Genomic DNA, 144,179 nt, shown 5'->3' on the forward strand with positions numbered 1-144,179 from the left:
GGAATATACTCATGTTTAGTATTTAATTACTCAGGTTAAATATTATTAAATAATTCTATACATATTGTACATTGTTTGCTGATACTGGAAATTATAAATATATTTAATGATCACTTAAAATCAAATACTAAACTGTAGCAGTATTTGATAGTGAAACTGTTTGACAGTGTCTGCTGCCACCAATGGTTCAGAAATTGTATTGCAGCCAAAAGGGATTATACATGTCTCTCCAGGGGCCAATGAGATGTTCAGCTTCGAAGGGCCTTTTAGAAGACAAGCACCGATGATTACAGAATGGAGGTAGACTTTATCACTTGATAAAAGTCTCATGCAAGAGAAAAAAGGACATGCTGCTGAATTTTAACTGACTGACAACCTGGATTTAGATCACAGTCTCTATAAAGCAAAAATGGGCCTAACCTTTATTTTCAGAATTGCATGTACCTCTTTATATATGACAGTGAACGGATCTATCTGAAAAAGCTAAACCCTCACCTGGTGCTGGTAAAGTATATGCGATTGTTAAGTATATTTAATATTTAAATCAATGGTATTCTATAGCTATAGTTAAATTGTAGCTGACATTTAAAAGGGTATTTTGTACTTTAAATTAATGTCCCATTGGCCAATGTAGCTTAGAAATAATTATATTGGTGTTAAATAATTGTATTGCTGGAAAATACTTTATATATACTATATTTATAAGTCAGTCTTATTTATTGTGAAATCTCTTAGAAATTGCATATAAATTGGTTAGTGTGTTAATAATATACAATTACTCTGGTTGTTATTATTTCAGCATTATAACTTATAGGCTTATATGGTGGTCGTAAATTAGAGTTATTGGCTAATTATAGACTGTTCTGGTATTCTCATTTGTGGTATTTTAATAAGCGATTCATTGTGAGTAAGGTTAATTTTTAGAGATATATTTTGTGATCGGTTTTGTATAGAAAATTGTCACAGAATAAGCGTGTATAATTGATTCATAATCTAGTTTTTACATAAATATAATCATTGTGTCTATAAAGATAACTAATCTGAACAAAGGATTAAATATTCATTTTTAATATTTATAATTACAAGACGTATACAACATTTATTGGTTGGCAACTGCTGAGATAAGTACACCAACAGCTCGCACTTTGATAAATATGCCCCACTGTCTGTTCTTTACATGCTGGTGAGGGATGAAATTCCAGAAGCTATAAAGAAATGTATTTCTACAGCTATTGCTGAGGCCTTATCTGCTTTGCCTCCTTCTAACAAACGTAAAAGGTCAGTTCAAGTTTTACCTTCCACTAATAATTAATGCATCATACTGGGAATACTGTTGTATCTTCTGATGGTGAAATTTCCTCAAATGCTGAGGAATATTTGCCTGATATTGAACTGATAAAACATATTTTTACTTAAAATTGAGTATATCTGCTCTCTTTTAAAGGAGGATTATAAAACTTGTAGTCGTTTAAATTCAGTTATATATCTGTGTCTAATCTCCCTTAAATTTTTTCTATCCCTGATGCAGTTTCTGATTTAATTTCAAAAGAATGGTTTAAACCAGGGGTGTGTCTTTTATTCCTTCAGCAAGGTTTAAAAAGATATACCCTTTGCCATATGCTAATTTGGTTTTGTGGGAAACCATTCCGAAAGTGGATGGGGCTATTTCTACTTTGGCCAAATATACTGCTATTATTTTGGAAGATAGTACCTCTTTTAAAGACCCTCTTGATAGAAACTTTCCTGAGAAGGTCTTTTTTACATTCTGGTTATGTTCTTAGACCTGCTGTTGCTGATGTTTCTGCAGCTACCTCTTATTGGTTGGATAGTCTTGCTCAGCAATATTCTTCTGATTCTGTTACTTCTAATTTGTTGACAAGAAGTCCAGAGGAAAATTTAGGGCGCCTAAGAATTTTCGTCCCTTTTCAGAAATCCGAATCTTCTCAAAGACAGGGAAATTCTAGTGCAGTCTGGAGACCTACTGTCTATTGGGACAAGTCTAAACATGGTAAGAAGTTTAACCCTGTCTTCCAGTCTGCGTGAAGGTTTGGTACGCGTTCCAGAAACACAAATCAAAACACACAGTATATACAGATTGCAAGTATCAAACATTGCTGTCATCTTTTAAAATAATAATAACCATAACATACAACATAACCAATAACATTATCAGAATGCTTTGAGTGATTCGGATGCTTCTTCCTCTTGATGACTAGGTTAATAAATAGACTATCCCTTAAGGTGAATTAAGTGATCTTGTCTCCATTTCTAAATACCTTATTTCCCAGAGCTTATGTATGACTCCCATAATAATTTCATTATGATGCCATTGTGCCAGAGTGGGGGTCTCTCTGTTCTTCCAGTTTTTTGCTATCAAGGTTTTGATACTATTACTGGCAATGAATATTAGATTCCTTTTATGTATCGGCAGTTTACTAGGGGTAACGTTAAATAGCCAGATAGTTGGGTCCAGTGGGAGTGTTGTTTCCAACATATTCGACATCTCTTGTGCAATCGTCTCCCATCTTTTTACAAGTGGAGGACAAGTCCACATATGTGTGTCATATGTCCTGGGATCGTCCCGCATCTCCAGCACTTCTCGCTGCTGGATGGGAATAACTTGTGTATTTTAGAGGGGGTAAGGTACCACCTCTGAATAATTTTGAGGTTTAACTCTATTAATTTACTGGAGGTCGATACCCTGGTTATGGAGGAGTACATGCGTGTTCTATCTTTATGTGTCAGATCTGTGTGAAGTTCTTTCTCCCAGCTATCTATATAGTATGGTGTGTTTGGTGTCGCTTGTAGGATAAAATAGATAAGAGATAAAGTTCTTCTAACTGGGGTGGAGGAGTTGCACAGCCCCTCAAAGGGAGTCAATGGCCGTAAAAAAAAATCCTTCTGTCACTGTGTTTGTGAATGTAGGAATGGCATAGTCAGTCAGTTCTTTGGAAGAATAGAGGTTTTTTCATTCCCCATATGTATCATCATCAGAGCTCGTTGGTTTTTTATAGCTTGGGGCTCTTTAAGGAACCCAGCTCCTTGTGTAAAGTCTACGTTGTCTGATAAGGGTGTCAGGGGAGAGAACCTAGACAATACGTGGGGGTATTCTATGAGAATCTTGTCCCAGGTCTTAATAGTCTCTGAGATAATTGCGCTATGAGTAATATTCATCAGTAAGGCAGATCTCCTCTGCCAGCACAATGCCCCTAAGTGTCTCTGATCAGATATTTTGTGTTCCAATCTGACCCAGGCCTTATGTTCGTAACTAGTGAACCAGTCCTCTGCATGCATATCGCTTGTCTGTATTTTTTAAGGTTAGGGACCCTGAGTCCTCCGTTCCTAATATGTAGGCACAAGAGTTTTTTGTTAATTCTAGCTTTGTGTCTGTCCCATATAAAATCAAATATGTTATTTTGTAGGTTAGTTTGGAAATTCGGAGGTAGGGGAATGGGCAGGGTTTGGAGAATATATAGTATGCGTGGGAGGAAGTTCATATTTACTGTATTTATTCTTCCTAGCCATGTAATGCGTTGAGAACGCCACAAGGACATATCTGTTATTAAAGATTTCTGCAGTGTTTTGTAGTTAAGTGAGAACATCTCCTGAGTGGAAGGGGCTAGCATGATCCCCAGGTATTTTAGGCTAGACTGTTGTAAGCGGAAAGAGCAAATGTCCTGCAATTGTGTTGTAAGTTGCTCGGTACATTGCAGGGTAAGCATTTCAGATTTATTTTTATTAACCAGGAAATTGGAGGCGGTGTGAAATTGGTCTAGCTCTTTTAACAAATGGGGGACCAAGATTAAGGGAAGAGTTAGGAAGAAAAGAATGTCATCCATATATAGTAGTGTCTTGTGTTCTGTGTCTTTAAGGCGGATGCCAGTAATGTCCGCATTTGATCTAATCTTTGTTGCCAGGGCCTCCACCACACATGCAAACAGCAGGGGCAACAGGGGGCATTGGGTTCAGAATATTTTATCCCAGGGTTACCGGATAGAATTCAGATAAAGGCCTCCCAGGGGAAGGTTTTTTTCTGTCCAATGTTCCAAGTAATCCTTTAAAAACCCAGGCTTTTCTGCAATCTGTCTCAGATCTAGAGGAAATGGGAGTGATTGTTCCAGTTCTTTTACAGGAACAAGGGATGGGATTTTATTCAAATCTCTTCATTGTTCCAAAGAAGGAAGGTACTTTCAGACCAGTTCTAGATCTAAAGACTCTAAACAAGTTTTTTAGGATTCCATCATTCAGAATGGAGACTATCAGGACTATTCTGCCTTTTGTGCAGCTAGGTCAGTTTAAGTCCTCAATAGATTTAAGGGATACTTACCTTCATGTTCCTATTCACCCAGAACATTATCTGTTTCTGAGGTTTGCTTTTCTGGATCGACATTATCAGTTTGTTGCTCTTCCATTTGGTATAGCTACAGCTCCAAGGATTTTCACCAAGATACTGGGTGCCCTTTTGTCTAATCAGAACTGAGGGGATGGCCGTATTTCCTTACCCTGTACGATATCTTGGTTGAAGCTCCATCTTTTCCTTTAGAAGAATCTCATACCAAACAACTGTTGTTGTTTTATCAAAATCATGGTTGGAGGATCAATTTGCCAAATAGTTCTTTGATTCCTCGGACTAGGATTTCTTTCCTTGGTTTTCAGATAGATTCAGTGTCCATGAGAGTTTCTTTTACAGATCAGAGAAGGATGAAATTGGTATCAGCTTATCTGAACCTTCAGTCTCTCTCTTTCCCTACAGTGGCTCAGTATATGGAAATATTGGGTCTCATGATTACAGCCTCAGATGCAATTCCCTTTGCTCGGTTTCACATGAGGCTTCTTCAGCTTTGTATGCTGCGCCAATGGTGCAGGGATTATTACCAGATATCTCAAAGGATTCTTCTAGATTCCAGTAGTCAGTCTCTGGCTTGGTAGCTGAATCATCAGTTCATTATTCAGGGAGCTTCTTTTGCTCATCCTACTTTGTCTGTGATCACCACAGATGCAAGTCTTTCAGGTTAGGGGTCTGTGACAGCATAAAGAGTTTGGAGTCCTCAGGAGGCGAGGCTTCCAATCAATATTTTACAACTCTGGGTTATTTTCAGGGCCCTTCAAGCTTGGCCTCTGTTAAGAAGGTAATCTTATCTTGGCTTCCAGTCAGACAATGTTACAGCAGTAGCTTATGTCAATCATCGGGGGGGGGGGGGGACTCACAGTTCCCTGGCCATGAAGGAGGTGTCTTGAATTCTTTCCTGGGCAGAAACCAATTCTTGTCTGATTTCTGCTGTTCATATTCATATAGATTCAGTGTCCATGACTCTTTTCCTGACAGAAAAGAGAAAAAATTGATATCAGCTTTTCTGAACCTTCAGTCTCTTTCATGCCCTTCAGTGGCTCTGTGTATGGAAGTACTAGGCCTCATCATTGCAGCTTCCGACGCAATTCCATTTGCTTGCTTTCAAATGATACCTCTTCAGTTTTGTATGCTGCGCCAATGGTGCAAGGAATATACTCAGATATACCAAAAGATATTCCTAGATCCCAGTACGCACCTCTTAATTCCAATCACAGTGAAAGCAGGAAGCTGGGAGAACATGACTCTTCCTTGCTTGATGAGCACATATTTTCTTTGGTGAAACACTGAACTTTTTTTTAAAACATCTTTATAATATCTACACTAGACACACATGAACACCTGTTTAATGTCAAGATCCAGAGTGTCCATACTTTGCTTTTAACTCTCATGGTGAATAGCCAACTTAGTTTCAGTTCCTCACGCCCTCCTTCCTCCCTCCTCCTCCATTTCCAGAGCGGCCAGAGACCTCCGTGCCTGACAGCAACTCCAGACTTCTCCTCTATCACAGAGTCTCACCCACTTAAGGTGCAGTAGTCCTATTTCTGCTGAGGGGAGCTATATAACACCAGAGCAAGCCATACAGAAATGTAAGCACCATGTGTTGCCCACAGTGTGGGGTGATCACAAAGCAGGACCGCTGACAGGCTTGTATTTAGTGTATTGTAGGAAGTGTTACTGCCTATTACTAGAGGATCTCACTATCCCTCAAACCAGACTGTGCTCCAGCTCCTCCCACCAGCAGCAGCATCGTTTAATGAAGCATTTCTGTTCTCTGCCCAGTGGGAACTTAGTTTCTTCTGCAAAAATGGGTGCAGGAACTCGGTTTCCTTGCGTTCCCACTGGACTTGACCCCTGCTCCACCAAAATGTATTCTATCTGATTGTAAAACACTGGGGCCTACCAGAAATAGATCTGGTGGCCTCAATATATCCCCCTCCCGATCCTACTCTCCAGAGTGATCTCCAAGATGTGTCCTGATCCAAAAAAATGCTTCTGAAAGATCTTTACATTCTTTGGATGTTGTTAGAGCATTGAAATATTACGTTGGTGCTACTAAGTCTGTCTGTTCTTTTTTCTGAGCCTAAGAGAGGCCAGAAAGCCTTTGCTATTTCTTTAGCCTCTTGGTTGAAACTTTTGATTCACAAAGCTTATTTGGAGGCGGGTCAGCCTCTGTCACAGAGAATTTCGGCTCATTCTACTAAATCAGATGCCACATCTTGGACTTTCAAGAATGAGGCTTCATTTGATCAAATTTGCAAAGCTGACATTTGTCTCAGTTGTCTCAGTTTTATAATTGTGCCTATATATTGTTTGTTTTATTATGGATTTAATTTATCAGCAAAAACAGCATATTTTGTTTTACTCTCTCCCATTATGGTTACTCGTGGACTTCCACATCTTGGGTATTAGATCCCATGAGGCCGAATTATGAAAGGTCTTGCGGACCTGATCCGACAGTGTGGATCAGGTCCGCAAGACCTCGCTGAATGCAGAGAGCAATACGCTCTCTGTATTCAGCATTGAGAGCTGCTGGTGCAACGCCGCCCCCTGCTGACTCGTGGCAATCAATCCGATCGTATTCAATCAGGTTGAATTGCGGAGATTCCTGTCCGCCTCATCAGAGCAGACGGACAGGGTTATGGAGCAGTGGTCTTTAGACTGCTGATTCATAACTGCTGTTTCTGGCGAGTCTGAAGACTCGCCAGAAACACGGCCCTTCAAGCTCCATACGGATCTTGATAAATGGGCCTCCATATGTAAAAGCTTGTGGACTTTCACCATCTATGTGAAATATCTTACCTGATAAATTAATTTCTTTCATGGTGGCGAGAGTCCTCGAGCCCTCACGCATTTGGTTGTTTTTTTTAAGCCCTTTTTTCCTGCTCCTAATTTTAGCTTTTACCCCTTCTAAACACCTCATCACTTGGTTATATGTCAAACTAAGGTATGCATTTTAGCCAATCAGTGCTGACTCCAAGGTAACTTCATGGGCGTGAGCACAATGTTATCTATATGGCACACATGATCTAATGCCCTCTAATCCTGAAAAAAAATGTCAAAATGCATTCAGATAAGAGGCAGCCTTCAAGGGCTAAGAAATTAGCATATGAGCCTCCTAGGTTTAGCTTCCAACTAAGAATACAAAGAGAACAAAGCAAAATTGATGATAACTGTACATTGGAAAGTTGTTTAAAATGACATGCCCAATCTGAATCCTGAAAGTTTATTTTTGACTAGACTGTTCCTTTAATTGTATAAAATCCTTTGTTCAGAGGAGAAGTGCCTGGTATTTCGGGGTGGACTGTCCTTTTGGATTGGGGTCAGACTGGTATTAGTTCATAGAAAGATTTGTGACAGCACCACAATTTAAAACAAACAAACTTTTAATCAAGGTACATGTCCACATTGAAAACAGCAACGTTTGTCCCAAGTTGAACACCTGTCTTCCATATTCCTATATACAGTTTTATAGCAGATTTGCCTACCTCAGTAAAGTAAGACCCTTACTTTTAAAAAAATAAAAAAATAAATCCAAGTTTCACAGCCCAGTTGTCTTGGGGTTTTTTCACCAAAGATAAAAATAGTTTGTCACAAACTAAATAATTTTTAATGGATTTCCAATATGAAGTAGTGTTTTTCAGCTCCAAAAAATGCTTGATTTTGTTTTACTTAAGACTTTTTAAATACATATATCTCACTCTTTGCAATAGGCTCAAATAGCAAATAAGTTATGGAATATTATTTTAAGGGGAGATAAATATAAAAACAAAAATATAATAAATATATACATTTACATTTGACAGAGTGGCAAACAGAAATGACCCATGAGCCATTGCATGGGTTAGTGCTTTGGTTTTGATGCTTTGTAGCACTTTGGAATAGTGGTTAAAGAATGTTTTCTTTTCAACTCAGTCCATTCAAATGCCTGAATGTTTTCGTATCCAGTTCACATATTTGGTGACTCGAGTGTACACTCCAGGGGTATCTTTTTCTCCACATCCAACACCCCAGCTGATGATGCCAACTAAATGCATGCGCCCAGCATATGGACAAACAAGGGGTCCTCCAGAGTCTCCCTGCAATTGAGGAAAAAAAACAATTATTGAGATTTTTTTTTTCTTAGGACTTTTGTTTTGGTGCCCAAAATTAGTTCTTTAGGGGCCCAATGATCTAAAGGTCTCCCTCAGATGAGATGATCTAAAATTATCCTCCGGCACTGCGAGATCCCACAAAAGATTCAATAAAGGCTGATTTTGCTATACTTCTCGGAGGAGCATTCCCTGTATTTCTGCATGTGAAGGAAGTACAAGCCCACTGCAATATAGCACTGCATGACATGAGTTTTGTTGCACTGCTTGACATGAGTTTTGTTGCACTGCATGACATGAGTTTTGTTGCACTGCTTGACATGAGTTTTGTTACATTTACATTTTGTATTTTATTACTTTACACTTCCGATTTCGTTTAAGTTTTATTACAGCCTAGACTTGTACTTTCAAATTTTTAATTTTAATGCATTAAGGATTTAACTTTAACAAATTGTATGTTTCTGTTCATCTCTTACAAATCACATTTGCATTTTATGCAAAAATAAAACTGACCGTTCCCAGGGTGTGTCTGAATCTTTAACACAATCTCATGATATTTTTTGAAGCATTTTACACCTGGAGATCTCACTGATTTATCTTGCCAGCCGTACGCAGGTGAAGTTTTCACAAAGTTCATAATACACTTATTTAACTGACAAAGTATTGTTACTAAACTAGAGGCAAATGTAAGTTAAATTGTTTTAAAAACATTTCAGATTGATTTGTATTTGCTGTCATCTAAAAATGTATATCCGTGCCAGGTGCTCCTCTGTTAACCTCACTCAGCCTGGTAAGATTTTTTTATCCTAGAGAGCTTCATTACTTTCCAAGCTAGGCAGCTCTCATTCCTCTGGTACTTCTAGTTTCCATCCTTAGAGAAATTCAGTCAGTTCATCCCCTGTGAAGTCTAAACTACTTTTTTTCTCTTCAAATCAGTTTTTGATAATTGGTCCCCTTAACTCTTCCTAAATCTCAATATAATGATCCCAATATTATCTCATGCACATTAAAACCTTTAATCATAACTTTACTTTATATATAAAGGGGGAGTTGTTGCTTCTTTTTCAGAATGTCTTGTATGAAAGAACTGTTAAAGCATGCAATGGAGGCACAGAACAGAGGGCCAGAGTGGCATGTCTTGTATCTCCTCATCAAAGCAGATGAGTTAGTTACAGAAATAAAGGATTGACTACCCTGAGGAAACCAGCCTCCAGAGTGAGTAAGCATGGACACCAGTATTGCTGCATCTGATGAACTAGTCTGGGACTTCTTTATCCTGATATACATGTGAAATAGTATTTCAGGTTAACTTCTCTACTAAAACAAGTTTGATGGTGTAACTAATATTGTTATTATTATTATCAGGTATTTGTAGAGCGCCAACAGGTTCTGCAGCGCTAATATAACTAATATTGATCAAATTCTATTTTGGGCTTCTTAATGAATTCCCTAAGGGTCTGTGGTGGGTGGCTGTATGGCCATCTGCCTGGCCTATGGCTGATTTTGTTAACAAATGTGCTTGTTTTTTTGGGAATTGTTAAACATTTTTATTTGAGGAAAGCCATTACAAAGCAAGTGTGTGCTGTATCATTCTGACAATATGGGCATTGTTCAAGCATATGTTGTTTGCTTGTTCAAAATATTGATCTTGCGTTTTTTTTAAAGATGAGCTTTCGTGTTTCTATGCATTCCAAGTGTTCATAATTCAGGTGTAGATCTCCCTTATCATTTTAACTGTTCTGGAGCTGACTTTAACTATGTGTTTAAATACAATCAACAGTGCAATAATAAAATGCTCTAACACATTACTGAAAGTCTCACTGAGTTGCTCTTGTCGCCACAAATTGTATAATCTGGTCCATTTTCCCCTTTTAAGAGAGCAAGGGAACAGTGTGTGCTGCATAGAAGCAGATAAAAAGTAGAGAATTGGTATTGGGAGTTGGTGATGCTGGTAGAAGTAAATCTTGTGGCAGGGGTACTTGCCCCCTTTCTACATGGCCTAGTCTGGTTCATTTGTGGTCTGTGGAGTCATGGCAGTAACTCTTAGTCATAGAAATCCATAGAATGGTGTTTGTTGAAGTGTAGATTATGTCTAAGGGTACCAGTCCTCTACCTTTAATTGGGAATCTATATTGTTTTCACTTAATATGTACATTTATTATTGTTCTCCTTCCAATGACTTACTCAGCTGGTATTAATATCTTATTAATGTTATTTAATAAATGCAGCCATATTCTCACCAGATAATGGGGGGGGGGGTTGTTTTGCTTGGGGTTTTGTTTTCATTTGGTTGTCGGTATACGGGTTAATGTTTATGGGGTGAAATTCTGCTGAACATCTGCTGAATAAAAAAAAACACTCTCTGGTTGCTTCTATAATTTTTTTATAACTCATCTTTAAATCATAATTTTGCTCATTATTGCTACCTCTTGAACCTATATTAAAACTCTTATTGATTACCTTGCAGGCATCATCATGGTTCCTGGTGTCTCCGGCACACAACATGTTTGATGTCACCGTCTGGTTAGAGAGACGCTCAGGTGTGCATAATCTGTCCGGATACAGCCTGACATGACCCTCCTTCAATTGTTCAGAATAGAATGGTGAGTCTACAGTAAAAGAGATTGCAAAATTCTATATGTGAGACAGAAAACTGTTATATGTATCGTAATAGAATATGTATAAAAGAGATGATGGAATAAATGTTGTATGAGCAACACAAACAAAATAGAGAGAAAAAAGGTAGGGCAGAAACAGTTAAATTAGCATGATATCATAGCAGAATTTTTTTTTTTTTACAAAAACATTTGGTATATGTACCTCCCAACATTTCTGGAAGTTTTTTTAGGACAGGGAATAAGGGTCATGTGGGCAGAGTCGCAATGGGAGGGGGGGGAGCATCAGGTGTGTTTGTGGGCAGGACAAGATGTGTAGTGGGTGGGGTTCAGCAGAGTCACAGCAATCGCTATAACCTGGAACATTTGCCCTTATGGGCAGGAGGGACAGCAGCAGACCTGCCAACCAGTGGCGTTCTAGAACTTAAAGGAAACTAACAAAAGTGGTGAGCTGTGAAAGGCTCTATATATAATGTTCTATGGGGGTGAACTGATACTAACCCAGTACAATCCCATAAGATCCAGGATGTTTGGGAGGTCTGGGTAAGTTTTATGTCAATGGTAGGATAATTGACAAGGAGTTCAGTTTTTAGCACGATTTTCAAAGCCATTACAAGCCACTAGAAGGAATATATTCATGGCTTTCTGTTTGTTTATTTTACTCCATGTAAACTCCACCAATAATTTGAATTGAGAGAATTCAACATCAGTATTTAGATCTATTATAAAACATTATTTTCAAGAAGCTTTTAATATTTTTTCAATTCAATATGAAAACCCATTTAGAGCATTTTCAAAAGACAATGGCCCCTATTTATCAAAGACTTTGTGACCGCTGCTTCATAACTGCTGTTTCTGGCGAGTCTGAAGACTCGCCAGAAACACGGGCCGTCAAGCTCCTTTCGGAGCTTGATAGATAGGCCCCAATGTCTAAGCTGTTTTTGCAAGTTATTTCAATTTAGCTTGTTTGTTGTTGTTTACATGTTTTACATTATTGCTTCCTGATTTTATTACAAATTTAAAAAATACAAGTGAAATTAAACGTTTAAATTATAAAACTCATATGCAACTAAAATAATCAAAAGAATTCTATAAGTGTAGAAATATTTCAATGCTTAAAAATGTTTTTATAAAATTACTAAAAGCTATTTTAAGTTTGTCCTTATTAATATGAAGGAGCAGCATTTGAGGATATTTCTCTTGTAAGGTGTATCCAGTCCACGGATCATCCATTACTTGTGGGATATTCTCCTTCCCAACAGGAAGCTGCAAGAGGATCACCCACAGCAGAGCTGTCTATATAGCTCCTCCCCTAACTGCCACCTACTAGTCATTCTCTTGCAGCTCTCGACATGATAGGAAGTAGCTAGAGAGATGTGGTGAATTTATGTAGTTTATCTTCAATCAAAAGTTTATTATTTTCAAATGGTACCGGAGTTGTACTGTTTTAGCCTCAGGCAGAAAGTTGAAGAAGAGTCTGCCTGTGGTTTTTGATGATCTTAGCAGGTTGTAACTAAGATCCATTGCTGTTCTCACACATAACTGAAGAGATGAGGTAACTTCAGCTGGGGGAATGGCGTGCAGGGTCTCCTGCTATGAGGTATGTGCAGTTTAAATTTTTCTAGAGAAATGAGAAAATGCTGTTAATACCGGATTTATTTAAGGTAAGCCTGATTACAGTGATTTAATAACGACTAGTATCATGCTTGCTGTAAAAGGTAATATTCTTATTACTTTCTCACATTACTGAAAATAAGATAACGTTTGCTGGAAGTGTTTAAACGTTTTTTTTCTACATTTTGGTGATAAAACTTTATTGGGGCCCAGTTTTTTCCACATGGCTGGCTAGATTTTGCCTAGGGATAGTTTTTTATGGCCCTCTCACTGTGAGTACAGGTTGGGAGGGGCCTAATTTCAGGCCTAAATCGTGCAGTAGTTTTTGCAGCTTGAGACTTCCAGCTTCCCTGAAGGAGTCCCGTGAACACTTAGGACCTCTACAAAGGGTTTTTGTGCCTTCAAAAGTCGTTGTATGGGCAGGTAGGGCCCAGCAGAGCTGTGGCAGTTTGTTGTGACTGTTAAAAAACGTTTATATCGTTTTTTTGATCCGGTTTTGAAACTAAGGGGTTCATCATCCATTTGCAAGTGGGTGCAATGCTCTGTTAGTCTATTATACATTATATTTCGTAAGATTTACTGCTTTTTATCACTGTTTTTCAATTTCGGACAAAATGTGTTTCTCTTAAAGGCACAGTACCGTTTTTATTTTTTGCTTGTTTACATTTATCAAAGTGTTTTCCAAGCTTGCTGGTCTCATTGCGAGTCTGTTTAAACATGTCTGACATAGAGGAAACTCCTTGTTCATTATGTTTAGAAGCCATTGTGGAACCCCCTCTTAGAATGTGTACCAAATGTACTGATTTTACTTTAAGTTATAAAGATCATATTCTGTCTTTAAAAGATTTATCACCAGAGGAAATTGACAAGGGGGAAGTTATGCCGACTAACTCGCCCCACGTGTCAGAACCTTTGACTCCCGCTCAAGGGACTCCCGCTCAAGTGGTGCCAAGTACATCTAGCGCGCCCATGGCATTTACTTTACAAGACATGGCGGCAGTTATGGATCATACCCTTACAGCGGTATTGTCCAAACTACCAGGGTTACAAGGAAAGTGAGACAGCTCTGGGACTAGAAAAAATACAGAGCTCTCTGACGCTTTAGTAGCTATGTCTGATATCCCCTCACAATATGCAGAAGCTGAGGCAGGAGAGCTTCTTTCTGTGGGTGATTTTTCTGACTCAGGGAAGATGCTTCAACCTGATTCTGATATGTCTACATTTAAAGGGATAGTAAACCCAAAAAATATTTTCAACTCATTCAAATCTTCTTTTTATAATAAAGCCATTTGTAATTGGGACCTTTGTACAGTTTTCTTTCCATTTCTTGCAATTTTAATTAAAAAAATAATTTTGAGCCAAACCCATTTTCTACTTATTATCATGCAGGCTGTTAAGATGTTCTACCTAGGTAGAAACATCATGGCGGCCCGCATGCGCAATTAAACTATTTACTTTCACAATACATGCGCAGACTCGCCCCCCTGTCTCCAGCACCGCTTTCAGCATTCTACTGAGAGGAGGCAGGAATACAAGTTACTAGTATGCTAGAGCGGCATATCTAGCAACCTGACAGATTTGTTTAACACTATCTCAAAACCGGCCGGCATCAACAGCTACAATTCTTCCCTGACTGTGATGAAGTGCATCTGTGCTTCAGACATTTACAGCGTGAGTATGAGCGCTCTTTTTATTTACACTGTGGGACTCATCTCCCCCTCCCTCTTGCTGTGTTTACTTTCATGTGGAATTGGAGCCCTCTCTAATCAATCAAACACAGCAAGGGAGAGGGGGAGATAAGCCGGACAGTGCTGCTGTATTCAAAGTCTGAAGCAAAGACGCACTAAATCACAGGGAAGAATTCTAGTACATACGCTGCTCTCTCGTTAGTGCAGGGCTGAACTGGGACAAAAGCAGCAGCAAAGTCATACACAGCTAGTCTCAGCTAAAGTTATTTTACTATTCCCCCTAGTCTCCGAGTCCTCTCATTTGTTGTGTGAAGCTGCCCCTTCAATACTGATGAATAGGCTGTGAACAGACTGCTCATGCGATGTTGACAGAAGGCAATATTAAAATTAAGGGGCCCAGCCGCTTCACCATTGGATGTGGGGCGGATGCTAAATTTCCATGAGCCATGCCTCATTTTATGGGCGGTCATTACTGCTCATTTCATGATAGTTTAATGCTAAAAAATAAGGTATCTAAAAGCTTAATTTTTTTAAAAAAAAACTTATTTAATTGCCTTTATAATAGTCATTATAATAATATAGTTTAATTAGGATCAAATGTGAATCAATTTCTAACCCTTTAAATTTAAGCTTGAACACCACCGCGTGTTGCTCAGGGAGGTTTTAGCTACTCTGGATGACTGTGACACCATTATAGTGCCAGAGAAATTGTGTAGATTGGATAAATACTATGCAGTGCCTGTTTACACTGATATTTTTCCAATACCTAAAAGGTTTTCAGAAATTATTACTAAGGAATGGGATAGACCAGGTGTACCGTTCTCTCCCCCTCCTATTTTTAAGAAGATGTTTCCAATAGATGCCGCTACACGGGACTTATGGCAAACGGTCCCTAAGGTGGAGGGAACAGTTTCTACCCTAGCTAAGCGGACAGTTGTGCTTTCCTAGATCCAATGAATAAAAAGTTAGAGGGTTACCTTAAGAAAATGTTTATTCAACAAGGTTTTATTCTCCAGCCTCTTGCATGCATTGCCCCGGTCACTGCTGCTGCGGCCTTCTAGTTTGAGTCTCTGGAAGAGGCCTTACAGGTAGAAACTCCATTGGATGATATACTTGACAAGCTTAAAGCGCTTAAGCTAGCCAATTCATTTGTTTCTGACGCCGTTGTTCATTTAACCAAACTAACGGCTAAGAACTCAGGTTTTGCTATACAGGCGCGTAGGGCGCTATGGCTTAAATCCTGGTCAGCTGACGTTACTTCAAAGTCTAAGCTTCTCAACATTCCCTTCAAGGGGCAGACCCTATTCGGGCCTGGACTGAAGGAGATCATTTCTGATATTACTGGAGGAAAAGGTCATGCCCTTCCTCAGGATAGGTCTAATAAATTAAGGACCAAACAAACTAATTTTCGTGCCTTTCAAAACTTTAAGACGAGCGCGGCATCAACTCCCTCTAATGCTAAACAAGAGGGAAATTTTGCCCAGTCCAAGCCGGTCTGGAGACCTAACCAGGCCTGGAACAAAGGTAAGCATGCCAAGAAGCCTGCTGCTGCCTCTAAGACAGCATGAAAGATCAGCCCCGATCCGGTAACGATTCTAGTAGGGGGCAGACTTTCTCTCTTCGCCCAGGCTTGGGCAAGAGATGTCCAGGATCCCTGGGCGTTGGAAATTGTGTCCCAGGGATATCTTCTGGACTTCAAAGCTTCTTCCCCAAAAGGAAGATTTCACCTCTCACAATTATCTGCAGACCAGATAAAGAGAGAGGCATTAGTACATTGTGTTCAAGACCTCCTAGTTATGGGAGTGATCCACCCAGTTCCAAAGGAGGAACAGGGGCAAGGTTTCTATTCAAATCTCTTTGTGGTTCCCAAGAAAGAGGGAACCTTCAGACCAATCTTAGATCTCAAGATCCTAAACAAATTTCTCAGGGTCCCATCTTTCAAGATGGAGACTATTCGAACCATCCTACCTATGATCCAGGAGGGTCAATACATGACTACTGTGGACTTAAAGGATGCTTATCTTCACATTCCGATACACAAAGATCATCATCGGTTTCTCAGGTTCGCCTTCTTAGACAGGCATTACCAGATTGTGGCTCTTCCCTTTGGGTTAGCTACGGCACCAAGAATCTTTATGAAGGTTCTGGGGTCACTTCTGGCGGTCCTAAGGCCGCGGGGCATAGCAGTAGCCCCTTACTTAGACGACATTCTGATACAGGCGTCGAATTTCCAAATTGCCAAATCCCATACGGACATTGTTCTGGCATTCCTGAGGTCTCATGGGTGGAAAGTGAACGAAAAGAAGAGTTCTCTATCCCCTCTCACAAGAGTTTCCTTCCTGGGAACTCTGATAGATTCTGTAGAAATGAAGATTTACCTGACAGAGGCCAGGTTGTCAAAACTTCTAAATTCCTGCCGTGTTCTTTATTCTACTTCTCGCCCTTCAGTGGCTCAGTGTATGGAAGTAATCGGCTTAATGGTAGCGGCAATGGACATAGTGCCGTTTTCCCGCCTACATCTCAGACCGCTGCAACTCAGTCAGTGGAATGGGGATTACACGGATTTGTCCCCTCTACTAAATCTGGATCAAGAGACCAGGGATTCTCTTCTCTGGTGGCTATCTCGGGTCCATCTGTCCAAAGGTATGACCTTCCGCAGGCCAGATTGGACAATAGTAACAACAGATGCCAGCCTTCTGGGCTGGGGTGCAGTCTGGAACTCCCTGAAGGCTCAGGGATCGTGGACTCAGGAGGAAGCACTCCTTCCGATAAACATTCTGGAACTAAGAGCGATATTCAATGCTCTTCAGGCTTGGCCTCAGCTAGCTGCGGTCAGGTTCATCAGATTTCAGTCGGACAACATCACGACTGTAGCTTACATCAACCATCAAGGGGGAACAAGGAGTTCCCTAGCAATGTTGGAGGTTTCAAAGATAATTCGATGGGCAGAGATTCACTCTTGCCATCTATCAGCTATCCATATCCCAGGAGTAGAGAACTGGGAGGCTGATTTTCTAAGTCGACAGACTTTTCATCCGGGGGAGTGGGAGCTCTATCCGGAGGTATTTGCACAGTTGATTCAACTTTGGGGCAAACCAGAACTGGATCTCATGGCGTCTCGTCAGAACGCCAAGCTTCCTTGTTACGGTTCCAGGTCCAGGGATCCCAAGGCAGCACTGATAGATGCTCTAGCAGTGCCTTGGTCCTTCAACCTGGCTTATGTGTTTCCACTGTTTCCTCTGCTCCCTCGTCTGATTGCCAAGATCAAATAGGAGAGAGCTTCAGTGATTTTGATAGCACCTGTGTGGCCTCGCAGGACTTGGTATGCAGATCTGGTGGACATGTCATCCTCTCCACCATGGACTCTGCCTCTGAGACAGGACCTTCTACTTCAGGGTCCTTTCAACCATCCAAATCTAATTTTTCTGCGTCTGACTGCTTGGAGATTGAACGCTTGATTTTATCAAAGCGTGGTTTCTCCGAGTCGGTCATTGATACCTTAATACAGGCGCGAAAGCCTGTCACCAGGAAAATCTATCATAAGATATGGTGTAAATATCTTCATTGGTGTGAATCCAAGTGTTGCTCATGGAGTAAAGTCAGGATTCCTAGGATATTATCTTTTCTCCAAGAAGGATTGGAGAAGGGTTTATCAGCTAGTTCCTTAAAGGGACAGATTTCTGCTCTGTCTATTCTTTTGCACAAACGTCTGGCTGAGGTTCCAGATGTTCAGGCGTTTTGTCAGGCTCTGGTTAGAATCAAGCCTGTTTTTAAACCTGTTGCTCCGCCATGGAGTTTTAATTTAGTTCTTAAAGTTCTTCAAGGGGTTCCGTTTGAACCTTTGCATTCCATAGATATTAAGCTCTTATCTTGGAAAGTTCTGTTTTTAGTAGCTATCTCCTCGGCTCGAAGAGTTTCGGAGTTATCTGCTTTACAATGTGATTCCCCTTATCTCATTTTCCATGCAGATAAGGTAGTGTTACGTACCAAACCTGGTTTTCTGCCTAAGGTGGTATCTAATAAAAATATCAATCAGGAGATTGTTGTTCCGTCACTGTGTCCTAATCCTTCTTCAAAGAAGGAACGTCTATTACACAATCTTGATGTGGTTCGCGCTTTAAAGTTTTATTTACAAGCTACTAAAGATTTTCGTCAAACATCTGCATTGTTTGTTGTCTACTCTGGACAGAGGAGAGGCCAAAAGGCTTCGGCAACTTCTCTATCTTTTTGGCTAAGAAGTATAATCCGCTTAGCTTATGAGACTGCTGGCCAGCAGCCTCCTGAAAAAATTACAGCTCATTCTACTAGAGCGGTAGCTTCCACATGGGCTTTTAAGAATGAGGCTTCTGTTGAACAGATTTGTAAGGCGGCGACTTGGTCTTCGCTTCATACTTTTTCTAAATTCTATAAATTTGATACTTTTGCTTCTTCGGAGGCTATTTTTGGGAGAAAGGTCTTACAGGCAGTGGTGCCTTCCGTTTAAGCGCCTGCCTTGTCCCTCCCTTCATCCGTGTCCTATAGCTTTGGTATTGGTATCCAACAAGTAATGGATGATCCGTGGACTGGATACACCTTACAAGAGAAAACAAAATTTATGCTTACCTGATAAATTTATTTCTCTTGTGGTGTATCCAGTCCACGGCCCGCCCTGTCATTTTAAGGCAGGTGTTTTTTATTTTTAAACTACAGTCACCACTGCACCCTATAGTTTCTCCTTTCTCTTGCTTGTCTTCGGTCGAATGACTGGTAGGTGGCAGTTAGGGGAGGAGCTATATAGACAGCTCTGCTGTGGGTGATCCTCTTGCAGCTTCCTGTTGGGAAGGAGAATATCCCACAAGTAATGGATGATCCGTGGACTGGATACACCACAAGAGAAATAAATTTATCAGGTAAGCATACATTTTGTTTTATTTCTGGCCCAGAATATGTTAAATAAAGCTGTTTAAAGTCAATTTAAACAAATACGACAGGGTAATTTTGTGTTCTTACTGCTTTTTGGTTGATAAGTATTTTCTACTAATGCTTATTGGCTGGGTTACTTCCTGATAATATTTATAAACTAATAACATCTTCACATTTAAAATCCTCTTTTGTATCAATGATAGAAAAATATTAAAGGGATATGAAACCCAAAATGTTTATTTTGTGATTCAGAAAGAACATGTAGTTTTAAACAACTTTCTAATTTACTTCTATCAAATGTTCTTAGTTTTCTTGGTATCTTTTGTTGAAAAGCAAGCAACGTAGCTCAGGAGCGTGCATGTGTCTGAAGCACTATATGGCAGCAGTTTTGCAAGAATGTTATACATTTCCAAGAGCACTAGATGGCAGCACTATTTCCTGCTATGTTTAAGTGTCCATTATTTTTGTGAAGATTTTAATGGACAGCCTGCTCAAATACTGGACTAAGTATTAGGTAAATGTATAAAGCCTCATATGCCTCAAAGCATTACAAATATGGAGCAGAAAGAAGTGAGGGGCAGCCAATGATGTCAAATAACTACTGTTTGTGTATTACTGGCAACCACAGATGTGAAATTATTGATTTGTATGTTACTGGCAGCCAAGGGGTATAATGACTGCTCAGTTGTAAAAATAAATACACGGTGGGATCAAGAGTGGGAAATTTTGGGCAGGGGCACATTGTCTGACCTCACCTACCATTGTGACCAATCGCCTACAGATTGTCTAGTATCTTTGTGGAGGACAGCTGGCAACCCTAGTAGTGCTTTAGACAGTATAGACAGCTACTTAGGTATCCCTTGAACAAAAAATGCAATGGGAATGAAACTAATTTGAAAATAGAAGTAAATTGTAAACTTTTAATCCTTCAAGTATAATTTCCATTTTAAGGTACATAATACTAAAACAAAAAAAGCTTGCCATCAAAATAGAATGTTTTAAAACGTATTTCACAACCTTACTTTTGGGGATTCAAAACTTGGCCACTAGGAGGCACCCCACACCAAAGCTTTAAGTATCACTTCTACTTCCCTCCCTGTCCCAGTAGTTTTTCCCATGTTAAGGAGAAGGCAAGGAGCATAGTGTTAGGGGGGCATGGAGCTTGCTAGTGTTGCACCTAATGAGCCCAATGTTTCTGAGAGTGAACCCCTAGAAGTTAATAACCCAGTCAATAAATGTTTGCTGTGCAAACTAGTCACTGTCTGCCCACTGGCACAACTGTGTAATTTCTGCTTATGTTCTGTTCTACAGTACCATTCTCAGGTCCAATGTACTGCTTCTTCAGCGGGACCATCCAGCAGTATATGTTGCACAAGGTGGGTGACAAATTTTACACCCACTTTCAAATCACAATTTGCAAATCAAATCAAATTACAATCAGCTTTGTTTAAAGCTAAGGCTGCTATCCCGCCTGCAAGCGCAAGCTCAAGCATATTTCTTCTGACTCCTCCTCTAAGGATATTACCCCAGCACAACTGGTGCAAGGGTCTGAGGGTTCTTCTTATACTTCAGAGGGGGAGGTTTCCTCAGAGGATTCTGTGTCTGCGACAACTGAAAAACATAATTTATGCTTACCTGATAAATTCCTTTCTTCTGTAGTGTGATCAGTCCACGGGTCATCATTACTTCTGGGATATTACTCCTCCCCAACAGGAAGTGCAAGAGGATTCACCCAGCAGAGTTGCATATAGCCCCTCCCCTCTACGTCACCCCCAGTCATTCGACCAAGGACCAACGAGAAAGGAGGAACCAAGGGTGTAGTGGTGACTGGAGTATAATTTAAAAATAATTACCTGCCTTAAAAACAGGGCGGGCCGTGGACTGATCACACTACAGAAGAAAGGAATTTATCAGGTAAGCATAAATTATGTTTTCTTCTGTTAAGTGTGATCAGTCCACGGGTCATCATTACTTCTGGGATACCAAAGCAAAAGTACACGGATGACGGGAGGGATAGGCAGGCTCTTTTATACAGAAGGAACCACTGCCTGAAGAACCTTTCTCCCAAAAATAGCCTCCGAGGAAGCAAATGTGTCAAATTTGTAAAATTTGGAAAAAGTATGAAGCGAAGACCAAGTTGCAGCCTTGCAAATCTGTTCAACAGAGGCCTCATTCTTAAAGGCCCAAGTGGAAGCCACAGCTCTAGTGGAATGAGCTGTAATTCTTTCAGGAGGCTGCTGTCCAGCAGTCTCATAGGCTAAACGTATTATGCTACGAAGCCAAAAAGAGAGAGAGGTAGCAGAAGCTTTTTGACCTCTCCTCTGACCAGAGTAAACGACAAACAGGGAAGACGTTTGTCGAAATTCTTTAGTTGCCTGTAAGTAAAATTTTAGGGCACGAACTACATCCAAATTGTGTAGAAGACGTTCCTTCTTTGAAGAAGGATTTGGACACAAGGATGGAACAACAATCTCTTGATTGATATTCCTGTTAGTGACTACCTTGGGTAAGAACCCAGGTTTAGTACGCAGAACTACCTTATCCGAATGAAAAATCAAATAAGGAGAATCACAATGTAAGGCTGATAACTCAGAGACTCTTCGAGCCGAGGAAATAGCCATTAAAAATAGAACTTTCCAAGATAACAACTTTATATCAATGGAATGGAGGGGTTCAAACGGAACGCCCTGTAAAACGTTAAGAACAAGATTTAAACTCCATGGTGGAGCAACAGTCTTAAACACAGGCTTAATCCTCGCTAAAGCCTGACAAAAAGCCTGAACGTCTGGCACTTCTGACAGACATTTGTGTAACAGAATAGACAGAGCTGAGATCTGTCCCTTTAATGAACTAGCAGATAAACCCTTTTCTAAACCTTCTTGTAGAAAAGACAATATCCTAGGAATCCTAACCTTACTCCAAGAGTAACCTTTGGATTCACACCAATATAGGTATTTACGCCAAATCTTATGGTAAATCCTTCTGGTAACAGGCTTCCTAGCCTGTATTAAGGTGTCAATAACTGACTCAGAAAACCCACGTCTTGATAAAATCAAACGTTCAATTTCCAAGCAGTCAGCTTCAGAGAAGTTAGATTTTGATGTTTGAAAGGACCCTGTATCAGGAGGTCCTGTTTCAGAGGTAGAGACCAAGGTGGACAGGATGACATGTCCACCAGGTCTGCATACCAAGTCCTGCGTGGCCATGCAGGTGCTATCAGAATCACTGATGCTCTCTCCTGTTTGATTCTGGCAATCAATCGAGGAAGCATCGGGAAGGGTGGAAACACATAAGCCATTCTGAAGTCCCAAGATGCCGTCAGGGCATCTATTAGGACTGCTCCTGGATCCCTGGATCTGGACCCGTACCGAGGAAGCTTGACGTTCTGTCGAGACGCCATGAGATCTATCTCTGGTTTGCCCCAACGTCGAAGTATTTGGGCAAAGACCTCCGGATGAAGTTCCCATTCCCCCGGATGAAAAGTCTGACGACTTAAGAAATCCGCCTCCCAGTTCTCCACTCCCGGGATGTGGATTGCTGACAGGTGGCAAGAGTGAGACTCTGCCCAGCGAATTATCTTTGATACTTCCATCATTGCTAGGGAGCTTCTTGTCCCTCCCTGATGGTTGATGTAAGCTACAGTCGTGATGTTGTCCGACTGAAACCTGATGAACTCCCGAGTTGTCAACTGGGGCCAAGCCAGGAGGGCGTTGAGAACTGCTCTCAATTCCAGAATGTTTATTGGCAGGAGACTCTCCTCCTGACTCCATTGTCCCTGAGCCTTCAGAGAATTCCAGACGGCACCCCAACCTAGAAGGCTGGCGTCTGTTGTTACAATTGTCCAGTCTGGTCTGCTGAATGGCATCCCCCTGGACAGATGTGGCCGAGAAAGCCACCATAGAAGAGAATTTCTGGTCTCTTGATCCAGATTCAGAGAAGGGGACAAGTCTGAGTAATCCCCATTCCACTGACTTAGCATGCACAATTGCAGTGGTCTGAGGTGTAAGCGAGCAAATGGCACTATGTCCATTGCCGCTACCATTAAGCCGATTACCTCCATGCATTGAGCCACCGATGGGTGTTGAATGGAATGAAGGGTGCGGCAAGCACTTTGAAGTCTTGTTAACCTGTCCTCTGTCAGGTAAATCTTCATTTCTACAGAATCTATAAGAGTCCCCAGGAAGGGAACTCTTGTGAGTGGGACGAGTGAACTTTTCTTTTCGTTCACCTTCCATCCATGTGACCTTATAAATGCCAGTACTAACTCTGTATGAGACTTGGCAGTTTGAAAGCTTGAAGCTTGTATCAGAATGTCGTCTAGGTACGGAGCTACCGAAATTCCCCGCGGTCTTAGTACCGCCAGAAGAGCACCTAGAACCTTTGTGAAGATTCTTGGAGCCGTAGCCAATCCGAATGGAAGAGCTACAAACTGGTAATGCCTGTCTAGAAAGGCAAACCTTAGATACCGGTAATGATCTTTGTGAATTGGTATGTGAAGGTAAGCGTCCTTTAAGTCCACAGTGGTCATGGACTGACCTTCTTGGATCATGGGTAAAATTGTCCGGATAGTCTCCATTTTGAATGATGGAACTCTTAGGAATTTGTTTAGGATCTTTAAATCCAGGATTGGTCTGAAAGTTCCCTCTTTTTTGGGAACCACAAACAGATTTGAGTAAAACCCTTGTCCCTGTTCCGACCGAGGAACTGGATGGATTACTCCCATTAACAATAGTTCTTGTATGCAGCGTAGAAACGCTTCTTTCTTTGTTTGGTTTGTCGACAACCTTGACAGATGAAATCTCTCTCTTGGAGGAGAGTGTTTGAAGTCTAGAAGGTATCCCTGAGATATTATCTCTAGCGCCCAGGGATCCTGGACATCTCTTGCCCAAGCCTGGGCGAAGAGAGAAAGCCCCCCACTAGATCCGATCCCGGATCGGGGGCCCTCAATTCATGCTGTTTTAGTGGCAGCTGCAGGCTTCCTGGCCTGCTTGCCCTTGTTCCAGGACTGGTTAGGTCTCCAGCCTTGTCTGTAGCGAGCACCAGATCCTTCTTGTTTTGGAGTAGTGGAAGTTGATGCTGCTCCTGCTTTGAAATTCCGAAAGGAACGAAAATTAGACTGTCTAGCCTTAGGTTTGGCTTTGTCTTGAGGTAGGGCGTGGCCCTTACCTCCTGTAATGTCAGCGATAATTTCTTTCAAACCAGGCCCAAATAAGGTCTGTCCCTTGAAAGGTATATTAAGTAATTTGGACTTAGAAGTTACATCAGCTGACCAGGATTTTAGCCACAGTGCTCTGCGCGCCTGAATGGCGAATCCGGAATTCTTAGCCGTAAGTTTAATTAAATGTACTACGGCTTCCGAAATGAATGAATTAGATAGCTTAAGTACTCTAAGCCTGTCTGAAATGTCGTCCAGCGTAGCTGAACTAAGATTCTCTTCTAGAGACTCAATCCAGAATGCTGCTGCAGCCGTGATCGGCGCAATGCATGCAAGGGGTTGCAATATAAAACCTTGTTGAACAAACATTTTCTTAAGGTAACCCTCTAACTTTTTATCCATTGGATCTGAAAAGGCACAGCTATCCTCTACCGGGATAGTGGTACGTTTAGCTAAAGTAGAAACTGCTCCCTCCACCTTAGGGACCGTTTGCCATAAATCCCGTGTGGTGGTGTCTATTGGAAACATCTTTCTAAATATCGGAGGGGGTGAGAACGGCACACCGGGTCTATCCCACTCCTTAGTAATAATTTCAGTTAGTCTTTTAGGTATAGGAAAAACGTCAGTACTTGTTGGTACAGCAAAATATTTATCCAACCTAAACATTTTCTCTGGTATTGCAACTGTGTTACAATCATTCAGGGCCGCTAACACCTCCCCTAGTAAAACACGGAGGTTTTCCAGCTTAAATTTAAAATTTGAAATATCTGAATCCAATCTGTTTGGATCAGAACCGTCAGCCGCAGAATGAAGCTCTCCGTCCTCATGTTCTGCAAGTTGTGACGCAGTATCTGACATGGCCCTAACATTATCAGCGCACTCTGTTCTCACCCCAGAGTGATCACGCTTGCCCCTTAGTTCTGGTAATTTAGCCAAAACCTCAGTCATAACAGTAGCCATATCTTGTAATGTTATTTGTAATGGCCGCCCAGATGTACTTGGCGTCGCCATATCGCGCACGTCCCGAGCGGGAGATGCAGGTACTGTCACGTGAGGCGAGTTAGTCGGCATAACTCTCCCCTCGTTGTTTGGTGAAATTTGTTCAATTTGTACAGATTGACTTTTATTTAATGTAGCATCAATACAGTTAGTACATAAATTTCTATTGGGCTCCACCTTGGCGTTAGTACAAATAGTACAGGTCTCATCTTCTGAATCAGACATGTTTAACAAACTAGCAAATAAACTTGCAATTTGGAAATACTATACAAGTAAAATACAATGAAAAAATGAACTGTGCTTGAGAAGCACTGAATATATATAACAGATGAAATCAATCAGCTTTGTAAAACAAAATGCAACTTAGCAAAGGCTTGTACCCAGTAGCAAGGAATAACTAACCCTGAGGCATAAAAAAGTTAAAGAATAAACGTTTTTTATCACAGTCAACTACAATCTTACAGCTCTGTTAGATTACTTCCCTCAAATTAGCTTTGAAGATCCCTGGGTTCTGTAGAGATAAACCGGAACATGCAGGAAAAAACAATGAGCTTTTGACTGAAATTTTTGATGCGTAGCAAAAGCGCCAAAAAAAGGTCCCACCCCCTCACACACAACAGTGAGAGAGATTAAAAACTGTCATAATTAGATCCAGCAACTGCCAAGTGGAAAAATAGTGCCCAAACATTTTATTCACCCAGTACCTCAGAAAATGAAAACGATTTTACATTCCAGCAAAAACGTTTAACATAATTAAGAGTTATTAAAAAGCCTGTTGCTATTAGGCTAAAGTCTTATATACACAGTGTAATTCCAGTGAAGTACCATTCCCCAGAATACTAAAATGTAAATTATACATACATGATATAATGTCGGTATGGCAGGATTTTCTCAGCAATTCCATTGTTAGAAAATAAAAGCTGCTACATACCTCTTTGCAGAATAAACTGCCCGCTGTCCCCTGATCTGAAGTTTACCTCTCCTCAGATGGCCGAGAAACAGCAATATGATCTTAACAACTCCGGCTAAAATCATAGTAAAAAACTCTGGTAGATTCTTCTTCAAACTCTACCAGAGAAGGAATAACACACTCCGGTGCTATTAAAAAATAACAAACCTTTGATTGAAGAAATTAAACTAAATAAAATCACCATAGTCCTCTCACACATCCTATCTAGTCGTTGGGTGCAAGAGAATGACTGGGGGTGACGTAGAGGGGAGGGGCTATATGCAACTCTGCTGGGTGAATCCTCTTGCACTTCCTGTTGGGGAGGAGTAATATCCCAGAAGTAATGATGACCCGTGGACTGATCACACTTAACAGAAGAAATTAATATAGTAATAGTCTTTGTCTAAGATGGAGCATCTTCGCTTCTTACTGATGGAGGTCCTGAGGACCTTAGGGGTACAAGAGACCAGAATGGTTGAAGATATACTGGTAAATAAGTTAGATAGGATTTTTAGCCTAAGTCTAAGGTTCCTAATACCTTCCCGGTACATACCTTGATTTTTGAAATTGTTTCCAAGGAATGGGAAAAAAAACGTGAGTTTCTTTTTCTCTATCTCCTACCTTCAAGAAACTTTTTCCAAACCCTGAAACCAACTTGGAATTGTGGGGAACCATTCCTAAGGTTGATGGGGCAATTTCTACTTTAGCCAGAACAAAAACAATCACTCTAGAAGATAGAACCTCCTTCAAAGATCCAATAGACAGGAAATTAGAGGGTTTTCTCAGGAAGGCTTTTCTGCAAGAAGTGCTGTTATTTCAACCAGCAGTCTGTATCACCACTAAAGCAGGTGCTGCCGCATTCTGGTGTTACTCCTTAAATAATCTAGTCTCGGAAGATTATCTAGTCCTTGGAAGATATTCAGGATCGTATCCAATGTCTGAAGAGTGAAAATGTCTTCATATTTTATATATATTATATTCATTTTTTTTTCGTATTAATGCTAAGAAATAAGTCTACTCTGTGCCGAAAGGGCTCTTTGGCTTAAATCATGGTCTGTAGACATGGTTTCTAAATCCAGATTAACCCTCGGCTTCAAGGGTAAGACCTTGCTGAGCCCTGGGTTAGTTTCCATTATCTCTACTGTAACGAGGCAAAGAAGATTTTTGTCACAAGACAATAGGTCTATACCTAAGGGAAGCTCTAACAGCATGTATCGTTCCTTTCGCCAGAACAAAAAACAAAAACAAAACAAAATCCCCCTCTAACCAAGAGGCAGATTCATCTAAGTCCACCTAGAGACCTTCATCTTGTAATAAGTCCAACAACCCAAGAAGGCCTCCCGGATAATAAGTCAGCATGAAGGTGTGGACCCCGATCCAGATTCCTCTCCAGGAGGGGGCAGGCTATGTCTTTTTCGAGAGGCTTGGGAGAGGTCTGTCCAAGATCTCTGGGTGATAAATAATAGTGTCTCAAGGATACAGGATATTATTCAACTTGTCCTCTGCAATGAAGATTTATCCTGTCTCACATTTAAAGATGTCCAGTAATAAATAGCTACTTTCCTTCAATGTGTAAAAGATCTAAAGGATTTGGAAGTATAGTCCCAGTACCTGTGACAGATTAGGGAAGGGGATTCTACTCTAAAGAGCTGCTTTCCTTCAATGTGTAAAAGATCTAGACGATTTGGGGGTCCAGAAAAAAAGAGCTGCTTTCCTTCAATGTGTAAAAGATCTAGAGGATTTGGGGGTTATAGTCCCAGTACATGTGACAGGTCAGGGAAGGGGATTCTATTCTAACCTCTTCATAGTCCCAAAGGTGGGGTCAGTTCAGTGGCATATAAGTGTGGCATATATGTGCAGCCACCAATCATCAGCTAACTCCCAGTTATGCAGTGCTGCTCCTAAGCCCACCTAGGTATGCTTTTCAAAAAAGGATACATAGGAAACAAAGCAAATTAGATAATAGAAGTATATTAGAAATGTATTTACAATTGCATGCTCTGTCTGAATCGTAAAAATTTAATTTCAACATTACTTTTCCTTTAAAATAGTATATAAATGGATGGCATATGCATATCAGGTTTATATAGTTACATCAGTTGTATAGAGGTGTTATAGGTTTTAAGTAAGATGTTCCTTCTTACGCTCATCATGCTTCCCATATCCAGACACTTCACACTCTGTCCAATCTGGTAGAATAAGTTCTGGTTCCGGCATGCACGCAGGACGAGTGCTTGCTGTCTCCACTGCACATGATCCAGATTTTGAGCGGATCTTGAGGAGAGCTGGGGAAAGGTTAGATGAAAGGTGTAATCTGAGAATCACCATCGGATGCTGTGATAGGTGTAGTGACAAAGGGATAATTACAGTGTAATAGGAAGTAGAGGAAGGAGGTTATTTAGTTGGGTACAGCATAAAAAGTAAGAGGGTGAGGGAAAATGTAGATTAAAGGGTTAAGAAAAGTCACATTTTAATTAAAAAAGGAGTTATAGGGAAATAGATGTGAGGGTGTGAGAGAGAGAGAGGGAATGATACAAGGGTTTGTACAATGAAAGAACCAATTAAAAAGCAAAGACATTTGTAACTTTATACAAATGTAAGTCAAACATTCTAAGGAAAACCAAGGTTAATGGCTATATCTAAAGACAAACAGGTCAAGGGCCTAAACCAAAAGTTTACGATATAGACACAAATAGATACAATGGCCCCAATTTATCAAAGGGCTTGCGGACCTGATCCGACACTGCGGATCAGGTCCGCAAGACCTCGCTAAATGCAGAGAGCAATACGCTCTCCGCATTTAACATTGCACCAGCAGCTCACAAGAGCTGCTGGTGCAACGCCGCCCCCTGCTGACTCGCGGCCAATCGTCCGCCAGCAGGGAGGTGTCAATCAACCCGATCGTATTCGATCTGGTTGATTTCCGGCGATTCCTGTCCGCCTGCTCAGAGCAGGCGGACAGGGTTATGAAGCAGCGGTCTTTAGACTGCTGCTTCATAAGTTGTGTTTCTGGCGAGTCTGAAGACTCGCCAGAAACACGGCCCTTCAAGTTCCGTACGGAGCTTGATAAATGGGCCTGAATATGTATATGATTAGGTTACAATGGTAAGGTAGAAGGTTCTGATAGTTTGCTTAGGCACAAAATGAGAAGTCGATTAATAAAATTGTCTTCCAACTGAGGTTATAAGGACAAAGACTGTAAAGAAATTTAAAGGTACATGAAATCCAAAATGTTTGTTTTATGATTAAAATAAACCATAACATTTTAAACCACTTTCCATTATATATCTATTATCAAATTTGATTAATTCTCTTGGTATCTTTTTTTGAAGGAGCAGTAGTGCACTGCTGGGGGCTAGCTGAACATATTTGCTGAGCCAATGACAAAAGGCACATATGTGCACCACCAGTCTACAGCTAGCTCTCAGTAGTGGATTGCTGCTGCTGAGCTTACTTAGGTGTGCTTTTCAACAAGGGATACCAAAAGAACAAAGCAAATTATATAATAGAGGCAAACTTTTTAAATTTGTATGCTTTATTTAAATCATTAATATTTCATTTTGAATTTACTGTTCCTTTCAGATAGTATGAGATATGCATAAGGCTATCCTAAAAAATAGATTGTGTAAACATGCCCATTACTTCTAATAGGAAGCATCATGATTGTCTGTTTTAGTGCCTCTGTTTAGTCAGCAAATATATATTGTCACAGATCTTCTCTTTTGCAAATAAAATGAGGCTAATAAATATTTATTTTCTTACCAATGTCATTGTCAAAAGTATCCGAGGCAAAACGTTTGTGGCTGTAGAATCTTTCCACATAAAATTTTTGCTCTTCTTGTCCAGGTTCCAAACGGTATGTTCGACCCAAAACGACACGCAGCTGTGAGGTAGAGTATCTGCAGGGGCAGGTAAGAGTTCATGATTACAATTGTGAAACTGTGTTAATATTGTAACACTTTGTAAAAACTGTATTAGCCTACTAAATTTGTAGCCTACTAAATTTGTGTTCTCTGAGCCATATGTATTAAGGGCACAAAGTATTTCCTTTTAAAGGGACACTCTAGTCAAAATAAAACGACATGCCCTATCTGAATCATGAAAGGTTAAAACTTTCCAATTTACTTTTATCATCAAATGTGCTTTGTTTTCTTGTTATTCTTTATTTAAAGCTAAACCTAGGTAGGCTCATATGCTAATTTCTAAGCCCTTGAAGGCCGCCTCTTATCTGAGTGCATTTAACAGTTTTTCACAGCTAGCGGACGTTAGTTCATGTGTGCCCTATAGGTAACACTGTGCTCACACCCGTGGAGTTACTTATGAGCAGCCAACGATTGGCCAATCTGTCAAAAGAACTGAAATAAAGGGGAAATCTGCAGAGGCTTAGATACAAGGTAATCGCAGAGGTAAAAAGTATATTAATATAACCATGTTGGTTATGGAAAACTGTGGAATGGGTCATTATCTATCTTTTCAAATAATAACAATTCTGGAGTAGACTTTCGCTTTAAGTTTTTTTTCTTAGACCATGTACCATTTTAGTAGCCCTCCTTTGAATGGTTTCTAGTATCTAGTCAAGTCACACTGTGAGATCCACTCTTCTGCCGATCACACTATGGATAGTCATTTGCACACGTGAAAGGGAATCATGGATGAAATTGGTTTGTAGGGTGCCTCTTTAACCCTAATCTGGCATTTTTTATTACAAACTAATATTTAATTCTGTAAAAAAAATATTTGGAGAAGTAGTATCCCAGCAGATCCCTTGAAAAAAAATTGTGTGTGTGAATTCTACAAACTCATTGGAAAATAGGTCTGGTCTTCAAATTTTCCAGGTCTGTTTTTTATTCCCAGTTTAGCCTTACACCTTCTAATAACTTGGAGTAACATTGTATGGCATTTCAACTTACTGCTCTGTAAAGCAGTGTGCGGCAGATAGCACCCAGCAGTTGTGTATGAGGGTTCCCCCACATTGAAAGTGTTCTTCTCCTGTGCGTTTGGATATAACAAAGATGGCCGCTTGCCATGGATGTGAAGTCACATCTGTCTCTTTCCCTCCGAGAATCCGAAATTGACGAACAGCAGGAAGGCGATTACCACAAGAAGCTGAAAATTGAATGAACAATGCCATTAACATACCCTGACCTTTGGAAGTATAAAGAGCAATGCTTAGATAAGTTTACTTACAGCATTTTGGAATGTCACAGTATCCCCAGCTTGTTTCCGATCCTTTTTCTATGTGACACCAAGGGCGAATATCGTTATCTGGATTCCTTTTGGGAGGGAACAACTAAGATTTCAATGCAAGTACAATCTAGAGATAAGTTTTCCCTCTAATATAGAAGCTGAATAAATAAACAAGCTTATCAGCAATATATTTTACGGCAATAAGAATTCAGTGAGAAAAGCTATTTATTAATGACATAAAATTTTGAACAATACACATTTAAAACAAATCTAAAATATTTAAAGGGATACAGACAGATGTGTATAGTAATGCAATGAAAGCTAAAACAAACATGACCATTACATTAAAATGATGCACATTAGGAAGTACAAGAGGTTACCGCTTTTAAAAAACATATTAGTTGGCTTCCAAATCTTAGCTTGCTAAAGTTTTTATCTGAGTACAGTGTATAAGCTATGGGCATTAAATTCCACCATACAAAGGTGTCTTTGCTAAATTAGTTTATGAACAATTGAGCAGAAAGTACATAGTGGATATTCTGGACAACCGTATATGTATCCTATATTTTATTGGAGCTGGAATAAGAATGCTGTCAAAGGGACAAAAATGGCAAATTAATTCTTTAGAGCCTGTAATTTCTGCATTACTGATCCTAGCTAACTATGGGGTTAATCACAATCTTGTGCTTGTTTTCTCTATATAACTTTTTGAACTGTATCAGGAATTGTTCGTTCTTTTCCAGTGATCACAATCCTAAATTGGTTTTGCAATGCTTCAAAAACAACAAAAATTAGTTATCATCCTTGTTAATTTCCCAGTTTCATAATCCAGAAAACAAATGCTCAGGTTTAACAAACAAACAAACAAAATGGAGGTTTAGTGAGTTTAGCATTTACATAACAGATTTGAAGCACCCTGTATGTTTGATTCTCTTAGTGTTTCGTGATGCATTTAATTTTAACATTTAGGGCGCAATCCGATATACGGCGCAGGTTTCAGAGCAAGCGTGGAAACCTGCGCCGCCCATAGTTTCAGCTTGCAACTCGAGCTATCACATATACGGCGCCGTCAGATGCTAAAGTGCCGTAAGTCTGACAAACTAGCGATGTCCAGAAATCTGCGTAAGTACAAATTTCTGGAGTCGCCAGTGACTTACGGCACTTTAGAAACTGCTGCCGCCTACAAAAACTGACTAAATTATAAAATCACCCGTAACTGTCTAACACGCCTCCCAAATATAGCCCGACACGTATACCCCTCTATCCGCAATCCCCCCTCTCACTCCTAACAATAAATGTATTAACCCCTAAACCGCTGCTCCCGGACCCCGCCGCCAGCTACATTAACTATATTACCCCCTAATATGATCCCCCTACACCGCCGCCACCTATTTTAACTATATTACCCCCTAATGTGAGCCCCCTACCCCGCCGCCACCTACATTAAATGTCTAACCCCCTAATGTGATCCCCCTACACCGCCGCCACCTACATTAAAATTATTAACCCCTAATCTAATCCCCCTACACCGCCGCCACCTATATTACATGTCTAACCCCCTAATGTGATCCCCCTACACCGCCGCCACCTACATTAAAATTATTAACCCCTAATCTAATCCCCCTACACCGCCGCGACCTATATTAAATGTCTAACCCCCTAATGTGATCCCCCTACATCGCCGCCACCTACATTAAAATTATTAACCCCTAATGTAATCCCCCTACACCGCCGCCATCTATATTAAAATTATTACCCTCTAATGTGAGCCCCCAACCCTGCCACCACCAACATTATATGTACTACCCCCTTATCTGACCCCCTTACACCGCCGCCACCTATATTAAATGTCTAACACCCTAATGTGTTCCCCCTACACCGCCGCCACTTACATTAAAATTATTAACTCCTAATCTAATCCCCCTACACCGCCGCCACCTATATTAAATGTCTAACCCCCTAATGTGATCCCCCTACACCGCCGCCACCACCTACATTAAAATTATTAACCCCTAATGTAATCCCCCTACACCGCCGCCATCTATATTAAAATTATTACCCCCTAATGTGAGCCCCCTACCCCGCCGCCACCTATTTTAACTACATTACCCCCTAATCTAATCCCCCTACCCCGCCACCACCTATTTTAAAATGATTTCCCACTAATCTAATCCCCCTACACCGCCGCCACCTATAATAAATGTATTACCCCCTAAAATACTAAAATGTCCCTACCCTAAACTAAATTACAAATAGCCCTGAAAAGGGCCTTTTGCGGGACATTGCCCCAAAGTAACCAGCTCTTTTACCAGCCCTTAAAAGGGCCTTTTGCGGGGCATTGCCCCAAAGTAACCAGCTCTATTACCAGCCCTTGAAAGGGCCTTTTGCGGGGCATTGTCCCAAAGTAATCAGCTCTTTTACCTGTAATCTAATCCCCCTACACCGCCGCCACCTATATTAAATATATTAACCCCTAATCTAATCCCCCTACACCGCCGCCACCTATATTAAATATATTAACCCCTAATCTGACCCCCTTACACCGCCGCCACCTATATTAAATATATTAACCCTAATTATATTAGGGTTAATATAGTTATTATATTATATATATTAACTATATTAACCCTATCTAACCCTAACACCCCTAACTTAATTATTATTGCAATAAATCTAAATAATATTAATCTTATTAACTAAAATATTCCTATTTAAAACTAAATACTTACCTATAAAATAAACCTTAAGATAGCTACAATACAATTAATAATTACATTGTAGCTATTTTAGGGTTTATATTTACAACCCACCACCCACACACCCCTACTCTAAAACCCACCCTATCCCCCCTTAAAAAACCTAAGTCTAACCCCAAAGTGCTCCTTACCTGTCCTGAAGACCGGCGGAGAAGGTCCTGTTCCAGGCGGAGAAGTCTTCTTCCAGGCGGCGACCTCTTCTTCCTCCAGGAACCAGCCGGCGCGGAGCGGAGGAGTTAAAGACCGATGACCGTGGAGCTGAAGACCGTCCTCTCTTTAACTGAAGACCGGCGATGCAGGAACTGAAGATCGGCGATGCTGGAATTGAAGACCGGAGCCATGGAGCGTGGAGGATCCTCTTCATACGATCGCTGCCATACACTGAATTGGAATTCAAGGTACGCGATTAAAAATGGCGTCCCTTGAATTCCTATTGGCTGATTTGAGCCTTCAAATTCAAATCAGCCAATCGTATGAGAGCTACTTCAATTCTATTGGCTGATTTGATTAGCCAATATAATAAGAGCTACTGTAATTCTATTGGCTGATTAGAATAGCCAATAGAATTACAGTAGCTCTTATTCTATTGGCTAATCAAATCAGCCAATAGAATTAAAGTAGCTCTCATCCGATTGGCTGATTTGAATTTGAAGGCTCAAATCAGCCAATAGGAATTCAAGGGACGCCATTTTTAATCGCGTCCCTTGAATTCCGATTCAGTGTACGGCGGCAATCGTATGAAGAGGATCCTCCACGCTCCATGGCTCCGGTCTTCAGTTCCTGCATCGCCGGTCTTCAGTTCCAGAGAGGACGGTCTTCAGTTCCGCGGTCATCGGTCTTCAACTCCTCCGCTCCGCGCCGGCTGGTTCCTGGAAGAAGAAGAGGTCGCCGCATGGAAGAAGACTTCTCCGCCTGGAACAGGAACTTCTCCGCTGGTCTTCAGGACAGGTAAGGAGCACTTGGGGGTTAGACTTAGGTTTTTTTTAAGGGGGGATAGGGTGGGTTTTAGAGTAGGGTTGTGTGGGTGGTGGGTTGTAATGGGGGGGTTGTTCTTTTTTTCCACAGGTAAAAGAGCTGATTACTTTGGGACAATGCCCCACAAAAGGCCCTTTTAAGGGCTGGTAATAGAGCTGATTACTTTTTGTAATTTAGTTTAGGGTGGGATATTTTTTTATTTTGGGGGCTTTGTTATTTTATTAGGGGGCTTAGATTAGGTGTAATTAGCTTAAAATTCTTGTAATCTTTTTTTATTTTTTGTAATTTAGTGTTTTTTTTATTTTGTAATTTAGTTTAGTGTATTTAATTATATTTTAGTTTAGATAATTGTAGTTTATTTAATTAATTTATTGATAATGTAGGTGTATTTGTAACTTAGGTTAGGATTTATTTTACAGGTAAAATGGTAATTATTTTAACTAGGTAGCTATTAAATAGTTATTAACTATTTAATAGCTATTGTACCTAGTTAAAACAAATACCAAGTTACCTGTAAAATAAATATAAACCCTAAAATAGCTACAATGTAATTATTAATTATATTGTAGCTATCTTAAGGTTTATTTTGTAGGTAAGAATTTAGTTTTAAATAGGAATATTTTAGTTAATAAGATTAATATTATTTAGATTTATTGCAATAATAATTAAGTTAGGGGTATTAGGGTTAGATAGGGTTACTATAGTTAATATATATAATATAATAACTATATTAACTATATTAACCCTAATATAATTAGGGTTAATATAGTTAATATAGGTGGCGGCGGTGTAGGGGGTCAGATTAGGGGTTAATATATTTAATATAGGTGGCGGTGGTGTAGGGGGGTCAGATTAGGGGTTAATATATTTAATATAGGTGGCGGCAGTGTAGGGGGATTAGATTACAGGTAAAAGAGCTGATTACTTTGGGACAATGCCCCGCAAAAGGCCCTTTTAAGGGCTGGTAATAGAGCTGGTTACTTTGGGGCAATGCCCCGCAAAAGGCCCTTTTAAGGGCTGGTAATAGAGCTGGTTACTTTTAGGCAATGTCCCGCAAAAGGCCCTTTTCAGGGCTATTTGTAATTTAGTTTAGGGTATAGACATTTTAGTATTTTAGGGGGTAATACATTTATTATATTTGGCGGCGGTGTAGGGGGATTAGATTAGGGGTTAATCATTTTAAAATAGGTGGCGGCGGGGTAGGGGGATTAGATTAGGGGTTAATCATTTTAAAATAGGTGGCGGCGGGGTAGGGGGATTAGATTAGGGGGTAATGTAGTTAAAATAGGTGGCGGCGGTGTAGGGGGCTCACATTAGGGGGTAATATAGTTAAAATAGGTGGCGGCGGTGTAGGGGGATTAGATTAGGGGGTAATATAGTTAAAATAGGTGGCGGCGGTGTAGGGGGCTCACATTAGGGGGTAATATAGTTAAAATAGGTGGTGGCGGGGTAGGGGGCTCAGATTAGGGGGTAATAATTTTAATATAGATGGCGGCGGTGTAGGGGGATTACATTAGGGGTTAATAATTTTAATGTAGGTGGCGGCGGTGTAGGGGGATCACATTAGGGGGTTAGACATTTAATGTAGGTCGCGGCGGGGTCCGGGAGCGGCGGTTTAGGGGTTAAACACTTTATTAGGGATTGCGGCGGAGGATTGCGGTTGACAGGTAGATAGACATTGCGCATGTGTTAGGTGTTAGGTTTTATTTTGCAGCCAGTTTAGGGAGCTACGGGGCTCCAATACTCAGCATAAGGCTTACTATGCCTGCATTTTGTGGTGAGGTGAAAATGGAGTAAGATTTCTCCATTTTCGCCACGTAAGTCCTTACGCTGTATATTGGATACCAAACTGAACGGGTTTGGTATACCTGTCTATGGGCCAAAAAACTACGGCCGAAGGCAGAAATATACGAGCATAACTTCTATGTTACGCCGTATATGTGATACCAAACCAGCGCAAAATTTGGTGTCGCCGGCTTTTGCGGGCGACGCTGCATATCGGAACGGGCCCTTAATATTTAATATTTGTGCAATTACCCTTTCGTACTCCAAAACCACAGAGATGTGTCTTTAAAAGGGATTTTAACAGGGCTATATAGTGGACATATGAGTTTGTTGGGTTGTTAATGTATAAGTTCTTTTTTAAAGAAAAAAACATTTTTTACTTTGAAGTGACGGTAAACTTACACTTTTCAATATATACCATGTAGGTGCGAATGTTAAAAAAAGTATACATTAATGTAAAACTTTATTTTTGCCATTCTATTAACCGCCCAGTTGCCTCCATGTTAAGCTATTTTGTTTTGTCATTTTGACAAGGCAGGTGGTGCAACTAATAGCAAGTGCTCCACCCATCCTATGTATTTCTATAGCAACGAACTCTTGCGCTGCTTGCTGATCTGATACTGCGCTGTTAAAGTGATATTCATTCTGCAATCAGCAGCATAAATGAAAGTAAGGGGCCGATTTAGCAAAGCTTCAACTGATAATACGATGGAATCCGCTTGAATCTCGCGTAATTCGACGCAAATTGAATCTGCCGTAATTAACAAAGCATCAACATCGTCAAATGTTAAAATGTGTGACGTAATATATATACGCTCCCGCAATCTCAATCTGAAGCAGATTAAAATCACCTCTTTACTGTCATGATATTTTCAGTATTTTTCTTCCTTCTCTTGAATTTCATTTTTATTAAGAAATGTCATCTTATATGCCAGCCCATTTTATAACACCTGTATAGGGGTGGTGTTTAAAACTACGCTGCAATTAGGAAGGGTTACACAGGTGCAGAGAGAAAACTGGCCCAGCTCTTAAAAACATAATTTATGCTTACCTGATAAATTCCTTTCTTCTGTAGTGTGATCAGTCCACGGGTCATCATTACTTCTGGGATATTACTCCTCCCCAACAGGAAGTGCAAGAGGATTCACCCAGCAGAGCTGCATATAGCTCCTCCCCTCTACGTCACTCCCAGTCATTCGACCAAGGACCAACGAGAAAGGAGAAACCAAGGGTGAAGTGGTGACTGGAGTATAATTTAAAAAATATTTACCTGCCTTAAAAAACAGGGCGGGCTGTGGACTGATCACACTACAGAAGAAAGGAATTTATCAGGTAAGCATAAATTATGTTTTCTTCTGTTAAGTGTGATCAGTCCACGGGTCATCATTACTTCTGGGATACCAATACCAAAGCAAAAGTACACGGATGACGGGAGGGATAGGCAGGCTCTTTATACAGAAGGAACCACTGCCTGAAGAACCTTTCTCCCAAAAATAGCCTCCGAGGAAGCAAAAGTGTCAAATTTGTAAAATTTGGAAAAAGTATGAAGCGAAGACCAAGTTGCAGCCTTGCAAATCTGTTCAACAGAGGCCTCATTCTTAAAGGCCCAAGTGGAAGCCACAGCTCTAGTAGAATGAGCTGTAATTCTTTCAGGAGGCTGCTGTCCAGCAGTCTCATAGGCTAAACGAATTATGCTACGAAGCCAGAAAGAAAGAGAGGTAGCAGAAGCCTTTTGACCTCTCCTCTGACCAGAGTAAACGACAAACAGGGAAGACGTTTGTCGAAATTCCTTAGTTGCCTGTAAGTAAAACTTTAGGGCACGAACTACATCCAGATTGTGCAGAAGACGTTCCTTCTTCGAAGAAGGATTTGGACACAAAGAAGGAACAACAATCTCCTGATTGATATTCCTGTTAGTGACTACCTTAGGTAAGAACCCAGGTTTAGAACGCAGAACTACCTTATCCGAATGAAAAATCAAATAAGGAGAATCACAATGTAAGGCTGATAACTCAGAGACTCTTCGAGCCGAGGAAATAGCCATTAAAAATAGAACTTTCCAAGATAACAACTTTATATCAATGGAATGAAGGGGTTCAAACGGAACGCCTTGTAAAACGTTAAGAACAAGGTTTAAACTCCATGGCGGAGCAACAGTTTTAAACACAGGCTTAATCCTGGCCAAAGCCTGACAAAAAGCCTGAACGTCCGGAACTTCTGACAGACGTTTGTGCAACAGAATGGACAGAGCTGAGATCTGTCCCTTTAATGAACTAGCAGATAAACCCTTTTCTAAACCTTCTTGTAGAAAAGACAATATCCTAGGAATCCTAACCTTACTCCAAGAGTAACCTTTGGATTCGCACCAATATAGGTATTTACGCCATATCTTATGGTAAATCCTCCTGGTAACAGGCTTCCTAGCCTGTATAAGGGTATCAATAACTGACTCAGAGAAACCACGTTTTGATAAAATCAAGCGTTCAATTTCCAAGCAGTCAGCTTCAGTGAAGTTAGATTTTGATGTTTGAAAGGACCCTGTATCAGAAGGTCCTGTTTCAGAGGTAGAGACCAAGGTGGACAGGATGACATGTCCACCAGGTCTGCATACCAAGTCCTGCGTGGCCATGCAGGTGCTATTAGAATCACTGATGCTCTCTCCTGTTTGATTCTGGCAATCAATCGAGGAAGTAACGGGAAGGGTGGAAACACGTAAACCATCCTGAAGTCCCAAAGTGCTGTCAGGGCATCTATCAGGACTGCTCCTGGATCCCTGGATCTGGACCCGTAACGAAGAAGCTTGGCGTTCTGTCGAGACGCCATGAGATCTATCTCTGGTTTGCCCCAACGTCGAAGTATTTGGGCAAAGACCTCCGGATGAAGTTCCCACTCCCCCGGATGAAAAGTCTGACGACTTAAGAAATCCGCCTCCCAGTTCTCCACTCCCGGGATGTGGATTGCTGACAGGTGGCAAGAGTGAGACTCTGCCCAGCGAATTATCTTTGATACTTCCATCATTGCTAGGGAGCTTCTTGTCCCTCCCTGATGGTTGATGTAAGCTACAGTCGTGATGTTGTCCGACTGAAACCTGATGAACCCCCGAGTTGTCAACTGGGGCCAAGCCAGGAGGGCATTGAGAACTGCTCTCAATTCCAGAATGTTTATTGGCAGGAGACTCTCCTCCTGACTCCATTGTCCCTGAGCCTTCAGAGAATTCCAGACGGCACCCCAACCCAGAAGGCTGGCGTCTGTTGTTACAATTGTCCAGTCTGGTCTGCTGAATGGCATCCCCCTGGACAGATGTGGCCGAGAAAGCCACCATAGAAGAGAATTTCTGGTCTCTTGATCCAGATTCAGAGAAGGGGACAAGTCTGAGTAATCCCCATTCCACTGACTTAGCATGCATAGTTGCAGTGGTCTGAGGTGTAGGCGAGCAAATGGTACTATGTCCATTGCCGCTACCATTAAGCCGATTACCTCCATGCATTGAGCCACTGACGGGTGTTGAATGGAATGAAGGGTGCGGCAAGCACTTTGAAGTCTTGTTAACCTGTCCTCTGTCAGGTAAATCTTCATTTTTGTAGAATCTATAAGAGTCCCCAGGAAGGGAACTCTTGCGAATGGAACAAGTGAACTTTTCTTTTCGTTCACCTTCCATCCATGTGACCTTAGAAAAGCCAGTACTAACTCTGTATGAGACTTGGCAGTTTGAAAGCTTGAAGCTTGTATCAGAATGTCGTCTAGGTACGGAGCTACCGAAATTCCCCGCGGTCTTAGTACCGCCAGAAGAGCACCTAGAACCTTTGTGAAGATTCTTGGAGCTTTCGCCAATCCGAATGGAAGAGCTACAAACTGGTAATGCCTGTCTAGAAAGGCAAACCTTAGATACCGGTAATGATCCTTGTGGATCGGTATGTGAAGGTAAGCATCCTTTAAATCCACTGTGGTCATGTACTGACCTTCTTGGATCATGGGTAAAATTGTTCGAATAGTCTCCATTTTGAACGATGGAACTCTTAGGAATTTGTTTAGGATCTTTAAATCCAGGATTGGTCTGAAAGTTCCCTCTTTTTTGGGAACCACAAACAGATTTGAGTAAAACCCTTGTCCCTGTTCCGATCGTGGAACTGGATGGATTACTCCCATTAACAAAAGTTCTTGTACGCAGCGTAGAAACGCTTCTTTCTTTGTTTGGTTTGTTGACAACCTTGACAGATGAAATCTCTCTCTTGGAGGAGAGTATTTGAAGTCCAGAAGGTATCCCTGAGATATTATCTCTAGCGCCCAGGGATCCTGGACATCTCTTGCCCAAGCCTGGGCGAAGAGAGAAAGTCTGCCCCCCACTAGATCCGATCCCGGATCGGGGGCCCTCAATTCATGCTGTTTTAGTGGCAGTAGCAGGTTTCCTGGCCTGCTTGCCCTTGTTCCAGGACTGGTTAGGTCTCCAGCCTTGTCTGACGCGAGCACCAGATCCTTCTTGTTTTGGAGCAGTGGAAGTTGATGCTGCTCCTGTTTTGAAATTCCGAAAGGAACGAAAATTAGACTGTCTAGCCTTAGGTCTGGCTTTGTCTTGAGGCAGGGCGTGGCCCTTACCTCCTGTAATGTCAGCGATAATTTCTTTCAAACCGGGCCCAAATAAGGTCTGCCCTTTGAAAGGTATATTAAGTAATTTGGACTTAGAAGTTACATCAGCTGACCAGGATTTTAGCCACAGTGCTCTGCGCGCCTGAATGGCGAATCCGGAATTCTTAGCCGTAAGTTTAGTTAAATGTACTACGGCTTCCGAAATTAAAGGGACACTGTACCCAAAATTTTTCTTTCGTGATTCAGATTGAGCATGAAATTTTAAGCAACTTTCTAATTTACTCCTATTATCAAATTTTCTTCATTCTCTTTGTATCTTTATTTGAAATGCAAGAATGTAAGTTTAGATGCCGGCCCATTTTTGGTGAACAACCTGGGTTGTCCTTGCTGATTGGTGGATAAATCCATCCACCAATAAAAAAGTGCTGTCCAGAGTACTGAAACCAAAAAAAAGCTTTGATGCCTTCTTTTTCAAATAACGATAGCAAGAGAACGAAGAAAAATTGATAATAGGAGTAAATTAGAAAGTTGCTTAAAATTGCATGCTCTTTCTGAATTACAAAAGAAAAATTTTGGGTACAGTGTCCCTTTAATGAATTAGCTAGCTTAAGTATTCTAAGCCTGTCCGAAATGTCGTCCAGCGTAGCTGAACTAAGGTTCTCTTCCAGAGACTCAATCCAGAATGCCGCTGCAGCCGAGACCGGCGCAATGCATGCAAGGGGTTGCAATATAAAACCTTGTTGAACAAACATTTTCTTAAGGTAACCCTCTAACTTTTTATCCATTGGATCTGAAAAAGCACAGCTATCCTCTACCGGGATAGTGGTACGCTTAGCTAAAGTAGAAACTGCTCCCTCCACCTTAGGGACCGTTTGCCATAAGTCCCGTGTGGAGCTGTCTATTGGAAACATCTTTCTAAATATCGGAGGGGGTGAGAACGGCACACCGGGTCTATCCCACTCCTTAGTAATAATTTCATTTAGTCTCTTAGGTATAGGAAAAACGTCAGTACTTGTTGGTACAGCAAAATATTTATCCAACCTACACATTTTCTCTGGTATTGCAACTGTGTTACAATCATTCAGAGCCGCTAACACCTCCCCTAGTAATACGCGGAGGTTTTCCAGCTTAAATTTAAAATTTGAAATATCTGAATCCAATCTGTTTGGATCAGAACCGTCAGCCGCAGAATGAAGCTCTCCGTCCTCATGCTCTGCAAATTGTGACGCAGTATCTGACATGGCCCTAGCATTATCAGCGCACTCTGTTCTCACCCCAGAGTGATCACGCTTGCCTCTTAGTTCTGGTAATTTAGCCAAAACTTGCGTCATAACAGTAGCCATATCTTGTAGTGTTATTTGTAATGGCCGCCCAGATGTACTGGGCGCCACCGTATCGCGCACCTCCCGAGCGGGAGATGCAGGTACTGTAACGTGAGGCGAGTTAGTCGGCATAACTCTCCCCTCGTTGTTTGGTGAAACTTGTTCAATTTGTACAGATTGACTTTTATTTAAAGTAGCATCAATACAGTTAGTACATAAATTTCTATTGGGCTCCACTTTGGCGTTATTACAAATAGTACAGGTCTCATCCTCTGAATCAGACATGTTTAACACACTAGCAACTAAACTTGCAACTTGGAGATATTATTCAAGTAAAATACAATGAAAAAAATGTACTGTGCCTAAGAAGCACAGAAGATATAAAACAGTTGAAGTCAATAAACTTTGCAAAACAAAACACAATTTTAGCAAAGGCTTGTTCCCATTAGCAAAGAATAACTAACCCTGATGGCATAAAAAAGTTAAAGAATAAACATTTTTTATCACAGTCAACTACAATCTCACAGCTCTGTTAGATTACTTCCCTCAAACAAGCTTTGAAGACCCCTGAGTTCTGTAGAGATAAACCGGAACATGCAGGAAAAAACAATGAGCTTCTGACTGAAATTTTTGATGCGTAGCAAAAAGCGCCAAAAAAAGGTCCCTCCCCCTCACACACAACAGTGAGAGAGATCAGAAAACTGTCATAAATAGATAAAGCAACTGCCAAGTGGAAAAATAGTGCCCAAACATTTTATTCACCCAGTACCTCAGAAAATGAAAACGATTTTACATTCCAGCAAAAACGTTTAACATAAATTAGTAAAAACCAAATAGGCTAAAGTTTTTATACACAGTGTAATTCCAGTGAAGTACCATTCCCCAGAATACTCAAATGTAAAAAATACATACATGATATTATGTCGGTATGGCAGGATTTTCTCATCAATTCCATTGTCAGAAAATAAAAACTGCTACATACCTCTTTGCAGATTAAACTGCCCGCTGTCCCCTGATCTGAAGTTTACCTCTCCTCAGATGGCCGAGAAACAGCAATATGATCTTAACTACTCCGGCTAAAATCATAGTAAAAACTCTGGTAGATTCTTCTTCAAACTCTACCAGAGAAGGAATAACACACTCCGGTGCTATTAAAAAATAACAAACTTTTGATTGAAGAAATAAAACTAAATAAAATCACCATAGTCCTCTCACACATCCTATCTAGTCGTTGGGTGCAAGAGAATGACTGGGAGTGACGTAGAGGGGAGGAGCTATATGCAGCTCTGCTGGGTGAATCCTCTTGCACTTCCTGTTGGGGAGGAGTAATATCCCAGAAGTAATGATGACCCGTGGACTGATCACACTTAACAGAAGAAATATCCATTGTTTGCAAATAAATACCTATGATACCCTGATTACATGTTATATTCGCAAGTATTCTTCCTCAGAATAATAATATATTTACACTATATACATATAGTGGTATAAATAAACACAGAGATATGAAAGACAACATTGTTTAGAACAAAATAAAATTTAGGAACATGATTTCTGACATAACACATATATATATATAAATATGTGCAAAGATATATGTACAAATTCTAGCATTAATAATCAATTTAAAAAAAGAAAAAACATGAGATTGTCAAATCATGATTTCTAGAAATACAAATACACATTAATGTATGTGAAAATATCATATCAGATTTTTTGTATAATAAATAAATAAAACAAAAAAATAACTTTCTATGAGATATTATTGTTTGTTCAGGTATTTCTTAGTAGCTATTTCTTGGACATTAACAGATGAAAAATAAAAGATTAGCTTTAGAGAAATGTGCTTGTTCGTGGACAGTAATGATATGGTATAACTAAAGTTGGAAAAAACAGAATATCCGCGACATCGATGACTCTTATTTATCAACAGTCCATGCTCATTGATGCGCACGTTTTTGACAGACTTTTTAATAAATAAGGGCGTCGTATGTGGATTCGCTGCAGCGATGTCTGGCAAGCGTATTGACTCCAGCGAATGCACAGAGATTGACGCTTTGATAAATCGGCCCTATAGCATTTTCAACGTTCACACCTATATTGTTTACCTGCTGTCATTACTAACTTTTATATTTCAAAAGGGAAAAAAAAGAAAATCAGGTAGTGTTTATCTGTTTGGTATTGTTGCTTCCTAATATCTAATACAGTGGTGAGTAATTTCAGTTTGTTTTTAATAAGAGCAAGATCAATGTTACTTTCGAAAAAGTGTTGTCTTGGGTTTATCAAGTCCTTTTAGCTGTGGAATTTGATAAGTTAATAAAAAGGCCCTGTAAATGTGTCAGTTATTATTGAGAATTTGGCTTGTTATCAGCCAGACTGTACTTGCATATGTTAAGTGTAGGATGAGTTGACACCTGTCCGGAAAAGACCCACGTCAGGTTCTTTTCACGGGTACTCTGGATTATTAGTTTTTTTCTGCACTTCAGCTTGTGGGTTTATGCATGTCAGGTTAGCGCACGTATACCCTCTGGTACACGCACATCGTTTTTTTGTTCTAATCTCTTGTATAACAGTTGAGCTTTTGCATGTGTCTTCCTATTCAGCTAAACATTATCCAGACTTGGATGTGGAGTTTCTTGTCCCCTGCATTATTTTTTTTAGTTTGGCTTGCTTCAAATTTGTAAGTTGTTTTGTTGCTGTTTTTTTTTATATAGTTTCTTTAGGAGGGAGGGGGGGGTGAATTTCCCATTCTTCAAGAGCTCTTTTAAGGGGTTATATTTTAAGCGATTGTAGTTCTATCTATCTATCTATCTATTGGGTACTTATAGATCGCAAACTAATCACCCGTGAAGGTCTCAAGGCAATAACGGAAAGCGGAAAGGGGGGAGGGGATGGGCGTTCAGTCGAAGAGCCAGGTTTTGAGGTCCTTCCTGAACTTTGTAAGGGAGGTGGATTGTCTGAGGTGCAGCGGGAGGGTGTTCCATGTATTTGCTGCCATGTGGGAGAAGGATCTTCCGCCCGCTGTGGATTTGCTGATGCAGGGGATGACTGCGAGTGCTTGGTCGGCCGATCAGAGTTGTCTGGCGGGGGTGTAGAAATTTATGTGGTGGTTGATGTATTCGGGTCCGATATTGTGTAGGGCCTTGAATGCGTGGGTAAGTAGCTTGAAGGTGATTCCCTTGTTGATGGGGAGCCAGTGAAGGTTCCTTAGGTGTTCGGTGATGTGGCATTGGAGAGGGATGTCGAGGATGAGTCTGGCTGAGGCGTTCTTGATACGTCGGAGTCTCTTTTGGAGTTTGATGGTGGAGCCTGCGTGGAGTGCATTGCCGTAGTCCAACCAGCTGCTGATGAGGGCGTGGATGACTGTTTTCTTGGTTTCGGTAGGGATCCACTTGAAGATTTTTCGTAGCAGGTGGAGAATGTGGAAGCATGTTGAGGTGATGGCATTGATTTGTCAGTCCATGGAGAGTGAGGAGTCCAGGATGAAGCCTAGATTTCGTGCGGTTGGGGTTGGAGGGTAACCGAGTGCTGTGGGCCACCAGGAGTCGTCCCATGCAGATTTATTGGGTCCGAGGAGGAGGACTTCGGTTTGTCTGTGTTCAGTTTGAGCCGGTTGTCATTCATCCAGGCGGCGACTGCTGTCAGGCTTTCGTGGACGTTCTTTTAGGCGGTGGTGGGATCTCGGGTGAGTGAGATGATTAACTGGGTGTTGTCGGCATAGGAGACAATGTTGAGGTTGTGGCGTCGGACGATGGCGGCGAGAGGGGCCATGTAGATGTTGAAGAGGGTGGGGCTCAGCGAAGAGCCTTGCGGTACACCGCAGTTGACTGGTGTGGGTTTGGAGGAAAAGAGTGGGAGTCTGACCTTCTGGGTCCTGCCCGTGAGGAAGGAGGTGATCCATTCTAGGGCTTTACTGCGGATGCTGGCGTCGTGTAGGCATCGTGTTCAATGCTATAATAAAGCTTTCCGATTCTGTCCCTAAATATACCTTAGAAACTGATTACCCTTAACACCTTCCTACCTTTACTAAGTGTTTTATTGTAAAAAATCTGATGTATTTCCTCCAACTAATTTATATGGCTTATTTTTAATTGTTGATGCATTCAGATCACCCTAATTCTGCTTCTTTTGGTATTACTGCTCCTTCTGTGTGTGTGCTCTTTATAGAGGAGTTCTACAGATTTGTCTCCAGACGTGAAAATTCTCATCAAATCTGCAGTTTCTGAAGTGTTGGTAGCTCTCCCGCCTTCAAGTAAACCTAAAAGGTCAGTTGAGAATTTACCTTCTACTTGTGCTATATCTCCTGAGGCCAGGAATACTGTTGTTTCTTCAGAGGGTCCGGTTTCCTCTGAAGAGGAATCCTGCTCTGATGTTTAACCTGATACATCCTCTTTTTTATTTAAAATTGAACATATGCGTTCTCTTTCAAAAGAAGTTTTACTTACATTAGGATTTAAAGAATCTAAGGGTCCTTTAGACCATTTAGATTCAGTTTTTTAAAATGTTGCTAAAATCCCTGCGTTAAGATACTGTTTCTGAGATAGTTTCTCGGGAATGGTCTAACCCAGGAAATTCTGTTAATTCTTCTGCTAGGTTTAAGAAGTTATATTCATACCTGTCTCTAATATTGAACTGTAGGAAACTGTCCCAAAGGTAAATGGGACCATTTCTACTCTGGCTAAGCATACTACTATCCCTTTGGAAGATAGTACCTCTTTAGATAGGAAGTTAGAATCAATTCATAGAAGAGCCTTTCTGTAGGCAGGGTATTTGGTTAGGCCTGCTATTGCTGATGTATCTGCTGCTTCTTATTTCTAGTTAACTAGTCTTTCAGAACAGTGTTTGGAATTACTCAAGGGAATTACTCTTCTCTACCCCTAAAAGAAGGCAAAAGATTCCCAAACCCCAAGCACCCTATAAAACCCCTTCTATCTCACACATTCCTCAGTCTTTACTTTGCCTCCACTTGAGGTGGTCGAAGAATAAAGATGTGCATTTGATTCTTCAAAGTAAGTAGTTTTCAGTCTTTATTGAGGCCCCGTTTCCTCTCAGAGTACAGTGCTTGTCAGAGGGATGTATTTGGAATATGGTTTGTGATTCTTTTTTCATGTAATGGGCAATTTTTCATAAACCTTCCATAATTGGTCACAGGTACTAGTCTTTTGCCTCCCTTTATGGGTTTACAATATACTACTTTTCCTTATCCTCTGCTGATATGTTTCAGTACTGGTTTGGCTATCTGCTGCTTATTTGCTGCTGGACGTGTCTATTAACATTTAGACACTAGCTATCTAGCTATGTTATATGCAAGTTTTAGTTTGTGTATATATATATATATATATATATATATATATATATGCTAATATATATGGCCCTGGGTCAGAATCCTTTACATTATTCCCCTTACTGCTTTGCACACGTCTGCTTTTTTGGTGAGCTTAGTTTGAATTTCGTGCATCTGGGTTGCGCACGTCAGGTTAACGCTTGTCGGGTTAACGCACATCCCTTTAGTCTTACTATAGATCTTGTGTGCTTCCGATGGTTTAGCACACGTTCGTCCTCAGCTATGCGAATGTCTGGTTTTGGCACTCTTAAATAATTATCTAATTTTTTTTCCAAGTGTTAATTCATTCTGATGAGCATTATCTCAAAGTTTCCTAGCCATGAGGGAGGTGTCTTGAATTCTCTTATGGGCAGAAATCAATTCTTGCCTAGTTTCTGCAATTCATATTCCATGTGTGAACAACTAGGAAGCAGACTTTCTCAGTCGTTAATCTCTACATCCAGGGGAGTAGTCTCTTCACCAGGATGTGTTTAGTCAGATTTTGGATCTTTGGGGTCTCCCAGAGAAAGATCTGATGGCCTCTCGTTTGAACAACAAACTTCCCAGGTACTTTGTGAGGTCCAGGGATCCTCAAGGAGTGGATACTCTAGTAGTTCATTGGTCATTTCAGCTTGCTTATCTTTCCTCCCCTGGTACTTCTACCCAGAGTGATTTCCAAGATAATCTTACAGTAATCTAACGTAATCCTAATTACCCCAGTTTGGCTTTGCAGAGTTTGGTATGCAGATCTGGTTTAGATATCCAGCTGCCCTTCTTGGCCTCTTCCTCTATGGTCAGACCTTCTGTCTCAACGTCCATGTTTCCATCTGGATCTTAAGTTTCTAAACTTGATAGCATGGAAATTGAACGCTTAGTCCTTAGACATAGGCCTCTATTTATCAAGGTCTGTCGGACCTGATCAGACAGTGCGGATCAGGTCCGACAGACCTCACTGAATACGGCGAGCAATACGCTCGCCGTATTCAGCTTTGCACCAGCAGCTCACAAGAGCTGCTGGTGCAACGCCACCCCCTGCAGACTCACGGCCAATAGGCCGCCAGCAGGGGGGTGTCAATCAACCCGATCGTACTCGATCTGGTTGATTTCCGGCGATGTCTGTCCGCCTGCTCAGAGCAAGTAGACAGGTTATGGAGCAGTGGTCTCTGTGACCGCTGCTTCATAACTGCTGTTTCAGGGCATCAAGCTCCATTCGGAGCTTGATAAATATGCCCCATAGGGTCTCTTTGGTTCTGTGATTGAAATCTTAATTCAGGCTTGTAAGCTTGTAACTAGGAAAATATATTACAAAGTCTGGAAGACCTCTATTTCTTGGTATGTATATTGTTTGTTGGTCTGGATAAGGGCCTATCTGCCAGTTCTCTGAAGGGGCAGAATTCTGTTCTTAGTTTTGTTCCACAGGAAGATTGCTAATCTTCCTGATATTCATGGTTTTGTTCAGGCTCTGGTCCGTATTAAACCTGTAATCAAGCCAATCTTTCCTATATTGATTCTTAGCTTGGTGTTAAGGGGTTTGCAGACTCCTCATTTTGAACCTATGCATATGGTGGATATTAAACTGCTTTCTTGGAAAGTGTTTTTTTTTGTTACTCTTCTGCTACGAGTTTCTGAGTTACCTGCTCTTCTTGTGATCCTCATTTGATTCTTCATCTGGATAATGCAGTTTTACAGACTTCTTTTGATGTTTTGCCTAAGGTTGTTTCTTTAGTCAACAATAGTAGAGATATTGTTGTTCCTCTCTGTTCTAATCCCCAAAATGCTTCAGAGAGATGTTTGCATACTTTGGAAATTGTTAGCGCATTGAAATAATTACATTGATGCTACTAAGGAATTTAGAGAAACTTCTAGTTTGTTCATTCATTTTCCTGGTCCTAGAAAAGGTCAGAAAGTCTCTGCTGTTTCTTTGGTCTCTTGGTTGAAACTTTTGATTCACAAAGCTTACTTGGAGGCAGGTCAGGCTCCCTTGCAGCAGATTACTGCTCATTCTACTATGTCAGGTACCACAACTTGGGCCTTCAAGAATGAGTCTTCAGTTGATCAGATTTGCAAGGTCTTCTTTGCATACTTTTTGTTTAATAACATTCTACCATTTTGATGTTTTTCTTCTTCTGATGCAGATTTGGCTTGTAAGTACTTAAGGCAGCGGTCTTAGTTAGATTTTGCCTGTTTGATTTATTTTAAATGCATAAAAAAAAACAAAAAAAACATTGGGGTTCTGGATTTAATTTCTCAGTGAAACAAAGATGTTTCTAAATCTCTCCCTTTCTGTTATTACTCGTGGACTCCACAACTTGGGTATTAGTTCCCAGGATTAATGGATCGTGGATGCTCACCTCCTGTATGAAAGAAAACACAATGTATGCTTACCTGATAAATTCATTTCTTTAATGGTGATGAGAGTCCACGAGACCCCACTTTGTGTTTTTTTTTTCTCAAGCACATCTTTTTCCCTGCTCCTTTTATTGCCTGTATTGCTTTTTCTTACCTCATTTAGCTTGGCTATACATTAGACTGAGGTACCTGTATGGTGGGAGCGGTTTTATAGAGCTCTTGAGCTTTGGTAATAGTTGCCTTCTAGTGGTAGGGAAGGGCAATTCCCAGGAGTAATGTATCATGGACTCTCACCACCATGAAAGAAATTAATTTATCGGGTAAGCATAGATTGGTGGGGGTTGGATTAGAAAATAATATCTTGCAAGGCCCAGCAGGTATTTTGATCTCATACTAATGAACACTGCCTAATTAATAAAAAGAATTACATCAGAACACGCAGTTTAAAGAGATTTTCCAATTTACTTCCATTTTTATATTCCTTTCTGAAGCACCAGCTCCTACTGAGCACAATGTAATGTATATGTATGAGTCTGTATCACATGATACAGGGGGCCAGCAAATTAAAGTGAAATTTGTCAGAAAAAAATCTGCTGTTCATGTTACTGCATTGTAGTAGATACGGTTGCTAAGTATCCAGTGTTTAACCGGACAGTCCAGTATTTTAGCACGCTGTCCAGTAAAATCTATAAAGTACCTGACCCTTAAATGTCCAGTATTTTTTGACATCCCCTAAGTGTCCGCTAAATGTAAAGGACCTCCTGTGCATATATTCATTACAAATATCACCAAAAAAGTTACTGTGAATTTTCTATGATGTATTACAGGCAGCCATGTTGGAGTTAAACCATCACTGTGTGTGCACATGGCAGTTAAGGGGGTCAAATCAATGCTGCGTACATATGTTACTGGCAACCAAGCGGATAAAATGACTGCTCAGTTGTGAAACATATAGATGGTGGGGGCCTAAGGTTGAATTTTTAGGGGGACATTGTGTGACCCTTCCACCCAAGCCCAGTCACCTATAGGATGTCCAGTATTTTTATGGAGCACACCTGGAAACCCTGGCACTTGTTGATTATGCAGTTCTACTATATTTAATGTTATCAGCTTCCTCTCACCTGCAGTAGTTGTGACTTCCCAATCCCAAGCTGCGTGCATTAGCATTCCAGGCTGTATAGGTTTTACTCTTCAGTAATGGAGAATCCCATTGGAGACAGCGAGCCCCAGAGGAAGTAACACTGTTATAACCCCTGTACCCAGAGCCACGACCATAATAACAGGGAGGGACAGCTTGAGGAAGCAAAAATACAAAATATCTGTTGGACTTATGCATGTAAAAAAAAATGTTAAAAGGAAATTTTAATGCAAAAATTGCTTATTCAGGTTCATTACAGCATGTAATCTATACTCACCGTAGATAAGTATGTGTTAAAGGGACAGCAAAGTCATAATTAGACATTCATGATTTAGACAGAGCATACAATTTTACATAACTTTACAATTTACTTCTATTATTTAATTTGCTTTCTTCTCTTGTTATCATTTGCTGAAAGGTTTATCTAGGAAAGCTCAGGAGCAGCAAATAACCTAGGTTTTAGCTGCTGATTGGTGGCTGCATTTATATACAGATTGTCATTGGCTCATCCTTGTGTTCAGTTAGATACCATGGTGTCTATTTAACAAGGGCCGAATGGCCCCTGTTCCCCTTGTTTCTGTGCAAGCCTTCAGGCTCGCCTGAAACTGGAGTTAAGAAGCAGCGGTCTTAAGACCGCTGCCCCTAAACTCATACGCTGCCTCTGAGGTGGTGTATAGCAATCCGCCCAATCATGTACGATCGGGCTGATTTGACACCCCCTGCTAGCGGCCGATTGGCCGCGAATCTGCAGGGGGCGGTATTGCACCAGCAGTTCACAAGAACTGCTGGTGCAATGATAAATGCCGACAGTGTATGCAGTCGGCATTTATCGATGTGCGGCGGACATGTTTTCGCTATAGCGGATCATGTCTGCCCGCACATATATAAATAGACTCCAGATAGTGCATTGCTGCAACTTCAATAAATTATACCAAGAGAATGAAGCAAATTTGATAATAGGAGTAAACTGGAAAGTTGTTTAAAATTGTATGTTCTGCCTAAATCATGAAAGAAAAATGTTGGGTTTCATGTCCCTTTAAATGCCTACAAAGGGATTAAACAAATAGGTGCAGTCCCACTTGGAAGTAGCAGAAAACCACTTGTGAGGAGGAACAACAGTTGCACAACCCGGTAATCACAGGTCATGTTTCACTAAGCAGCTACAATACTTGCTTCTCTCAAGTGGTACTTTACCTATATGTAGAGTCAGTAATATAAAAATGACATGCAAGGACAGAAGCACTGAGCTGGGAGGGCACAGGCCAAAACATATGTCTGGATTTAGCTGTAATAATCCTTTGTTCAAGGCAGAATTGCATTGTATTTTGGGCTGGACATATGGATGGGATCAGACTGATATACTGCGAGAGAGTTCTTTTTCAGTGAAAGGCACATTATAGGCAAACAAAGGCTGCAACATGGGTGGGTACCATCTCATAGGGCGGACTACTGAGTTCAGTCCTTTTCTGTGCACCACAAGCAAATGACCCTTGGGGATTTTGTCAGGTAAAAAGAAGCTGCACACATATATATAAGCAAGGCATTTGTCTGCTCTGCTTATTTGTTTTAGTGTTACAGTGACCTCTAGTGGTACTTACCCACACCGCAGGCAGGCACTGAGCAGTACTCCCAGCTGTATTTGCCATCCTTAAACACATGGCACCAGGGCTTCTTGTCTTTATCAGGGTTCCTGTGTAACATAGTAACATTTGTTAGTTTGTGAAACTGTAAAAGTAATATTTGTTATGATTTAAAAAATAAAATAAAATAAATTACACTAATATTGTTGCAAGTGCATATACCATATCCTGCCAATAACTGCTCTTCTATTCCTTCCCTAACTAAAGCAGGAATATTCTTATAATTACTATAAAAGCACACGCATCTGACTATGCACCTTTAGCTATTTAATGTCAGTCTACCATTTGAGAAAATCATGCAATATACTTACATTAAAAAATAAAGCTTTTAAAGCCTTAAAGGGACATTAAACACTTTGATATGGTAATATAAAATGATAAATTGTATATATAAAACAACTCTGCAATATACTTTCATTATTTATTTTGTCCTCTTTGCCTGTAATTCCATTCTGAAATTGTGAGCTTTTCAGTTCCTGTTAGAAATGGAAGTGCAGAACACTGTTAAATCCAGCACAACCATTGGTTGCACACTCTAGTGACCTATTTATAACGGTCCCTAATTGGCCACAGCAGAGAAGGTAACACAAGTTACAACATGGCAGCTCCCAGTGTTTTATAGACACTAAAACTTTACACTTATTTTGTCACTTTTTAAACAACTAATGAAATTTTAAAAAATACATCTACATGTTAGTCATGGACTAATCTTTTCTTTGCATGTATCATTCTATCTAGCATGTATTTAGTGTTTAATGTCCCTTTAATTTTCCCACAATAATCAGCATGAGTCCTGTGCCTACACCCTTTGGCAGCTCTGGTGTATCTCTTAAAGGGACACTGAACCCAATTTTTTTTCTTTTGTGAATCAGTCAGAACATGCAATTTTAAGCAACTTTCTAATTTACTCTTATTATCAATTTTTCTTCGTTCTCTTGCTACAGCGAATCATGTCGCCCGGCATTTGATACATCTACCCCTACATCTGTCTGTCTTTCAACCTTATCAACTATGTTAATATCTTGATTGCAACTTATTGCAATTTAATACTTTTGTAGCTAAGAATTTTTAAAGAAAACAAAAGTGCAAAAAGAAAACCTTTTCCGTGTGTGTTTTTATGTCCCTTTATTTGATTCAAAATGTTGCAGAAAGTGAGAGATAGTAATGAAGCTAAAAGATGAGCATTACTAGAGAGAGAGAGAGAAAAGGTCGCTCTACGTATTGTTTTACTTCCTTCCTCATGCAGAATGTGATAAAGAAAAACTCAGCATGCAACATAATTATTAGAAGACAAAGTCAGCAAGTTAAAAACATATGTGCCTCCAGACAGCAGTACAACCTTAGTAGGAAATCATCAGCATTACTCACAGACTGTGCTTATGATAAGGTGGTATTCCAGTAATAAGGTCTGGTCCCCACTCCCAAAACCATATGGCTGAGGAAATGTTAAAACTACATTTTGATTTAAAAAAAATAAAATGATCTCTCAGTTAAAGGGATAGTTAACTAAGGTGATTGTATAAAAATGCATTTCTTGCTCATTACAGTTAAGGTGCGTGGTTTCACTTCATATGTTTCTAAGAACTGGAAACCAGGAATTCATAAAAAGGTTATAAACTAGAGATCACGGATTTGGAACTAAATTTATTTAATGACAGCAGAAATGCATCATGACTTAGAACTAGCCATCAAAATGTATTGCAGCCCCAAATTCTACTGCCCTATGTATAGGCCTGGGTAAAAATATGCCCCTCAACCTACTAACTGAACTAATTTTTCTCCATGATTAAACCATACAATTACAAACAAAAAAAAACTTGCTTCAGCTTTCCTATAACTTCAATGGATGATGTACTGTAAAAATAACCCTCCCTGTGAGGGGTGGGAGAAATAGAGCCCCTCCCATTTGAAAGGGTGCTCTTGCAGCTGCATTGAATGCAACAAACTTTTATCAGCTGTTTGCCTGAGTATCCCTTAAAAATGCAATTTTTGGGTTATGTCAGTCACACCTAAAGCTAATATAGACTGACTAATTATTTACCGGCAGTAGTTGTGGTTCCCTAGTCCCAGCTGCAGTGCATCTCGGCGCCGCCCATTGTATCTTCGTCCATTGAGCGCTGTTGAATTCCAATTCAGACAAGCAATACCACTCTGTGATAAACTATGTGTTCCTCTGTATGTCTCTCCTGACCCTTCATAGCATGTAGCTTGAGTGTCTGCAGAAATATATATTATATTATTATGCAGTTAAATACACTTTTTTATTAACAAGACAGGGAGTCATTCAGTTTGAAAAGCTGATAAAATACAAGGTTTAAAAAGACTTGTCAAGCTTGTCTACACAATGGCAGGAAGACACAAGAAATGCTCAACGAAATTCAGTTTTAGATGGCAGAACCAGGCAATGTTAAAGATTTAAATTCAAAATAAATATCACTGAGGCATTATAGTATATGCTGGTATAAAGATATACCTGTATAGACAACCACTTCTTTATCTTGAGAGATATATATACTCATTTCATAATGGCTTCCCCACTGTAGACTTATACACCTACATATATGTTTTCTAGATATCAATAGAATATTATAGCTAACCACCTTAGCTTTTTAGTGCCCGTTCTATGAGGCCTATTTATTATTGTGCGAGCGGACATGATCCGATATTGCGGGTCATGTCCTCCGCACATTGATAAATGCTGACAGCATACGTTTTCTGCATTTATCATTGCACCAGCAGTTCTTTAAACTGCTGGTGCAACGCCGCCCCCTGCAGATTTGCGGCCAATCGTCCACTAGCAGATGGTGTCAATCAACCCGATCGTATTGGATCGGGTGGATTTTAAGCGATGTCTGTCCGTCGCCTCAGAGCAGGCGGACAGGTTATGGAGCAGCGGTCTTTAGACCGCTGCTTCATAACTTGTGTTTCTGGCGAGCCTGAACGCTCGCCAGAAACACAGGGCTTCAAGCTCCATACGGAGCTTGAAAAACATGCCCCTAAATCTCCTTTTTTCTATATACTGGTGATGAAATCAGCACTTAGAGACAGTCTAGACAAAATTAAACTTTTATGATTCAAATGGGGCATGTAATTTTAAACAACTTTTCAATTTACTTTTATCATTAAATGTGCTTTATTCTTTTGGTATTCTTTGTTGAAAGCTAAACCTAGGTAGGTGCATGCTAATTTTCTAAGCCATTGAAGGCCGCCTCTTATCTCAGAACATTTTGACAGTTTTTAGCAGTTAGACAGCAAAAGTTAATGTGTGTCATATATATAACATTGTGCACACTCCCTTGGAGTCAGCACGGATTGGCTAAAATGCAAGTCTGTCAAAAGAACTGAAATAAGGGGGCAATCTAAAGAAGCCTAGATACAGGGTAATCAAAGAGGTAAAAAGTGTATTAATATAACCGTGTTGGTTATACAAAAATCGGGAATGGGTAATAAAGGAATTATCTATCTTTTTAAATAATAAAATATATACATATATGTATAAGGCATTGCACACAGGGCACACAAGATGCAATTTTGGTGTAAAAGATATTATGAATGGAAATATGAGGGCATATTTTTCTTATTATCTTGCTTGTATTAGAAAAAACAGAATTTATGCTTACCTGATAAATTACTTTCTCCAACGGTGTGTCCGGTCCACGGCGTCATCCTTACTTGTGGGATATTCTCTTCCCCAACAGGAAATGGCAAAGAGCCCAGCAAAGCTGGTCACATGATCCCCCCTAGGCTCCGCCTTCCCCAGTCATTCGACCGACGTAAAGGAGGAATATGCATAGGAGAAATCATATGATACCGTGGTGACTGTAGTTAGAGAAAATAATCCAACAGACCTGATCAAAAACCAGGGCGGGCCGTGGACCGGACACACCGTTGGAGAAAGTAATTTATCAGGTAAGCATAAATTCTGTTTTCTCCAACATAGGTGTGTCCGGTCCACGGCGTCATCCTTACTTGTGGGAACCAATACCAAAGCTTTAGGACACGGATGATGGGAGGGAACAAATCAGGTCGCCTAGATGGAAGGCACCACGGTTTGCAAAACCTTTCTCCCAAAAATAGCCTCAGAAGAAGCAAAAGTATCAAATTTGTAGAATTTGGCAAAAGTGTGCAGTGAAGACCAAGTCGCTGCCTTACATATCTGATCAACAGAAGCCTCGTTCTTGAAGGCCCAAGTGGAAGCCACAGCCCTAGTGGAGTGAGCTGTGATTCTTTCAGGAGGCTGCCGTCCGGCAGTCTCATAAGCCAATCGGATAATGCTTTTAAGCCAGAAAGAGAGAGAGGTAGAAGTTGCTTTTTGACCTCTCCTTTTACCAGAATAAACAACAAACAAAGAAGATGTTTGTCTGAAATCCTTAGTAGCTGCTAAGTAAAATTTGAGAGCACGAACTACATCTAAGTTGTGCAACAAACGTTCCTTCTTTGAAACTGGATTAGGACACAAAGAAGGCACGACTATCTCCTGGTTAATATTTTTATTAGAAACAACTTTCGGAAGAAAACCAGGTTTAGTACGCAAAACCACCTTATCTGCATGGAACACCAGATATGGAGGAGAACACTGCAGAGCAGATAACTCTGAAACTCTTCTAGCAGAAGAGATTGCAACCAAAAACAAAACTTTCCAAGATAATAACTTAATATCTACGGAATGTAAGGGTTCAAACGGAATCCCTTGAAGAACTGAAAGAACTAGATTGAGACTCCAGGGAGGAGTCAAAGGTTTGTAAACAGGCTTGATTCTAACCAGAGCCTGAACAAAAGCCTGAACGTCTGGTACAGCCGCCAGCTTTTTGTGAAGTAAAACAGATAAAGCAGAAATCTGTCCCTTCAAAGAACTCGCAGATAATCCTTTCTCCAAACCCTCTTGAAGAAAGGATAGAATCCTAGGAATTTTTATCTTGTTCCATGGGAATCCTTTAGATTCGCACCAACAGATATATTTTTTCCATATTTTATAGTAGATTTTCCTAGTTACAGGCTTTCTAGCCTGAACAAGAGTATCAATGACAGAATCTGAGAACCCTCGCTTAGATAAAATCAAGCGTTCAATCTCCAAGCAGTCAGTTGGAGTGAGGCCAGATTCGGATGTTCGAACGGACCTTGAACAAGAAGGTCCTGTCTCAGAGGTAGCTTCCATGGTGGAGCTGATGACATATTCACCAGGTCTGCATACCAAGTCCTGCGTGGCCACGCAGGAGCTATCAAGATCACCGATACCCTCTCCTGTTTGATCCTGGCTACCAGCCTGGGAATGAGAGGAAACGGTGGGAACACATAAGCTAGGTTGAAGGTCCAAGGTGCTACTAGTGCATCCACTAGAGCCGCCTTGGGATCCCTGGATCTGGACCCGTAGCAAGGAACCTTGAAGTTCCGACGAGACGCCATCAGATCCATGTCTGGAATGCCCCACAATTGAATTATTTGGGCAAAAATTTCCGGATGGAGTTCCCACTCCCCCGGATGAAATGTCTGACGACTCAGAAAATCCGCTTCCCAATTTTCCACTCCTGGGATGTGGATTGCAGACAAGTGGCAGGAGTGATTCTCCGCCCATTGAATTATTTTGGTCACTTCCTCCATCGCCAGGGAACTCCTTGTTCCCCCCTGATGGTTGATATACGCAACAGTCGTCATGTTGTCTGATTGAAACCTTATGAATTTGGCCTTTGCAAGTTGAGGCCAAGCTCTGAGAGCATTGAATATCGCTCTCAGTTCCAGAATGTTTATCGGTAGAAGAGATTCTTCCCGAGACCAAAGCCCCTGAGCTTTCAGGGGTTCCCAGACCGCGCCCCAGCCCACCAGACTGGCGTCGGTCGTGACAATGACCCACTCCGGTCTGCGGAAGCTCATCCCTTGTGACAGGTTGTCCAGGGTCAGCCACCAACGGAGTGAGTCTCTGATCCTCTGATCTACTTGTATCGTTGGAGACAAGTCTGTATAATCCCCATTCCACTGTCTGAGCATGCACAGTTGTAATGGTCTTAGATGAATTCGCGCAAAAGGAACTATGTCCATTGCCGCCACCATCAAACCTATTACTTCCATGCACTGCGCTATGGAAGGAAGAAGAACAGAATGAAGTACTTGACAAGAGTTTAGAAGTTTTGATTTTCTGGCTTCTGTCAGAAAAATCTTCATTTCTAAAGAGTCTATTATCGTTCCCAAGAAGGGGACTCTTGTTGACGGAGATAGAGAACTTTTCTCTACGTTCACTTTCCACCCGTGACATCTGAGAAAGGCTAGGACAATGTCCGTATGAGCCTTTGCTTGTGGCAGGGACGACGCTTGAATTAGAATGTCGTCCAAGTAAGGTACTACTGCAATGCCCCTCGGTCTTAGCACCGCTAGAAGGGACCCTAGTACCTTTGTGAAAATTCTTGGGGCAGTGGCTAATCCGAATGGAAGAGCCACGAACTGGTAATGTTTGTCCAGAAATGCGAACCTTAGGAACTGATGATGTTCCTTGTGGATAGGAATATGTAGATACGCATCCTTTAAATCCACCGTGGTCATGAATTGACCTTCCTGGATGGTAGGAAGAATAGTTCGAATGGTTTCCATCTTGAACGATGGAACCCTGAGAAATTTGTTTAAGATCTTGAGATCCAAGATTGGTCTGAATGTTCCCTCTTTTTTGGGAACTATGAACAGATTTGAGTAGAATCCCATCCCTTGTTCCTTCAATGGAACAGGATGAATCACTCCCATCTTTAACAGGTCTTCTACACAATGTAAGAATGCCTGTCTTTTTATGTGGTCTGAAGACAATTGAGACCTGTGGAATCTTCCCCTTGGGGGTAGTTCCTTGAATTCCAGAAGATAACCTTGGGAGACTATTTCTAGAGCCCAAGGATCCAGAACATCTCTTGCCCATGCCTGAGCAAAGAGAGAAAGTCTGCCCCCCACCAGATCCGGTCCCGGATCGGGGGCCAACATCTCATGCTGTCTTGGTAGCAGTGGCAGGTTTCTTGGCCTGCTTACCTTTGTTCCAGCCTTGCATGGGCCTCCAGGCTTGCTTGGCTTGAGACGTATTACCCTCTTGCTTAGAGGGAGTAGAGCTTGAGGCTGGTCCGTTTCTACGAAAGGGACGAAAATTAGGCTTATTTTTAGCCTTGAAAGACCTATCCTGAGGAAGGGCATGGCCCTTTCCCCCAGTGATATCTGAAATAATCTCTTTCAAGTCAGGACCAAACAGCGTTTTCCCCTTGAAAGGAATATTAAGCAATTTGTTCTTGGATGACGCATCCGCTGACCAAGATTTTAGCCATAGCGCTCTGCGCTCCACAATAGCAAACCCTGAATTTTTCGCCGCTAATCTAGCTAATTGCAGGGTAGCGTCTAGAGTAAAAGAATTAGCCAATTTAAGAGCATGAATTCTGTCCAAAATCTCCTCCAAAGGAGTAGCTTTATCTAACGACTTTTCTAGTTCATCAAACCAAAAAGACGCTGCTGCAGTAACAGGAACAATGCATGAAATTGGCTGTAGAAGGTAACCTTGCTGAACAAACATCTTTTTAAGCAAACCTTCTAACTTTTTATCCATAGGATCTTTGAAAGCACAACTATCTTCTATAGGGATAGTGGTGCGTTTGTTTAAGGTAGAGACCGCCCCCTCAACCTTAGGGACTGTCTGCCATAAGTCCTTTCTAGGGTCGACTATAGGAAACAATTTCTTAAATATAGGGGGAGGGACAAAAGGTATGCCGGGCCTTTCCCACTCTTTGTTTACAATATCCATTACCCTTTTGGGTATAGGAAAAGCTTCGGGGGGCACCGGGACCTCTAGAAACTTGTCCATCTTACATAATTTCTCTGGAACGACCAAATTGTCACAATCATCCAGAGTAGCAAGCACCTCCTTAAGCAGAGCGCGGAGATGTTCCAATTTAAATTTGAATGTAATAACATCAGGTTCAGCTTGTTGAGAAATTTTTCCTGAATCTGAAATTTCTCCCTCAGACAAAACCTCCCTAGCCCCTTCAGACTGGTGTAAGGGCATGTCAGAACCATTATCATCTGCGCCCTCATGCTCTACAGTATCTAAAACAGAGCAGTCGCGCTTTCGCTGATAAGTGGGCATTTTGGCTAAAATGTTTTTAATAGAATTATCCATTACAGCCGTTAATTGTTGCATAGTAAGAAAAACAGGCGCACTAGATGTACTAGGGGCCTCTTGTGTGGGCAAGACTGGTGTAGACACATAAGGGGATGATGCAGTACCATGCTTACTCCCCTCACTAGAGGAATCATCTTGGGCATCATTTTCACTATCACATGCATTACATATATTTAAATGAGAAGGAACTTTGGCTTCCTGACATACAGAACATAGTCTATCTGAAGGTACAGACATGATAAACAGGCATAAACTTGATAACAAAGTACAAAAAAACGTTTTAAAATAAAACCGTTACTGTCACTTTAAATTTTAAACTGAACACACTTTATTACTGAACATGCGAAAAAGTATGAAGGAATTGTCCAAAATTCACCAAAATTTCACCACAGTGTCATAAAGCCTTGAAAGTATTGCACACCAAATTTGAAAGATTTAACTCTTAAAATAACGGAACCGGAGCCGTTTTTACATTTAACCCCTATACAGTCCCTGGTATCTGCTTTGCTGAGACCCAACCAAGCCCAGAGGGGAATACGATACCAAATGACGCCTTCAGGACGCTTTTTCAGTGTATCTGAGCTCCTCACACATGCATCTGCATGCTCTGACTCCCAAAAACAACTGCGCATTAGTGGCGCGAAACTGAGGCTCTGCCTAAGACTAGAGAAGGCCCCCAGTGAAAAAGGTGTCCAAAACAGTGCCTGCCGTTTTTATTACCAACATATCCCAGATAAAAACAACTCCTCAGAGTAATAAACCATTAAACATGCTTATAAAACAAACGTTTTAGCCCAGAAAAATGTCTACCAGTCTTTAAAGCCCTTGTGAAGCCCTTTATAAAATGTTATTAAAATGGCTTACCGGATCCCATAGGGAAAATGACAGCTTCCAGCATTACCAAGTCTTGTTAGAAATGTGTCATACTTCAAGCAGTAAAAGTCTGCACACTGTTCCCCCAACTGAAGTTACTTCATCTCAACAGTCCTGTGTGGAACAGCCATCGATTTTAGTAACGGTTGCTAAAATCATCTTCCTCTTACAAACAGAAATCTTCATCTCTTTTCTGTTTCAGAGTAAATAGTACATACCAGCACTATTTTAAAATAACAAACTCTTGATTGAAGCAATAGAACTACATTTAAACACCAAAAAACTCTAAGCCATCTCCGTGGAGATGTTGCCTGTACAACGGCAAAGAGAATGACTGGGGAAGGCGGAGCCTAGGGGGGATCATGTGACCAGCTTTGCTGGGCTCTTTGCCATTTCCTGTTGGGGAAGAGAATATCCCACAAGTAAGGATGACGCCGTGGACCGGACACACCTATGTTGGAGAAAAAAGTTTTTCATAAAATTTAAATAAAAAAAATAAAAAACAGGAGAGAGGAACTGAACAAGGAAATACACATAGCTTAAAGGGACACTGTACCCAAATTTTTTCTTTTGTGATTTAGATAGAGCATGCCATTTTAAGCAACTTTCTAAGTTACTCCTACTATCAAATTTTCTTCATTCTCTTGGTATCTTCATTTGAAAAGCAAGAATGTACGTGTAGATGCCGGCCCATTTTTGGTGAACAACCTGGGTTGTCCTTGCTGATTGGACAACACCAATAAACATGTGCTCTCCAGGGTCTGAAACAACAATTGGCTGGCTCCTTAGCTTAGATGCCTTCTTTTTTAAATAAAGATAGCAAGAGAACGAAGAAAAATTGATAATAGGAGTAAATTAGAAAGTTGCTTAAAATTGCATGCTCTATATGAATCGAGAAAGAAAACATTTGGTTTCAGTGTCCCTTTAACAGTAGTTTTTCTATAAGACTAAGCCTAGCCAAGGTGGCAGCCTCTTAGCCCACTTTCAGTCTCAATGTTGAACTGTCATTAAAGGGACAATCTACCATCGAATTGTTATTGTTTTAAAAGATAGATAATCCCTTTATTACCCATTCCCCAGTTTTGCATAACCAACACTGTTATATTAATACACTTTTTACTTCTGTGATTACCTTGTATCTAGGAACCTTCTTCCAGCCCCCTGATCACATGACTGTGACTGTTTATTATCTATTGTCTTGCATTTAGCATTGTTTTGTGCTAGATCTTAAATAACTCCCTGTGCCTGAACACAGTGTTATCTATATAGCCACGTGTACTTTCTGTCTCTTTGTGTTGAAAAGAGATTTACAAAGCATGTGATAATAGGCAGCCCTCAAAGGCTTGGAAATTAGCATATGAGCCTACCTATGTTTAGTTTAAACTAAGAATACCAAGAGAAAAAAGCAAATTTGATGATAAAAGTAAATTGGAAAGTTGATTAAAATTAAAAGTCCTATCTGAATAATGAAAGAGTAATTAATACTAGACTGTCCCTTTAAATTGCAGGTACATAAAGGTGCAATATACTAAAGAATGTTTTGCTTGAAAATGTAAATAAAAAACTTTAAAATTAAGCGAAACACATACAGCAGTATCAGCTCTGTACTTCCTGCCTATGCTTATAATCTGGTAGGTAGCTTTCAGCCAATGAGTGCTAGTACAAAGTATCTATCTGCAAATGAAAAGTAGCAGGAGGTACACAACTGATACAGTTGTTTCACTAGCTTTTATATAAACAGTGTTTCTTTCATAAGGATGATCGCCTTATGGGCATTTTGTTTTATCAGGTTTACTTGTATTATTAGGTGCCAGGGATCTTGAGACATGAGGGTGTTTTATAGGAAGAGCTGACACAGAAGGGGGCAGGGCTACCAGTTTGTTGTGGGTAGAGTTGGGGCAATTTCTGGTTTCGCTCTGGAAACTGGGACATTTGTACCTGAAGTAGAAGCACCAGGAGGAGGACAGAGCTACCAGCCAGTGGCAATATCCACGATGGTTGGGAGCCCAAGCCCCATACAATAAAGTTGGTAGTTATGCCAATTTTCCATTTGTATAGTAGGTAGTATAATAAACACATGGATTTGGTATATCTATATAATACAGTATTCTCCTACTTTGTGCAGTGCTCACACTCACCTGTCTCACAGTGTACTCCTGCAAATCCATTGGGACAACGACACAGATAGTGAGAGGAATACAGGGCTTGCTGGCAGATACCTCCATGATAGCATTGCTGCTCTGTGCAGTCTGTGGGAAAAAGATAATGGTGATTATGTAAGTGCCCACTGGTGAGTCACTTACTCCTACTGTAACCCTGATTCACCTGCAGATGATCATTTGCCAGTACAGTAGAGCATTTAAAGGGGAATCTTTAACCCTTTAAATACGTAAATTATGTAACTAATATTTTAGCCAACAAATAAAATACAGATCAAGGCTATCCCTTTACTATCCAACAAAATGTTTCTCAGGTTGGATGCTTTGCTTTATACTGATATAAATATAATAGAATTATACAGAAACATAGATTGACAGCGGATAAGAACAAAAAGATAAATCAAGTCTACCCATATTTCTTTTACAATTGTCTACATAATCCTTGACATTCTTAACCTATTTTGCAAGTGGGCACACAGAGTGTCCAGACATGCATGGGAAGCTCTGTGCTCACCAGGCCCATGTATTGTGACAACACTTCTGATTGCAGGACCAGATGGGCCTCCTAGAGGTGTGAGCACACTCTCAATTGAGACCTCTGAGACCCCTAGAGTTACTCCCCTGGTGTCTGCACATATATACCTCTCATGATACCCAAATGTTGAAGCGCTTGAAAGTGATGCAGCATATCTGTAAAAAGCAGTGTAGAAAATATCACCTGAACATCTGTCTGTAAAAAGTAAGATATTTTACCTCAGTTGCCACATCCCATTGTAAAAGGACTTTAAGCAGCCAATTAGAATGCTAGTCCCAGGACTTGCAAGAGAGCGTGCATCTGGAATGTGTAGGCACAGTCATAGGGGGATATTTATCAAAGGTCTGGCAGGCCTGATCCGACAGTGCGGATCAGGTTCGCCAGACCTCGCTGAATGTGGAGAGCAATACGCTCTCCGTATTCAGCATTGCACCAGCAGCTCTTGTGAGGGAGCTGTCCATCAACCTGATCGTACTCGATCGGGTTGATTTTCAGCGATGTGTGTCCACCTGCTCAGAGCAGGCGAACAGGGTTATGGAGCAGCGGTCTTTAGACCGCTGCTTCATATCTGCTGGTTCTGGCGAGCCTGCAGAGACACGGGCCCTCAAGCTCCATCCGGAGCTTGATAGATAGGCCCCATAGTATTTCCCCAATCAGTTTAAGAAAGTTTACTATGAAATTTTGTGATATTTCAGTGAAATCTCAAACGATAACAGTAAAGCAAAGCATGACTTCAGCACTGCTGATTGGCTGTTTTGTTTTGTTTTTTTCAGCTTTGCAGCTGGACAATATCTGAAGTATAACTGTTCACAGAATGCTTACTACTGTGAACTGAAGACATTGAGGTAAAATAACTTCCTTTTTTACATAGAGATGTTCAGGTGATATAATCTTGTCAGTTATTTTACAGTTATGCTGCATCACTTTCAAGCGACTTAGCATATGGGTATTATATCCCTTTAATATCTGTTTTCTTCAATACTTTCGTGATTTTATTTACCAAAGCCCACTAATTACCTATAAATGGCACACTGTGACATCTTTTTTGGCCATTGTCGCAGCGGCAGAACTCCACTCTCTTGCCAGCAGGTCGCAGCCAGCTGTCTCCTCTATTAAAAATCCGTCCCGAGAGATGATCCACACACAGTGCTGTAGTAAATGGAGAGAGAGGGTGGAATAACTACATAAAATATATCTCCCTCCAGAACGCCAATGCCCCAAATTAATAAATAAATGAAAATTAAAAAATAAATTGGTTTATGACATTTAAAGGTATATTAAAAAGCAATAATGTGTATTAAAGTGCATTTTATTGTAACACTGTTGCTTACACTATGTATTTAACTGCTGAAAACATAATTTATGCTTACCTGATAAATTCCTTTCTCCTGTAGTGTAGTCAGTCCACGGGTCATCATTACTTCTGGGATATTAACTCCTCCCCAACAGGAAGTGCAAGAGGATCACCCAAGCAGAGCTGCCATATAGCTCCTCCCCTCTACGTCACACCCAGTCATTCGACCGAGAACCAATGAGAAAGGAGAAGCTAAAGGGTGCAGTGGTGACTGGAGTATAATTTAAAAATTTAGACCTGCCATAAAAAACAGGGCGGGCCGTGGACTGACTACACTACAGGAGAAAGGAATTTATCAGGTAAGCATAAATTATGTTTTCTCCTGTTAAGTGTAGTCAGTCCACGGGTCATCATTACTTCTGGGATACCAATACCAAAGCAAAAGTACACGGATGACGGGAGGGACAGGCAGGATCTTTATACGGAAGGAACCACTGCCTGAAGAACCTTTCTCCCAAAAACAGCCTCCGAAGAAGCAAAATTGTCAAATTTGTAAAATTTGGAAAAAGTATGAAGAGAAGACCAAGTTGCAGCCTTGCAAATCTGTTCAACAGAGGCCTCATTCTTAAAGGCCCAAGTGGAAGCCACAGCTCTAGTAGAATGAGCTGTAATTCTTTCAGGAGGCTGCTGTCCAGCAGTCTCATAAGCTAAACGTATTATGCTACGAAGCCAAAAGGAGAGAGAGGTAGCAGAAGCTTTTTGACCTCTCCTCTGTCCAGAATAAACGACAAACAGGGATGAAGTTTGGCGAAAATCTTTAGTTGCCTGTAAATAAAATTTCAGGGCACGGACTACATCTAGATTGTGTAGAAGTCGTTCCTTCTTTGAAGAAGGATTAGGACACAATGATGGAACAACAATCTCTTGATTGATATTCCTATTAGTGACTACCTTAGGTAAGAACCCAGGTTTAGTACGCAGAACTACCTTGTCTGAATGAAAAATCAGATAAGGAGAATCACAATGTAAGGCCGATAACTCAGAGACTCTTCGAGCCGAGGAAATAGCCAATAAAAACAGAACTTTCCAAGATAACAGTTTGATATCAATGGAATGAAGGGGTTCAAACGGAACACCCTGTAAAACGTTAAGAACTAAATTTAAGCTCCATGGTGGAGCAACAGTTTTAAACACAGGCTTAATCCTGGCCAAAGCCTGACAAAAAGCCTGAACGCCTGGAACTTCTGACAGACGTTTGTGTAAGGAGACTCTCCTCCTGAGTCCATGATCCCTGAGCCTTCAGAGAATTCCAGACAGCGCCCCAACCTAGTAGGCTGGCGTCTGTTGTTACAATTGTCCAATCTGGCCTGCTGAATGGCATCTCCCTGGACAGATGTGGCCGAGAAAGCCACCATAGAAGAGAATTTCTGGTCTCTTGATCCAGATTCAGAGTAGGGGACAAATCTGAGTAATCCCCATTCCACTGACTTAGCATGCACAATTGCAGCGGTCTGAGATGTAGGCGTGCAAAGGGTACTATGTCCATTGCCGCTACCATTAAGCCAATTACCTCCATGCATTGAGCCACTGACGGGTGTTGAATGGAATGAAGGACACGGCAAGCATTTTGAAGCTTTGTTAACCTGTCTTCTGTCAGGTAGATCTTCATTTCTACAGAATCTATAAGAGTCCCCAAGAAGGGAACTCTTGTGAGTGGAAAGAGAGAACTCTTCTTTTCGTTCACCTTCCACCCATGCGACCTTAGAAATGCCAGTACTAACTCTGTATGAGACTTGGCAGTTTGAAAGCTTGACGCTTGTATCAGAATGTCGTCTAGGTACGGAGCTACCGAAATTCCTCGCGGTCTTAGTACCGCCAGAAGAGCGCCCAGAACCTTTGTGAAGATTCTTGGAGCCGTAGCCAATCCGAATGGAAGAGCTACAAACTGGTAATGCCTGTCTAGGAAGGCAAACCTTAGATACCGGTAATGATCTTTGTGAATCGGTATGTGAAGGTAAGCGTCCTTTAAATCCACTGTGGTCATGTACTGACCCTTTTGGATCATGGGTAAGATTGTCCGAATAGTTTCCATTTTGAACGATGGAACTCTTAGGAATTTGTTTAGGATCTTTAAATCCAAGATTGGTCTGAAGGTTCCTTCTTTCTTGGGAACCACAAACAGATTTGAGTAAAACCCCTGTCCGTGCTCCGACCGCGGAACCGGGTGGATCACTCCCATTAGTAAGAGATCTTGTACACAGCGTAGAAACGCCTCTTTCTTTATTTGGTTTGTTGACAACCTTGAAAGATGAAATCTCCCTTTTGGGGGAGAGGTTTTGAAGTCCAGAAGATATCCCTGAGATATGATCTCTAAAGCCCAGGGATCCTGGACATCTCTTGCCCAAGCCTGGGCGAAGAGAGAGAGTCTGCCCCCCACTAGATCCGTTCCCGGATCGGGGGCCCTCAATTCATGCTGTCTTAGGGGCAGCAGCAGGTTTTCTGGCCTGCTTGCCCTTGTTCCAGGACTGGTTAGGTTTCCAGCCTTGTCTGTAGCGAGCAACAGCTCCTTCCTGTTTTGGTGCAGAGGAAGTTGATGCTGCTCCTGCCTTGAAATTACGAAAGGCACGAAAATTAGACTGTCTAGCCCTAGGTTTGGCTCTGTCTTGAGGCAGGGCATGGCCTTTTCCTCCTGTAATGTCAGCGATAATTTCTTTCAAACCGGGCCCGAATAAGGTCTGCCCTTTGAAAGGTATGTTAAGTAATTTAGATTTAGAAGTAACATCAGCTGACCAGGATTTTAGCCATAGTGCTCTACGTGCCTGAATGGCGAATCCGGAATTCTTAGCCGTAAGTTTAGTTAAATGTACTACGGCATCTGAAATAAATGAATTAGCTAGCTTAAGGGTTTTAAGCTTATTTGAAATCTCATCTATAGTTATTGAGTCAAGAGTCTCTTCCAGAGACTCGGACCAAAATGCGGCCGCAGCCGTGACAGACGCAATTCATGCAAGGGGTTGCAATATAAAACCTTGTTGAACAAACATTTTCTTAAGGTAACCCTCTAATTTTTTATCCATTGGATCTGAAAAGGCACAGCTATCCTCCACCGGGATAGTGGTACGCTTAGCCAGAGTAGAAACCGCTCCCTCCACCTTAGGGACCATCTGCCATAAGTCCCGTGTGGTGGCGTCTATTGGAAACATTTTTATAAATACAGGAGGGGGGGAAAAGGGTACACCGGGCCTATCCCACTCCTTAGTAATTATCTCTGTAAGCCTCTTAGGTATAGGAAATACGTCAGTACTCGCCGGTACCGCATAGTATCTATCCAGCCTACATAATTTCTCTGGGATTGCAACGGTGTTACAATCATTCAGAGCCGCTAATACCTCCCCTAGCAGTACACGGAGGTTTTCTAGCTTAAACTTAAAATTTGAAATGTCTGAATCCACTCTATTTGGATCAGATCCGTCACCTGCAGATAGAAGCTCTCCGTCCTCATGTTCTGCAAATTGTGACGCAGTATCTGACATGGCCCTATTATTATCAGCGCACTCTGTTCTCACCCCAGAGTGATCTCGCTTACCTCTAAGTTCTGGTAATTTAGACAAAACTTCAGTCATAACATTAGCCATGTCCTGTAATGTGATTTGTAATGGCCGCCCTGAAGTACTCGGCGTTACAATATCACGCACCTCCCGAGCGGGAGATGCAGGTACTGACACATGAGGCAAGTTAGTCGGCATAACTTCCCCCTCGTTGTTTGGTGAATGATGTTCAATTTGTACAGATTGACTTTTATTTAAAGTAGCATCAATGCAATTAGTACATAAATTTCTATTGGGCTCCACCTTGGCTTTTGCACATATAGCACAGAGATATTCCTCTGAGTCAGACATGTTTAACACACTAGCAATTAAACTAGCAAGCTTGGAAATACTTTTCAACTCAATTTACAAGTAATATGAAAAACGTACTGTGCCTTTAAGAAGCACAGAAAAAAACTATGACAGTTGAATAACAATGAACCGGAGAAACTATAAAAATCAAATTTTTCACGGTAAAAGCACAAATTAGCAAAGGATTGCCCCCATTAGCAATGGATAACTAACCCTTAAATAGCAGAAAAAAAATGTACAAAATATAAACGTTTTTTATCACAGTCAAGCACAATCTCACAGGTCTGCTGTGAGTGATTACCTCCCTCAAAATAATTTTTGAAGACCCTTGAGCTCTGTAGAGACGATCCGGATCATGCAGGGAAAGAAACAGACTTGTGACTGAATTTCTGATGCGTAGCAAAAGCGCCAAAATAGGCCCCTCCCCCTCACACACAACAGTGAGGGAAGTTCAGTGAGTGCCCAAAACAATTTTTCACCCAGTACCTCAGATAAATAAACGATTTAACATGCCAGCAAAACGTTTAAAATCAAATAAAATGAAGTGTCATTAAAAAGCCTGCTGCTAGTCGTTCCCACTGCAAGTTAGGCTAAAAGTTATATGCATACAGTATTATCCCAGTGAAGTGCCATTCCCCAGAATACTGAAGTGTAAACATATATACATAACAGCCTGATACCAGTTGCTACTACTGCATTTAAGGCTGAACTTACATTATATCGGTATTGGCAGTATTTTCTCTATAAAAACTAAGTATAATCACCACAGTCCTCTCACACATCCTATCTATTAGTTGGGTGCAAGAGAATGACTGGGTGTGACGTAGAGGGGAGGAGCTATATGGCAGCTCTGCTTGGGTGATCCTCTTGCACTTCCTGTTGGGGAGGAGTTAATATCCCAGAAGTAATGATGACCCGTGGACTGACTACACTTAACAGGAGAAAAGGGTTAACACATTGATGAAGTTAACTCAGAGCCAACATTGCAATGCTCCCAACTGCCCCCCATCCCTTGGGATTGTCATTGGTTGGCTGGTCTGGTCTGAGCTACTTTCTGCCTGCAGCCTCTCTGGGGCCTGGTTTTAATGAATTTACTGAGCCTTCCCCACAGGCTGACCAGCCATACTCACAACCCATCCAGTTGTGCTGTCAGTCTGCCCCAGCCTTAACCCTTAGATGTAGCACTGCTCTCAAAATGCCAGTGGGTCATTGCCCAGAAGAGTTGACATTGCCTATGTGTTTAACCTCTTTGTGCGAGCTAAATATATTTTTTCTAGAAGGAAATCCCACAAAATTCTATTTTTCCCATTTTTTTTCCATTCAGTCTGTACCAATTATATTGCATACTTATTAGCCTTACATATTTTCCTTCTGTCTAACATTGAGTGATGTTATTTACCTTTATAAGTCCGTGTTCCTCTTTTTACTCGAGATTGGACACCCTAGGAACAAGAAGAACTTTATTAGATCCTACAAAAAAATCATCCATAGGTGTACTGGAAGATGACCATTCTGACTGATAAAGTCTATGCAATTTGTTCCTGGATACATTACATTTAGTGGGCTGCATATCAAAGAGTGTGCAATGTTGGCTAACGGACATGAAACAAAACATTTTTCTTTCACGATTAAAATAGATGATAATTGGATAGTTGTTTAAAATGTTTTTCTCTATTATCTAATTTGCTTTGTCCTTTTGGTATCCGTTTTTAAATAAATACCTAGGTAGGCTCTGAAGCAGCAATGGAATACTCAGATCTAGCTGCTAATTGGTGGCTGGACATATGACTCTTGTCATTGGCTTACGTAATGTGTTCATCTAGCTCCCAGCAATGCATTGCTGTTCATTCAACAAATTATACCAAGACAATGAAGCAAATTTGAAAATAGAAGAAAAAAAATAAAAGTTGTTTAAAAGTGTAGGCTTTATCTGAATCATGCGAGAACATTTTTCGGCTTCATGTCCCTTTTAAGACATTGCTAGTTTAGCAAAATGCCGTCACCACTCAGATATCCTCTGCCGAGTACAAACAAGAGGAATATGTAACTCTCTTCGATTTGATCTACATTCCTGAAGAACATCACTTTTGCAGTTGTGATTTTATGGTATGTTCTGGAGTCGAAAAAACAAGCTCAAATGTCATACCTCCAAATAAAATAGAAAATTGGGAGTGTGTAAAACTGGTTGCTTAAAATATAACAAATATCAATTTATAAACTAATAACATGAACAAAGAATGGAAATCCATAAAGAATAATTTGTTACTAAAAATGTTACGGTCTCACATGTTTTAGGTGCAACAGAGACTACGCTTTAAAACATTATAGGGACATAAAACCCAAAATGTTTCTTTTTGTGATTCAGGTAGAACATAAAAGTTTAAACAACTTTGCAGTTTATTTATTATCACATGTTCTTTCTCTTCTTGTTACCCTTTGTTGAAAAGCAGACAGGTAAGTTCACGAGCAGTTTTGCTACAATGTTATGCATTAGCAAGAGCACTAGATGGCAGCACTATTTCCTGTCATTTAGTGCCCCAGAAGTGCTCACTACCTATCTAGATATTTCTTCAACAAAGAGTTACATGTAAACAAAGCAAAATTGATTGTAGAAGTAAATTGGAAACTTTTTTAAAATTGTATTCTCTATCTGAAATATTAAAGAATATTTTTGGGGTTTCATGTCCCTTTAATTTTTTTTTTTTTTTTATCAAAGCAACCTGATTAATTTTCTTTTTCACATTAAACTGCCGAGTACAACTACAGTAGAATGGTTAGTACATGCTATTGTTTTTATTCCTGTGCCTACAGCTCTCTTCAAAGTCATTCTCTTATTTTAATCCCTTATATGTATTAGTGAAGCATCTACACACTGGGCGCCGCCATCTTGGAGCTTATATTTGTTATGTAACTTTGTCACAGGAAGCTACAAGATGGTGGCACCCGGTATAAAATGCAAAACTTTACCATATACAAAAGCATAGTGAGTAGTAACCCTCTACCAGGGCCGGTCTGGGAATAAAAAGCAGCCCTGGAAAAAGATGAAGACCAGCCCTATTTTATGTTGAGTCAGTAGAATGCACAAGCCCCATTTTACTCAAAGGGCATTACTGGGATACTCCTCCCCTAATATTATTTCAGAATTAAATTATATGACTTTTTATTAAACAAAAATGCCAGATTGATGTTATATAGCAAAACTACAAACCAATTGTATCAATTAATCACCCCTTTAAATTGTAGCTTTTCAGCCCCAGCTGCTGCAGCCCACCGGGAAATCACCTGGTATCCTGATAGGCCAACCCAGCCCTGCCCTCTACTGTAGTTGTACTTGTACTTGTGCTGTTTAAAGGGATACAAAACCTAAACATATATACAATTTTAAATAACTTTCCAAAATTGTATTCTCTATCTGAATCATGAAAGAAAAATGTTGGGTTTCATGTCACTTTAATGGGAATTATCAACTATTTTAATCATCCTATTTATAATATTTGTGTGGATTTTAATCTTTTTTAGTTTATCCCTTGAAAATATGTTTTAACCAAACAGACACTTTCTCATCTTATTTATTTTCATTTTATAATTTTCCGCTGGTGTTTGAATCCATAAAAGCTAAACTAGAAATAATCTGTATTTTGATAAGACTCCAAGCATGGATGTGTAGTCATAATTTTATGGCCCATACTCCAAATGTTTGTCAAATATGTATAAATGCTTTAAAAAAACATTTTTGGAAAACATTACCACAATATTATGTAATATGTGCTAAAAATGTGTCAATAAATCAACAGTTAAACAAAAATATGGTGAGAGCACCCTTCTTTGCTTTAATGTGAAGTGAGAATTTTACTTTAAAATAAACCATTGATAAAACCATTTATTCCAACACAATATGTAGATTTCTGATGGGTTTTAGCAGAGCTGTCAAAATAATCCTTAATGGGACAGTAAAGTTAAAATTAAACTTAAAGGGATACTAAACACAAAAAAAATATATTTCATGATTCAGACAGAGCATGCAATTTCAAGCAACTTTCTAATTTACTCCTATTATCAAATGTTCTTCATTCTCTTGCTATCTTTATTTGAAAAGCAGGAATGTAAAGCCTAAGAGCCGGCCTATTTTTGGTTCAGCACCTGGATAGTGCTTGCTGATTGGTGGCTAAATGTATCATGAAAGAAAACATTTGGCTTTAGTATCCCTTTAAATTAATTACATAAAGCATGCCATTTTAAGTTACTTTCCAATTTACATATATTATTAATTTTACTTTGTTCTCTTGGTCTTCATTGTTAAAGAGTAATCATAGGTGAGCTCAGGGGCGTGATCCGATAAAGATCGTAGTTTGCGGCGCAAGCGAGGGAACCCCCGCCGCCCGTAGTTTCAGCTCGCAACTCGAGCTATCCTATATACGGCGCCGTCAGAGGCTAAAGTGCCGTAAGTCTGACAAGCAAGCGATGTCCAGAAATCTGCGTAAGTACACATTTCTGGAGTCGCCAGTGACTTACGGCACTTTAGAAACTGCCGGCGCCTACAAAACCTGACTAAAGTTATTAAATCTCCCATACTGTCTAACACGCCTCTTATACATAGCCCGACACGTCTAACCCTCTATCCGCTATCCCCCCTCACTATCCTAACAATAAAAAATTTATTAACCCCTAAAACGCTGCTCCCAGACCCCGCCGCCACCTAATAAAGTTATTAACCCCTAAACCGCCGCACCCGGACCCCGCCGCCAGCTATATTAAATCTATAACCCCCTAATGTGAGCCCCTACCCCGCTGCCGTCTACCTTACCTACCCCCTAAAGTGAGCCCCTACCCCGCCGCCATCTACCTTACCTACCCCCTAAAGTGAGCCCCTTACATCGCCGCCATCTACCTTACCTACCCCCTAAAGTGAGCCCCTTACACCGCCGCCATCTACCTTACCTACCCCCTAAAGTGAGCCCCTTACACCGCCGCCATCTATTTTATAAATATTAACCCCTAATCTAATCCCCCTACACCGCCGCCAGCTATATTAACCCTAATTATATTAGGGTTAATATAGTCAATATAGTTATTATATTATATATATTAACTATATTAACCCTAATTATATGAGGGTTAATATAGTTAATATAGTTATTATATTATATATATATTAAGTATAATAACCCTATCTAACTCTAACATCCCTAACTAAATTCTTATTAAAATAGATCTAATTAATATTAATATTATTAATTAAAATATTCCTATTTAAATCTAAATACTTACCTATAAAATAAACCCTAAGATAGCTACAATGTAATTAATAATTACATTGTAGCTATTTTAGGGTTTATATTTATTTTACAGGTAACTTGGTATTTATTTTAACTAGGTACAATAGCTATTAAATAGTTAATAACTATTTAATAGCTACCTAGTTAAAATAATTACAAATTTACCTGTAAAATAAATCCTAACCTAAGTTACAAATACACCTACACTATCAATAAATTAAATAAACTACAAATATCTAAACTAAAATACAATAAACTAAACTAAACTAAATTACAAAAAAAACAAACACTAAATTACAAAAAATAAAAAAAAATATTACAAGATTTTTAAGCTAATTACACCTATTCTAAGCCCCCTAATAAAATAATAAAGCCCCCCAAAATAAAAAAAAATCCCTACCCTATTCTAAATTTAAAAAGTTCACAGCTCTTTTACCTTACCAGCCCTTAAAAGGGCCTTTTGCGGGGCATGCCCCAAAGAAAACAGCTCTTTTGCCTGTAAAAAAAAAACACAATACCACCCCCCAACATTACAACCCACCACCCACATACCCCTATTCTAAACCCACCCAAACCCCCTTAAAAAAAACTAACACTACCCCCCTGAAGATCTCCCTACCTTGTCTTCACCCAGCCGGGCAGAACTCTTCATCCGATCCGGGCGATGTCCAATCAAGCGGCAGAGAAGTCTTCTTCCAACCGGGCGATGTCTTCAATCAAGCGGCAGTGAAGTCTTCTTCCATCCGGGCGATGTCTTCAAGCAAGCGGCAGTGAAGTCTTCTTCCATCCGGGCGATGTCTTCAATCAAGCGGCAGTGAAGTCTTCTTCCATCCGGCGATGTCTTCAAGCAAAGCGGCATCTTCAATCTTCTTTCTTCGCTCCTCCGCCGCGAAGCATCCATCCGGCACGAAGACTGAACGAGGAATGAGGTACCTTTAAATGACATCATCCAAGATGGCGTCCGTCGAATTCCGATTGGCTGATAGGATTCTATCAGCCAATCGGAATTAAGGTAGAAAAATCTGATTGGCTGATTGAATCAGCCAATCAGATTCAAGTTCAATCCGATTGGCTGAACCAATCAGTTTTTTTTAAGGGGGGTTTGGGTGGGTTTAGAATAGGGGTATGTGGGTGGTGGGTTGTAATGTTGGGGGGTGGTATTGTGTGTTTTTTTAAAGGCAAAAGAGCTGTTTTCTTTGGGGCATGCCCCGCAAAAGGCCCTTTTAAGGGCTAGTAAGGTAAAAGAGCTGTGAACTTTTTTAATTTAGAATAGGGTAGGGAATTTTTTTTATTTTGGGGGGCTTTATTATTTTATTAGGGGGCTTAGAATAGGTGTAATTAGCTTAAAAATCTTGTAATTTTTTTTATTTTTTGTAATTTAGTGTTTGTTTTTTTTTGTAATTTAGTTTAGTTTAGTTTATTGTATTTTAGTTTAGATATTTGTAGTTTATTTAATTTATTGATAGTGTAGGTGTATTTGTAACTTAGGTTAGGATTTATTTTACAGGTAAATTGGTAATTATTTTAACTAGGTAGCTATTAAATAGTTATTAACTATTTAATAGCTATTGTACCTAGTTAAAATAAATACCAAGTTACCTGTAAAATAAATATAAACCCTAAAATAGCTACAATGTAATTATTAATTACATTGTAGCTATCTTAGGGTTTATTTATAGGTAAGTATTTAGATTTAAATAGGAATATTTTAATTAATAATATTAATATTAATTAGATCTATTTTAATAAGAATTTAGTTAGGGATGTTAGAGTTAGATAGGGTTATTATACTTAATATATATAATATAATAACGATATTAACTATATTAACCCTAATATAATTAGGGTTAATATAGTTAATATATATAATATAATAACTATATTAACTATATTAACCCTAATATAATTAGGGTTAATATAGTTAATATAGCTGGCGGCGGTGTAGGGGGATTAGATTAGGGGTTAATATTTATAAAATGGATGGCGGCGGTGTAAGGGGCTCACTTTAGGGGGTAGGTAAGGTAGATGGCGGCGGTGTAAGGGGCTCACTTTAGGGGGTAGGTAAGGTAGATGGTGGCGGTGTAAGGGGCTCACTTTAGGGGGTTGGTAAGGTAGATGGCGGCGGGGTAGGAGCTCACTTTAAGGGGTAGGTAAGGTAGATGGCGGCGGGGTAGGAGCTCACTTTAGGGGGTAGGTAAGGTAGATGGCGGCGGGGTAGGGGCTCACTTTAGGGGGTATGTAATGTAGCTGGCGACGGTGTAGGGGGATCACATTAGGGGGTTATACTTTTAATGTAGGTGGCGGCGGGGTCCGGGAGCGGCGGTTTAGGGGTTAAATACTTTATTAGGGATTGAGGCGGGGGATTGCGGTTGACAGGTAGATAGACATTGCGCATGTGTTAGGTGTTAGGTTTTATTTAGCAGGTAGTTTAGGGAGTTACGGGGCTCCAATAGACAGAGTAAGGCTTACTACGGCTGCATTTTGTGGCGAGGTGAAAATGGAGTAAGATTTTAGTAAGTCCTTACTCTGTATATTGGATACCAAACTGCGCTGGTTTGGTATACATGCCTATGGCCCAAAAAACTACGGGCAAAGGCAGAAATATACGAGCGTAACTTCTAGGTTACGTTGTATATAGGATACCAAACCAGCGCAAATTTCAGCGTCGCCGGCTTTTGCGGGCGACGCTGCATATCGGATCGGGCCCCTGGAGTGTACCTGTCTAGCCATATGGCAGCAGTGTTTGCAACAATGTTTAGAGCAATTTTATACATTGTTGAAAAAATGCTGCCGCACAATGCTACAGACATGCACTATCCTAAGCGCCTATCTATTTTTATGAATTAATCCTTTTTGTTTTTTTTAACTTGATTTAAAATACTGCAAAATCTAATACACTTTCATTGTAAGAATTCAAACACTGTGTATAAGGTATCATTAATTAACATTGCATTATTTGTTTATATATATATATAGTATTTGCAAATTCTCTGAATTTGTAAAATAAAGTAACTATATAAAAGCTGAATACAGTTTGCAAAATCTAAAATTTGTGTTAATTTTTAAATACGGCTCAGAAGTTTGAAACATGTTTCTATCTAAGTGATCAAAAAGAAAAAGAAAAACAACTTTACTTTTTTTACGGACATTAAATGATGTGTTACACTGTGTCCTAGAACCTGGTTTCTCAACAGCCGGGCCGTGGCCCAGTACCGGGCCGTGATAGCCCTGCTGGTGGGCCCTGACCTGTCATGCCCCCACTGCACACTCTTACCCCACTGCAAACCAGGTGCAAGGAACACTGTCTCACACTGACCGAAATGTATTAAATGGTATGCAAATGTACATGGTAGCCGTCCTGCCCCCAACTGGCCCCTCATCCTACAGAGCCAGGACCCCCAACATTAAGGGCCAGAGAAAGGACACCCAACCTCCAGGGCCAAACCCCACACTCCATGGCCCTCACAGTGACAGACCCCTGCCAGGGCCCCCACTAAACCCACACTTATTTGCTTAGTTACTGATAGGGCAACTGAAAACTCCAGCTTAAGGAATGCACCAAGATCCGTGGAGATACCATTTTTGGGCCCCCTACTTGTTGGTCCCTCGGCCCAGGTCCTATTTGCCTGGCTGATCAGTCCGCCCCTGCTGCTCACTATATATATATATATATATATATATATAAATATGTGTGTGTGTGTGTATATATATATATATATATATATATATATATAAAAATAAACTACTGGGCCCCGGACATGTCTAGCTAAAATTTACCGGGCCTTGAGGTCACTTTGGTTGAGAACCACTGTCCTAGAATGACTTCATAGCTCTATTATAAATTTTGGAGAAATATCAGTAGAAATTTGTGGAGTTTAGGTGGACATTTGATGTAATGCCCATTCTCCCCAACTGGCCTTCTCACCTCATGACTAGAAGCAACAAAACCACCGATGATGAGAAAGAAAATAATCCTCATTGCACAATGGCCAGGAACATACATGGTTACCTTCTGGAGTAAAAAAAAAAGCAGAAGTTAAGAAAAATGTTAAACCACAGAAAAATAATTCAGATGTTGAACTATCTAATCTTGTCACTGTCCCTTCTGTTCAGGATCACATAATGTAAAAGGAATTATATGCAAAGAAACAAATATGTAATATGATCCATTTATCCAATAACAGATGTCTGATATCAATTTGTACCTTCAGAAAGAATCATTAAAGGGGAGGTTTAAAGTAATTTTTATTTTGACAATTACAAAAGACATTCATAAAAAATAGTTTTACAAGCCTTTTAAAAGCATTTAAATCTATTTTGTTAGTAAAATGTGCATGGCTTTATAGCCATTTAGGTACAGGTGTAAACAAGCTCCTGTATATATCAACCAATCAACACGCAGCATGTAGAAATGTAATGGGTTCTGTATTCCACGTACTGCACTTGAGCCTCTGGGGGTGGGGGTGGAAATGCTACAATATTCAGAATAAAATTACAGGAAATTAAGGCAAAATAGGAACTTTGCAATGCACTTTGATTAATTATACATAATTGAACATTTTGGGCAAGATTACAAGTGGAACGCTAATTAACGTTCCTGCTTGAGTGTTAACTGCACTAGAAGTAAGCTTTTTGCATGCATATTTATTGTGAGTTGAAAGTAAACTGTTTTCGCTCGCACGCTAACCCGTCTGTAAATACATAAATACACATATAAATACATATGTACACACATATACGTATTTATACATCTTTACATCTTACTTTTTATAAATTAACAGGCACTGCTTTGGAAATAAGTAGAGGAGAAGGGTTTGCGCCGAGCCGACTTTTTGCAATTGCTGCGTCTCCCTTGCTTGAGACCAGTTTTATCAACCTTCAGTGAGCTACGGGTGATCCGGGTCCAACAGGTGAAGTGGTCTGTGATTGGAGTCCTGAAAACCACGTGCACCGGCTCCTGGGTGTGTCTGTCGGGCGACTCTGAACAGTCCCGATCTGCTTCAATAGGCACAGTACGTGTGCCGCTTCACTTGTGAGTATATCCTGAACGGGGGGGGGGGGGTAACGTTGGGTATCCTGGTCTTTTGCCCCTACGATACTGTTTTATGGTTGGCGCCTCTCTTGTCTCTTCTTCTTATGTTGCTACCCACTTCACATATATTTTCTGGTGTCCTGTCGATAAATAGCTACCTTCCTCGACCTGTGCATGCTCACAATTACGTAATCGCACGCTACATATGTTTGAAAGGAATGAGATTATGTAACGAATAGCATGCGCAGATGCAGGTAGCAAATCTCAACAAGGGAAAAACAACTGCATTCTCGCAGATCCCACTCAGCAGACTATGTTGCCAGCTGATTGGCTGTAACTGCTGGTGAATCCTGCATCTCCGCTATCATTTTTTTTTATTACTCCGCCAGGGAGGTTCACTTGGGGTGGATGACAGAAGATCGGCAGAGACCCTCTGGCATCCACCACATGTGAACCTTAGGGATTGAGGTTTGGCAGCAGATCAGTTCCCTTGTCTAGATTTGCTACCTGCATCTGTGCTTGCTATTCGTTACAAAATCACATTCCTTTCAAACATGTGGAATACAATTACATAATTGTGAGCATGCACAAGTCCAGGTAGCAAATCTCGACAAGGTAGTTATTTTTGACAGAACACCAGCACTCCTTTCATTAGCATCTATAGGTGCATGAGGTGCACAATACACAATATCTCATCAACAAAATAGAACCACTAGCAAAATGAACAAAAAGAATTACAACCAAAACTATTATAAAGCATGCTTGAAAAATGGTTTATGTCAGGGCTCTTCGAACCACGGGTCGGGACCCAGTACTGGGTCGCAACACCAGGTTTATTGGGTCGTGACTTGTGTGTGTTGTAGGACAGTGTGTTTGGTGTGTGTTGTAGGAGAGAGTGTGTGTGTTGTATGAGAGTGTGCGAGTGTGTGTTGTGTGTTGCATGAGAGTGTGCGCGTGTGGAGTGTGTGTTGTGTGTTGCATGAGAGTGTGCGCGTGTGGAGTGTGTGTTGTATGAGGGTGCATGTGGTGGGTATGTTGTATGAGAGTGTGTGTGTGGTGGGTGTGTTGTATGAGTGTGTGTGTGTGTGTGGTGGGTGTGTTGTATGAGAGTGTGTGGTCAGTATGTTGTATGAGAGTGTGAGTGTGTGTATGCGGGGTGTGTGTGGTGTATGAGAGTGGGTGTGTGTGGTCTATGAGAGAGGGGGTGTGTGTGGTGTATGAGAGAGGGTGTGTGTGGTGTATTAGATAGGGTGTGTGTGGTGTATGAGAGAGGGTGTGTGTGGTGTATAAGAGTGTGGGTGTGGTGGGTATGGTGTGTGTGGTGTGATGTAAGAGTGTGTGTATGGGGTTTGTGTGTTGTATAAGAGTGTGTGTGTGTGGTGTATAAGAGAGTGTGTGTTGTATGAGAGTGTGTGTTATCACCTTTTACAACACTATCAAGTTTGACTACAATCAAGAATAAATTATGCACACATTTCAGTCACTTGCAGCTATCTAGCATCAGACATTTTCAGATGAAGCATAAACATAGGGTTGTGAATGTGTGTGGTATCATGGCACTGGGTCTTGGGGAAAAAAGTTTGAAGAACCCTGGTTTATGTAAATGTTTGTATATTGTATAAATTAACAATGCAGTTGTGAAGTACTAAACTTAAGCCTACCTAAGTATGCTCTTCAACATAGGATACCAAGGGAACAAGGAATATTTCATAATAGAACTGTATTTTATTAATAGCTTGCTGAGTTGAACTCATGAAAGTTTAATTTTGATTAACTTCTTACTATTTCTGTTCATTCTTGGCAACCCCATACAGCCAATCATAACTAATACTCTCAATAGCGAGTTCACGCTAATGGTGACATCACTAGGCGTAAGTCCGTTAAAAAGGAAGTGTTTTTTAGCTACATCGCCAAAATCTATGATTTTAGGATTATTTTACTTTTTTCATTCTAACATTTCTTGTAGTTGACCCTAAGAAGCCCCTTCCTCTGTCTGTGACCTCTGGAATTGTTTATGAATATTCTCTAAATCGAAGTTACACATGACAGAAACAATTTTCTGTCTGTGGTTTGGCAACATTTTAAGCTTATTCATCACTTGAATTGAGACAGACTCTCTAACATACATTCTATTACTCTACCCCCCCCCCCCCCCCCGAGGATATACAATAATCTTTTGTTTATACTCCGTGATCAAAAACGTACTGAAACGACTTAATACACTGGCATTAAAGACTCCTTATTATCAAGTATAAAAAGGTGCAGTTGTAATATGGTGTGATGCAAACTTTGCAGGTTACCAGTAGTAATGGTATGAAGGGTCACAGGAGTCCAAATTAAAATTGCATCATTCAGATAGTTTGTTCAATTTTAAAATACTTTCCAGTTTCCTTCAATTATCAAATTTACCTCTTTCTCTTGGTATCCTTTGTTGTAAATTTCCTTTCCATGAAAGCATACTAATGCAGCATCAGGAGCGAGCGGGATGTGTCTTAAAGGGATATGAACCCCAAATAGTTTTTTTTGTTCAGATAGATCATGCAATTTTAAGCAACTTTCTAATTTAATGCTAATTTAAATCTTCATTCTCTTGGTATCTTTATTTAAAAAGTAGGAATGTAAGCTACCGGACAATTTTTGATTCAGCAACTGGGTAGCGCTTGCTTATTGGTGGCTAAAAGTCAACATTAAACTTTTATGATTCAGAGGGGGGTAGTTATCAAGCTGTCTACTTTTCTGGCTTCGCCGGCCCAATACGTCCGCCTAAGCTCGCCTACCTTCGCCGCCGCGGACCTTGAATACGTTCGCCTAAGTTATCAAATAAAGCTGTCAAAAAGCCGCGGGGCGATGAGCAGCGGACTGTGAGAGTTATCACTCATCCGATCTCGCTGCCCTTCGGCTTTTTCCCAGCTTTATTGCTAGCCTGTCACTAAGCACTCACACTAAACTACACTGTTCTACCCCCTATACCGGCGCCCCCGGAGCCCCCCGCAACGAAATAAAGTTATTAACCCCTAAACCGCCGCTCCTAGACCCTGCCGCAAGTCTTATAAATGTATTAACCCCTAAACCACCGCTCCTAGACCCCGCCGCAAGTCTTATAAATGTATTAACCCCTAAACCGCCGCTCCCGGACACCGCTGCCACCTACATTATACCTAGTAACCCCTATCCTGCCCCCCTATACCGTCGCCCTCTATTATAAAATTATTAACCCCTATCCTGCTGATCCTGCACCTCTCCGCAACTAAATAAATAGTTTAACCCCTAAACCGCCGCTCCATGAACCCGCCGCAACCTATATTAAACCTATTAACCCCTATCCTGCCCCCCCCTACACCGTCGCCACCTATAATAAATTTATTAACCCCTATCCTGCCCCCCACTACGCCGCCGCCACTGTAATAAAATTATTAACCCCTAAACCTAAGTCTAACCCTAACCATAACGCCCCCCTAACTTAAATATTAATTAAATAAATCTAAATAAATTAACTCTTATTAACTAAATGAATCCTATTTAAAACTAAATACTTACTTATAAAATAAACCCTAATATAGCTACAATATAAATAATAATTATATTCTAGCTATCTTAGGATTTATTTTTATTTTACAGGTACCTTTCAATTTATTTTAACTAGGTACAATAGCTATTAAATAGTTATTAACTATTTAATAGCTTACCTAGCTAAAATAAAGAGAAATGTACCTGTGAAATAAATCCTAACCTAAGTTACAATTACACCTAACACTACACTATACTTTAATAAATTATTCCTATTTAAAAATAAATACTTACCTGTAAAATAAACCCTAAGATAGCTACAATGTAATTAATAATTATATTATAGCTATCTTAGGATTTATATTTATTTTACAGGTAACTTTGTATTTATTTTAGCTAGTTAGAATAGTTATTAAATAGTTATTAACTATTTAATAACTACCTAGCTAAAAGAAATACAAAATTACCTGTAAAATAAATCCTAACTTAAGTTACAATTAAACCTAATACTACACTATCATTAAATTAACTAAATAAACTACCTACAAATAACTACAATTAAATACAATTACATAAACTAACTAAAGTACAAAAAATAAAAAAAGCTAAGTTACAAAAAATAAAAAAATAAGTAACAAACATGTTAAAAATATTACAACAATTTTAAGCTACTTACACCTAATCTAAGCCCCCTAATAAAATAACAAACCCCCCCAAAATAAAAAAAAAACCCTACCCTATTCTAAATTAAATAAATTTCAAAGCTCTTTTACCTTACCAGCCCTTAAAAGGGCCATTTGTGGGGGCATGCCCCAAAAAGTTCAGCTCTTTTGCCTGTAAAAGAAAAATACAACCCCCCCAACATTAAAACCCACCACCCACATACCCCTAATCTAACCCAAACCCCCCTTACAAAAACCTAACACTAATCCCCTGAAGATCATCCTACCTTGAGTCGTCTTCACTCAGCCGAGCCACCGATGGAACTGAAGAGGACATCCGGAGCGGAAGAAGTTAATCCTCCAAGCGGCGCTGAAGAAATCTTCCATCCGATGAAGTCATCATCCAGGCGGCGCTGAAGAAGTCTTCGATCCAGCCGATGTCATCTTCAAAGAGGCGCTGAAGAGGTCTTCTATCCGGGCGAAGTCATCTTCCAAGCCGGGTCTTGAATCTTCCTTCCGCCGACGCGGAACCACCTTCTTCACCGACGGACTACGACGAATGACGGCTCCTTTAAGGGACGTCATCCAAGATGGCGTCCCCTCAATTCCGATTGGCTGATAGGATTCTATCAGCCAATCGGAATTAAGGTAGGAAAATCTGATTGGCTGATGGAATCAGCCAATCAGATTCAAGTTCAATCCGATTGGCTGATCCAATCAGCCAATCAGATTGAGCTCGCATTCTATTGGCTGATCGGAACAGCCAATAGAATGCGAGCTCAATCTGATTGGCTGATTCCATCAGCCAATCAGATTTTTCCTACCTTAATTCCGATTGGCTGATAGAATCCTATCAGCCAATCGGAATTGAGGGGACGCCATCTTGGATGACGTCCCTTAAAGGAGCCGTCATTCGTCGTAGTCCGTCGGTGAAGAAGGTGGTTCCGCGTCGGCGGAAGGAAGATTCAAGACCCGGCTTGGAAGATGACTTCGCCTGTATAGAAGACCTCTTCAGCGCCTCTTTGAAGATGACATCGGCTGGATCGAAGACTTCTTCAGCGCCGCCTGGATGATGACTTCATCGGATGGAAGATTTCTTCAGCGCCGCTTGGAGGATTAACTTCTTCCGCTCCGGATGTCCTCTTCAGTTCCATCGGTGGCTCGGCTGAGTGAAGACGACTCAAGGTAGGATGATCTTCAGGGGATTAGTGTTAGGTTTTTGTAAGGGGGGTTTGGGTTAGATTAGGGGTATGTGGGTGGTGGGTTTTAATGTTGGGGGGGGGTTGTATTTTTCTTTTACAGGCAAAAGAGCTGAACTTTTTGGGGCATGCCCCCACAAATGGCCCTTTTAAGGGCTGGTAAGGTAAAAGAGCTTTGAAATTTATTTAATTTAGAATAGGGTAGGGATTTTTTTATTTTGGGGGGGTTTGTTATTTTATTAGGGGGCTTAGATTAGGTGTAAGTAGCTTAAAATTGTTGTAATATTTTTAATTTTTTATTTTTTGTAACTTAGCTTTTTTTATTTTTTGTACTTTAGTTAGTTTATGTAATTGTATTTAATTGTAGTTATTTGTAGGTAGTTTATTTAGTTAATTTAATGATAGTGTAGTATTAGGTTTAATTGTAACTTAGGTTAGGATTTATTTTACAGGTAATTTTGTATTTCTTTTAGCTAGGTAGTTATTAAATAGTTAATAACTATTTAATAACTATTCTAACTAGCTAAAATAAATACAAAGTTACCTGTAAAATAAATATAAATCCTAAGATAGCTATAATATAATTATTATTTATATTGTAGCTATATTAGGGTTTATTTTAAAGGTAAGTATTTAGTTTTAAATAGGATTCATTTAGTTAATAAGAGTTAATTTATTTAGATTTATTTAATTAATATTTAAGTTAGGGGGGCGTTAGGGTTAGGGTTAGACTTAGGTTTAGGGGTTAATAATTTTATTACAGTGGCGGCGGCGTAGTGGGGGGCAGGATAGGGGTTAATAAATTTATTATAGGGGGCGACGGTGTAGGGGAGGCAGGATAGGGGTTAATAAATTTATTATAGGTGGCGACGGTGTAGGGGGGGCAGGATAGGGGTTAATACATTTAATATAGGTTGCGGCGGGTTCAGGGAGCGGCGGTTTAGGGGTTAATACATTTATTATAGTTGCGGTGGGCTCCGGGAGCGGCGGTTTAGGGGTTAATATGTATAGAGTAGCTTGCGGTGGGCTCCGGGAGCGGCGGTTTAGGGGTTAATATGTATAGAGTAGCTTGCGGTGGGCTCCGGGAGCGGCGGTTTAGGGGGTAATAACTTTATTTAGTTGTGGCGGTGTAGGGGGGGCAGATTAGTGGTGTTTAGACTCGGGGTACATGTTAGGGTGTTAGGTGTAGACAGCTCCCATAGAAATCAATGGGATGTCTGTCAGCAGCGAACTTGTACTTTCGCTATGGTCAGACTCCCATTGATTCCTATGGGATCCGCCGCCTCCAGGCTGGCGCTTTGAAAACCAGGTACGCTGGGCCGTAAAAGTGCCGAGCGTACCTGCTAGTTTTTTGATAGCTAGCAAAAGTAGTGAGATTGTGCCGCACTTGTGTGCGGAACATCTGGAGTGACGTAAGAATCGATCTGTGTCGGACTGAGTCCGGCGGATCGATGCTTACGTCACAAAATTCTACTTTTGCCGGTCTCGAGCCTTTGATAACTAAGGCGTATCAGCCTCGCCACAAATACGCTGCGGAATTCCAGCGTATTTGAGGTTGACGGCTTGATAACTACCCCCCAGAGTATGCACTTTTTAAGAGACTTTTCAATTTTACTTATTTCCAAATTTACTTTGTTCACTAAGTATTCTTTGTTGAAAAAACATACCTAGGGAAGCTTAGGAGCAGCAATGCACTACTTGGAGCTAGCTGCTGTTTGGTAACTACACACATATGCCTCATGTCATTGGATAACCAGATGTTTTTAGCCTACTCTGAGTAGTGCATTGTTGCAATGGAATTGACTTTAACTTTGAGTTTAACACCCTTTTTAGAGGTTAAACACGCCGGGGTTGATTACAACCATTTAGAACAACTTATCTAATGATTTTAAACAGAAAAACACAATTAGGCCTCTATTTAACAAAGTCTGGTGGACCTGATCCGACATTGCGGATCAGGTCCGCCAGACCTCGCTGAATGCGGAGAGCAATACGCTCTCCGTATTCAGCATTGCACCAGCAGCTCACAAGAACTGCTGGTGCAACGCCGCCCCCTGCAGACTCGCAGCCAATGGGCCGCCAGCAGGGAGGTGTCAATCAACCCGATCGGGTTGATTTCCGGCGATGTCTGTCCGCCTGCTCAGAGCAGCGGTCTTTGTAACTGCTGTTTCTGGCGAGTCTAAAGACTCGCCAGAAATACGGGCCCACAAGCTCACTACGGAGCTTGTTAAATGGGCGCCAATTAGTCTATTGAGACTTTTGTAGATAAATCATTTGATAAGCTTTTCTACAGGAATATGATTGATTGCATAGATTATGTTTATTGAGCTATTATAACTAACACCTTTTCTTTTTGCAGTTTATGTCCCTTTTAATATTGGAATGTGTAACAATGCTGTACATCTTGCTAAAGCATTCATCTTTTGAAGTTTGTTTATAATGTAGTAAGTACATTTTTATTAAAGGGATATTGAATTATTTGTTTATAAAATTATAGTATATATCATCAATTAAGTCTAAAAGCAATTTAACTGTCACTGTTAGCACAATGAGTACGTTTTTACTGTTCCAGAGCACATCTTGGAAAAAACAAAACTACTGATTTCTACTTCTTCACCTTTGATTGTGGCTAATTAGGGCAAACTGTAATAAGTTTTCAGCACTGCTTTAAAGGGGCATTAAACACTTTGAGATGGTAATATAAAATGATAAATCGTGTGTATATATATATATATATATATATATATATATAAAATGGATACAATTGGGATGATTGACACCCCCTGCTAGCGGCCGATTGGCCGCGAATGTGCAGGGGGGGCATTGCACAAGCATTTCATGAGAAATGCTTGTGCAATGATACATGCCGACAGCGTATGCAGTCGGCATTTATCGTTGTGCGGTGGACATGATCCGCTACGCGGATCACGTCCGCCCGCACAATGATAAATCGTCCCCTAAAACGTTACTTATTTTGTCAATATTTAAACAGCTAATGAAAGTTTAAAAAATACATCTACATATTGCTCTCAGACTAATCTTTTCTTTGAATGCATCATTCTATCTAGTATGTTTAATGTCCCTTTAAGAGGAAGTGGCACAACCACAATTTTCCAAGGCATTTTTAAGCAAAAACAGAAAAACATAAAGATGGTAAATTGCAATGTTGTTTCATTTTCATCAATGTCATATTTTATTAGGCATTTAACTTTGAATTTACTATCCCTTTAAAGGGATACTAAACCCAATTTTTTTCTTTCATTATTCAGATAGAGCATGCAATTTTAAGGAACTTTCTAATTTACTCCTATTATCAAAGTTTCTTCCGTCTCTTGCTATCTTTATTTGAAAAAGCATGAATGAAAGGTTAGGAGCCGGCCCATTTTTGGTTAAGCACCTGGGTTGCACTTTCTGATTGGCTTGCTACATTTAGCTACCAATTAGCAAGTGCTACCCAGGAGCTGAACAAAATATGGGAACAAAGCAAAATTCATAATAGGAGTAAATTATAAAGTTGCTTAAAATTGTATGCTCTATCTGAATCATGAAAGAAAAAAAAAGGGTTTAGTATCCCTTTAATACACATTTGTAAAATGTGCTTCCCTGTGAGTAAAAATAAATCTACAGTTCTGATTTGGAAGCTACATTGTAACCTATGGTTAGGATATCTCCTCCTAATAGAAGGAAGAAGCCGAAAAGCTGACTGTTTATCCCTGAGAATCTTCAGGAAGGAATTTTATAGTGATACAAGTAAATAGTGTATGATCATTTTCCAGAAGGCTATCCAAACCCTAGTTTACATCCAGGCAGTGGGGCATATGTGTCAATGTGCGAGCCGACATGATACAAAGTAGCGTATCATGTCCGCTGCACATCGATTTATCATTGCATGATGTCCGCTGCACATCGATACGCTGTCGGCATTTATCATTGCACCAGTAGTTCTTGTGAACTGCTGGTGCAATGCTGCCCCCTGCAGATTTGCGGCCGCTAGAAGGGGGTGTCAATTAACCCAATCGTATTCGATCGGGCTGATTTCTGTCCGCCGCCTCAGAGCAGGTGGACAAGTTATGGAGCAGCGATCTTTAGACCACTGCTTCATAACTTCTGTTTCTGGCGAGCTTGAAGGCTCACGCGGAAACAGGGGCATCAATCTCCATACGGAGCTTAATAAATATGCCCCAGTGTCTAAACTTGTCCTGCATTCAGAAAGTCAGTAAATAATATATAGGGTATCTGGAAATAATGTTCCAACTGGAAATCTTGGGGATGTAGTGCGGTCCCTCGAAAAAGCTTAAAGGGACATGAAACCCCAAAATGTTCTTTCAAGATCCAGAAAAACATAGAGCATAGAGTTTATTTCTATTATACATTTTGCTTCATTCTTTTGGTATCCCTTATTAAAGGAACAGCAATGCACTACTGTTTGCTAGCTGAGCACATAGGGTAAACTAATAACAGGCATATATTTGCAGCCACCAATCAGCTCCTACCACCCACATCCTAAGCCTAACTAGGTAGGCTTTTCAACCAAGGATACCAAAAGAAACAAAGCAAATTTGATAATAGAAGTAAAAAAAAAAAAAAAAAGCCCAAAGATTTTGTGTGATTTCTCGCCATGCTGATAACTTTTTGATCAGATTTGAATTTCTCCACTCAAGCAAGATGATCTAAAATGATCCATTAGTGCTATGAATACTTCTAAAAGTGAGGGGAAGAGAAATGTCTGTTTAACTATAAATGAATTACAGGTAAATTGCACTAAAAACAGTGTAATTGGCTAAGTATGTGCTTCTAAAAAATGTTGGTTTACAGTAAGGTGTTGCCTGTCACATTTGCTCTCTGCTGCTAGATTTTTCAATTCTAGTGAGCATCATTAATGTCTATGGTTCAGCACCTTTTCTTAGATAATTCTATGAAGTCTGTCTAGATATTTCTCGGTATGCTGACAAATTTGAGATCCAGCCCTTTACAGATAGATTGTTGTGAGCGATAAATGTTAAAGGTTAGGGGTTAAAGTTACAGATTAGGGTTTGCGGCTAGAGGTTAGAGACAGTTTAAAGCGTTAACACATTCTAGCCTGCCCTGTTAGTCTGCAGCTAAGAGAACACTTTATAGTGAATATGAATTTCAATGCCCCTTAGAATTAATCAGACCCTGCGCCTCTGTGTTTAACCCTGCAAAGTAGTAGTATCATTCCAGCAGTGCTCTGTGGGTCTCAAGCAGAATTTGAACCAATCAACAACATAAGTCACACAGCAGGGTGGTGCTTTTCTCTTTGTGGGGTTTAAACACTATCAGGCCCATTTATCAAGCTCCGTATGGAGCTTGAAGGGCCGTGTTTCTGGCGAGTCTTCAGACTCGCCAGAAACACAAGTTATGAAGCAGCGGTCTAAAGACCGCTGCTTCATAACCCTGTCCGCCTGCTCTGAGCAGGCGGACAGGAACCGCCGGAAATCAACCCGATCGAATACGATCGGGTTGATTGACAGCTCCCTGCTGGCGGCCGATTGGCCGCGAGTCAGCAGGGGGCGGCGTTGCACCAGCAGCTCTTGTGAGCTGCTGGTGCAATGTTAAATGTGGAGAGCGTATTGCTCTCCGCATTTAGCGAGGTCTTGCGGACCTGATCCGCAGTGTCGGATCAGGTCCGCAAGCCCTTTGATAAATGGGCCCCATAGAGGTTCAGAGTCACTAGTCTTAAAATGAAATTAGAGCATTTAACAATAATAACAATAACAAATTAGAGGATTACATTTTTCAACAATAATGGTCCACAAAAAAATAAAATTGAAAACTGCTGTTCTAACTTTTATGCAGTTAATAGGTCCAAAATTACCCAAACCTGTTGTTTTTTTTATATATATATATATATATATATATATATATATATATATATATATATATATATATATATATATATATATATATAATGCACTTACTGGTATCACGAGTTCAAGAGATCCACGTACCTTGTTTCTTCTTGATAGAGTGTTCTCCAAATGCGGGCTTTGTGTTTTCTCTGCACACTTGAAGCAGCTGCAGAGAGATGAGGCGAGAGTTGAGAGTGTAGCATTGCTGAAGAGTTAGTCAGCAGTGAGCCAGAAAGAGAGTTAAGGGAGATACAGAGTGGGTGGGGGTTATGGGGGAGGAGAGAGAGTAAAGAGATGATGATCGGGACTTTCAGTGCACGCTGGGTAAGTGTTTGGATAAACAGTGACGCTGAATAATGAAGAAAGAGTAAAAGGAAACAAATTGGGTGAAAGAAAAAGAGAGATATTTATATAGAGGTTAAAGGAACAATCTAGTCAAAATTAAACTTTCATGATTCAGATAGAGCATGGAATTTTAAGCAATTTTCTAATTTACTCCTATTATGATTTTTTTTCGTTCTCTTGGTATCTTTATTTGAAAAGTAGGAATGTAAGATTAGGAGCTGGTCCATTTATGGTTCAGCACCTGGGTAGTGCTTGCTGATTGGTGGCTAAACGTAGCCACTAATCGGCAAGCGCTACCGAGATGTGGAACCAAAAAATGGCCTGGCTCCTAAGCGTAAATTCTTGCTTTTTCAAATAAAGATAGCAAGAGAACGAAGAAAAAATGATAATAGGAGTAAATTAGAAAGCTGCTTAAAATTGCATGCTCTATCTGAATCATGAAAGTTTAATTTTGAACAGACAATTCCTTTAATATAGCAATGTTGGTCCTATAGGGTTTTGATCATAGTTCAATAAAAGAACAAGTACCTCTGAACGTTAGAATGTCACAAAATGAGACTGTGACCTTGGAGGATATGGATATGGGCGTAAGTGTTGGCAATTTGGGATGTGTATCAGTAGTTGCCAGCATATTTGAGGGTCACCCTAAAGAGGACATTGTTAGTTGGTAGTTGCAATCTACTGAAAGATTTCTGTAGTGTATCTTGCAAGATTAGAGCAGTCAGAAGACTAAAGGCTCCTATTAAAATGTATAGGGAACTGCGGCTAAAATGAAAGAAACAAATCTATACAACTTTAGGGACAATTTAGACCACATCTTTGAAATACGCCTATATTAGCAAAAATGTTTTCTAATAAAAACTATCCATATGCCACTTGCACCAGCAGATTGAGCCTTTCAATATCGCCAAAAAGGTGCATTTCTTTAAGAAAAAATTAAACCAAAAATATTTATTTCATAAATCAGACAGCACATACAATTTTAAACAAATTCCAAAATAGTTTATTATCAAATGTGATTCATTCTCTTGGTATCCTTTGTTGAAGGAATAGCAATGTACTACTGTATGCTAGATGAACACATTGGATGATCCAGCAGTGAATTGGTTCTCCAAACCCTACCTAGTTATGCTGTTCAACAAAAGATGCAAAACTAACAAAGTAATTACATAATAGAAGTAAATTGGAAAGTTGTTTAAAATCGCATGCTTCATCTAAATCATATAATTCTTTCTTTACTGTAACTTTAAACTTCCAGTGAAGTGAACACTAGAGGGCACATTATGTGCTAATGGAAGATTAAATCCAGTGATTTGTAAGAAACAGATCATGCCTGGAAGTTACATAGCACTGAAGATGTGGAATCAGTAAGGAGGAATCTTACTGACGTATTCTAAATAAAACTTGTCCAAATTAAGGGAGTCATAATATGACAAAGCAGGTACCCTCTATTCACACACAGTCATTTTAACTCACTCTGAAACTTTGTAACCTGGTTCATATATATGCATTATACAAACAGTCTTTGTGCTTTATTTTTTTTATGTTTAACATGTATGTATGATATATATATATATATATATATATATATATATATATATATATATATATATATATACACACAGTATATATAAACTATAGTCAGTATACATTTATTTAAATTGGGAATATGTGTGTGTGGAGAGAGAGAGAGAGAGAGAGAGAGAGAGAGAGAGAGAGAGAGAGAGTTCATCACGCTCCCAGTAGTGCATTGCTGCTCCTTCAATAAAAGATACCAAGAGATTGAAACAAAATTCAAAATAGAAGTAAACTGCAAAGTTGTTTTAAATGGTATGCTCTATCTGAGTCATGAAATAGTACCAACTGCACCTTTAAAATATTTTACATTTGAGACTATAGCAAGTTGGCAGGGGAAGAGTATACAACTGGAAATTCAAACCTTTGATTCTAAAGTAGGATATAAGTTACATACAAGTTGGTAGTTTGTGGATAACCATCTTGCCCTTTTTTTTTTTTTTTTAAATGACTTGAAACAAATTGGGCAAAAGGTCTCCATTGCCTAAGCTCATTACAAATTTGAAGCAGAAAGAAGTGAGGTCCAGTCTATGAGGTTAAATCACTTCAGTTTACAAGTGTTGTTCATTATTCAGACAAAGAATACCACTTAAAACAAGTTTACAATTTACTTCTATTATCAAATTTGCTTTGTTCTCTTGTTATTCTTTGTTGAAGAGATATCTAGGTAGCAAACACATATCTGGCGCACTACATGACAGGAAATAGTGCTGCCATCTAGTGCTCTTGCTAATGTATAACATTGTTGCAAAACTGCTGCCATATAGTACTGAAGATACATGCTCACTACTGAACCTACCTACCTGCTATTCAACAAAGGATAACAAGAAAACTAAGAACATTTAAGTATAGAAGTAAATTGGAAAGTTGTTTAAAAATGTATGCTCTGTCTGAATCATGAAATTATTTTTTGGGGGTTTATATCCCTTTAATTGTGAAAAATATAGATTGTGGGATCAAGAGTGGGGGGGCGGCTAAAGTAGGGCTTTTATGGTGAGCATTGTTTGACCCCTATCTACCATTGTGACCAGTCAGCGATGTATAGTCCAGTATTTTTGTGGAGGACAACTGGCAAAAATATTTACAAGCACATGCATAAAATGCAGTAACTAAATGTATCCATGCACTAAAAACACACATTTTCAGTTAGATGTACATTTTTCATATATCAAGAAATAAATTCATGTAAAAATAAGTGTGTGCATCACTGTTCCAAATATACATAATCAAAAATAAAACAAATATGATTCTAAACATGTGCTACATGACTTTAATAGTCTGTTTATACAGTTAGGCAGAATTAGTTGATTTTATGATGCCCATAACAGATAGAATACCTGCAAATTCCTGTTTCCTGCATTGCCAGTCAAATGTAATGATGTGTTTTTGTGGTTTTATGGAGTATAAACAGTAGTCTCTGCTGTGTGTAACTTTCTCCCACGTGTGATTAAACTTGTGGAGGGGAGAGATAGCTCTTATCTCCCTCCTAGTAACCATGTCACCCCACACAGAAACAAGCATAACACTTCACAGAGACAAAATATAATTCTTCCGTTTATAAAATGACTGGTCGTTCCAGTGAAGAGATATCATGAAGACCAAACTGCTTTTATACTAACGTGTTGCATAAAAATGAATAGAGATTGAAGAGCTGTACTAAAGAAATACATAGCAGGAATTATTTATTAATGTGCGTTATTCATTTATTAATGGCACAGAAAGCATCAGTGTAATTATGTGCTAATATAATACATACTGGCATTAAATGTTGACTTGTTGATAGTAGCATCTCCCTAATTATTATTATTATTATTATTATCAGGTATTTGTAGAGCGCCAACAGATTCCACAGCGCTGTAAACATAGTCGGTGTACAGGATAGCTTTTGTAGGGGTCAAGTTGGTAGAGGGCCCTGCCGAGAGTTTCACTGTTGTAGTCAGCTCTTATGAAGCGATCTGTAAACAGCTGGGCCCATAGGCTTACAATCTAAGGGGTTCAAGGGGAAAGCAATGGCGTTAGGAAAGGTTAGTGTTGGTTGTATGCATCCCTGAATAGTAGAGTTTTTAGGGAGTGCTTGAAGCTGTTAAAACTAGGGGAGAGTCTTATGGAGCGAGGCAGGGAATTCCACAAAATGGGGGCCAGTCTGGAGAAGTCCTGTAAACGTGAATGTGAGGAAGTAACAAGAGAGGAGGAGAGGAGGAGATCCTGAGCTGATCGAAGGGGATGGGAGGGAGAGTATCTAGAGACAAGTTCTGAGATGTAGGGGGAGCAGTTCAGTTGAAAGCTTTATATGTCAGGGTGAGGATTTTATGTTTAATCCTAGAGGCAAGAGGAAGCCAGTGAAGGGATTGGCAGAGAGGTGCAGCAGATGAAGAGCGACGAGTAAGGAAGATGAGCCTGGCAGAGGCATTCATAATGGATTGTAAAGGAGCTATGCGGCAGCTAGGTAGACCAGAGAGGACGGAATTGCAGTAGTCGAGGTGGGAAAGGATGAGAGAGTGGATTAAAATCTTGGTTGTATCTTGTGTAAGGAAATGTCTAATTTTAGCAATGTTTTTAAGGTGGAAGCGGCAAGCTTTAGCCAAGGACTGGATGTGAGGAGTGAAGGAAAGATCTGAGTCAAGTGTGACCCCAAGACATTGGGCGAGCGGGGTAGGGGTAATGATGGAATTATCAACAGTTATAGAAATTTTGGGGGTGGAGACATTGGAAGAAGGGGGAAAATAAGGAGTTCAGTTTTGGAGAGATTTAGCTTAAGGTAGTGAGAGGACATCCAAGATGAGATGTGAGAAAGACAGTTAGTGACATTCTTTCCTATGGCATAGGGAGTTCACAATGTCATTCCAATTACTAGTGGGATATTCAACTCCTGGCCAGCAGGAGGAGGCAAAGAGCACCCCAGCAAAGCTGTTAAGTGTAACTTCCCTTACCCATAATCCCCAGTCATTCTCTTTGCCTTTGTCAATGGAGGATGTGCGGAGTTGGTGTCTAAAGATATTTAATCCTTTTAATGAGTACTTTTCCCTGCAAGCAAGGATTGGGGTCTAGCTGTGTCCACATCAATCTCTTTAGTAAGAGTAGTTGTGGCTTTTAGCAGTTAGAAGGTGGCGAGGTAGTCTTTGCTTTACTTCTAACATTTTGCTACCCCTTTGTAGAAATCCAGGGTTGGTTACACTGTTCTTTCTTTTACTACAGGTCCATGACAGGGAGCGGAGTACCTGTCACACCTAAGTAGCTGTTATCTGCCCTGCAGCTGGATCCAGGTAAGTGCTTTTGCCTTCTAGGTACTGAAGGACAGCACTTTTGAGGTTATCCCTCATATGGATTACTTTTGGGACTTAGTTATCCTTATTGTTAATGTTAAATATGTGGGCATCCTTTCTGGCACTTTACAGGCACACTATATATGAGAGACTGTAAGAGAGACCAAACTTGGCAGCAGGGTTTGTGTTAAGGACCTGAGGGTGTTTATTTTAACTTTATTTTCCTTTAGCTTAACTTCTAGTGAGTTAGGGGCTAAAAGACTTTATTAAGTATTCTAGTCAGCATCTTATTGGTGTGATGCCCTGTCTGATCTGATATCTGAAGAGACAACAATAGAGGAGATCCAAGATAGGATCAAAGCTCTTAAGATGGACAATACCTTTATCTGCGATGCCAACATGCAGGTAATTAGACTGGGAGCTAAGATATCGAGCTTCATTGTTCTAGCTCGTAGAGCTCTGTAGTTAAAATCTTGATCGGCTTATGCATCTTGAAAAGGCCAAGCTTTTGGCTTTACCTTATAAAGGTAAAACTATTTTTGGTCCTGGTCTGGCGGAAATCATTTCCGAAATTACAGGTGGAAAGGGATCTTTCCTACCTCAGGACAAGAAGAATAGACCTAAAGGTCGACAGAATTCAAAATGTTGTTTCTTTCACAACTTTAAAGGACAGAAGTCTTCCTCCTCTTCTTCCAAACCAGAGCAATCCAGGACCTCTTGGAAGTCCAGTCAGCCTTGGAATAAGGGGAAGCAAAACAAGAAACCTTCCACAGATTCAAAATCAGCATGAAGGGTCCGGCTCCGGTCTAATTTTGGATCAAGTGGGAGGCAGGCTTTCTCTTTTTCAGCAAGCTTGGATACGCGATGTCCCAGATCCGTTGGCTGTGGACATAGTATCCCAGGGTTACAGAATGGGATTCAAGTCCTGCCATTCAAGGGGCAGGTTTCTCCTGTCAAGACTATCTTCAAACTAAGTAAAGAGGGAGGCCTTCTTAAACTGTGTAAAGGACGTATCCTCCCTGCGAGTAATTGTTCCAGTTCCTGCAGAAGAACAGGGACAAGGATTCTTTTCAAATCTCTTTGTGGTTCCCAAAACAAGGGAGCTTTCCGTCCCATCTTAGACATAAAGTGCCTCAACAAATTCCTCAGGGTTCTGTCCTTCAAAATGGAAACTATTCATTCCATTCTTCCCTTGGTTCAGGAAGGTCAGTTCATGACGACCGTAGACCTGAAGGACGCGTATCTTCATGTTCCCATTCACAGGGATCATCACCAGTTTCTAAGGTCTGCCTTTTTGGACAAACATTTCCAGTTTGTTGCACTTCTGTTTGATCTGACCACGGCTGCCAGAATATTCACAAAGGTTCTGGGGGCTCTTTTGGCAGTAGTCAGATCGCAGGGAATTGCTGTGGCGCCTTACCTAGACGACATCTTGGTTCGGGCGTCACCTTTTCAACTAGCAAAATCTCATACAGAGATGTTGTTGTCTTTTCTACGTTTCCACGGATGGAAAGTGAATCAGGAAAAGAGTTCCCTTGTTCCAGCTACAAGGGTGTGTTTCTTAGGGACAATCATAGATTCCCTGTCCATGAAAATCTTCCTGGCCAAACTTCTTTCTTCGTGTCTTTGTCACCAGTCTGCTATTTGTCCATCAGTGGCTCAATGCATGGAGGTGATTGGTCTGATGGTGGCTTCAATGGACATCATTCCTTTTGCTCGGTTCCATCTGAGACTTCTGCAACTATGCATGCTCAGTCAGTGGAACAGAGACCATTCAGATTTATTGCTGAGGATAGATCTGGATCCCCTAACAAGAGACTCTCTCTCGTGGTGGATTTCACAGGAAAACCTGGCTCGGGGCACTTGCTTCCTGAGACCTTCCTGGGTGATTGTGACTATGGATGCCAGCCTATTAGGCTGGGGTGCAGTTTGGGGTTCTCTAAAAGCTCAGGGTCTGTGGACTCAGGAGGAGTCTTCTCTTCCCATAAACATCTTGGAGTTGAGAGCAATCTTCAATGCCTTGGTAACTTGGCCTAAATTATCTTTAGTCCGGTTTAACAGATTCCAATCGGACATCATCACCCTAGTGGCTTACATCAACCACCAGGGAGGAACTCTGAGTTTCTTGGCTATGAAAGAGATGACTCACATTCTGCAGTGGGCGGAAGCTCACGATTGTCTCCTATTTGCCATCCACATTCCAGGAGTGGATAACTGGTAGGCGGATTTTCTGAGCAGACAGACTTTTCTTCCATCTGGAAATGTTTTCTCAGATAACCCTCAGGTGGGGGGTTCCAGAGTTGGATCTGATGGCGTCTCGTCAAAATGCTAAGGTTCCAAAGTACGGTTCAAGGTCAAGAGATCCTCAGGCAGCTATAATAGATGCTCTAGCGGTCCCCTGGATCTTCTCTCTGGCATACCTGTTTCCTTCGTTTGCTCTCCTTTCATGAGTTATTGCTTGTATCAAACAGGAGAGAGCATCTGTAATTCTAATAGCTCCTGCATGGCCTCGCAGGATCTGGTTCGTGGATCTGGTAAGGATGTCCTCTCTTCCTCCTTGGAGGTTACCTCTGAGGAAGGACCTTCTAATTCAGGGTCCATTCCTCCATCCAAACCTGGATTCTCTGAAGCTGACTGCTTGGAGATTAAACGCCTAGTTCTGTCTAGACATGGTTTTTCTGAAGCGGTCATTGATTCTATGCTTCATGCCCGCAAACCTGTTACTTGCAAGATTTACCATAAGGTATGGTATAAATATCTTTATTGGTGCAAATCTAAGGGTTTCTCCTGGAGCCGGACTGAGGATTACCCATATTTTATCTTTTGTTCAGGGTGGCCTGGAGAAAAGTTTGTCAGTCAGTACTCTGAAAGGTCAGATTTCTGCACAGTCTATTCTTTTGCAAAAACGTCTGGCAGATTTGCCAGATGTTCCAGCTTTTGTTCAGGCAATGGTCAGAATCAGGTCTGTGTTAAAACCTGTTGCTCCACCCTGGAGCTTTAATCTTGTTCTTAAAGTTTAGCAGCAGGATCCGTTTGAGCCGATGCATGTTGTTGATATAAAATTGTTATCTTGGAATGTTTTGTTTCTTCTTGCTATTTCTTCCGCTGGCAGAATTTCTGAGCTTTCAGCTGTGCAGTGTGATTCCACGTACCTTATTTTTCATGCAGATAAGGCGGTCCTTCGTACTAAATTGGGTTTTCTCCCTAAGGTGGTGTTGAATTGAAACATTAATCAGGAAATTGTTGTTCCTTCTTTTTGTCCTAATCCTTCTTCTCATAAGGAACGTCTTTTGCATAACTTGGATGTTGTGTCTGCTCTAAAATTTTACCTACAAGCTACTAAAGATTTTCGGCAATCTTCTTCCCTGTTTGTGGTTTTCTCTGGAAAGCGTAAGGGTCAGAAGGCCACTTCTACTACCCTTTCCCTCTGGTTAAGAAGTATGATTTGTTTTGCTTATGAGACAGCAGGACAGCAGCCTCTTGAGAGAATTACTGCTCATTCCACTAGGGCTGTCTCTTCATCTTGGGCTTTCAAAAATGAAGCTTCTATGGAACAGATTTGCAAGGCGGCAACATGGCCCTCTTTGCATACTTTTTCCAGATTCTACAAATTTGATACTTTTGTCTCGGATGAGGCCTTTTTTGGGAGAAAGTTTCTTCAAGCGGTGGTGCTTTCTGTTTAGGTCCTCCTACCTTGTTCTCCCTCCCTTTTCATTCTGTGTCCTCTAGCTTGGGTATTAGTTCCCACTAGTAATTGGAATGACGTTGTGGACTCTCCATGCCATAGAAAAGAAAACACAATTTATGCTTACCTGATAAATGTCTTTCTTTCTGGGCATGGAGAGTCCACGACCCCGCCCTCTTTTTAAATTATAATTCAGAAGGTTTTTTTTAGTAAACCTCAGGCACCTCTATACCCTTGTGTTTTTTCTTTTTCCATTTTCCTTTAGCTGAATGACTGGGGATTATGGGTAAGGGACGTAACACTTAACAGCTTGCTGGGGTGCTCTTTGTCTCTTCCTGCTGGCCAGGAGTTGAATATCCCACTAGTAATTGGAATGACGTTGTGGACTCTCCATGCCCGGAAAGAAAGAAATTTTTCAGGTAAGCATAAATTTTGTTTTTGCTCTTTTTTTTTCTCCTTGTTATTACATGATAGTGCATTATAGCTTGGGAATATAGCAGGACATTTTGACATCTTATACACTCCATACATGGACTAGATATGTATGAAAGACACAAGGGTCTAGATTACATTTAATCGTCTGCTTGTTGCACTGTTCCATTCTGTTGTTTTTTTTCAATATTTATTTATTTTTTGCATTGTAAATAAATTTAAAAAAACACACATTTTGCTATCCACTATATCTAAGCAAAATAATTCTTAAGATACCCACTCCCTTTCTGCTCTACCATATGCTAATTGTAGTGGACAAATGAATGGTGCAAAGGTATCAAGAATAAAAAAAAATGCTGCTATTGCCTCTTTAAAGGGATGTAAAGCAGTCTGTTTCATTGTAATACAAAGCACCAAGTAATGAGTTATACTTAACAGGAATCCTTGCAGTATGTATTATTCATCATTTTAAAAGGAAGTAAAAAAAAATGTAAAAGGGACTATTACTTCCTGTCACAACCCCACAAAGGAGCTGTTGCTGTGGTCTCTACATGAGGGTAAAGGAGCAGCTTTTCCTTTGAAATGTTGCTAGGAGACATCTATAATAACTGAAGTCTGTTTATTGCCCCTGCTTAGTAAAGGACTTTTGGTGCAAAATTATGTGACAATAGAACCTAAGTTTTTTTTTTTTTTTTTTAAATGTCTGCTCTTTTATCCAGCTGCAGGCAGTGAATTTCTAAGTACTCATTTGGCAAGAAAACAAGTTGTTTGCTGTTTTTAACACAATCTTTGCTTTAACATTTTATTTATTTTTAATTCATGAATACAGTTTCTAATCCTTTTCAAAAGTTTAATGACCATCATACATAGGGAGGGAAATGGTGGTTCTATAAGGTTTTATGATTTATCTTCTTTTTTCTTTTTATTCAGGCATAATCGGAAAGCATAACTAAGAAGCTTAAGCAATGGACGCAATGTGTGGGATCCCCAAACCACCATCATTAGATTCTGTCTTCAACATCTATGTCAATGTTTAATCTAACTTGATTGTATGTATTGTTATTGCACCTGCATGCCCATAACACACAGATATAAACGCACAGATATAGATAAATTAAAGTTCGAACGTACTAGGCATGTGCATTCTTAATTAATTCTTAATTAATTAGCTACTAAATACGGAAGAAAGTAACCGGCTCCTAAAATTTATTTTGAAGAATCCACAGCAATTACACTTATTCTTCATATCTTTATACTGCACTCTCTCTTCTGGATTCCAGGAAATCTTTATATTCCTGACTATTTTTCCCTTCCCTAGAGCTTGTACCAAACACTGCAGATTAAATAATAATCACATAATATAGAGTTTATTATCACCCTCAAAAATCCAGAAATAGGTAAGAAACATTTAAAAGACATGAAGCCCATCATTTTACTTTCATGATTCAGATAGATCATGCAATTTTAAACAACTTTCTAATTTAAGTCTATTTATCAAATTTTCTTTGTTCTCATAGAGGCCTATTATATTTATTTATTCCGACAGTGCGGATCAGGTCCGACAGACATCGCTGAATGCGGAGAGCAATACATTCTCCGTATTCAGTATTGCACCAGTAGCTCTTGTGCGCTGCTGGTGCAAGTCCGCCCCTGCAGATTTGCGGCCAATCAGCCGCCAGCAGGGGGGTGTCAATCCCTGTCCGCCTCATCAGAGCAGGCGGACAGGTTATGGAGCAGCGGTCTTCTTGAAACACGGGCCCTCAAGCTCCATTCGGAGCTTGATAAATCGGCCTCTTAGTGTCTTTTGTTAAAAAGCAAGGGCATAAGCTCAGCAGTGTGCACATGTCTAGAGCATTATATGGTAGCACTTTTGCAAGAATGTTATCCATATGCAAGAGCACTAGATACTCCAGATACCTACCTATCTCTTCAACAAAGAATATCATGGGAACAAAGCAAATTTGGTAATAGAAGTAAACTATAAAGTTTTTTTTTTAAATTGTATTCTCTGTCTGAATCACAAAACAAAAATGTTTTGGTTTAATATCCCTGTAATCACTATTTTATTACATACTGAACATTTTGGCTTACTTTGTGAAACCTTTGTACAAGTTTAACTAACACTATTTCATTTTTGTAATGCTTTGCAGAAGTGATGCATATGGGTATTACATCTAACTTTAGCATAAATTGCCATGTAGCTATAGCAATTGTTAAGTTTTTCAATTGCCATGACAGCCCCCTATACACGCATTGGGTAATTAAACACTTGCTATGCACAACAGAAATGTAAGCAAACAGTGTGCATGTTCTATAAATATACCATGTAGAAACCATCGCCTAGATTTAGAGTTCTGCGTTAGCCATCCAAACCAGCGTTAGGGGGTCCTAACGCTGGTTTTGGCCGCCCGCTGGTATTTAGAGTCAGTCAGGAAAGGGTCTAAGGCTCACTTTCCAGCCGCAACTTTTCCATACCGCAGATCCCCTTACGTCAATTGCGTATCCTATCTTTTCAATGGGATCTTTCTAACGCTGGTATTTAGAGTCTTGGCTGAAGTCCAGCCGCAGAAAAAAGCCAGGAGTTAAGAGCTTTATGAGCTAACGCCGGTTCATAAAGCTCTTAACTACTGTGCTATAAAGTACACTAACACCCATAAACTACCTATGTACCCCTAAACCGAGGTCCCCCCACATCGCCGCCACTCTAATAAAAAAATGTAACCCCTAATCTGCCGTCCGCACACCGCTGCAACCTACATTATCCCTATGTAGCCCTAATCTGCTGCCTCTAACATCGCCGACACCTATATTATATTTATTTACCCCTAGTCTGCCCCCCCAACGTCGCCGCTACCTTACCTACACTTATTAACCCCTAATCTGCCGACCGGACCTCGCCGCTACTATAATAAATGTATTAACCCCTAAACCTAAGTCTAACCCTAACCCTAACACCCCCCTAAGTTAAATATAATTTAAATCTAACGAAATAAAATAAATCTTATTAAATAAATTAATCCTATTTAAAACGAAATACTTACCTGTAAAATAAACTCTAATATAGCTGCAATATAAGGAATAATTATATTGTAGCTATTTTAGGATTTATATTTATTTTACAGGCAACTTTGTATTTATTTTAACCAGGTACAATAGCTATTAAATAGTTAATAACTATTTAATAGCTACCTAGTTAAAATAATTACAAAATTACCTGTAAAATAAATCCTAACCTAAGTTACAATTAAACCTAACACTACACTATCAATAAATAAATTAAATAAACTACCTACAATTATCTACAATTAAATCAACTAAACTAAATTACAAAAACAAACAAACACTAAATTACAAAAAATAAAAAAAGATTACAAGAATTTTAAACTAATTAAACCTACTCTAAGCCCCCTAAAAAAATAACAAAGCCCCCCAAAATAAAAACAATGCCCTACCCTATTCTAAAATAAAAAGTTTACAGCTTGTTTACCTTACCAGCCCTTAAAATGGCCTTTTGCGGGGCATGCCCCAAAGAAATCAGCTCTTTTGCATTTAAAAAAACATACAATACCCCCCCCAACATTACAACCCACCACCCACATACCCCTAATCTAACCCAAACCCCCCTTAAAAAACCTAACACTAAGCCCCTGAAGATCTCCCTACCTTGTCTTCACCACGCTGGGTATCACCGAGCCAATAGAATGCAAGCTCAATCTGATTGGCTGAATGGATCAGCCAATCGGATTGAACTTGAATCTGATTGGCTGGTTCAATCAGCCAATCAGATTTTTCCTACCTTAATTCCGATTGGCTGATAGAATCCTATCAGCCAATCAGAATTCGAGGGACGCCATCTTGGATGACGTCCCTTAAAGGAACCTTCATTCGTCGTCTAGTCGTCGGGATAAGAGGATGTTCCGCGCCGGAGGTCTTGAAGATGGAGCCGCTCCTCGTCGGATGGATGAAGATAGAAGATGCCGCTTGGATGAAGATGTTTGCCGGTCCGGATGTCCTCTTCTTGCCGGATAGGAGGAAGACTTCGGACCCTCTTCTGGACCTCTTCTTGCCGGATAGGATGAAGACTTCGGAGCCTCTTCTGGACGGATCGGTGATACCCGGCGTGGTGAAGATAAGGTAGGAAGATCTTCAGGGGCTTAGTGTTAGGTTTTTTAAGGGGGGTTTGGGTTAGATTAGGGGTATGTGGGTGGTGGGTTGTAATGTTGGGGGGGGGGTATTGTATTGTTTTTTTACAGGCAAAAGAGCTGAATTCTTTGGGGCATGCCCCGCAAAAGGCCCTTTTAAGGGCTGGTAAGGTAAAAGAGCTGTAAACTTTTTATTTTAGAATAGGGTAGGGCATTTTTTTTATTTTGGGGGGCTTTGTTATTTTTTTATGGGGCTTAGAGTAGGTGTAATTAGTTTAAAATTCTTGTAATCTTTTTTTATTTTTTGTAATTTAGTGGGGTTTTTTTGTAATTTAGTGTTTGTTTGTTTTTGAAATTTAGTATAGTTTATTTAATTGTAGGTAATTGTAGGTAGTTTATTTAATTTATTTATTGATAGTGTAGTGTTAGGTTTAATTGTAACTTAGGTTAGGATTTATTTTACAGGTAATTTTGAAATTATTTTAACTAGGTAGATATTAAATAGTTATTAACTATTTAATAGCTATTGTACCTAGTTAAAACAAATACAAAGTTGCCTGTAAAATAAATATAAATCCTAAAATAGCTACAATGTAATTATTAATTATATTGTAGCTATATTAGGGTTTATTTTACAGGTAAGTATTTAGCTTTAAATAGGATTAATTTATTTAATAAGATTTATTTTATTTCGTTAGATTGAAATTATATTTAATTTAGGGGGGTGTTAGGGTTAGACTTAGCTTTAGGGGTTAATACATTTATTATAGTAGCGGTGAGGTCCGGTCGGCAGATTAGGGGTTAATAAGTGTAGGTAGGTAGTGGCGACGTTGGGGGGGGCAGATTAGGGGGTAATAAATATAATATAGGGGTCGGCGATGTTAGGGGCAGCAGATTAGGGGTACATAGGGATAATGTAGGTTGCGGCGGTGTCCGGAGCGGCAGATTAGGGGTTAAAAGTGTAATGCAGGGGTCAGCGATAGCGGGGGCAGAAGATTAGGGGTTAATAAGTGTAAGGTTAGGGGTGTTTAGACTCGGGGGTTCATGTTAGGGTGTTAGGTGCAGACTTAGGAAGTGTTTCCTCATAGGAAACAATGGGGCTGCGTTAGGAGCTGAACGCTGCTTTTTTGCAGGTGTTAGGTTTTTTTTCAGCTCAAACTGCCCCATTGTTTCCTATGGGGGAATCGTGCACGAGCACGTTTTTGATGCTGGCCGCGTCTGTAAGCACCGCTGGTATTTAGAGTTGAAGTGGCGGTAAATATGCCTGTACGCTCCCTTTTTGGAGCCTAACGCAGCCCTTCAGAGAACTCTAAATACCAGCGTTGTTTAAAAGGTGCGGGGGAAAAAAAAACACGCGTAGCTAACGCACCCCTTTGGCCGCAAAACTCTAAATCTAGCCGTATGATTTATACATTGCACTATAAGTAAAAAGGTCATATGACATACTTCATTACAGTGTATTTCTGTGTAGTGTAATGTTTGCAGGGCCAAATTAATAATATGGCAGAGTAGGTAGGTGCCTACAGGCACCCATCTTAAAGGGGCGCCTGTCTTTGCATATTATAAAATTATTATAAATAACGATTAGGCGCCGACCTTTACTGAGATGGCTGCCGGCAGTGAAATAAAAGCACTGGGCATGCTCGGGACCACTTTTCTTAAGGTTATTGCGAGCATTATGCATGTGCAGCATCCGACTTCCCCTGCCCATGCACAATGCCTGTGGTGCCTTAACAAAGATGGATGCCATCATTCCACACACGTGCAGTGCTGTTATTTCACTGCCGGCACAATTTTGAACGAGGAGGGCACTTCAGATAGGATGTAAATCCAGCCCTGAAAGTTTGTGTGGTGCGTTTGTAGCATTTGAGAAGTGGAACTGTGTGTGTTTCTGTGTAGTCCTTTTCTGGAACTATAATTCCCAAAACCTCTGTTGCCAAAAGCGAAAGACAATGTCTTATTTATTTTTTTAGGCTTTCTAGTTTTACTGAGCATATGCTCAAAATATATGTAAAAAGTGATGATTTTTTTTTTTTTTTAAAAACATAATTTATGCTTACCTGATAAATTCCTTTCTTCTGTTGTGTGATCAGTCCACGGGTCATCATTACTTCTGGGATATAACTCCTCCCCAACAGGAAATGCAAGAGGATTCACCCAGCAGAGCTGCATATAGCTCCTCCCCTCTACGTCAGTCCCAGTCATTCGACCAAGAAACAACGAGAAAGGAGTAACCAAGGGTGAAGTGGTGACTGGAGTATAATTTAAAAAATATTTACCTGCCTTAAAAACAGGGCGGGCCGTGGACTGATCACACAACAGAAGAAAGGAATTTATCAGGTAAGCATAAATTATGTTTTCTTCTGTTATGTGTGATCAGTCCACGGGTCATCATTACTTCTGGGATACCAATACCAAAGCAAAAGTACACGGATGACGGGAGGGATAGGCAGGCTCATTATACAGAAGGAACCACTGCCTGAAGAACCTTTCTCCCAAAAATAGCCTCCGAAGAAGCAAAAGTGTCAAATTTGTAAAATTTGGAAAAAGTATGAAGCGAAGACCAAGTTGCAGCCTTGCAAATCTGTTCAACAGAGGCCTCATTCTTAAAGGCCCAAGTGGAAGCCACAGCTCTAGTGGAGTGAGCTGTAATTCTTTCAGGAGGCTGCTGTCCAGCAGTCTCATAGGCTAAACGTATTATGCTACGAAGCCAAAAAGAGAGAGAGGTAGCAGAAGCTTTTTGACCTCTCCTCTGTCCAGAATAAACGACAAACAGGGAAGAAGTTTGGCGAAAATCTTTAGTTGCCTGCAAGTAGAACTTGAGGGCACGAACTACATCCAGATTGTGTAGAAGACGTTCCTTCTTTGAAGAAGGATTTGGACACAGGGATGGAACAACAATCTCTTGATTGATGTTCCTGTTAGTGACTACCTTAGGTAAGAACCCAGGTTTAGTACGCAGAACTACCTTGTCTGAGTGAAAAATCAGATAAGGGGAATCACAATGTAAGGCTGATAACTCAGAGACTCTTCGAGCCGAGGAAATAGCCATTAAAAACAGAACTTTCCAAGATAACAATTTTATATCAATGGAATGAAGGGGTTCAAACGGAACACCCTGTAAAACGTTAAGAACTAAGTTTAAACTCCATGGCGGAGCAACAGCCTTAAACACAGGCTTGATCCTAGCTAAAGCCTGACAAAAGGCCTGGACGTCTGGATTTTCTGACAGACGCCTGTGTAACAAGATGGACAGAGCTGAAATCTGTCCCTTTAATGAGCTAGCTGATAAACCCTTTTCTAAACCTTCTTGTAGAAAAGACAAAATCCTAGCGATCCTAACCTTACTCCAGGAGTAACCTTTGGATTCGCACCAGTATAGGTATTTCCGCCATATTTTATGGTAAATCCTTCTGGTAACAGGCTTCCTAGCCTGAATCAGGGTATCAATAACCGACTCAGAAAAACCACGTTTTGATAAAATCAAGCGTTCAATTTCCAAGCAGTCAGCTTCAGAGAAGTTAGATTTTGATGCTTGAATGGACCCTGTATCAGAAGGTCCTGTCTTAGAGGTAGAGACCAAGGCGGACAGGATGACATGTCCACTAGATCTGCATACCAAGTCCTGCGTGGCCATGCAGGTGCTATTAGAATTACTGATGCTCTCTCCTGTTTGATTTTGGCAATCAATCGAGGAAGCAGCGGGAAGGGTGGAAACACATAAGCCATCCCGAAGTTCCAAGGTGCTGTCAAAGCATCTATCAGAACTGCTTCCGGATCCCTGGATCTGGACCCGTAGCGAGGAAGTTTGGCGTTCTGGCGAGACGCCATGAGATCTATCTCTGGTTTGCCCCAACGTCGAAGTATTTGGGCAAAGACCTCCGGATGAAGTTCCCACTCCCCCGGATGAAAAGTCTGGCGACTCAAGAAATCCGCCTCCCAGTTCTCCACTCCCGGGATGTGGATTGCTGACAGGTGGCAAGAGTGAGACTCTGCCCAGCGAATTATCTTTGATACTTCCATCATTGCTAGGGAGCTTCTTGTCCCTCCCTGATGGTTGATGTAAGCTACAGTCGTGATGTTGTCCGACTGAAACCTGATGAACCCCCGAGTTGTTAACTGGGGCCAAGCCAGAAGGGCATTGAGAACCGCTCTCAATTCCAGAATGTTTATTGGCAGGAGACTCTCCTCCTGATTCCATAGTCCCTGAGCCTTCAGAGAATTCCAGACAGCGCCCCAACCTAGTAGGCTGGCGTCTGTTGTTACAATTGTCCAGTCTGGCCTGCTGAATGGCATCCCCCTGGACAGGTGTGGCCGATAAAGCCACCATAGAAGAGAGTTTCTGGTCTCTTGATTTAGATTCAGAGTAGGGGACAAATCTGAGTAATCCCCATTCCACTGACTTAGCATGCATAATTGCAGCGGTCTGAGGTGTAGGCGTGCAAAAGGTACTATGTCCATTGCTGCTACCATTAAGCCGATCACCTCCATGCATTGAGCTATCGACGGGTGTTGAATGGAATGAAGGACACGGCATGCATTTTGAAGCTTTGTTAACCTGTCTTCTGTCAGGTAAATCTTCATTTCTACAGAATCTATAAGAGTCCCCAAGAATGGAACTCTTGTGAGAGGAAAGAGAGAACTCTTCTTTTCGTTCACTTTCCATCCATGCGACCTTAGAAATGCCAGAACTAACTCTGTATGAGACTTGGCAGTTTGAAAGCTTGAAGCTTGTATTAGAATGTCGTCTAGGTACGGAGCTACCGAAATCCCTCGCGGTCTTAGTACCGCCAGAAGGGCACCCAGAACCTTTGTGAAGATTCTTGGAGCCGTAGCCAATCCGAATGGAAGAGCTACAAACTGGTAATGCCTGTCTAAGAAGGCAAACCTTAGATACCGGTGATGATCTTTGTGGATCGGAATGTGAAGGTAAGCATCCTTTAAATCCACAGTGGTCATGTACTGACCCTCTTGGATCATGGGTAAAATTGTCCGAATAGTTTCCATTTTGAACGATGGAACTCTTAGGAATTTGTTTAGAATCTTTAAATCTAAGATTGGCCTGAAAGTTCCCTCTTTTTTGGGAACCACAAACAGGTTTGAGTAGAACCCTTGTCCTTGTTCCGACCGCGGAACCGGATGGATCACTCCCATTAATAACAGATCTTGTACGCAGCGTAGAAACGCTTCTTTCTTTATCTGGTTTGTTGACAACCTTGACAGATGAAATCTCCCTCTTGGGGGAGATAATTTGAAGTCTAGAAGGTATCCCTGAGATATGATCTCTAGTGCCCAGGGATCCTGAACATCTCTTGCCCAGGCCTGGGCGAAGAGAGAGAGTCTGCCCCCCACTAGATCCGGTCCCGGATCGGGGGCTCTCGGTTCATGCTGTCTTTGGGGCAGCAGCAGGTTTCCTGGCCTGCTTGCTCTTGTTCCAGGTCTGGTTAGGCTTCCAGCCTTGCCTGTAACGAGCAACAGCTCCTTCCTGTTTTGGTGCAGTGGAGGTTGATGCTGCTCCTGTTTTGAAATTCCGAAAGGGACGAAAATTAGACTGTCTAGCCTTAGCTTTGGCTTTGTCTTGGGGTAGGGCGTGGCCCTTACCTCCTGTAATGTCAGCAATAATTTCTTTCAAACCGGGCCCAAATAAAGACTGCCCCTTGAAAGGTATATTAAGTAATTTGGACTTAGAAGTAACATCTGCTGACCAGGATTTTAGCCACAGCGCCCTACGTGCCTGTATGGCGAATCCTGAGTTCTTAGCCGTAAGTTTTGTTAAATGTACTACGGCCTCCGAAATGAAGGAATTAGCTAGTTTAAGGACTCTAAGCCTGTCCGTAATGTCGTCTAGCGTAGATGAACTAAGGTTCTCTTCCAGCGACTCAATCCAAAATGCTGCCGCAGCCGTAATCGGCGCGATACATGCAAGGGGTTGCAATATAAAACCTTGTTGAACAAACATTTTCTTAAGGTAACCCTCTAATTTTTTATCCATTGGATCTGAGAAAGCACAACTATCCTCCACCGGGATAGTGGTACGCTTAGCTAAAGTAGAAACTGCTCCCTCCACCTTGGGGACCGTTTGCCATAAGTCCCGAGTGGTGGCGTCTATTGGAAACATCTTTCTAAATATTGGAGGGGGTGAGAACGGCACACCGGGTCTATCCCACTCCTTAGTAACAATTTCAGTTAGTCTCTTAGGTATAGGAAAAACTTCAGTACTCGCCGGTACCGCAAAGTATTTATCCAACCTGCACAGTTTCTCTGGTATTGCAACGGTGTTACAATCGTTGAGAGCTGCTAAGACCTCCCCTAGTAATACACGGAGGTTCTCCAATTTAAATTTAAAATTTGAAATATCTGAGTCCAATCTGTTTGGATCAGAACCGTCACCCACAGAATGAAGCTCTCCGTCCTCATGCTCTGCGAGCTGTGACGCAGTATCAGACATGGCCCTAGTATTGTCAGCGCACTCTGTTCTCACCCCAGAGTGATCACGCTTGCCTCTTAGTTCTGGTAATTTAGACAAAACTTCAGTCATAACAGTAGCCATATCTTGTAATGTTATCTGTAATGGCCGCCCAGATGTACTAGGCGCCATAATATCACGCACCTCCCGGGCGGGAGATGCAGGTACTGCCGCGTGAGGCGAGTTAGTCGGCATAACTCTCCCCTCGCTGTTTGGTGAAATTTGTTCACATTGTACAGATTGACTTTTATTTAAAGTAGCATCAATACAGTTAGTACATAAATTTCTATTGGGCTCCACCTTGGCATTGGAACAAATGACACAGATATCTTCCTCTGAGTCAGACATGTTTAACACACTAGCAAAAAACTTACAACTTGGTTATAATCTTTTTTAGTAAAAACGTACTGTGCCTCAAAGAGGTACTGAACGATTAAATGACAGTAGAAATAATGAACTGAAAAAACAGTTATAGCATCAAACTTTAAAACAACACAACTTTTAGCAAAGGTTTGTTCCCATTAGTAAAATAACAATAATTAAATTTGACATAAAAAATGCAAAGCAACGTTTTTATTCACAGTCACTATAAGAATTCTCACAGCTCTGCTGAGAGAATTTACCTCCCTTCAAAGAAGTTTGAAGACCCCTGAGATCTGTCAGAGATGAACCGGATCATGCAGGAAATATAAAAGTAACTGACAGGAATTTTTTGATGCGTAGCAAAGAGCGCCAAAAACGGCCCCTCCCTCTCCCACACAGCAGTGAAGAGAAACGAAACTGTCACAAATAAAAGCAAAAAAGGCTGCCAAGTGGAAAATAATGCCCAAATATTTATTCACACAGTACCTCAGCAATGTAAACGATTCTACATTCCAGCAAAAAACGTTTAACATGAAAAATAGTTATTAAAAGGATTAGTGACCTTTAACAGAGTAGTTCCGGTGAAATACCATCCCCAGAATACTGAAGTGTATACATACATGTCATTTTTAACGGTATGGCAGGATTTTCTCATCAATTCCATTCAGAAAATAAAAACTGCTACATACCTCAATGCAGATTCATCTGCCCGCTGTCCCCTGATCTGAAGCCTTTACCTCCCTCAGATGGCCGAGAACAGCAATATGATCTTAACAACTCCGGTTAAAATCATAGTAAAAAACTCTGGCAGATTCTTCCTCAAACTCTGCCAGAGAAGTAATAACACGCTCCGGTGCTATTGTAAAATAACAAACTTTTGATTGAAGTCATAAAAACTAAGTATAATCACCATAGTCCTCTCACACATCCTATCTAGTCGTTGGGTGCAAGAGAATGACTGGGACTGACGTAGAGGGGAGGAGCTATATGCAGCTCTGCTGGGTGAATCCTCTTGCATTTCCTGTTGGGGAGGAGTTATATCCCAGAAGTAATGATGACCCGTGGACTGATCACACATAACAGAAGAAACCTTTTTTATTTCAGGAAACACTGCTCATTTTTTTCACTAAACCAAATAAAGCACAGACAAGACAATAAAATCTATATTCATGCCAAACTTGATAATGATTGTCCAGCAAATTGTTGATGTAGGTTCAGCTAATAATTTTCAATGCATTTAGAAATAGGAAAAAGTAGCAAAAAATACATCCAATTTTACAATTGTCATAATTTTCAGTTACAGTTAGAAATTTGTACACGCAATCTTAACGTTACAAGCTCTAAAGGGGCTTAAAAGCTTAGTCAACATCTTGAGATTTTGCCTGGTAATTCGGGGCTGGAATGCACAGTTAAGTCAGGATCAGACTGATATGGTACAGGAAAGTTCTTCTCTGTGAAAGGCACATGTTGAGCAAAAAGAGGCTGCTTCTTGGGTGGTAACTAGCCATAGAACAAGCTATTATGCTATTGTTCGTTCCCAGGTTGAGCGCTTCTCTCTTTTTATTTATGCAAATTATGACATTTGGGGAAGTCTCCCTAAGTGTGATGCGGGAATCCAGACGTAGACCCGTTGCTCAGTGTGCCTAGAGGGATATGGCTGCACCTCACTGACGAGGCCCACAATAGGCTGAAACGTATTTTTGCAGTTTATCTCGTTTAAAGAAGAATTGCCTGGTATTTCGGGGCTGGACTGCACTCTTAAGTCAGGATCAGACTGATATGCTACAGGAAAGTTCTTCTCTGTGAAAGGCACATGCTGAGCAAAAAGAGGCTGCTTCTTGGGTGGTAACTAGCCATAGAACAAGCTATTATGCTATTGTTCGTTCCCAGGTTGAGCGTTTCTCTCTATTTATTTACCTTGAGATTTTAATATAAATGTTTAGTTGTACACAATAAAATAAAAATTGCAAAATACTGTCATTATTCATTTTGTCCCATTGTCATGTAATTTATCTCTGAAATTGTGTATTGTCTAACTCTCAGAGCTGAAAATACATACTGCAGGCTTCTTGAGGCTAACCCAGCTACATATCTTTCTCTAATTTTCTTTAGCAGATAACTGCAAAACAATTCTTCCTAATTACATAATGACCATGCATAGTGTGTTGTCTGACAACTAAAGCCCAGATTGGCTCCTCCAAATAAGGCAAATGGGGAGTGGAGTTTGGCTATTTAGAAACAACTGCAGCAAACAATATTTTAATTTGTTTTGAAAATGTCTGTTTAGGCGGATGTTATTTTATAGCAAAGCAACAGAAATGTCTTGTAAATTCAGGACCGCTGTCTTGTAAATTTAAGTCTGCTGCTTCTTAACTCCGGTTTCCGGCGAGCCTGAAGGCTTGCGCCAAAACAAATGTATTTTGCCCCATTCGGGCCATGATAAATCGGCCCCAAGGTGTTTACTGCCCCTTTAAAAGTCTGCCAAATTTCTACCGTACTTAAAGGGACAGTCTACTCCAGAATTTTTATTGTTTAAAAAGATAGATAATCCCTTTATTACCCATTCCCCAGTTTCGCATTTGCCTCTGTGATTACCTTATATCTAAGCCTCTGCAGACTGCCCCCTTTTGACAGACTTGCCTTTTAGCCAATCAGTGCTAATTTATTAATAACTCCACGGGAGTGAGCACAATGGTATCTATATGGCACAGGTGAACTAGCACTTTCTAGCTGTGAAAAACTGTCAAAATACACAGAGATAAGAGGCGTCCTTTAAGGACGTACACATTAGTACAGTATATAAGCCTACCTAGGTTTTGGCTTTCAACAAAGAACAAAAGCAAATTTGATGATAAAAGTAAATTGGAAAGTTAAAATTGCTTGCCATATCTGAATCACGAACGTTTAATTTTGACTAGATTGTACCTTTAATTCTACTTGACTAATAGAGCACAAAAAAGGGGGATTTTTTTTTTTTAAAAACCCTGCTACTAAAGCTGAAATTAAAAGAGGAAAGAAAAGATGTGGATTTATGTCTGTAATGACATTTCCTATGATACTATTGCTATGTTTATTAGCATACACAATAAAACGTCTTCAAAGCTGGGACATCTGTTGCCAAAGTAATTGTGGGTTATTTTTATTTATATATATAAAAGTCTAACATTACACAAAATAATAAACCACATTATCGAAAATAAAAAAATTAAACCTAATCCCTATGAAAATAAAAAAGCCCCCCAAAATAAAAGCACCCCCTAATCAAAGAAAAAACTACCAATAACCCTTAAAAGGGCTTTTTGTAGGACATTACCCTAAAGAAATCAGCTCTTTTACATTAAAAATAAACCAAGTCCCCCCTAACAGTAAAACCCCCCACCCACCAAACCCCCAAAATAAAAAAACACTAAAAAAAAACTAAACTACCCATTGTCCCTAAAGGGGCATTTGTATGGGCATTCAGCTCTTTTTCAATTGCCCAAATCCCTAATCTTAAAACTAAAAAAAAAAAACTAACACTAGGCCCCAAATAGGTACTCACGGTTCCTGAAGTCCAGCGGAGAAGGTCTTCTTCCAGGCGGGTCCATCATCTTCTATCTTCATCCACCGCAAAGGCGGTTCGGAGCGGAGGTGTGGAGCGGTCTTGCCAGATGTGGCGATCCTTGAAATTCCTATTGGATGATATTTTAAAATCAGCAAATAGGATGAGAGCTAATGAAATCGTATTGGCTGATTTGAACAGCCAATAGGATTTCAGTAGCTCTAATCCTATTGACTGATTTCAAAATTTCAGCCAATAGGAATGCAAGGTACCCCAAATTGATTGCGGTACCTTGCATTCAATCTTCAGTCTACGATGGACATCGGATGAAGTGGAGCCTCCATGCCGCCGAGGAACGCCTCCGCAGCCGCTGAGGATCCAGGCATCAGAAACACAGCTCCACACCTCTGCTCCACGCCGCTTTCACTCCGGATAAAGATAGAAGATGATGGATTTGTCTAGAAGAAGACCTTCTCCGCCGGACTTCAGGAACAGTGAGTACCTATTTGGGGCTTAGGTTTAGGCTTTTTTATTTTAATTTTTGGAGTGTTTTTTTTTTTAGATTAGGGTTTATTTGGGCTTGAAAAAGAGCTGAATGCCCTTTAGGGGCAATACCCATACAAATGCCCTTTTAGGGGCAATGGGTAGTTTAGTTTTTTTAGTGTTAGTTTTTTTATTTTGGGGGGTTTGGTGGGTGGGGTTTTTTTTACTGTTAGGGGGGATTTAGTATTTTTTAGAGGTAAAAGAGATGTTTAATTTAAGGCAATGCCCTACAAAAGGCCCTTTTAAGGGCTAATGGTAGTTTAGTATTAGATTAGGGAGTGTTTTTTATTTTGGGGGGGGATTTTTTATAGGGGTATTAGTTTAGGTTTATATTTTTTATTTTGGATACCTTTGTTTATTTTTTTCTGTAATTTTAGTTTTTGTTTGTTTTTTGTAACTTTAGCTTGGGGGGTTGCAGTTTGTAAACATAGACTGCCCTCTGGACAGGCTTATCACCTAGTTATACATAAAAGAGTAACATTTAGATAACAGACTCTTTGATTTGTGACTCACAAAAATCTTTTATAAAATGTAACTAGCACAGTGGTAAAAGAATAGGAAACAATTCTCACAGCAAAACTAGGCACTTCACTAACAGAACGGCTGTAGAATGAAGATTTATTGTAGAGACAAAACAATACCCATTTCCTTCATCTAAATCCTGAGGCATGCACTATGCAAAAGCACAGACATGTCACCCTGGGACCACAATAAATCTTCATTGCACTGTTATACTGGAGGAGTGTCCTGTTTTCCTGTCGGGATTATTTCCTGCTCATGAATACCACTTTAATTCTGGTGAAAAAAAGGAAACCAACAGCAGTGTATTTTGAGTAAATGAAATGGAACAGTCACACGATTTGCGCATAACATTACTTCAAGTAAACACAATGCAAAATAGTTTATTTATTGCTAAAACCACAAGGCATTGTATATATTAGAAATGTGGCTTTTATTTCTTAAGACATCAGATAAATAGCCAATGAGTCATATCACGTCAATTGCTATTATGTTTAAAGGGACCTTCCAGTCAACAAAGGAATCCACATGGATGCATTTCAGTTTTGAAAAGAAGCAATTTTGTAATAAATATACATGTATTAGCAAAAAATGCTTCTAATAAAAGCTATGGCCTCTAGTTATTAAGGTCTGTCGGAGCTGATCCGACAGTGTGGATCAGGTCCGACAGACCTCGCTGATTACGGCGAGCAATACGCTCGCCGTATTCAGCATTGCACCAGCAGCTCACAAGAGCTGCTGGTGCAATGCCGCCCCCTGCAGACTCGCGGCCAATGGGCCGCCAGCAGGGGGTGTCAATCAACCCGATCGTACTCGATCGGGTTGAATTGCGGCGATGTCTGTCCGCCTGCTCAGAGCAGACGGACAGGTTATGGAGCAGCGGTCTTTGTGACCGCTGCTTCATAACTGCTGTTTATGGCGAGCCTGCAGGCTCGCCAGAAACACGGGGCATCAAGCTCCATTCAGAGCTTTAAACATATGCCCCTATAGCTGTTTCAAAAGCGTATTTAAGTATGCGCCATGCATCAGCACTTTAAACACAGCACTTGCTAAGAGAGCCTAAAATGCTTGTATCATCTGGTAATGACTCGATGGGGCATATTTATCAAGCTCCGTATGGAGCTTAAAGCCCCGTGTTTCTGGCGAGCCTTCAGGCTCGCCAGAAACACAAATTATGAAGCAGCGGTCTAAAGACCACTGCTCCATAACCTGTCCGCCTGCTCTGAGGTGGCGGACAGACATCGCCTGAAAATCAACCTGATCCAATACGATAGGGTTGATTGACACCCCCTGCTAGCAGCCGATTGGCCGCGAATCTGCAGGGGGCGGCGTTGCACCAGCAGTTCACAAGAACTGCTGCTGCAATGATAAATGCAGACAGCGTATGCTGTCAGCATTTATCGATGTGTGGCGGACATGACCCGCAATATCGGATCATGTCCACTCGCACATTAATAAATAATCCCCAATTCGTTAATTGCTGACTTGATACAAGCCACACTGGCGCTCTAAACAGCTGCAGTGTTTAATATGCGGGTACGATGAGAAAATCTAGCTATGATTCACATGCACATGTATTTCTGCCAATATATGTATATAACAAATATGTTTCTATTCAAAGATGTAATTCATCTATGTGCATTTAAATTTTGACTGGAATGTCCCTTTAAGAACTGCCTTATGATTGAGCATCTATGTTTCTATATTAATGGAGATATTAGGACATTTAGGATTTATATATATATCAGTAAAATGTCATTATACCATTAAAGTGTGATTTCAAACATTGTATACTTTATGCAAAATGATCTAAACCAGGGTAAGTTTTTCTAGGACTCATTATAGGGACAGTCTAAGTTAAACTTTCATGATTCAGATAAAACATGCAGTTGTAAACAAATTTCTTATTTTACTTCTGTTATCTAATTTCCTTATTTCTCTTGGTATCCTCTTTCAAAAAAGGTTACCTTGGTAGGTTCAGGAGTCACCAATGCACTCCTGGAAACTAGCTGCTAATTGGTGGCTGCACATATGCCTCTTGTCATAGGCTCAATGTAATCAGCTAGTTCCCAGTTGTACACTGCTGTTTTTTTTGTTGCTTTTTTCAACAAAGGGATAGCAAGAGAATAAATCAAATGGGAAAAGTGTTTGCCGAAAATATAACTTTGCACTAAGCACTTCAAAAATAAATTTCAAAGTACAGTTACACTTATAATAACGCTGTTAAATAAAAATTATTTGAAAAATATATTGCACAAAAAAGTTATAAGGGCTTAAAGATATGAGATCTTGTGTTAGAAAAAAAGCCGCCAAAGGGCTTTAACATTGAGATACATATATATTCATGTCTAAAGATGCATATGTATGTCTGTATATATATATATATATATATATATATATATATATATATATATATATATATGTATGTATGTGTGTCAGTGGCGTATTTAGGTTTTGTGTTGCCCTAGGTACTCAAAATTCTGCTGCCCCCCCAGATTTTAGACCATAATATTTTTATGTGTGTATGGTGTGTAGTGTGAGTGTGTGTAGTGAGACTCAAAAAGTGCTGCCCCCCCAAAATCTGCCCCCCTAGGCAAGTGTCTTTCTTGTCTAGGCCAAGATACGCCCCTGATGTGTTTATATGTATGTATATATATATATATATATATATATATATGTAGATATGTATTTATGTGTATGTATTTATAGACATATATATATATATATATATATATATATATATATATATATATGTATGTGTGTGTGTGTGCGCATTAGAGCCTTAAGTTGTAAAGTAGACAAACATGTAAAAGCATATTTATGCAATATTCATATATAATAAAGGTTTTAACTATGTATTTACTGTAAATATTTCACATTTCAATGTTCTGTACATAGGGCAATATGCTCTTTTTATTTATAAATAGATATTCCTATATATACTGTATATGTACAGTATATATCTATATATATATATATATATATATATATATATATATATATATATATATATATATATATATATATATATAAGAATACATATATATTTGTTTAAAAAACAGATATATGTAGAGATATTTCATTATGAATAAATAGAACATATTCTGTTACATAAAGAACATTGGAATATGTAATATTCATATTTTCATGTCGGGTTAACGCTAATGAGAATATGTGATGGTGTTTGCACGAGAATGGGGTGTTAGTTTTTTCCCCAAAATTATTTCTCTTTTGACTTCTGTGGGGGAAAATGTGAACGTGCACACAATATTCTAAATTTAGCTTTTTGCGCAAGTCACGACAGCTAGAGCAAAAACAGTTTACTTTCAATACCAACACATTCCAGCTAGAGCAAAAACCTTAAAGGGACAGTCTACACCAGAATTGTTATTGTTTTAAAAGATAGATAATCCCTTGCTTACCCATTCCCTAGTTTTGCATAAGCAACACAGTTATATTTATATATTTTTTACCTCTGTGATTATCTTGTATCTAAGCCTCTGCAAACTGCCCCTTTATTTCAGTTCTTTTGACAGACTTGCAGTTTAGCCAATCAGTGATGGCTCCCAGGTAACTTCACGTGCACGCGCACAGTGTTATCTATATGAAAAACATGAACTAACACCCTCTAGTGGTGAAAAACCTGTTAAAATGCATTTTTAAGGGGCAGCCTTCAAGGTCTAAGAAATTAGCATATGAACCTCCTAGGTTAAGCTTTCAACTAAGAATACCAAGAGAACAAAGAAAAATTTGTGATAAAAATAAATTGGAAAATTGTTTAAAATTACATGCCCTATCTGAATCATGGAAGTTTTTTTTGGACTAGACTGTCCCTTTAATTCTAGAGGAGTTATCGCTATAGCGGAAACACAAAATATCGCTCCACTTGTAATCTGGCCCAAAATGTTAAATAAATCTTTCAAATTAAAGGTATATAATTCTCATATGCCAAATCACTTGAAATTGATGCAGCATAACTGTAAAAAGAAAATTTCACCTGAACATCTCTATGTAAAAAATGTCTTCCGCTTACAAGAGTAAGTGCTTTGGTAACAGTACTTATACTTCAGCTACAGTCCAGCTCCAGTTGAAGAAAAAAATAGCCAATCAGCATCAGTAGTACTGAGATCATGCATTGCTTTGGTGGGATTTCACAATATTTCACTGAAATCTTGTGAGATTTAATTGTAAACTTCCTTAAGATGAATAGGGAAATAACATGACTGTGTCTGCACATGCTAGATGCACACTCCCTTGCAAGTCCTGGGTCTGTGAATACTAAGGACATTTTTTGCATAGAGATGTTCAGGTGATATTTTCTAGTCAGCTTTTTACAGCAATGCTGCATCACTTTCAAGTGTTTCAACATTTGGGTATCATCTCCCTTTAATATGCCTGTGACTCATTAAGGAATCCATATAGTAATTCAACTATACAAATATAAAAATAATACATACAAGTAATAATAATCAATGAGTGTAACTAACACTTTTGTAATGAAGCAATTTAGTGTTTAATTAAATATACCGTGAAAACTTTTGGGAAAATTTTGCACTCTGCTTTTAATATGCAACACCTTTAGCTGGGTCGCTGTGTGATTATAAATCTAGACTGCAGATTATGAACATATTCTATTGTGCAGATGAGTTAAATAATGTGCTGAACCATATATACTGATGTGTAATTATTATTATTATTTATTATTATTATTATTATTTTTAATAATATCATTATCATAATTTAAATAATGGTGGTGTAATTTATATTTATTATAGTTTATTTATTAGCACCAACAGTGTACCAGAGAGGCATGCTATTGCATTATATACAACGTTCCACTTTATTTAATAAAATCTACCTCTTTCCCTGGGGATGCTTTGTGGAAGTTAGCTCCTTTCCATCAGGGCATACTGAGGTAGGCTCATGTGTGTGCACGTATTGAGCACTATATGGCAGCAGTGTTTGCAACAATGTTTTTTACAATGTTATACATATTATCAATAAACGTCCACACTTCTTAGCCTACCTTAGTATGCCAATATGGAAAGAAGCTACGTTTCAAAATGAGACACCCAGACAAAAGAAAATCTGCCATTTAAAGTACATTGGATTGTTATTCTTTAAAATGCACACACTACATAAATCATACAACTTTATTTTTATTTATTCCCATGTCCCTTGAAGTTTAAAAGGGACATGAAACTCATCATTATCCTTTCCTGATTCAGATAGAGCATGTGATTTTAAACAACTTTCTAATTTATTTATTTTAGCAGATTTGTTTCATTCTGTTAGTATTTGTTGAAGGCGCAATAGTGAAATACAGGGAACAAGCTGATTTCTTCAAATGAGCCAATGTCAAGAGGCATAAATGTTCAGCCACTAATCAGCAGCTAGCACCCAGTAGTGCATTTCTGCTCCTGAGTCTACCTAGGTATGCTTTTCAACACCTAGAGAACAAAGCAAACTATATAATAGATGTAAATTGGAAAGGCGTTTAAAATCTTATGTTCTATCTGAATCATGAAAGTTTCATTTCGACTTTACTGGTCCTTTAATGCATCAGCTAGAACATGCAACTTTGAGAGGCTTTTCAATTTACTTTTGTGATGTTGAAAGGCATATGTACATATCCTCAACAGCACAATACACTACTGGGAAGTATTGGAAATTAGTGGTTGTACATATGCGCCTCTTGTCATTGGCTCTCCATATGTGTTCAGCTAGCTCCCATTTGTGCATTGCTGCTTTAACATTAACGTCATAGTAAAAGAGGTCAATTAAAAAGTATTTTAAAATGACGCGCCCTATCTGAATCATGAATGTTTAATTGTCACTTTCATGTCCTTTGAAGATATGCCTGTATTATTAATAATTATCAGCAACAGCGGATGCTACAGCCGATCAGAGGCTATAGTGCTTAAGCCATTCTTTATGCTAACATGCATGGTTGTTGCCCCTGTAGAGAAACACCAGTGCAACAAACACTTGGGAGTCATAGAATATAATATTTCGAGTACTACGGCCTTTCATTAATAGAATGTAACACCCACAGCCTATTTGTAAAAATAAACTATGGCACAAGTAAGTTCAACTGGAGGGTGTATAAATAGGCTAATTTTAATTATGTTTAAATTAAATATAGACATTTGAAATGACTTCCTAATATACTATCACTATAGGATATTAGAAGCAATTATATTTAGTTCATCGCTACAATGCCTGTTTAAATGATACATTTCCTAAAGGAAGTGTTTCTCAACCTTTTCACAGGCAGACATCCCGAACGGTATTAAATGTTTTCTAAGTACAACAGAATTTTACAGTGGGATATTTTTCTCTATTTTCTTGGATTTATTTTATTAAACACAGTTCAGGAAAGGCGATGTATAAACTATTTTTATGATACAAAATATTAAAACCAATTTACAGGAAAAATGTATACACAGGTAATCTAATCTAAAGCAAAAATACATTTCATCATAGGTTATGTGTGTATTTAAAACATGCAGGAAGTAAAATCATTAGTCATAGAAGTTCTTTGACAAATCTGACATTATTTCATAATCACTTTATCTGCTTTATTTCACTGACACACTTTACATGAATTTCTATTTGACACACTAGCTTTAGAAGCAAATTCATTCTCTGAGATTGTCACTTTTCAATTCATTCCTAACTGTCCCTAATTGGTCTCAACATGGGAGATCAGATATAAAGAAAAGTCTTTTTTTTTTTAACATATGTGCCGCTTATTGTAACTATTAAATTATAGAAACTAAAATGTCTCATTTATTTCTTCCGTATTTGAACAACTAATATTATTGTTATAAACTACATCTGCATATAATTCTCAAGATCAACTTTGTTTACACATTGGGGCCTATCTATCAAGCTCTGAATGGAGCTTGATGTCCCGTGTTTCTGGCGAGCCTGCAGGCTCGCCAGAAACAGCAGTTATGAAGCAGCGGTCACAAAGACCGCTGCTCCATAACCTGTCCGCCTGCTCTGAGCAAGCGGACAGACATTGCCGGAAATCAACCCTATCAAGTACGATCGGGTTGATTGACACCCCCCCTGCTGGCGGCCCATTGGTGCAATGCTGAATACGGCGAGCGTATTGCTCGCCGTATTCAGCGAGGTCTGGCGGACCAATGTCGGATCAGGTCCGCCAGACTTTCTTAAATAGGGGCCTTAGCATTTTCTGTATTTAGTGTCCCTGTAACATACTGGGATAGTGTACTTCACTCTGCGCATTTTATTGTGGTACACTTAAAGGGACATTCCGGTCAAAATATAAATGCACATAGATTAATTATAACTTTGTATAAAAAAATATTTGCAATATACATGAATTGGCAAAAATGCTTTTAGTAAAGGTTATCACTATTTTAGTGTTAACATTTTTCTCTGCATGTGAAGCATAACATGATAATCTAAGTTCACCAGCATTTTAAGTACTGTAGCTGCTCAAAACGCCAGTGGGGCTTGTATCATGTCATCAATTAACAAATTGAGTCATTACCAGATGGTACAGCACCTTAGGCTCTCTGAGGAAGTGCTGTGTTTAAAATGCTGGTGCACTTTTGAAACAGCTATAGCTTTTATGAGAAGCATTTTTGCATGTACATATATACTACAAAAATGCTTCTGGTCAAAACTAAAATGCATCCAGGTCGATTCCAATTTTGTCTGGAATGTCCCTTTATTAAATATTATATTACTGAATTTTATATATATATATATATACACACAGAGGTACGCGTTATCTGGTACATAAGTAAAGGGAACAAATGAAAAGCGTAGTTCCCCCAGGGGTCCATGCACCATTAAGGTAATAAAAAAGGCCTTATGGCATAACTGAAACAAATACTACTTTATTCTGAATCCAGTTATTTTGGGATCAATGTATACACTTGTTAAAAGAGCAGAAACATTGTAAATATCTGTTTTAAATACAAAGAAGCCAGCAATGATAATACACCAAACAGGCTTCCCAGTAAAATAGAGATGTAGGCTAAAGTCTTAAATAACATTTTATATTTATATTTAAAAAATGATATGTTTAAACAACTGTGGGGCTAGTTAGAAAATGAACTATAATATAAATGGGATACATTTATTTTTAAATGCAGATTATGCAAAATAAAATCCAATATTGTAAAATTGGATGACGAGTTTTCAATGACTTGTTATACCAGCAGCTAAGTATAAAATGTATAATAATTTGCTCTTTTAGGTTTATTTTTCTATACGACATGCCTGTTTTTTTTTAAAACTACAAACCAATGGGCTGAGTGTTTTAGGGAGAGCAGACATCCCTATCTTTATTTCTTTGCACCATGGCTACTGCTGTTTAGAGCAATATAAAATTATCATTTTAATATCCCTCTCTTAACTGGGAATGTAAATTATCTGTTAGCGTCTTGCTTGCATAGCTTTTCTATAACCAGTACAAGTACTAACATTTTCAGTAAATATGGGGATACAACAAACAAATGCAGCTATTTCAAATGACAAAATACAGATAAATTAGCTATTTGTGCTCAATTTAACACAATTCAGGAGGTAAAGTGGATCACTGAGAACAAATTAAAATTTTACAGTACACTATCATTTTAATGAAAACAGTAAATTCATTAAAACAGCTGTCAACAAAGTCACATATATCAAAATAAATAAAATATCCAAATATATAACAGATATTTGCAGATACATTCAAGCATTCTTTTATTGCCTGTCTATAACTATGTGTTTAACCCTCATAGAAATTAAACTCATAGTTAAAGTCATCTCTTAACTACTATACTATACACAACCAGTTTGCCAAAAGGGGGTGGCATATGTGTTCAGCCGGGAATCACTGGCCGTGTTCAGTTTAGGATCTGTAGCGCTTTCCTAATCTGGAGCTGACTTTGTGTTTAACACCTTTGCATAAACTGTTATAGTATTTAGGGAATAGCTATTACAAATATGTAATGCAAATAAATTAATGAATATTATAGGCATTCAATATAAATTCATTTTAATAAATAGAGCTAATGTCTCTCTCAGACCCCCCCCCCCCCCCGCCCACCAAAAAAAAAGATATTTAATTAAAAAAACAGTATCAGTAATTTTACCCATCAAAACCATTCTGTACAATTAATTTCATACCTTCAAGCACTGAAGCAATTTGTTCCACTTCTTCTAAAGTCTGTCTCGAAAGTACTGAAATTGTAACTCCATCTCCTTTATAATAATGCATCCAATTTTAGGGGCGGGAACTAAGACATTCTGAGTCAGTGAAATACCATAGTGACCACACCGATCACTCCCACTCCTGCCTCTCTCATCCTGATTTAATAAGTTCAAGACCTTTCCACCTTAATGTTGTAACTATTATTGAAATCGCTCCTGCTGTTCACTTTCTCTTTCTGCTGAATAAACGGAAATGGTGGAGCAATGTTAACAGGAAGATAGCAGATTCTGTCCCAAAAAATATGCAGGGGGCACCGCACAAATAGGAGGTTGGCAGAAAAAAAAAAAAACAGATTAAAGGGACACTCAAGTCAAAATTAAACTTTCATGATTAATAAAGAGCAGCAATTTTAAACAACTTTCCAGTTTACTTCCATTAACAAAATGTCCACAGTCTTTTTATATTTACACTTTTTGAGTCACCAGCTCCAACTGAGCATGTGCAAGAATTCACAGAATATATGCATATGTAATTGTGATTGGCAGATGGCTGTCACGTGACACACAAGGGGGTCTATTTAACAAGGGCCGAATGGCCCCTGTTCCTAGGGTTGCCACCCAGCCGGTATTTTACCGACAAAACCTCTGTCAAAATGAAACTTATTCTGAGTGTGATGAATACTAGTAATAAACAAATGAGCATTTAAAATCAGTCCTATCAGCTTTAGTTTTTGAGTTATGCTGTTTAATTATTTATGCAAATTTATGTTAATTAGCATGGCCGGTATTTTCTTCCAAAAAACGTGGCAACCCTACCTGTTCCCCTTGTTTCCGCGCGAGCCTTCAGACTCACCGGAAACAGTAGTTAAAATGCAGCAGTCTTAAGACCGCTGCTCCTAAACTCATACCCCGTCTCTGAGGTGGCGTATAGCAATCCGCCCGATCATGTACGATCGGGCTGATTGGCCGCGAATCTGCAGGGGGCGGTATTTCACCAGCATTTCACAAGAACTGCTGGTGCAATGATAAATGCCGACAGTGTACGCTGTCGGCATTTATCGATGTGCCGCGGACATGGTTCACTTTAGCGGATCATGTCCGTCCGCATATTAAAAAATAGACCCCCAAGGAGTGGAAATAGATTAATTTCAGACAAATTTCAAAACTATGTCTACTACTCATTTGAAGTTTATTCTAAGGGCTCGATGATCTAAACCTAGCCAGATCAGATGTGTTTTTTCTAGGTGAATCTCGCAGGGCTGTCCTGGTAAAATTATCTTAAAAAAGGGGCAGTCCCTGCGAGTGGCAAGATGGCTCCTATTGAAAGTAATGGGACTCGCTGGAAAGGGACACTTCGCTCCATAGACAGGGTCCATGGGGCACACTTTCAAAATTAAATCCTGTAGCCAATATAAATCACATTACACTGCTTTCTAACTGATTTTTGCACATCCAGTGAACTAAAATTATTACAGTTTACACTATGCATATTTAATTGTTTATTCCTGTGTAAATTACATACAGATTTTTGGTGAAGAATTTTTGTATGGATGGTTAAATTATTTGTTTTGTATGATGTTTAAAATGCATATTTTATTGTGCACGTTTCATACTAAAATGCAGTATATGCCCCTTAGCGAAACACCCTGTTTTCAGGGTAAAAGTAGCTTTAGATCATTCCACCAGGCAAATTGGGCTGGTGAGATTATTAAAGAATGCTCACCATTCCTGAGAGCTTTTATTCATCTAGCCCTAAATGCTATTGCATTGTCTTTTTATCATGCATTTGTTGATTATTACTGTATCTACTGGTCGCAAGCTGAGTTTATATTCTGGCATAGTAACATTATATTTTTATACCACTCCATTATTAGCTGCCTATTTCAGCCTTTAACTCCTCCCTCTCTTCTATAACATTCATTTTTTTATTCACACTTAGTTTGGTGAAAACATTTGTCCAAACTAATCCATTAAAGGGACACTGAACCCACATTTTTTCTATCGTGATTCAGATAGAGCATGCAATTTTAAGCAACTTTCTAATTTACTCCTATTATCAAATTATTTTCATTCTCTTGGTATCTTTATTTGAAATGCAAGAATATAAGTTTAGATGCCGGCCCATTTTTGGTGAACACACTGTGTTGTTCTTGCTGATTGGTGGATAAATTCACCTACCAATAAACAAGTGCTTTCCATGGTTCTGAGCTTAGATGCCTTCTTTTTCAAATAAAGAAAGCAAGAGAACGAAGAAAAATTGATAATAGGAGTAAATTAGAAAGTTGTTTAAAATTGCATGCTCTATCTGAATCACGAAAGAAAAAAATTTGGGTTCATTGTCTCTTTAATTGTGGGGGTTTAAAACCACAAACCTTATTGAATGGTTTTATCATATATGTAGCATGATCATATAGCTATTTAAACCAATCTGAATTAAGCACTACTGTTTCTGCTGTAAAGACGGCCAATTGATATCCACCATCTTTTCTCCAAAGGGACATGAAACCCAAAAATTGTATTTTAGGATTCAGATAGAACATGCAATTTTAAACAACTTTCTAATTTACTTCTATTATCAAATTGTCTTCATTCTCTTGGTATCTTTTGTCAAAAAGCAGGGATTTAAGCTCAGGAGCGTGCAGGTGTGTGTAGCACTATATAGCAGCAATTTTGCTATAATGTTATCCATTTTCAAAACCACTAGATGGCAGCACTATTTTCTCCCATGTAGTGCTCCAAACATCTTCCTAGGCACCACTTCAGCAAAGATTGCATTGAGAAGGAAGCAAATTTGACAATAGAAGTAAATTGAATTTTTTTTTTTTTTTTATACAAATTGTACGTTCTGTCTGAATCACAAAAGAACAATTTTTGGGTTTCATATCCCTTAAAGGATGTTGTTTAATAAAGTTTTGTCAGAGGCGCAAATAGCGAGGTATTGTCACAGCAAAACTAGGCACTTCACTAACAGAACGATTGCAGAATGTTTTTAAAGACAAAACAACCGCCATAAAGTTTTGCCATAGAGGCATACACATAGGTGAGTAGTTAACAAAAAATACACAAACATCAGCAGCTAGAGACATGTCTGTTCTTTTAAAAATACCCCGTATTTTAAAGGGACACTGAAACCACATTTTTTTCTTTGGTGATTCAGATAGAGCATGGAATTTTAAGCAACTTTCTAATTTACTCCTATTATCAAAGTTTCTTCATTCTCTTGGTATCTTTATTTGAAATGCAAGAATGTAAGTTTAGATGCCGGCCCATTTTTGGTCTTGATGATTGGTGGATAAATTCATCCACCAATAAAAGAGTGCTGTCTAGAGGACTGAACCAATACAAAAGCTTAGATGCCTTCTTTTTCAAATAAAGATAGCAAGAGAACGAAGAAAAATTGATAATAGGAGTAAAATAGAAAGTTGCTTAAAATTGAATGCTCTATCCGAATCACGAAAGCGAAAATTTGGGATCAGTGTCCCTTTAACCATTTTCTCTACCACCTACGCTGATAATCTATTTAACTCTCTAAATTAATTTTAAAATAATGTTTCCATTATTTCTTCTTTTGCCACTTTAAGATAACAAAGGAAGCCATTTTTTTGAACATACTATTTTGTCTGAAGTACAGTTCCTTCCTGTTCTTTGACAAATCCCCATCCCCACAACAAGTTATATTTTAGGAAACTTTGAATTGACACAGATCCTATTTACTGCTACTCAGTTAAAACAAAACAAAAAATTGTTTGTTGTTACTTAGAGTAACATGTTCTAACAAACCTTTTTTTAAAAACATGTGACCCTGCAGTGGGTTAAACACATAGTTAAAGTACTGCTTGGGAGTCGCAAAGCACTGTTGGTCCAGAGCAGATACTGCTGGTTGCCCAACTGTTCGACTATCACTGCTGAATTGGTTAACGGTACTTTCCACTTGGGATCAACATAGGGACAGATTGCAAGTGGCATGCTAAATTCTTTGCTTCCGTGCTGTGTTCAAAGTAATGCAGCCGGGTTAGCACACATATTACAAGTTGAAATAGCCAGTCAGGTACTTGACTGGAAAGGGCTCAAAAGTGTATGTATGTATATATATATATATATATATATATATATACTGTATATATATTATTCTAGTCAAATACTTTGCCATATAAAATACATATTTATATAGTGTATATATGAGTGTAATAGTTTTGTTTATATGTTTTATGATGTGTTTGGTGAACTTTTTTTTTTTTTAACTATTACACTTTACGCTAGGGGGCCAATTTATTAATGTGCGAGCGGACATGATATGATGTAGCGTATCATGCCTGCCGCACATCGATAAATGCAGACAGCATACGCGGTCTGCATTTATCATTACACAAGCAGTTCTTGTGAACTGCTTGTGCAATACCGCCCGCTGCAGATTCAGGGGGTGTCAATCAGCCCAATCGTATAGGATCGGGCGGATTGATGTCTGCGGCCTCAGAGCAGGCAGACAAGTTATGGAGCAGCTGCTTCATAAATTCTGGCGCAGAAATGGGCATCAAGCTCCATTCTAGAAATGCTTGTACAATGTTAAATGCTGACAGCTACAGCGGATCATGTCTGTCAGACAGTTGTTAAATCTACCCCTTGGTCTTCATTTGCACGAAAAGTTTGTTTGCGCTTGAGCACAATCATTTACTTTCAACTTGTAATATGCAAGTTAGCGCAGTCTATTAGCACACCACTTGTAAGCTTGTAATTTTGTAGTTTTACTAGTGCTAAAATGACATGTGCTAATGCATTATGAATAATAAGTGTAAGTTTCCACTAAAATGGTCCTTTAAATAAAATTAGACAGAATTCAGGAAGAGATATTAAAGCTGATATCACCTTCATTTACAATCATGCACAATTCAAGGTCGCATTGAAAGAAATTATACAAAGTTCCCAAGCTTTATGTTAAAATCTGTCATTTTAAAAAACAGACAAACTCCTCTATCCATTAGAGCTGCTACTTATATAAGGCAGATATAAGTAGTTGCTTTAGGGCACCCCCTGGTGGTGGGAAGCGGAGTTGCCCTTCAGCAGGCCATACAAAAAAATTGTTTGCTTTTAAATGTCTCTATCTTCCATGGATTTCCAAAATAATGGGGAGGCGGGGGGGGGGGGGAAGAGGCCAGGAACATTATGCTTAGATATTAAAAAGTGCAATTTTTTGTTTTTGATATTTTTCATTAATACCCCTGGCTCAAACCAGACCAAAATAGTACAGGTGAAGGGGAGTGTAAGCTTATTTGACACATCTTTAAAGCATTTTATCAAGAAGTAGTAAGGTATGCAATTTGTCAAGGAGGCAGTAGAAATCTATCAGTGCGTAGGGAGGGAAAATCCTGGCACCAGCCCTGCTGTGCTTCACAATCTAAATAAATTGACACGGCTTATATGCTCTCCAGGGAAAGCAGGTTGAACTCCCAGATCTGGCAACTTTGCAATACATTTCATAGTGTGCACTCATTTATATATCTGGTGAGGTCATAGATTGCAGAGTCAAAGAAAGAAATCTACTATTATATTGAAATCAGTATTTGAATACTAATTGAATATTATTTTTACATTACATTTTTCAAATGTGTTAGTTTTTTCTTTCATCAGATGGTGAGAGTCCACTGGTCATCACGTGTGGGAATATTCCCCTCCTGACTACACATGACTCGTGGATAGACATGTGCGATTCAATTCGGTCCAAATCGAAATTCGTCCGAATTTGGCAAATTCGGAGATTCGGATCGATTCGAATTTCCAAATTGCGGTAGTGCCGAATCTACCGAATAAATCCGAATCGATTCGAATAAATCCGAATCGATTTGAATTTATTCGGTAGATTCGGATGGCCGTGTATTACACTAGTTTTGTACAGTATATTAGGTTTTATCACTCTGCTATGGGTTAAACCTAAAATACAGTACATAAACTAGTGTAATACACAGCATATCCCACCTAACACTTACCAAAATTCCCGAATTTCGGAATCGACACGAACCGAAACGAACCGAATCCAGCCAAATTTTTTTGAATCCGAAAGAATCTGAATGAATCCGAAACGAACTCATTTGTTTTTTTCCGAATTCGAATTGATCCGAAACGAAATTCGAATCGATCCGAACCGAATTTTTCGAAGCTGCACAAGTCTACTCGGGGACTCGCAAGATCATGAAATAGTTAATTTATAATGTAAGCATAAAGTTAGTTTTTTGAGAATGAGATGATAGAGAAATTTGTTTTTTTTAGTTGTCATTTTTGTAATAACAATAAAAACATAATTTATGCTTACCTGATAAATTCCTTTCTCCTGTAGTGTAGTCAGTCCACGGGTCATCATTACTTCTGGGATATTAACTCCTCCCCAACAGGAAGTGCAAGAGGATCACCCAAGCAGAGCTGCTATATAGCTCCTCCCCTCTACGTCACACCCAGTCATTCGACCGAGAACCAAACGAGAAAGGAGAAACTATAGGGTGCAGTGGTGACTGGAGTATAATTTAAAAATTTAGACCTGCCATAAAAAACAGGGCGGGCCGTGGACTGACTACACTACAGGAGAAAGGAATTTATCAGGTAAGCATAAATTATGTTTTCTCCTGTTAAGTGTAGTCAGTCCACGGGTCATCATTACTTCTGGGATACCAATACCAAAGCTAAAGTACACGGATGACGGGAGGGACAGGCAGGATCTTTATACGGAAGGGACCACTGCCTGAAGAACCTTTCTCCCCAAAACAGCCTCCGAAGAAGCAAAAGTGTCAAATTTGGAAAATTTGGAAAAAGTATGAAGAGGAGACCAAGTTGCAGCCTTGCAAATCTATTCAACAGATGCCTCATTCTTAAAGGCCCAAGTGGAAGCCACAGCTCTAGTAGAATGAGTTGTAATTCTTTCAGGAGGCTGCTGTCCAGCAGTCTCATAGGCTAAACGTATTATGCTACGAAGCCAAAAAGAGAGAGAGGTAGCAGAAGCTTTTTGACCTCTCCTCTGTCCAGAATAAACGACAAACAGGGAAGAAGTATGGCGAAAATCTTTAGTTGCCTGTAAATAAAATTTCAGGGCACGAACTACATCCAGATTGTGTAGAAGTCGTTCTTTCTTTGAAGAAGGGTTAGGACACAATGATGGAAAAACAATCTCTTGATTGATATTCCTATTAGTGACTACCTTAGGTAAGAACCCAGGTTTAGTACGCAGAACTACCTTGTCTGAATGAAAAATCAGATAAGGAGAATCACAATGTAAGGCCGATAACTCAGAGACTCTTCGAGCCGAGGAAATAGCCATTAAAAACAGAACTTTCCAAGATAACAATTTAATATCAATGGAATGAAGGGGTTCAAACGGAACACCCTGTAAAACGTTAAGAACTAAATTTAAGCTCCATGGTGGAGCAACAGTTTTAAACACAGGCTTAATCCTGGCCAAAGCCTGACAAAAAGCCTGAACGTCTGGAACTTCTGACAGACGTTTGTGTAAAAGAATGGACAGAGCTGAGATCTGTCCCTTTAAGGAACTAGCAGATAAACCCTTTTCTAAACCTTCTTGTAGAAAAGACAATATCCTAGGAATCCTAACCTTACTCCATGAGTAACTCTTGGATTCGCACCAATATAAGTATTTACGCCATATTTTATGGTAAATCTTTCTGGTAACAAGTTTCCTAGCCTGTATTAAGGTATCAATTACTGACTCCGAAAATCCACGCTTTGATAAAATCAAGCGTTCAATTTCCAAGCAGTCAGCTTCAGAGAAATTAGATTTTGATGTTTGAAAGGACCCTGAATTAGAAGGTCCTGTCTCAGAGGCAGAGACCAAGGTGGACAGGATGACATGTCCACTAGATCTGCATACCAGGTCCTGCGTGGCCACGCAGGCGCTATTAGAATCACCGATGCTCTCTCCTGTTTGATCCTGGCAATCAATCGAGGAAGCATCGGGAAGGGTGGAAACACATAGGCCATCCCGAAGGTCCAAGGTGCTGTCAAAGCATCTACCAGGACCGCTTCCGGGTCCCTGGACCTGGACCCGTAACAAGGAAGCTTGGCGTTCTGGCGAGACGCCATGAGATCTATCTCTGGTTTGCCCCAACGTCGAAGTATTTGGGCAAAGACCTCCGGATGAAGTTCCCACTCCCCCGGATGAAAAGTCTGACGACTTAGGAAATCCGCCTCCCAGTTCTCCACTCCTGGAATGTGGATCGCTGACAGGTGGCAAGAGTGAGACTCTGCCCAGCGAATTATCTTTGATACTTCCATCATCGCTAGGGAGCTTCTTGTCCCTCCTTGATGGTTGATGTAAGCTACAGTCGTGATGTTGTCCGACTGAAACCTGACGAACCCTCGAGTTGTTAACTGAGGCCAAGCCAGAAGGGCATTGAGAACTGCTCTCAATTCCAGAATGTTTATTGGAAGGAGACTCTCCTCCTGAGTCCATGATCCCTGAGCCTTCAGGGAATTCCAGACAGCGCCCCAACCTAGTAGGCTGGCGTCTGTTGTTACAATTGTCCAATCTGGCCTGCTGAATGGCATCCCCCTGGACAGATGTGGCCGAGAAAGCCACCATAGAAGAGAATTTCTGGTCTCTTGATCCAGATTCAGAGTAGGGGACAAATCTGAGTAATCCCCATTCCACTGACCTAGCATGCACAATTGCAGCGGTCTGAGATGTAGGCGTGCAAAGGGTACTATGTCCATTGCCGCTACCATTAAGCCGATTACCTCCATGCATTGAGCCACTGACGGGTGTTGAATGGAATGAAGGACACGGCAAGCATTTTGAAGCTTTGTTAACCTGTCTTCTGTCAGGTAGATCTTCATTTCTACAGAATCTATAAGAGTCCCCAAGAAGGGAACTCTTGTGAGTGGAAAGAGAGAACTCTTCTCTTCGTTCACCTTCCACCCATGCGACCTTAGAAATGCCAGAACTAACTCTGTATGAGACTTGGCAGTTTGAAAGCTTGACGCTTGTATCAGAATGTCGTCTAGGTACGGAGCCACCGAAATTCCTCGCGGTCTTAGTACCGCCAGAAGAGCGCCCAGAACCTTTGTGAAGATTCTTGGAGCCGTAGCCAATCCGAATGGAAGAGCTACAAACTGGTAATGCCTGTCTAGGAAGGCAAACCTTAGATACCGGTAATGATCTTTGTGAATCGGTATGTGAAGGTAAGCGTCCTTTAAATCCACTGTGGTCATGTACTGACCCTTTTGGATCATGGGTAAGATTGTCCGAATAGTTTCCATCTTGAACGATGGAACTCTTAGGAATTTGTTTAGGATCTTTAAATCCAAGATTGGTCTGAAGGTTCCTTCTTTCTTGGGAACCACAAACAGATTTGAGTAAAACCCCTGTCCGTGCTCCGACCGCGGAACCGGGTGGATCACTCCCATTAGTAAAAGATCTTGTACACAGCGTAGAAACGCCTCTTTCTTTATTTGGTTGGTTGACAACCTTGAAAGATGAAATCTCCCTTTTGGGGGAGAGATTCTGAAGTCCAGAAGATATCCCTGAGATATGATCTCTAACGCCCAGGGATCCTGGACATCTCTTGCCCAAGCCTGGGCGAAGATAGAAAGTCTGCCCCCCACTAGATCCGTTCCCGGATCGGGGGCCCTCAATTCATGCTGTCTTAGGGGCAGAAGCAGGTTTTCTGGCCTGCTTGCCCTTGTTCCAGGACTGGTTAGGTTTCCAGCCTTGTCTGTAGCGAGCAACAGCTCCTTCCTGTTTTGGTGCAGAGGAAGTTGATGCTGCTCCTGCCTTGAAGTTACGAAAGGCACGAAAATTAGACTGTCTAGCCCTAGGTTTGGCTCTGTCTTGAGGCAGGGCATGGCCTTTACCTCCTGTAATGTCAGCGATAATTTCTTTCAAACCGGGCCCGAATAAGGTCTGCCCTTTGAAAGGTATGTTAAGTAATTTAGATTTAGAAGTAACATCAGCTGACCAGGATTTTAGCCACAGTGCTCTACGTGCCTGAATGGCGAATCCGGAATTCTTAGCCGTAAGTTTAGTTAAATGTACTACGGCATCTGAAATAAATGAATTAGCTAGCTTAAGGGTTTTAAGCTTATTTGAAATCTCATCTATAGTTATTGAGTCAAGAGTCTCTTCCAGAGACTCGGACCAAAATGCGGCCGCAGCCGTGACAGACGCAATACATGCAAGGGGTTGCAATATAAAACCTTGTTGAACAAACATTTTCTTAAGGTAACCCTCTAATTTTTTATCCATTGGATCTGAAAAGGCACAGCTATCCTCCACCGGGATAGTGGTACGCTTAGCCAGAGTAGAAACCGCTCCCTCCACCTTAGGGACCATCTGCCATAAGTCCCGTGTGGTGGCGTCTATTGGAAACATTTTTCTAAATACAGGAGGGGGGGAAAAGGGTACACCGGGCCTATCCCACTCCTTAGTAATTATCTCTGTAAGCCTCTTAGGTATAGGAAATACGTCAGTACTCGCTGGTACCGCATAGTATCTATCCAGCCTACATAATTTCTCTGGGATTGCAACGGTGTTACAATCATTCAGAGCCGCTAATACCTCCCCTAGCAGTACACGGAGGTTTTCAAGTTTAAACTTAAAATTTGAAATGTCTGAATCCACTCTATTTGGATCAGATCCGTCACCTGCAGATTGAAGCTCTCCGTCCTCATGTTCTGCAAATTGTGACGCAGTATCTGACATGGCCCTATTATTATCAGCGCACTCTGTTCTCACCCCAGAGTGATCTCGCTTACCTCTAAGTTCTGGTAATTTAGACAAAACTTCAGTCATAACATTAGCCATGTCCTGTAGTGTGATTTGTAATGGCCGCCCTGAAGTACTCGGCGTTACAATATCACGCACCTCCCGAGCGGGAGATGCAGGTACTGACACGTGAGGCAAGTTAGTCGGCATAACTTCCCCCTCGTTGTTTGGTGAATGATGTTCAATTTGTACAGATTGACTTTTATTTAAAGTAGCATCAATGCAATTAGTACATAAATTTCTATTGGGCTCCACCTTGGCTTTTGCACATATAGCACAGAGATATTCCTCTGAGTCAGACATGTTTAACAAACTAGCAATTAAACTAGCAAGCTTGGAAATACTTTTCAACTCAATTTACAAGTAATATGAAAAACGTACTGTGCCTTTAAGAAGCACAGAAAAGAACTATGACAGTTGAATAACAATGAACCGGAGAAATTATAAAAACCAAATTTTTCCCGGTAAAGGCATAAATTTAGCAAAGGATTGCCCCCATTAGCAATGGATAACTAACCCTTAACAGCAGAAAAAAATGTACAAAATATAAACGTTTTTTATCACAGTCAAAGCACAATCTCACAGGTCTGCTGTGAGTGATTACCTCCCTCAAAATAATTTTTGAAGACCCTTGAGCTCTGTAGAGACGATCCGGATCATGCAGGGAGAGAAACAGACTTGTGACTGAATTTCTGATGCGTAGCAAAAGCGCCAAAATAGGCCCCTCCCCCTCACACACAACAGTGAGGGAAGTTCAGTGAACTGTCTTAAATTAAAATAAACGACAGCCAAGTGGAAAAACAGTGCCCAAAATGATTTTTCACCCAGTACCTCAGATAATTAAACGATTTAACATGCCAGCAAAACGTTTAAAATCAAATAATATGAAATGTCATTAAAAAGCCTGCTGCTAGTCGTTCCCACTGCAAGTTAGGCTAAAAGTTATATGCATATAGTATTATCCCAGTGAAGTGCCATTCCCCAGAATACTGAAGTGTAAACATATATACATAACAGCCTGATACCAGTTGCTACTACTGCATTTAAGGCTGAACTTACATTATATCGGTATTGGCAGTATTTTCTCAGTCAATTCCATTCCTCAGAAAATAATATACTGCAACATACCTCTTTGCAGGTGAACCTGCCCGCTGTCCCCTGATCTGAAGTTTACCTCACTCCTCAGAATGGCCAAGAACAGCAAAATGAATCTTAGCTACGCCGGCTAAGATCATACAAAAACTCAGGTAGATTCTTCTTCAAATTCTACCTGAGAAGGAACAACACACTCCGGTGCTGTTTTAAAATAACAAACTTTTGATTGAAGATATAAAAACTAAGTATAATCACCACAGTCCTCTCACACATCCTATCTATTAGTTGGGTGCAAGAGAATGACTGGGTGTGACGTAGAGGGGAGGAGCTATATAGCAGCTCTGCTTGGGTGATCCTCTTGCACTTCCTGTTGGGGAGGAGTTAATATCCCAGAAGTAATGATGACCCGTGGACTGACTACACTTAACAGGAGAAATATTGTTTTACATTTGGCTCTATTAATTCTTACTGTTAATAAGTGTGGGGGGGGGGGGGATAGGAAAGGTCAAAAATGTATATTGTACTTGAGGTACCATGAGATTTTAATGTATTTTTGATAAATGTCAGCTATTCTGCATTTTCAAAATATACAATCCTAGATAACAGTAATTTTGCCTATAGAATTAATAAAATACATTTTTTAAGGTTAATTTCATCAGCTGATTTTTCATTTAATAGTAGGCACGTACCTTCGGCAGTTTTGTTAGCTGCTGAATGTGGAAGGTGGCCGCTCATGGCATTTGGCTCTTTTGTGAGACGCTCGCGGCATTCAGCTCTTTTGTGAGCCGATAAATTCTGTTGAATAAAATTTGTTCGTAAGGATACATTTGTCAACGGGGCAGTAAGCTGTATATAATTGTGTAAATTCTGACATTTGTATAACCTGTGTAGTGCTTAAAGGGACAGTAAACACCAGCATTGTTGTTGCTTAAAAAGGTAGATAATCCCTTTATTACCCATTCCCCAATTTTGCATAACCAACACAGTTATAATAATATACTTTTACCTCTGTGATTACCTTGTATCTATGCCTCTGCAAACTGCCCCCTTATTTCAGTTCTTTTGACAGACTTGCATCTTTAGCCAATCAGTGCTGACTCGTAGGAGCTTCATGTGCCTGAGCTCAATGTTATCTATATGAAACACATGAACTAACGCCCTCTAGTGATGAAAAACTGTCAAAATGCTTTCAGATTAGAGGCAGTCTTCAAGGTCTAAGAAATTAGCATATGAACCTCCTAGATTTAGCTTTCAATTAAGAATACCAAGAGAACAAAGCAAAATTGGTAATAAAAGTAAATTGGAAAGTTGTGTAAAATAACATGCCCTATTTAAATCATGAAAGATTTTTTTTTTACTTTACTGTCCCTTTAAGTTTGAAAGATTTGTTTTAGAATTCCACACAACATTTAGTTAACTATTTTTTTCTGGGCTAATCAGCCTATACTGTTATAGTAGTGGTCACTTTTAATTGTGAGAATTGTTTGGTATGTGAACCAAAAGTAATAATTGAGTATTATATAGGTTTTTCTCTTGTTTTTTCTTTTTTCTTTTTCTCGCTGCTGTTTTTGGTTTTTCCTCATTGCAGTAAAGGTCTAGGCGCTTGTTGGTGACATGTGATTATGTATTATTAATTGTCCTAATTTACACTCAGGATAATTTAAATCACTTCAGACACTACTCTACAGATGTAGAGGAACATAACCATAAGCACACAATTCATTTTCTCCACACAAAAAAAAAATAATAATAAAAAAAAATAAAAAAAATTGGAAAGTGCAACTAATTTATAAAAGATACACATATACAAAGTATGAGCCTAATTTGTTAGAATTTGAAAAAGCCCAATCCTAAATAACCTGCTGTATACAAAATAAAAGACAAAATAAAAAGTGCAAAGGTTAAATGTGATTAAATTTAATCTGAAGTGTAAATTGATATAGAAAGCACAAAGTGTAAATGCAGCAGAACTCTCATGTCATGCAGTGTTATATTGCACTGGGCTTGTCTCTCCTTCACATACAGAAATGCAAGGAAAGCTCCTTGGAGAAGCAAAGGAAAATCTTTCTTTTGAATATTTCCCTGTAGATCTAGCAGTGCTGGAGGATCATTTTAAAATATCTCACCTGAGATTAGAGGTTTTGAATATCAGAGCCTAAGAGACCCATCCTCAAACAGTGCCACAGTGTGACTTGACAGATCTGCATTCCAGAAAATAAATTGTAAACGAAAAATAAGGGACTCATTGACTACCAAGGTCACAACAAAATATATAAGGTGGGAATCTAAATTAAAAAAAGAAAAAATACCCATATCCCACACAGTCCTTATTCATATATTAAAGGACCAGTAAATACAGTAGATTTGCATAATAAAAAATGCATGATAAAAAGACAATGCAACAGCACCATGTGGCCGATTTATCATATGGCGGGCGGACATGATTGGCATACGCTGTCTGCATTTAACATTACTCAAGCATTTCTGGTGAAATGCTTGTGCAATGCCGCCCTTTGCACATTCATGGACAATCGGCCGCTAGCAGGGGGTGTCAATCGCCCGCTGGTATTACGAGTCTTGAAGGTACAGGCTCACCGCTCACTTTTTTGGCCAGACTTGGAAATACTGCAAATACACTTACATAAATTGCGTATCCTCTTTTTTCAATGGGACTTGCATAGCGCCGGTATTACGAGTCTACCAAAAAGTGAGCGGTAGACCCTCTCCTATCAAGACTGGTACCGCATTTTAAAGTCAGTAGTTAAGAGTTTTACACTACAACGCCGTAGCATAAAACTCTTAACTAAAGTGCTAAAAAGTACACTAACACCTATAAACTACCTATTAACCCCTAAACCGAGGCCCTCCCGCATCACAAACACTAAAAAAATGTTTAACCCCTAATCTTCCGAACCGGACATCGCCGCTACTATAATAAATATATTAACCCATAAACTGCCGCACTCCCGCCTCGCAAACATTAGTTAAATATTATTAACCCCTAATCTGCCGTCCCTAACATCGCCGACACCTACCTACATTTATTAACCTCTAATCTGCCGCCCCCAACGTCGCCGCCACTATACTAAAGTTATTAAAGGGACAGTCAACACCAGAATTTTTGTTGTTTAAAAAGAAAGATAATCCCTTTATTACCCATTCCCCAGTTTTGCATAACCAACACAGTTATAATAATACATGTTTTACCTCTGTAATTATCTTGTATCTAAGCTTCTGCTGACTGCCCCCTTATTTCAGTTCTTTTGACAGACATGCAGTTTAGCCAATCAGTGCTCAGTCCTAGGTCACTTTACGTGCATGAGCTCAATGTTATCTATATGAAACATGTGAACTAATGCCCTCTAGTGGTCAAAATGTATTCAGATTAGAGGCAGTCTTCAAGGTCTAAGAAATTAGCATATGAACCTCCTAGTTTTAGCTTTCAACTAAGAATACCAAGAGAACAAAGCAAAATTGGTAATAAAAGTAAACTGGGAAGTTGTTTAAAATTGCATGCCCTATTTAAAACATGAAAGTTTTTTTTGGACTTGACTGTCCCTTTAACCCCTAAATCTACGTCTAACCCTAACCCCCCCTAACTTAAATATAATTTAAATAAATCTATATAAAAATTACTATAATTAACTAAATTATTCCTATTTAAAACTAAATACTTACCTATAAAATAAACCCTAAGCTAGCTACAATATAACTAATAGTTACATTGTAGCTATCTTAGGGTTTATTTTTATTTTACAGGCAAGTTTGTATTTATTTTAACTAGGTAGAATAGTTATTAAATAGTTATTAACTATTTAATAACTACCTAGCTAAAATAAATACAAAAGTACCTGTAAAATAAAACCTAACCTAAGTTATACTAACACTACACTATAATTAAATGACTTACCTAAATTAAATACAATTAAATAAAATTAGCTAAAGTACAAAAAAACAAACACTAAATTACAGAAAATAATAAACAAACTACACGATTTTTAAACTAATTACACCTAATCTAATCCGCCTAAAAAAATAGAAAAGCCCCCCCAAAATAAAAAAAGCCCTACCCTACACTAAATTACAAATAGCCCTTAAACGGCCTTTTGCGGGGCATTGTCCCAAAGTAATCAGCTCTTTTACCTGTAAAAAAAAATTACAAATCCCCCCCCAACATTAAAACCCACCACCCACACAACCAACCTAACACTAACCCCTTGAAGATCACCTTACCAGGAGCAGTCTTCATCCAACCGGGCCCAAGTCCTCACAAAGCCAGGAGAAGTCTTCATCCAAGCCGGGCGAAGTGGTTCTCCAGACGGGCAGAAGTCTTCATCCAGACGGCATCTTCTATCTTCATCCATCCGGCGCGGAGTCCATCTTCAAGACATCTGACGCGAAGCATCCTCTTAATCCGACGGCTCTTTTGGAATGAAGGTTCCTTTAAATGACGTTATCCAAAATGGTGTCCCTTCAATTCCAATTGGCTGATAGAATTCTATCAGCCAGTCGGAATTAAGGTAGAAAAAAACATAATTTATGTAAGAACTTACCTGATAAATTCATTTCTTTCATATTAGCAAGAGTCCATGAGCTAGTGACGTATGGGATATACATTCCTACCAGGAGGGGCAAAGTTTCCCAAACCTCAAAATGCCTATAAATACACCCCTCACCACACCCACAAATCAGTTTAACGAATAGCCAAGAAGTGGGGTGATAAGAAAAAAGTGCGAAAGCATATAAAATAAGGAATTGGAATAATTGTGCTTTATACAAAAAAAATTCATAACCACCACAAAAAGGGTGGGCCTCATGGACTCTTGCTAATATGAAAGAAATGAATTTATCAGGTAAGTTCTTACATAAATTATGTTTTCTTTCATGTAATTAGCAAGAGTCCATGAGCTAGTGACGTATGGGATAATGACTACCCAAGATGTGGATCTTTCCACGCAAGAGTCACTAGAGAGGGAGGGATAAAATAAAGACAGCCAATTCCTGCTGAAAATAATCCACACCCAAAATAAAGTTTAATGAAAAACATAAGCAGAAGATTCAAACTGAAACCGCTGCCTGAAGTACTTTTCTACCAAAAACTGCTTCAGAAGAAGAAAACACATCAAAATGGTAGAATTTAGTAAAAGTATGCAAAGAGGATCAAGTTGCTGCTTTGCAAATCTGATCAACCGAAGCTTCATTCCTAAACGCCCAGGAAGTAGAAACTGACCTAGTAGAATGAGCTGTAATCTTTTGAGGCGGAGTTTTACCCGACTCAACATAGGCATGATGAATTAAAGATTTCAACCAAGATGCCAAAGAAATGGCAGAAGCTTTCTGGCCTTTTCTAGAACCGGAAAAGATAACAAATAGACTAGAAGTCTTTCGAAAAGACTTAGTAGCTTCAACATAATATTTCAAAGCTCTAACAACATCCAAAGAATGCAACGATTTCTCCTTAGAATTCTTAGGATTAGGACATAATGAAGGAACCACAATTTCTCTACTAATGTTGTTGGAATTCACAACCTTAGGTAAAAATTCAAAAGAAGTTCGCAACACCGCCTTATCCTGATGAAAAATCAGAAAAGGAGACTCACAAGAAAGAGCAGATAATTCAGAGACTCTTCTGGCAGAAGAGATCGCCAAAAGGAACAAAACTTTCCAAGAAAGTAATTTAATGTCCAATGAATGCATGGGTTTAAAAGGAGGAGCTTGAAGAGCCCCCAGAACCAAATTCAAACTCCAAGGAGGAGAAATTGACTTAATGACAGGTTTTATACGAACAAAAGCTTGTACAAAACAATGAATATCAGGAAGATTAGCAATCTTTCTGTGAAAAAGAACAGAAAGAGCAGAGATTTGTCCTTTCAAGGAACTTGCGGACAAACCTTTATCTAAACCATCCTGAAGAAACTGTAAAATTCTCGGAATTCTAAAAGAATGCCAAGAAAAATTATGAGAAAGACACCAAGAAATATAAGTCTTCCAGACTCTATAATATATCTCTCTAGATACAGATTTACGAGCCTGTAACATAGTATTAATCACAGAGTCAGAGAAACCTCTTTGACCAAGAATCAAGCGTTCAATCTCCATACCTTTAAATTTAAGGATTTGAGATCCTGATGGAAAAAAGGACCTTGCGACAAAAAGTCTGGTCTTAACGGAAGAGTCCACGGTTGGCAAGAGGCCATCCGGACAAGATCCGCATACCAAAACCTGTGAGGCCATGCCGGAGCTACCAGCAGAACAAACGAGCATTCCTTCAGAATCTTGGAGATTACTCTTGGAAGAAGAACTAGAGGCGGAAAGATATAGGCAGGATGATACTTCCAAGGAAGTGATAATGCATCCACTGCCTCCGCCTGAGGATCCCGGGATCTGGACAGATACCTGGGAAGTTTCTTG

General features: G+C 39.9%; 1 protein-coding gene across 1 annotated transcript; it reads right to left on the reverse strand.

The window, feature by feature from the left end:
- Positions 1-7,716: 7,716 nt before the first annotated feature.
- PLAT (plasminogen activator, tissue type) lies at positions 7,717-95,157 on the reverse strand. The gene is made up of 15 exons (XM_053718000.1): positions 95,118-95,157; positions 91,960-92,026; positions 79,516-79,602; positions 71,714-71,756; positions 66,139-66,270; positions 64,566-64,676; positions 55,462-55,636; positions 53,379-53,470; positions 51,764-51,935; positions 31,549-31,634; positions 31,272-31,467; positions 30,124-30,260; positions 28,506-28,646; positions 10,900-11,048; positions 7,717-8,427 (listed from the first exon to the last, which is right to left on the reverse strand). The coding sequence occupies exons 1-15, from the start codon at positions 95,138-95,140 to the stop codon at positions 8,269-8,271; spliced, it is 1,770 nt and encodes a 589-aa protein (XP_053573975.1). The 5' UTR covers positions 95,141-95,157; the 3' UTR covers positions 7,717-8,268.
- Between the last annotated feature and the right edge of the window lie 49,022 nt (positions 95,158-144,179).

The sequence above is a fragment of the Bombina bombina genome, chromosome 6 (assembly GCF_027579735.1).
Source record: "Bombina bombina isolate aBomBom1 chromosome 6, aBomBom1.pri, whole genome shotgun sequence".
Taxonomy (NCBI): Eukaryota; Metazoa; Chordata; class Amphibia; order Anura; family Bombinatoridae; genus Bombina; species Bombina bombina.

What these genes read in the sequence shown, in the direction of transcription:
- PLAT (XM_053718000.1), bottom strand. Translation starts at nt 95,140, where the DNA reads ATGCAGGAAACAGGAATTTGCAG. An exon ending in CTCTATCAAGAAGAAACAAG is followed by an intron (nt 79,603 to 91,959) that starts GTACGTGGATCT and finishes TTTTTACTCCAG; the next exon opens with AAGGTAACCATGTATGTTCC. An exon ending in GGGAACCACAACTACTGCCG is followed by an intron (nt 53,471 to 55,461) that starts GTAAATAATTAG and finishes TATGTTACACAG; the next exon opens with GAACCCTGATAAAGACAAGA.